General features: G+C 42.8%; 1 protein-coding gene and 2 long non-coding RNA genes across 6 annotated transcripts; 1 reads left to right on the plus strand and 2 right to left on the minus strand.

Annotated features, from left to right (window-relative positions):
- Window positions 1-6,771: 6,771 nt before the first annotated feature.
- LOC121671980 lies at window positions 6,772-11,221 on the minus strand. The gene is made up of 2 exons (XR_006018696.1): window positions 10,857-11,221; window positions 6,772-9,828 (listed from the first exon to the last, which is right to left on the minus strand). It is a non-coding gene; the product is annotated as an uncharacterized LOC121671980 (long non-coding RNA).
- Window positions 11,222-13,856: 2,635 nt separating this feature from the next.
- LOC121671978 lies at window positions 13,857-45,620 on the plus strand. 2 transcript variants are annotated; one of them, XR_006018694.1, is made up of 4 exons: window positions 13,857-15,646; window positions 15,873-16,156; window positions 41,098-41,253; window positions 45,347-45,620. It is a non-coding gene; the product is annotated as an uncharacterized LOC121671978 (long non-coding RNA). The 2 variants fall into 2 exon arrangements; XR_006018693.1 differs by lacking the exon at window positions 15,873-16,156.
- Window positions 23,176-40,968, minus strand: PPP1R17 (protein phosphatase 1 regulatory subunit 17). 3 transcript variants are annotated; one of them, XM_042044353.1, is made up of 5 exons: window positions 40,869-40,968; window positions 34,155-34,267; window positions 31,103-31,252; window positions 29,521-29,682; window positions 23,176-24,618 (listed from the first exon to the last, which is right to left on the minus strand). In XM_042044353.1, exons 2-5 carry the CDS (start codon window positions 34,234-34,236, stop codon window positions 24,539-24,541), a joined length of 474 nt encoding a protein of 157 aa, XP_041900287.1. In that variant the 5' UTR covers window positions 34,237-34,267; window positions 40,869-40,968; the 3' UTR covers window positions 23,176-24,538. The 3 variants fall into 3 exon arrangements, with proteins under 3 accessions (XP_041900287.1, XP_041900285.1, XP_041900286.1); XM_042044351.1 differs by having other exon boundaries at window positions 31,103-31,255; window positions 40,869-40,966; XM_042044352.1 differs by having other exon boundaries at window positions 31,103-31,255; window positions 34,155-34,256; window positions 40,869-40,965.
- Window positions 45,621-144,179: the final 98,559 nt, after the last annotated feature.

A 144,179-nucleotide genomic window follows, 5' to 3' on the forward strand; every position in this document is an offset into this window, starting at 1 on the left:
CTGTTAATTTCTAACCATGAGAATGTTTCTTCCTATGTTGATGTTGTCTGCTGAGATGTTGGAATAAGGGCATGATTTCAAGATCCAGTATCCTGTAGTGCTTAATTGCCTAATTTCAATTTTGGAGATGCCTATGTTTCATTTTAGAGTTTTACATCTATATTTATGATATATATTTTCAAAATGTTTTTTCTGTGAACTTTTTTCCTAACTGTCTGTAACTACCCATTAACCCAAAAGAATCCTGGCTTGCAGGCTGAGAAACCCTCCTTTGCACAGACAGGCTGTGCTAAGTGGGATGGATACAGCTTCTGAGGAATCCATTTCTTCCCCACAAGTGAGTGAAAGGCATAGTAACCATCGTTGTTCTTCCTTTGTCACCACCAGCCATCAAACCTCAACTGCATCACCTCAGGAGGCCTACTCACAACCCAGGAGACTATTTCCCTGCCTTACACAAGAAATTGGAGGAACATCCGGTGAGAGGTAAGGTGTTTGACGAGAGGAGAAGAATGAAGAAAATTCAACATATTTCCCAGAGCTGGAATAGGAAATAGCAAAAGAGATAAAGAGGCTTCTTCTGGAATAGCAGACAGAGAACATTGTGGAATCATTGCACAGGCCACACTACATTTGCAGCAGTTGCAGTTCTAACTAAAACCAAGTGTATGATTCAACTATACAATATAATGGACATTTTGTTAGAAATGATTTCTATAGCCTTATAATTGCAGCATACCTGCACTTAGTACTAAAATATTGGTCTGTTATCTAAAAAGAAGTAATTGTATGTGACTTACCTCCTGTCAAATTAAGCCAATGCTTTCCTAGATTGTTGGTTTCCTTATGGCGTTCTCAATGTGACCTCTGCCTACCATAGGTAAAACAGCAACTCCTATTTCAGACAGCATGGGAAATTTTTTTCTTGCCTAGCAGTACTGAGAATAACTGTCCTCCTGTCATAGTGTGATAGGTATCCAGGAGGATGCAGGTAGGAGGCTGGAGTACAAAGGGTCCTGTCACTTCACTCACTGCAAAAAGAACATACAGCACAGCATTAAAATTGTTCTTTGCTCAGATTCTGTTGAATGTTAAATAACACTGATTGTCTTTTATGGCATTAATTTAGTTGAATTTGATCCCATGCTTTATTTCAGTACACAGTGTCCCATGGGCCTGAGTTTCACAGTTGAACATGTCTCTTGTGAAAAAGTTCCTCTTGCCCCCAGATTTTGCACTTCGAGAAACAGTGGCAAATAGCTCTCTGTCCTCTTTCCCCAAGCCCCTGGTGGTTTACATACTACCTCAACTGTCCCTTTGCAGTCCTCTTTTTACTTTACTCACAGGTAAACCTAGTCTACTTTTTATTTTCCTTGCTGCTCTTCTCTATATCCTTCTTGGTTTTTGTGGATACAAAAATGCTGTTAGCAAGGAATTTTCCTGCTTCTTTCTAAGCCGTGGGATACTTTTCTCTCTCACAGAAGATAGTAGTAGAGTTCTATAAACTATGAACACCTGCAACCTTGCAGAGCTTTGTTTATGGTACAGTAGAAAAATATTTTGATAATGGGTGTTTAGGATTTCTAGCCAATCAACCCAGTGGGTGGCTGATCCTTTGTCTAATTAGACTATGAAGAAAAAGTCTATAAAAGAGTTTGTAAAATAATTAAATAAATCAACCTTGCTGCACAATTCCTGCCTGCTGGATCTTCTCTCCTCTCCTCCCTACAGCTGCGGGATACAGTAATAGGTTTTAATCTCATTTTGAAAGGAGAGAACAAGCACTGCATACTGCTCAAGTTGCAGGTATACCAGAAATGTTCACAATAATGTAATTACACTTTTTGTTTTACCTTCTATGGCTTTTCTAAACAGATTTTAAAGTTGTACGTTCATTTTTGAACCTCCTTGAGGACTGAACAGTAGTTTCTGTAGAATTATCTATAAAAAATCCTAATTAATTTTTAGCCCAAATACGTATGCGGAGCTGTGGAGTTAGGGTTGCCTCTCTCTGTATGCATCTTTCTGCACTAGCCAACACTGAATTGGTGGATTTGCCAACTACACTGAAGTGAGGTGCTCCTTCTTCTTCTTTTCTACTTCTTCTTCACTTTTTCTTCATTTCTGTTCCCCACTTGCTTTCTTCTTCCACTAACAAATTTTCTAAGAAATCACGTATTCTGGAGAAGCACATTGAATAGCAGAAACAACAGTCCTTTACTATGAATCCTGATCATTTCATCACACCTTTAATTTATTTATGCATTTTTATTTTTCTCCCCATTGTTAACTAGTTATTTACCCATCTTAAGATCATATGTTGCAATCCTCTTTTAATCCATGACAACTCAGTAGCTTTGACATTCTTTGGATGAGGACCTTGGAAAAATGGAGAACTGCAAACCATTGTTTGCTCCTCCAAGGAGTGTCAAGGTTTGTGAAGCAAAATTTCTTGTACAGAAACACTCATTGTTTTAAGTATTCTTGTTAGAAGTATCCCTGCCACCTACCAATTCTATTATTTCTATTCCTTGAAGTTTGCTCACTGTTAATTAGCATTGTTATACTCTACAAGCTTGTAATCATGTCCAGTGTTAAAACTGCACTGCTGTGTGACAGTCACATTAAAATCAAGGCTGGTTGTCACATGAAAAAAGCCAAGGTGTTTTTTCAGTGCTAGAGATGCCCTTTATACCCTTAAAAAAGGACCAGTACAATTCCGGGTGCACTTGCCTCAAGATCCCACACGTTTTTACAATATTTTGCTAGACATCTTCACTGCCCAAGTACTCTGATGTCACCATGTTTCAGTTATATTCATGCTTTGTATTCTGTGCTTTAGGTTTGTGATGTTGACCTTCACCACCACCAGAACTTGTGACTCCAGCAGCAGGGCTGGGTCAGTGCCTAAACACAATGCTAAAAGGAATGCACTTTAAAGCTTCCTGCTTATGAAATGTGATTTATCTCTAGGAATTTTCTAAGAGCTGCATTTTGCTTGTAGAGTACCGTAAAATGTGTTACACAAATTGACTGTATATTGCATATATTGCATCCATATATATATGTATGTGCAAAATTACATGGTCTTTCCAAACACATTTTCTGTCTGTGTCATTTTCTCCCTGTAGGAGACTTTACCTAGCAGCATTCTGCCTGTGAACAGCAAGTGGACAGCACTAGGTCACTTGTATATGTTGAAAGAGAAACCTCTTTTTTTTTTTTTCTTTCTTTCATTATTATTAATAGTTTATTTGTGTTATTGTTCTTCTGTCACTAGTGTCTTACAAAGGGATATTTTTGTCTTTTCTCTCCTGGTCCACACTCTCTCCGTTGCCATGAGACAGAGATAAGGTGTCATCTTGAACGTACTGCTATGTAGTCAAGACAAAGGGTAATGAAATTACCTGCCTGAGGTATCATCACAGAATCAGAGAATGGTTTGGGTTGAAAGGGACCTTAAATATCATCTCATTCCAACCCCTCTGACATGAGCAGGGACATCTTCGGCATGGGCAGGACTCCATCCAGCCTGGCCTTGAACACTTTCAGGGATGGAGCATCCACAGCCTCTCTGGACAAACTGTTCCAGTGCCTCACCACTCAAAGTAAAGAATTTCTTCCTAATATCCAACCTGAACCTATTCTCTCTCAGTTTAAATCTCTTCACCCTTGTCCTATCACTACATGCCTTTGTAGAAAGTCCATCTCCAGCTTTCTTGTAGGTCTACTTTAGATACTGGAAGGTGCTAAAAGATCATCCTGGAGCTTTCACTTCTCCATGACAAGCAATCACAGCTCTCTCAGCCTGTCTTCATAGGAGAAGTTCTCCAGCCCTCTGAACATCTTTGTGGCCATCCTCTGGACCTGCTCTAACAGGTCCATGTTCTTCCTGTGCTGGGCACCCCAGAGCTGGACTCAGCACTGTAGGTGGGATCTTACCAGAGCAGAACAGAAGGGTAGAATCACCTTCTGTCGACCTGCTGGCCACGCAGCTTTTGATGCAGCCCTACAATATGGTTGGCTTTCTGGGCTGCATATCCAGCCTCTCATCCATCAGCACCCCCTATTCCTTCTCATCAGGACTGAAGTGATCTGTTCATCACCCAGCTTGTATTGATACTGATGCAGCACCTTACACTTGGTTTTGTTGAACGTCATGAGGTTCACGTGAGTCCACTTCTCGAGCTTCTCCAGGTGCCTCTGGGTGGCATTCCATCCTCCAGGAGTGTCAGCTGCACCACTCAGCTTGTTGTGTCATGGGAAGTGCCTATGGCTTCTAAAATTTAGTGGAGTTCTGATCAAGTTCCTTTGCTTTCACTTTCTTCCAGCTAAATCCATGCTGTGCTGAACTGCTGTCTAACCGAGTCGCCTCTAGAAGGTGGCTGTTCACCCAAGGGTTTTAGAGGAGTTTTTTGGTTTGGTTTTTTTTTTTCCTGGAGCTGGAAGAGGTGACTAATGCTGCCAGACACTCACTGCTTTGGAAAGATATCTCAGAATGTTTCTTCCCTCTTCCAAAGCCTGGGGCTTTTGGCTGAAATAAAACACTGTCAAGTGGAGGAGAGAGTATATTGGTGCAGACCGCTCCTAGTAAGTATCAGATGCTTCACAAAAATAATTCCTAAGCTTACCACCTAGTTGTGTTGATGGCATCCAGACTGAGGTATAGAAATATGTGATGAAATGGATGGGCTCATCCACTCAGTCCAACCCTGACATCTAGTGTATACAAAAGGGAAATTTTCCACAAATAAAATCTGTGTTATTTGGAGGAGGACCAGCTTTGCAGTGCACTCAGCTTTCTTCTGTATTTATTATTTCTGAGATTAACTCTTGCTCCCAGCACAGAAATAAGTCTGTCCCTCTTAGCAAATTTTACTATCAGAAGCTTATGGTGCTGTTTAAACTTGTTATCAATAAGTCATTGCAACTATCAACACTTGAAAGTTTAATCTTTTTTTTCTTTAGTCCATTCTTGAACCGAGTCTTTGCTGTAATCACTGGGTTGCTTTGCTATGGAAAAAAAGTTTGGTGCTTTGTTATTTGAAGAGTTCTTCCTTTATTTTTTTAGGAAAGGGCTAAAGCCTGAATTAAAATCTGAATGTTAAAATCCACAGTGAATGAGGCATAGAGGGACTCTTGAGTATTCACTCCTTATATTTTGGGTATTTCCTGGGAACTTCTCATTGCTCCGTTGCTCTGGCACCCTACTGTCATGGTTTTAAAACTAACTTATATTTACTGTGAACTTTTTGTGAATTTTTAACTTCATATGACATCACTCGCTTTACCACTAACTTTTTTCTTTATCCCTCACAGACCTGCTGAGCATCACTGGGCAGCTCCCTTAGTATGGATCCTGGGCTACAGTCACAGAATCACTAAGGCTGGATTGTGGCTCTGGAGTTTGCATGTTCATATATGGTCCAATGAAGCAGGTTATAAAGCTCTGTGTCCAGTTGGGTTGTGAAAATCTCCAAGGATGGACACTCTACAACCTCTCTCATGTAGGACCAAAAACCAATATCATGGAGTAGAAACTGGCTTTAAATATTCACTCTTTCTATTTATAGATCTATATTACCAAAATTTTGGTATTTCTGTGCAAATGCACCACCTCACTTTTTTGGTGGGAGGATGTAAGGAACAGAAAAATATCTGTTTAGGAACTTACCTAAATACAAGTGAGAGCCAGAATTTTTAATGTGCTTCACTGACTTGAATTTTTGATTTTTGCTTGTAGATGCTATTGCTGGGCAGTCTTTCTGCATACAAGAATACTGTAAGTCTGTGTCTAAAAAGTGTAATCTCAAAAGGTGGGAATTGCATATAACATACAGGAAGAGAATCTGTTATAATATCTAAACATATAAATTAATTTTGGTGGTCAAAGCATTATATAATTATCAATTTATTAACCAGTAAGACAAAATTTCAAACAGACAAAAATTCAATGTAAGTTTTGCTAAACTCGATGCATGCAAATTCTGGTTTACCTGTGAATATAGTGTGAGTTTACAAACATCATAAATACTGCTTTGAATTTGTTTCACATAACCTATGAACCTAATATTTGGCCCTACAAAAATGCTCTTCACAACCCCTTAAGATGGGTGATGGGCTTTCTGTAATCCTTAGTTGAAAGTTGTTAAAGCGTAAGGCCATTAAATCCCTTAGTCCCAACTTTATTATAAATGGAGACCTGTATCTTAGATTCTAGGTAGAGGTTAATTGGTAATTTGCTTCAAAACTACTAGCCGCTAACAATATCCTGACTGCAATCAGTCTTTCATTCACTGATTGAAGCACTTTGTTCCTGTCTGAAGGCTTGAAGTGGTTGTTCAATGTTCAATTTGAGCGTACCATTTTTGAACAGAGGCTTGTTTGGCCACCCCCTCAGGGGATGGTGATCCTGCCAAAACTGGTTTGATGACTTTAAAAGGTCCTCTTAAAATTAGTAATTGTTGGTGGATAGTTTTCTCTGCTTCTTGGAAAGTAGTATTAACCATGAATAAGCCCTTTTCCCAGGTAGAATATTGTTTTTCTGCATCTTTAGAACTGCATGAATAAAATCCTATGGGTCTGGTTAAGACTATTAGGTCCTTCCTGCCATAAGTGTATGTACAGTCCAGAGCTTGCAAATCCCCACTCAATTTGTACTGGATCAGTAAGGTGTATAGGGGCTAGTGATTGGTATGTATTGGCTTCAAAAATTAGGAGTTGTAGGGCCTCATCATGGAGAGGGGTCCAATCCCACTTTACCTTTTTCCATAGCAAATCATATGAGGGCCTTGCAATTATTGAAAAATCAGGAATGTGTTTCCTCCAAAAAATCAGCAGGCCTAACACATGCTGCAGGTCTTTCTTAGTCTCTGGCATTTTAATTTGGTCTAGGTGGGTGAGGATATCAGGGGGAATACAGACAATTCCTCCTTTCCACCGTATTCCCAGGAATTTTACTTCTTGTGAAGGGGGTTGTACTTTTTCAGGAGGAATATCTAAGTCCAGGGACTCTAGATGCTTAATAATGTCTGTTTGCGTTGATTGTACAGGTGCAATTTCATCTTCTGCTACCTAAATGTCATCATTGTATTGGTATACTTTTACTCCCGATGGAGGAGGAATGAGTCACAATTCTTGTGCCAGTGCACGATGTGCTAGAGTGGGTGAGTGTTTAGATCCTTGTGGGAGGCGGGTGAAGGTGTATTGCTGGCCCTCCTACATGAAAGCAAAATGGTCCTGATCCTGTTCCTGCAGGGAAACCGTAAAAAACATATCCTTGACATCAATAGTGGCCATAATTTGATGAGCCTGTTCTTGTATAGTAGCTATCAGCTAAGAAATATTTGGGACTGCTGTGGTGAGAAGCTCCAAATTTGAGTTAAGACTTTAATAGTCCACCATCAGTCTCCAATTGCCATTTGGCTTGTGAACTGGTCAGACAGGAGGATTGTAAGGAGAATGTGTTGCAATCATTATGCTTCTTTCTTTCAAATCTCCCATACCTGGGGTGATTCCGTCACTGGCTCCCAAAGGTAAGGGATAAGGTTTGACATTGGTTACTAGGGAGGGGGGAAGAGCAGGGGCAGAATGTAATAAACACAGATGGTGGGTTTCCTTTCCAAAAGCCCTTATTTTTCCATCTTCATCAGTCCAAGACCTTCCCTTTAGGAGGTCTAGCCCCAGTAAATCTGTAGGAAATTTACCCAAAACCATCAGGGTTTCATCTGCTTTCTCCTCTCTTGGCATCTTACCTTTGCTGTTGCCTGGGGTTGTGTGTGTCCAAAATTATCTACAACAAACATACCATTACATGAGGGAGTGATTTCACATGAAGAGGCGTCTTCAATTTTAAGGGTGGACACTTGAGCACCAGTATCTACTAGAAAAGTTACAGGGATTTTGTGGGGACCAATAGGACAGGTTACTAAGAAGTCTTCTCTGGAGTTTTTGGTAAGCCGTCTGTTGTAAATCCACCCTTTGTCCCCTAGCCTACCTACTGGGGATGAAGATAGGAGTTTCCTGTCACGTCCCCTTTCTGTGACCCCTTGAGGGAAGGGGCTGTAGCAGGGATGTCGGCGTTTTCATCGACAAATGGGACAGGGAGCCTGGACAGATGCTTCAGGAGCCTTTTTATTACTTTATTCCATTATCAGTCTCACATACAGAGTTGAGACAGAGACAGTACAAAGCTCACGCCATCACAGGCATCCAGAGACTTCCTGGTTACAGGGCATTCTTAAAAGCTTCTTAGCCAATTAGCAAGCTTCTAAAAATTACAGACAACTGTTTTAACCAATCCTCAGTAGTGCACATACATCTGTTGTATACAACACTTGCTTGTTATGCCTTTATATAACAATGCACAATATTCCCTTATTAAGCTTAAACTTACCTATCTTGCTAAGCATATTTTTTGCAACTTCAAAACCTATCTCAGCCAAACCTAGAAACTCTAACCATTGTTTTAATGTCCTTGCTTGCTATATAATTGTATCCTCTTTTATCTTCAAATTTTTGCAGCTAAAGCTGATTCCTTTTTGCTTTATTTCTGAAACCTGCTTTTTTCTCACACCTAAGAGCTTTTTCACCTTATGTTTCCCCACACAGGGATAGATTTTAATGATCCGTCCTTTGCTGGCCATTCTTGAATTAATATTTCTAATTTATTAGTGGGTTGGCCATCCATTAGGGTTTTTGGGATCCCTTTTTGTAAGCCCACATTCCATAGGGTACTTCTTTTTCCCTTGTGTTCTTCCCCTGTGTTAGCTTGTCCTCCTTGCCCAGGAGAGGACATTATCTTTCGGAGTCTTACTGGAGGCAGTTGTTTTGCACTTTATGTGCTGAATTTATTTAAAATCAGTTATACTTGAAGGTATTGGGCCATATTTTCTTCCATAATGAATTAATTCTTTTTCCACCTAGCCCCAGGTCCAAATATTCTTTTTTCTCAGTTATGGTTGGGAGTAATAGCTGCCTCCAAGGTGGCTACAGCTTTTTGTCCTTTCATGAGGCTTTCTATTTGTCCTTTTAGCTGGATGCCTATGGCTTTCATAGCTTCAGGGCAGCATCTGATGAAACATAATCATTATTTCAGGGTCTACAGTCGTCATCATAGGAGATTCATATCATGGTGTTAACTCCCTATCATGCATCATTTGTAAACAAGCAGCTTTTTCACACTTTCTACAATCTGATTTATGTTTCTCACTATAGCCAGAGGATCTCCTCTCTCCAGGGGGTTGAGTCCACCAGCCCAAAAAGCTGCTCTTTGGGTAAGAGATCAGGGTCGTCCTCTGCCCCCCAGAACCCTTCTGTGTCTTTTTCTGATAACAGAATTTGGTCACCCCCAGTAAGAGAGACTCTCCAAACAGTCTCAGATTCTTTAGGGGTTTGGCTATATTCCTTTTTTAATTTAACCAATTCACTGGCCATATATGGAATTTCTTTCATGGTTATGTAAGGTGTGTCATCATCTGAGCCCTCATATATGTATTCTGTTTTAATTAAGGGACAAAGCAAGACTGGCAGCTTCTCTGATTGATTATGCAAAGATTTTAAGTCAGAGAGGGGATATGTTTCTTTAGATAGCTCCAGATCTAACTCCTTTTTTTTGCTTTGTTTGCTAATCTCGCATGCAGCTCCTTTCGGAGCACATGGGTGGTGGCCCTCTGATTTCTTATGTCTTCCTGGAGGAGGTAGGTGTTAGCCTTTTCTTCCTCAGCTGCAGTTGCAACGCTTTAACCAAATCTTGTAACGGAGAAATAATTTCCATATCAGCTTTTTGTTCGTGCTCTTTGTGTTCAACTGCAGCTAACACAACCGCACCTAAGACAGAACAAACAATAGGTTTTCCTTTACCTTTTCTGACTTTCACCCCTGCACGAAGGGTAGAGATTAGATAAACAATTGCTTGGATATTACACCAGTAATTTTGTGCCCACACCGTTCCTGGAGGTGACTGTTTGCCACCACATTCATCCAACAAATTGACCAGAGTTTGTGCATTATGTTTCATGTTACCACAAAAATGTGGTAGATTTTTCTGGAGGGTACCTTGTGTAATTTCTAAATTAACCCCTCACCTCCAGAAAAATATTTTACAAAGTTACATCATGAGGGTGAAGTGATTGTTTCCAATTACAAATGACAGCTGATTTTCAAATTTCATTCCTTCACCCTAGAAAGGCACCTTGTATACATTTCATGAAAAACACACACACTGAGGGGATCTTTCCTGAGGGGCACCTTGTTTAAAATATTTTCCAATGTCCCACTCCTTATGCCTCAGGAGCATCTTATTTTAAACACTTAACCATAGTAATATGCCTCAGTTTTGAGGGGTGCCTTGCATTAATTTCATCAAAAAGCAAACAGCTACAATGTGCACTTTACTTACCAAAAAAAAAAAAAAAAAAAGGAAAAAAGAGAAAAGTCATAAGGGTATCTTGCTTTGTTTCTCTAAAACAAAATGATCGATCATAAGAATTAGCAATTTATTGATTTTTTGGAATCAGCACTCCAGTTTTAAGGGATTAATATCCCGTGATTAAATGTTGCAATCCACTTAATTATGGAGGATCATTCATCTCTGTGAATTGCAGAGAGAACAAAAAATTTCACTTTATTAACTGTAAAAGAGGCAAAGAGAGAGAAAGGGGAAAGTAGAGAAAAGTTGGAAAAAGGCTAAGATTACTTTACAAGCATAGGATAGTTTACCAACCACACTTGCTACCTTTTCACTGAGGGGGCTGGGGGCAAAGGAGTTTTGCCTTTTTTTTGTCTGCTACTTGGAATAGCTTGTCTGCTTTTCCAGTCTTGAGCGTTAGCAGCTTAGCTGGAATGCAGTCACTTACCTTCTGAAATGTAGGTGCAGCATGTGGTCCCTGCAGCTGACTTAGGTCCACTCTTGTTGCTCACACCAGAGCATGCAGGAGCAGAGGAGGGTTTCCACAGGTCACATGCATGTCACAGTAGGTTGCTATTTTCCCCAGGCTGGAGGCATCCAAGGCTTGGTGGCATGTCAGCTTTTGGAGGCTTTAGGTTGTTTACGCAGCTGTGAAAAACTTGGCAGGCAGCAGTGGCGGGGGGAGAAGGTGAAGGCCTGGGTTTCTGTCATTCTCTTCCTCCTCCCCAGTTTTGCACAGGTTTTGCCTTCCTTTTTTATGGACGTCAAGGCAAGCTGCTCTTAGTATTAAGATGTTCAAAGAGATTACAAGAATGACAAAGCAGTTTTGGAGGCATTATTTTTGTATCAGGGCCTTACAACTGCTTGCAAGGAACACTACAAAACCTCCTATTTACTTAATTGATGGGGACAAGTGAGAAAAGCACTCCATTGTGACTGGCGCAGAGGCCCCTTGTATCCTTGGCATCGACTACCTGAGGAGAGGGTACTTCAAGGATTCAAAAGGGTATTGATGGCCTTTTGGTGTAGCTACTGTGAATGCAGAGAAGATCAAGGAGTTATCCACAATGCCTGACCTGCTATAAGATCCCTTCATTGTTGGATTGCTGCAAGTTAAAGACCAGCAAGTGTCAATTGCTATCAGGACAGTGCACCAGCAGCAATATAGCGCCAACAGAAACTCTGTAACTCCCATCCATGGACTAATTTGTCTACTGGAGAGCCAAGGAGTGATCAGCAGTATACAGTCACCCTTTAACATATGGCCAGTGCTGAAGTCTAATGGGAAATGGAGGCTGATGGTAGACTATTGTAGCCTGAGTGAAGTTACACCACCTGAGTGCTGCCGTACTGGACATATTGGAACTTCAATATGAGCTGGAGTCAAAGGCAGCCAAGTGGTATGCCACAGTTGATATTGCTAAAGCATTTTTCTCAATCTCTCTGACAGCAGAGTGCGGACCACAGTTTGCTTTCACTTGGAGGGGTGGCCAGTATACCTGGAATCAACTGCCCCAGGGGTAGAAACACAACCCAGTTATTTTCCATGGACTGATCCAGACTGCACTGGAGCAGGGCTGAGCTCCAGAACACCTGCAATGTCTTGATGATATCACTTTGTGGGGCAGTACAGCAGAAGTTTTTGAAAAAGGAAAGAAAATAATCCAAATCCTTCTGAAAGCTGGTCTTGCCATAAAACAAAGTAAAGTAAAGGAAACTGCACAGCAGATCCAGTTCTTGGGAATAAAATGGCAGGATGGACGCTGTCGTGTGCCTCTGGATGTGGTTAACAATGTAGCAACAATGTCTCCACCAGCTAACAAGGAGGAAATACAAGCTTTTCTAGGCGTTGTGAGGTTATGGAGAATGCACTTTTCAGGTTATAGCCAGCTTGTTAGCCCCCTCTATCAAGTGACCTGGAAGAAGAGCCAATTCAAGTGGGTCCTCAAGCATCAACAGGCCTTTGAGCAGATCAGACAGGAAGAAGCTTGTGTGGTAGCTCTTGGGCCTGTTTGGACAGGACCAGCCATGCAAAATGTACTCTACACTGCAGCTGGGAAGCATGGTCTCACCTGGAGCCTCTGGCAAAGAACATCAGGTCACCTGTAGCCTCTGGCAACGAACATCAGGAGAAACCCAAGGTCAAAGTTTTAGAGCCAAGGTTATAGAGGATCAGAAGCTCACTGTACTCCAACTGAAAAAGAGATATTAGCAGCCTCTGAGGAGGTTTGAGCCACCTCAGAAATTTTTGGAACAGAAACATGTCTCCTTTTGGCACTGTGATTGCCTGTGCTATGATGGATGTTCAAAGGAAATATCCCTTTAATATATCATGCAACCAGCACTACATGGAGTCAGTGGGTAGCAGTGATTGCACAATGAGCCTGAATGGGAAAAGCCAGTTTCCCAGGAATACTGGAAGAGATTATGGACTGGCCAGAAGACAGAGATTTTTGAGCATTGCCTGAGTGGTGACTTGTGCCCAAGAAGCATCACATATAACAAGCTACCAGAAAATGAAAGAGGCTATGTTCTATTTGCTGATGGATCCTGCTGTGTGTTAGGAAACCATCAGAGGTAGAAAGCTGCTGTCTGGAGTCCCACACAGTGAGTCATTGATGCTGCTGAAGGGGAAGGTGAGTCGAGCCAATTTGCAGAAGTGAAAGCCATCCTACTAGCCCTTGAGATCAGTGAACGAGAAAAGTGGCCTGTACTCTATCTCTTTACTGACTCCTGGATGGTGCCTCATACCCTATGGGGGTAGCTGCAGCAGTGGAAGAAGACCAATTGACGATGAAGGGGTAAACCCATCTGGGCTGCTGCATTGTGGCAGGACATTGCTGCATGGGTAGAAAACATGACTCTGAAAGAATGTCAAGTAGACACATGCCCAAAAGTCATGCCACTGAAGAACATCAAAATAATGAATGAGTAGATAAGGCTTCCAAAATTGGAATAGCTCAGCTGGATCTAGACTGGGAGAGAAAGAGTGAGCTATTTATTGCCCAATGGGCCTGCGAAACATCAGGATATCTAGGAAGGGATGCAATATGTAGGTGGGCTTGTGATTGAGGGGTGGACCTAACCATGGAGGCTATCACATAGGTTATTCATGAATGTGAAATATATGCTGCAATCAAGCAAGCCATGCGAGTAAAATCTCCTTGGAATTGAGGGTGGTAGCTGGGCTTCCAGTATGGTGAAGCCTGGCAAATTGACTACATTGGACCACTGGCATGAACATGCCAAGGCAAGAGCTCTGTACTCACCATTGTAGAGGCCACAACTGGCTGGCTAGAAACATACCCTGTTAACCATGCCACTGCTCGAAACACTATCTTAGGCCTTGAGAGACCCATTTTGTGGTGACATGGTACCCCAGAGACAATCAAACCAGACAATGGGACTCATTTTTAAAATAAGCTTGTAAACTCTTGAGCGATGAAACACGCCACTGAGAGGATATATCACATCCTTTATCGCCCACAAGCCTCTGGAAAGATCGAGAGTTATAGTGGACTACTGAAGACAATGTTAATGGTGTTAAGGTAACAGGGCATGGAAGTATTGGGATGCAAATTTAGCAGAAGCCTAAGCTGGTTAACAAGAGCAGGTCTGCTAACCACCTGGTCCTGCCCAAATAAAACCCCTCCACAAGGGAGGAGATAAGGTCCCCTCACTACATGTAAAGAAGTGGCTGAGGAAGTCAGTATGGATTTCTCTTTCTGTGGGACCAAATTCATGGGATTGTCTTTGCCCAAGGACCAGGGTGTATTTGTTGGGTGGTGTGGAAGAATGGGGAGACCTGGTGTATGACTCAAGGAAATTTAACCTTGGTGGGAAAATAATCTGTGGTGTAAATTGTATGTTGCAGGAAGTAAAGTAGCAGGAATGACTAGAACTGATGAAGAATGAATTTTGTGAGGGGCAAGGAGGATGCAAGGATGACTCAAGCTGGGCTGGTGTTGGTGCCCAATGATCAAGTATGCCAATTCTCCTGTCTTGACCACCCATGCTGATGGAATCCAAGTCATGGATCTGGAGGGATGGAGGAAGCCCGTGAAAAGGGAAAGTAAAATCAGTCTGTGAAACGACGGGGGATAGTAGTTAATGAAAGTGTATATTGGGTATAGAGATGGTTTAAGGATGTAGTTTAAGTTGTATGTGTGGGTAAGAAGGGATTCCAGTAATGAGAAATAGAATGGAACAGTTGGAAGATATATAAATTATGTGGGATCTGAGTAGGACATAAATGGTATGGAGTAAGGGGTATTGGGGGTGACAGAGATAGAGTTCATTTTCCCTTAGCAGCCCTCACAGTGCTGTGCTTTGTGCATTGGTAGCTGGAAAGGCACTGGTAACACATCAGTGTTTTTGCTACTGCTGAGCAGCACTGGCACAGCATCAGCACTGTCTCTTTAACATTCTCTCCCATGCCTCTGATCAAGGGGCTGGGAGTGGGCAAGATCCTGGGAGGGGACACAACTAGGCCAGAATGGCTGACCCAAATAAACCAAAGGGATATTCCATACCACATGACATCAGCTCAGATATAAAAGCTAAGGGAGAGAGGAGGAATGGGGGACATTCATTTATTTTACCATGTTTGCCTTCTGGAGTGACTGCTCCAGAAGCATGTGCTGAAATCCTGCTTTCTGGCACGTGGCTGAATATTGCTCACTGATGAGAAGTTGTGGCATTTAAGTAAAACCTTATAAAATGAAGGCCTTGTTGCCTTTGTAAAATTATAGCTCAGGCCTGCTTCTTTTCAGTAGAAGGACTGTGAGAAAAGTCTGTGAGGAGAAAAAGAATTAGTTTTTACCCATGAGAACGTAGTATCAAGAGAAGCAAGAAAACTAAACAGTAGAAGGAGAAAACCAGCAACATATCTGCACCTGTTATTTTTCTGAATGCTTGAATGCTTATGCTATAGGTAGCCAGTGGTAGTATATTGAAGTTAATAATAGCCAATGAGTCTATTGTAGTAGTTTAGCAGCCAATGAATCTGTAACACGAATGATAACATACAAAAGGTGTATAAAAGAGGCTGCTTTGTTTAAGAAACGGCTTTTTGGCCCTTGAAAGAGGTCGTGACCGCCCCAACAGCGACATCTGGTGCCCTCTGTAAGGAACTGCAAGATAATTGACCGCCGGGAGAGAGCGGAGGGGGCAGAGCCCTGTAGCCAGAGGAGCACCCGGGAGAGGTGCCAAAAGTCGTGGGATGACAAAATATTAAAGGTAGGTTACAGGGGACCATGGGAAATCACATATCCTAAGAAGAGAAGGCTATAGTAAATATGGATGCTTATGCTAAAAAAAGCGTGATATTAAGTATAACAAACCTTCTTTAAAAAGTTTATTGCTGTGGTGTAAGAGCCACGGATTTGAAGCCACTTGTTCGGGTGCTTTTAAGGTGATAACCTGGGAAAAAGCTGGGCTGCGAATTCTTGATTTCACTTCCCAGGGTGATGAGACTGGTAAATCTTTGCTGCCTACCTGAAGGGTGGTGCTGGAGACCTTAAAAGTGGTGAAAAAGGAGCTGGACTTAGAACTGCAAACCTCTGTGGATGCGGGGGGTGAGGGCGCAGGCGGGTAAAACTGGTGAAGAGCCGCATGACGGAGCGCCAACCGAGCCTGCTTGTGAGCCTTGTGTTGAACCACCTGGCTGTGTGCCACCTACAGGCCCTAGGACAGACTGCCCTACGTCCCCCATTCCCGTGAAACCACTTTATCCACACTTGCCTGCAGGTGAGTGGAGCAATTAGAACAACCCTTGGTACCGTCTTTGGAATCCTCCGGTACTCTCTTTGAGACGGGGTGGCGCCAGTGGCGGCTGCAGTGGCTCCGTCTGAGGCCCCGGCAGAGCGCCCAGGAACAGCAGCAAGCTTCTTTCCCCCCCTTCTTCCCCCGCTGCTGCGTTTTCGCTGTGTATCACCGAGCTGAAGAGGGCAGCGAGGGGCGGGCAGGCGAGCCCTGGCATCCTCCCCACGCTCTGCTCGGAGGACCCAGACACCTGCTCGGAGGACCCAGACACCTGTGGGAGCTGCGCAGCTCCATTCCTGCATGTTTTTTCAAGGTGTTTTTTAATTAATGAAACGGAGTTGCAGGGAATTTGTTCAACTCGAAGAAAGGGAAAGACCAGCTTCCAGCTTCTGCCCTGCTCTTCCTCTCCCTTCCTGTGTTCGTGATATGGAAAGGTTACCCCGGAAGAGCTTCTGAGAAATGCTCGCTTTGTCCCAACCGTAGTGCCCTTGCAGGTGCATGTTGCTCGTGTTAAGGAATGCATTTTACTATGCATCTCAAGAGCATTTGTGGCTTCTTTTAAAAGTAACTTATATTTTCAGTAAGCTGTGGATTCTGATGGGATTGTTTACTAGAGAGGTTCAAGATTATCTGTATTGGTACCCTCAGATCCTTCCTTGAAGACTTTAAGGTCTGATGTTGAAACCTTGAATGATTTATAGGGTTGCTGAGAGCAATTAGCTGACTGAATTCCTTTCTTTACTCCCTTATTAACATTATCTGCGGAAACTATGCAAGGTTTACATATAATTGGCTCATGATTCTCCACTGCAAAAGTGGAGGGACCTGTGCCAGCTTTGTCATTTTACTTGCTCTTTTATCCCACAGATTTACTTAGGTAATTATACCATGAATATTTTGCCATGAATAAACATGCAACAGCTTTTCAAATTGGTACAGCTATTTAGTGGTTCAAGTGTAAAATTTTTCCTTGCCACTTCAAAATTAAAATTGTACTTGATATCAAAAAAGTTTAAGTGCTGTGATGGACCAGAATAGTGACTAAAAGTGACACCACCTTACAAAACAGACTTGCTCTCTGAGTATGTGTTATCTGCTCAGTGGCTGAGTTTCTAATATTTGCTATTCTTATGCAGACAGGAAAACAGTGAACAGTAGTATACTCCTTTGGAATCATCTGAAACCATGGCTTTGTAGCTGTTTATATGCACTTGTCAGTTCTATGCACCCAATGACCTACCAGAGTTACATGTGCAAAACTCAGGGCAGTATTATATGACTAGGCCCTTGGTATTTATCATTGCCTTTAATAGTCCAAGGTCAATTCTATTGTACTATAATCACAAAAGACTGTCTTGCCGTCTGCAAACTGAGCAGGTTTTAAGTGTGATTTGCCGATATATACACTGTTGTTACTTTTCTGACTAAAAACATTAATGGTATTCTTCGGCACATCTTGAAGATTGCCAGAGATTTAATGATTGTAATAAGCCTTGTAAAGCTGTATCTTAAAAAACTCTAGCAAAATTATGCTTATACCAGGAAAGTACTGAGGTATGTATGATATTGTCATTTTTTTGAGTATGCCTGCTGCTTGGAAAATCATGCGAACTTGTGCCAGAGGAGTCCTGACTGTGAACGAATATTTTCAATCATGTTTATAGTTACCAGGACCTATTCTCACAACTGAATTATGTAACATCACACCTTGACACTGAACCGTGCCATAAATCAAATCCCTCCTGATGGGAGAGAATTTTCTAAAAGTCCTTGCAAGGAGTTTCAAAGATAAAGCAAGACTTTTCCTTGACTTTCAGTGCTGCCGGATAGTTGTTTATTAAGTCTTATCAGAGGAACAGAGCCACTAGCATGACCCAGGTACAGCATAGAGCACAGAAAGCAGGAGTGAAGTCTCATTATCAAGATTTACACGGCCTTTAAAAGATAATTTAACCAATAGTTACTAAAAACATATATTATTTCCACTTTCCTACCAATTATTCAGTAACACGGGCAGGAACTGCGGAATTCTCTATCCAATCATCCCAAACTACTTTTACTGCAGAACATGGAGTAGTAGAAGAAGGAGAAGAAGGTTTAGAGAACAACAACAATCCTCCATTTTGATATTTTTTACTCTTACCTATTTACTACAAAGAGAAGCCCAAAACCTCTCAATTTTTCACCCTGTGACAATCTTACATAGTAATCTATCACCTAATTCACACCACTGTATTTTCTAGTTCCTGTCTGATCGTTTGTAATTTTTTCCAAGGTTGGAGGTTAAACCAGTGTTGTTCAGAGGGGTAAGAACCCTTAAAAACAGGCAGAGAAATATTCTCGGCACTCTGGGTTCCTACAACACCTGAATAGTATGGCCCTCTGGCCATTCCCTCTGCAGGCTTTCCTCAGCATTTGGTGCTTCTTCCTGTTTCAGCAGTTTTGCTATGGCTTGATCCAGTATAGCTTTGTGGTTTTTCAGTGTTTCCAAAGTTCCAGGAAAAGATATCTGGACTTCATGGAAGGCTTCCTCCAGGCTGATGGTGTTCTTGCAGAGACACTCCGGCAGTCTGCCGTGCTTGGGACAGCCCAGCTGGCTCACTTGGTATAGCATGGGACTCTTAATCTCATGGCCGTGGGATCCCTCCCACGGGCACACAGTCCTCCCAAGACTTCTGCGGCATGGGTCTCTCTTTCCACGGGCACACAGTCCTCCCAAGACTGCTGCGCTGCAGCTCCTGGAGGCAGGAATGACACAGGATCACCTTCTCTGGCTGGCCCGAGTTTTCCCCCTTCCGCGTGCATTGTGCTTCCTGCTTTTCCTCCTCTTGGTGTGCAGGAACATCCATAAACTTCTGCACTATGTTGTGGAGGTAGGAGTTGGGCTGCAGTTCCCTGACGGGTGACTGGCAAAGTGGGCACCAGGCAGGACTCTGCTGGCACCGGAGTGCCTGCTTGGTGCAGTCCCTGCAGAGGTGTGGCTGCAGCCCAGGGACACAGGGCTCTTGTAAATGTCCAGATTTGCCACACTTTATAATTTCTTAGTAAATCCATGTTGCTGCTATTTCAGTTATAGTTTTATATCAGTTGTTTGCTTGTATATCATTCATTGATATTAACTGCTATATGACAAATTTTTGGTAGCTTTCTCGCACTGGTGAAGTCAAGATGAGTTACATTCTGGTGTATCAGAAATTTTATAAGAACACTCTCAACTCTGAATCTAGTTCTGTCAAAATTTGAGTGATGTTAATTTTAAGTTCTGCTAAATGTAAGTGTTGTAAGTTTATATGAGGCTAAGGCTACGTTCTGTTGAGTTTAATTGTTGTTAATTTATGGGATGTCAAATTTAAATTCTGTTAATTTGATATTCTGTTACGTTTAAGTTCTGTTAGGCTTAAGTTCCGCTGAAGTTAATTTCTGACAAGTTTAACTGCTGTTCAGTCTTAAGTTCTGTTATTTTAACTTCTGTTAAGTCGAAGTCATAGTCAGCTTGATTTATGTTCAGTTTCAGTGACGTTAACTTTAAGTTCTGTCTGGTTTACTCTCTGCTATGTTTAAGTAACAAGTTTAAGTGAAGTTTAGCTTCTGCTGTAATATGCTTGTTTAAACTGAAAGATGCAGTTCTTTTGTTATAGAGATAAGATTGAACCGACTGAAACAATTATGATAAAGAATTGATAAGCAGCTGTTTAAGAACATGAAATAATAAGTTGTAAAAATATGTGAAGATTCAGTATGCTAAATCCTTAAATTCATTGGAAACTCCATGGGTATGAATGTTCTGCATTGGCCAATTGGGATGGTTATGCATAACAATTTTTGCTGTTCCATCTTTCACAGGTAACAAAGGAGAATGACTAACAGTTCTAAGTTATGGATATTATTGATTGTAAGCTGTTCAGTCCTTTCTTGCTTGCTTTTATTTTGTTTTATTGTCTTATATGCATAGATATATGAAGAAGTATACTCTCAATTTTTAAAAATAAGTTACTGTAGGTGTATTATTAATTCTGAACGTATTCTTAATATAGCATGAATTCACTGACTTTTATAAAGGGCATTATCTATAAGATGTTATTTGATGTTATGCGTATGCATTTCTTTGATTGTTTGCAGTTTGTTTATGGTACCGTTGACTATTTAGCTAAGGATGGATGATAAAGCTGGCTGTTATACAGACTTTCACATACTGTTATGTAACTATCTGCAAGACATGTATCATTTTAAGAAACTTTTCCAAGTGTTATTAATACAGGCTTGATTCTAGGTTATGTTAGGGGAACCCTTCCAGTTAAGGCCTTGGCTCTGGCCAAGCCCTGGCCCTACCTGGTTGGGAAGCACGCCAACAGACCCAATTGAGTCACTTTGACTTGCTCATTTGGATGTATAGAAGCTGGACCCCTTTTTGAGGTACACTTGGAGGCCTTGTCCGGGAAGGTCCTCCAGGTCCTCTTTGTGAAACAGGGTTCACCAGCTATGGCAGACTCTGGGTGATGGTCCAGTGTTTAGGCAATTGAAAGTGTATTGTTCTAAGGCGCTATTCTTTTGTTGTGTGATATTGATTACACGTCTTACTTTGCTTTTTTGCTGGGTGTAGGTTTATTGTTTCATTACATGTATTTCCTTGCTTTTATGTCGTCTTCACATTCATAGTGACAGACACACATGTTATCATAAAAACAAAAAGGGGGAATATGACCTCTCAGGAATATCTAGATAATGCAATATTTTCACTAAAGTTTTTGCAGGTGGATCATCAATTTTGATCCCCAGCAGAGCGATACCAGTCTGAAGATTTGCATGTGGGGAACCGATTTCTTAAAGGTTTTACATAAGGATCCACAACTGTATGTGCAATGGCAAGGCTTAGATGATCTACTAACCTGTGGTGGTTCTCGACCCCCACATGTCCTCCCCAGATGGGGGAGAAAGTCCTTGCCAGGAATAAGAGACGAACAAGACTTTTGGATCTTCTTGGTCTTCAGGTTGTTTATTATATCTTATCAGTAATTTACATGCCGCCAACATAGCATGAAGCAGAGCAAGTACCAAAAGACAAAATGCAGGAAAACTCAAGGCCCTTTTAAAGTTAAATTACCCAATAGTTACTAAGTACGTACATTATTTTTACTTTTCTACCAATGCCTAATGAACTATCTATTCACGTAGCCTGTACTGCGGCATTTTCTAACCAATCATTCTGTACTACCAACACTGCAGAAAATGGAGTAGGTGAAGAAGAGGGAAGAGACCTGAAAAACGACAGGCATCCTCCATCTTGCCTTCATCTGCTTACCATATTAATAAACCTAAACTCTAAATTTTTCACCCTGTAACAAACTATGTATTATGCTACCACCTAACTCACACCCTTGTAGATTCTAATTCATCCCAAAGCCTTGGCAGGTTTCTCCAGGGACAAAGGTTAAAAACAGTGTTTCCCTGGGGGGATGGATCCCTCAGGACAGGCAGAGAAACATTCCCTGCACTTTGGGTTCCAACACTAACCTAGGGGAGAAGGTACATATGTGTTTTATTGCCAACAGGTCTAGCATGGATACCTGCCTGACCTGACAAGCATCAATTGCCTCTGAGAAAATGAGGCCTAGTGAGAGGAAAAATGACCCAGCCACCATCCAGCCCTCGTGGCCAAGGCAGGAGCAGGAGTAGGACTGCCAGGAACATGGCTGTGACCTGAGGGCTTGTGGAGGCAGCCAGCCAACTGCCTTGTATCCTACTGCATCTACCGTCATGTTGTGTTCCTGCTGACCTTCTTCAGTTGTTCCCTGTTCCGTGCCTCCAGAGAGACATTCGGTGGTGTTGGGGTCTGTGTTTCTGGCTGGTGGACTCCCTCCTGTCTGGGCAGTGTGGCCCCTGAGCTCCAGCCATAGGAGCTTTGGAACTGTGGCCTTTTTCTGCCAAGTGCAGAAGAAGCAGCAGCTCTCTCTCTCTGGGAAAATGGGATACTATTTTTGTTTTCCTATGTTATAAATCTCCTTGTCAGTGGTATGGTTGTTCTTGGTGGGTTTTGTTGGTTGTGATCTGTATTCCATATGTTTTGTCCTGTGGCCAGCAAGTGGCCATGGCGGTCTTAGTGGGGTGGGCTTTACAGGTGCGGACTGTTTTAACATTAGAATACATGAGCCCTTTGCTTAAAAACAAAAAAGGGGGAGATGTGGCATTTAAGTAAAACCTTATAAAATGAAGGCCTTGTTGCCTTTGTAAAATTATGGCTCAGGCCTGCTACTTTTAACAAAGAAGGACTGTGAGAAAAGTCCGTGAGAAGAAAAAGAATTAGTTTTTGCCCATGAGAATGTAGTATCAAGAGAAGCAAGAAAGCTAAACAGTAGAAGGAGAAAACCAGCAACATATCTGCACCTGTTATTTTTCTGAATGCTTGAATGCTTATGCTATAGGTAGCCAATGGTAGTATATTGAAGTTAATAATAGCCAATGAGTCTATTGTAGTAGTTTAGGAGCCAATGAATCTGTGACACAAATGATAACATACAAAAGGTGTATAAAAGAGGCTGCTTTGTTTAAGAAACGGCTTTTTGGCCCTTGAAAGAGGCACTGTCTGTGTGTGTCGTGACCACCTCAACAGCGACAAGAAGTAGATAATAATTGTTTTCCCCTTTGCTTATGCATGTGTAAGCTTTCGCTTTTGTTTTTCTTTTGTTTATTTTCTCTCCACTGTGGTGCTGTAAAGGGGAGTGATAGAGCAGCCTGGTGGGTACCTGGCATCCAGCCAAGGTCAACTCACTACGTGTGTACTGAAAATATTCACCAACTTCACCGGTAAAGCTAGACCTGAATCATACGTATTTCTTGTCATGTACTTGTGACATACTTTACTGTGGATCTTACATTAATGTTGTGATTTTAACTATTGATTGTTTATATTTTAAATACTATCTTGTCTCACTGATAGATTAATAGGATAAAAACAAATACACTTTCTAAATAACAGGCATCTCATTAATAATATAGTGGACCTCTTGCACAATTTAATATGCAATTATTTATTGTAAGCTCATTGATTACATCTTGAGAGTATACATTGACATATATTTGTGAATGGATTGCATTCTCATGAAAGATGCTGGGTCAGTCACAGTGGCAAATGAAGTCCAAGCTACTATGGTCCTCAGCTGTCTGCCCAAGTGAGTTAAAAGGATAACTAAATTCAGTCCACCAAGCTAGATAATCTTCAACCTCTGCTCAGTTCCGTAAGGTTTCAGCTGGCCATGCTACTCCATCTAGCCCAGAGTTATTAAGGCAAGCACGAAGTGTCCAGTTCTATTTTTTTTTTTGTAAAATATTCTACAAATACCCATCTCCCTACAAATGCTGAAGGCTGTAGCTGGCTGTGTAAACAGATCTTGTTTGAATCATTGAGGTAAACTATTAAAAAAGTCACATAATGCTGTTCTACCTTGCAGTAAGCATTTGTCATTGAGTAACATTATTGCTTTTACTCTATTTTTACCTTCCTGCTGTGATTTTGAATCTTTACAACCTCTCCTAACTTATGACCTAGGACTCAATTTAAAAAGAAGATGTCAAAAGAAATTATTTGGAGCAAAAGCATCAACTCTCCAATTATTTTATCTTTCATCAACCCAGTGAAGATAATTGTGTAACACAGGGGTAAAAGGCAGGCATTGCACTTCCCTAGCATTTCTCCACTGAGATCTCTGCCCTCCATCCTGTTTGATGTGTCTGTCAATGCTGAGAGCCCTTAGGTATAAATTTTCATTCTACAGTAAATTCACCTTTTCCTCCTTACAGACACAATTCATGAGCAGGCAGAAGAAATTTTTGCTTTACATTTCAGGGACTATAGAGTTGACTCCTGCCCTCTCACCTTCTTCATCTATCCCATCAGCTCTGCATATGGGAATTTTCACTGTGGTCAGTGTTATTCCAGGAAAGGAAAGCTGACGAATGAGGTAAAGTGTCAGGCAAAAAAAGCAGTCTGAATCATTAGTTGATGTTTTACTGCTCTGCACTACCACTTCTCTAGTATCTAGTGCCAGGTACTGTATGAGTACCACACTGCACAAAGCTAGATCTGACCTGAGGTGGATTCCTCATTGACAAAAATGCTAGGAAGCCACTTGTAGTAAACTGACAGAATCCTTCAAACCCTAAGTGTAACTGAAATTTCTGCCATCATCTCCATTGATGCTTGCTGGGAATTATGAGATGGAGATAAGCAGATAAACACTTGATGATAGTTTAAATTCAAGTGTACAATTGAGAAAATAATTATTTATAAAGATGAAAGAACTTTTTTGTATGTGCTGCCACTTTGAATGACCCTTGATTATTTACACTGTATTATAGAAATATTGTTGTAATCTAACTGTGGATTGTGTCTCCATCCTTTTCTTCATCTTCCATAATCACTGTTTGTTCTTCTTCTGTAAACAGCCTGGTGCCTTAAAAAGAGAAGACCACAAAAACCAACCAAATCAAACAAACAAGCAATAAACAAACAAAAAATAAAGATGAAAAAAGGAGTTGATTTAATATACTACTTTTTAGAAAATATCAGGCTAAAGAGAATTTTTCAGTTTTCTCTTATTTCTTGATTTTAATGTCATTTTCCAGCATCATGTGAGTTACTCCTCATTTATTTTTGGCATTTCAGTCTCCTAATATTTAGGGAACTAGAATTGAGTCACTGCATTTTTAGCTAAAATTATTAAGCACTCTTAAATCCAGCATATTTTTGCTACCTGTAAAAAGAGACTCTGAAATTTCATTTGGGAACCTGTTTGTTAGAACGGTTTGGGTATCTAAATAAGGGAAAGAGCTTGCATGATGAAGCAAATACTGTAATTAATCTTTGTGATTGAAACAGCTTCTGTGGACATGTATGTGTTTCTTCTATGTATATAGCCATACTACTTAGATTTTTCAAGTGCAGGTGGCAAAAGAGACAAATGTTAAAATACCCACATGACAAGTGCCATCTCCACTGAAATTATATAGTATCAATAAATTGCAAAAGCTTCTGAATTAAGAACAATGTGAAAATAGACTTGGGTTGTAGATCATACCTCCCACAAATCTGTCTCTTCTCCTTTCTCTGTGTCTCTGTGTCTCTCTTTCTCTTTTTCTCTGTTAAATCAGTAAGTCCACCCTTTGGTGATCTGGAGGCTTTTATATGATACCAAGGTATAACAAATATTGTAACTGCTCTCCTCATTAGAAAATAAGTAAGAGTGATGTGAGAACAATGCATTAGGTACAAAATGTTTTTGAAACTTATTTTAACATATTGTGCTGGGTTTGCCTGTTTCCAGTAAAAAGCAAGTGACCTCTGTGATGGATTTTATGCCCACATGCCTTCGTGTGGATGTTAACAGTCTACAAACAGGATGAGGGATACCATTGCTTTGAGACCAATGAAATCTCTCCTTTTTAATTTGATCTCCTACTGTTTGCTAGCCAGCCAAGCTGTTTTGTCAAACCGAATTGTTTTGCTTCTTTCTGCATCAAAAGTACTTTCACAGAGAAGGCTTTCAGTCTTGACAAGGTCCGAAAATAAGATAATACCGCAGAGGAAGATTTTCTTCAAATTTAGAGTCTTTTCAGAGGTGACGAATTAATGGAAATATTGACCTATACTGCCATTCATTTAAGTTAGCTCCTGCTTCATTTATATGCTGTTCTTGTGAACTAGCTGGTTTCACTAGCACTATAAGATAAACTGAAAGGTATAAATTAATGTTAATTTGAAACACAAAGGACTTCATTTGTTCAAGCAGCAATTGAGTAACCATTGTTGTTAACATCAAAGAATGATGTCATTTTATGGAGATGGATGTAAATATTCCCCACACAGACTTCTATCCCTATAGGCAACCTAGACAAACACAGATATGGTTTTTTCCTGTTGTCTTTGGGGTTTGGCTTATGTGTTCTCCAAAGGGGAGTGGGGGTTATTTGTTGTTGGTTTTTACATCCTGGACCATTTGAGGAACAGGGAAAATATAACTAATATATGGTTAAAATGTACCTTCAAATGTGTGACAAAATTCAAACTATGCGCATTTGCTATTGAGAGAATGACAGAAATGAATGCAATTTTCAGTTCTTTTCAATTATACCTCCAATGACACTTGGTTGCCTACTGGTGAAGCCACTTTCGAGCACTTGGAATGGAATCAAAGCAGCCTGCTAAGATGCTGCCTCTCTGTAGAGGGCTTTTCAGATCCTGTATTCTGGATCTGTTTTCCAGGGATTAACTGCCTGTGGCAGACTTGTGCCTGTATCGGGCAAAGTAACCTATGTATTTAAATGCCTGAATTCCATTCCCTTCCTATTCTAAGGATGCGTATTTACTTTTCAAGATACATACCAACATACATCATTCTGCTGGTTGAAATTCACCAGTGATGGCTCCATGATTTGCTATGAAAAAGTTACTTGTTTTGGTTGAAGGCTGGTCCAATATTTGCTTACTTTCAGATTTATTCCATTAGGTAGCACAAAGAAGCTAAGCTCTTGTGGAACTGCTGTGTGAAACAGAACCTGAATTATAGTCTTGGAGACCTGAGAAGACCCAGCAGGACTATGTGAGCTAAATAAATATAGACAGACCTTTCTGTCCTGTCTCCTTGTTATTAGTGTTGCTGCAGTAAGCAGCACTCAGTGCTACATGGTGTCTCCTGTGACTTGCTAATGAGGACTGTCACCATTTCTAATATATCCCCTTCAGATCCCCTGAAAACCCCTTTTAGATACCAATTCAAGAAACTCCACTTAATTCTAGTAAAAGAGCTTAATTGAGTATCCACTTGAACAGCTGTCCACACAAATAGTTTGTTGTAAATGCAGCTAAAATAGCATATGTGTTATCCCTCTTTGTTTTGACCAGCACTCCTAGGACAATCCCTTAGCCTTTTGGGTGGTCAGAGAGATTTTCTGTCACAAATAGAAGCAAGTGAAATATACCATATAAAATGAAGAAAATTAATTTCTCTACTGGGTGACATGTGGTCCAAGTGAGAAGCAGAATCAATTTTGCACCTTGCAAACACCCAATCCAATTGGGAAATGCAGATAAAGAGAGGGGGCTACTAAATTAGTTATCTGAAATCTCCTCTGCAAGGTTCAGGCTTCTAAATGTATTCAGCCTTCAAACTTCTACTGAAGTGGCACAGTTAATATTATGCCATATCCATACAAATAAGTAACGAGCAGATGTCTCCTTCAGTGGAAAGTTTTCCTTCAGTCAGCCAACAAATTGTCCTTCTGAAGGGATTAGACTCAAAGACAAAATATAATCAGAATTCTAGTGGTCTTTTTTTCCATATCACTTGACAGTAAATGGCTTGAATCTGATCCAAGCCTGTAGTCAACTCTGGAACACTCTATTGTCATCCCCACTTAGCAATATATAGTCCATTAACTAAATTAATGGTCTTCAGGCCTGTGGGTTTGAGCTAGAATGTAAATACATGTGTAAATATGGGAAAGCAGTTCCTGAAGTGTGGCTGCCTGAGGTTTTCTAATCAGATATAACTAGTAAAACCAGTTTCAAAGCCTCGTTCTCATAGCCTAGAAAACCAGTTAAGGTGGTTCCTTTAGGAAAATACCACACCCCCATTGAAAACCTCTGGGTGAGAAGAATGGACATTTAACCATTCACCTCTTGCCTCTCCCAACTCAGCTGCAGCAGTTGTCCGTAGGCAGTCTGTAGACACGTGCTATCGTGTTTTTCTGATTTGTAGCCCAGGAGGAGTGGCTTAGATCTAGGTGGCACCTGACAAATAGATGATTTAAGACAACTTCTTCTTCCTAGTTTCTAGCTTTCTAACAGAAACAGTCATGTTTCTGTGAGCCGTTGTTCTAGAGTCTAGCCAAAAATTGCAAGTACTTGAAAGTTCTGTTGGAAATTATGATTACATTGTATTTACCCTCTGCTTTCTTTAGTCAGATCCCTCGGCAGATATTAACAGAACAAACTACCAATCCTTAAAATATATCTGCAGGATGCAGATATAATTCTGCATTTCATATTACAGACAGCTAGGAAAACAGAAGTAGGGAGGCTAAGTGATTTATTTAAACAGCAGAGAAAGACTAACTTAAAAATGTTTCCCAAATCAAACATGCTTCTCACTCCTTTAAACCCAGATCTTCCAAACTGCATTCAGTAAAGCACATTTTCTTCACAAGTGATCAGAGGCATCATATAAAAGAAAAAAATACTTTCCTAGTGTTATACAAATCACTATTGTTTTGACTTCCCATATGTATTCCCTTTCCATTGTTTTGCATTAAAATGATGATTTGCCCTTGAAATCGCTGGTGGTCCACGGAAAGTTTATAACCTGCATCTCTGGGTTACATCCCTCTCTGAGCTTTGAATCCTGAACTCTACTGGGAACCTTTGGAGTTCATCAGTTAGCAAAGTGATTCATTGGTGTTCCGGTTTGGTAATGATCTTGCTATTGATTGTGGTAAGCATCTGACCCACGACTAGCATGGGTCCATCTGAGAGCTGGGGACCTCTGTTTGGGTCTTACATTTCTGTTGTCTCTAGCATCTGCTCTAAAAAGGCTATAACTAGATAATCAGAATTACATAAATATACTTTCCTTCATTACTTCTTAATTTAAATAAGAGAGCGGGCATGATCATGAAGCACAGTGCAGCTTTATTTAGCGTACATTCCTGAACTCTTACTCCTGAGTTTACCCAAAAAACAGGTTAGCTCTATTCAAATGATCCATTGTAGGGGTTCCCTTCCCTTTCCCCTTCCCCTTCCCCCTCCCTTTCCCCTTCCCCTTCTTCTTCCCCTTCCCCTTCCCTTCCCTATTGGCATGTTATGTATGTAGTGTGTATGTATTGCATGTTATGCTAGAAGCACAGAATTATCTTTAAGGTGCTGCTAATGAGAAGTTCACTTGCCTTCCTCAGTGCATGTTAGGGATTGTGGAGTGAAGAGGGTATTAATCAATACAGCTTTGCTCCAGGTTGTTTGAGGCATTTTAGTGCTGGTGGCCTAAAAATTTCTATGTGCTTAGGTTTGAAAAGCAGGGTAGTAGCTGGCTTTTCAAAAAAGTAGGATTGCAGTTTTCAAAAGACCATCGAGTGACCAAATGCCTTTTCTTTCTCCCTGTCCTTTCTATCCCCAGGGCTTGAACATGGGTTATGTAATAGATTTTTCATGAACCCCCACTGCTATTATATATTTAGACCAAATAGGTCCAATTCAAGATCTGCTAAGTACACTGAGCAGAGAGCAACCTCCTTTCAGCCTTCCAAGTATATCTCTGACACTAGCCACTTTTTGCTTTAGGAGGATCTTTACCTAAGTTTCTTACCTATTATCAAAGGTGGAATGTGTATTGCAGGTGTATCTTTTCTCCTGGGCTTTTTCTGCTCCAGTTCAGTGATTTGAGGGACTGGACTCACTCTCTCTCTCTGTGACTTCTCTGTGATACTGTACCTTTTCAGCAGATTATCAGATGAGTCTGAAAGTATGCCTGCAAGCAAGAAATAAAGAAAATGCTACTTTAGCCTATTTACATTGAAGAAACTTTCGCCTATGTAACTTTCCCAAAGACTACTCTAAAGTACAATAGCACAACTGATCTGCTGCATGATGTACCTACCCTCCATTTCTTTCAAATTAATTATATCCCATAGGCTCTAGAAAATGATGCTATCATTGGCCAGCTGGCTTCTGATTGTACAAAATGCACTAAATTACAGCCCATCAGAAATTGTGGAACAGATGAGTGTAATCTCCTATTCCAGAACCTTAGATATCTTACCACAGTAGCTTAATTACACAGATGATCAAGACGTTAGTTGGGAACAATGTGACCATACAGAAGCGGCTATTTTAACTAGTGAAACAATGTTTTCTTTATGATATGACAATTGCAGGAAGAAAATGCAGCTCTCCAGCCTCTGAGCTGCTCTTTCTAAGAGAGAATTGCTGATGGAAGATACAGTGAAAACTGAACAGAGTCAAATTCAATATCTGGATTACAAATACTGGAAAATCCCAGTTGCTTGGTTTTGACTTGAATTGTTGTAGATATACAGAGAAGCATACAAACAGTTACTAGCTAACTCCTCCATGTATGTGCAACATGGGAAGAAGAACTCAGTAATACAAGAGCACAGCTCTCTCCCTGGAGAGTATAAAAAGGAGTGCTTGTTAGCTTAGAGTGACAAACATTTATTCCCACTGCTGTTCTTGGATCATTAGGTTTCAGTGGCAGTCTCCTGCTTATTCTTCCTTTCTCCAGGTTGGTGGCATTTGGCTCTCGAACATCTATATTTGTGCCACAGCAGGCAGCATCCTACAAGGAGCCCCTTTGTTGCTGCGATGTTTCTGTCTTCCTGAAGCACCTACCCTTTGCCAGAGTCCCCATATCACATGAGCCCTGTGATTTCCAGGAGAAGCATCCTGCAGTGGTTTGTGTGCTTCACTGGTCTACTCCCAGTCTCATTCCCATTCAGCCTCCCGCTGTGCACTGGATGTTAGTTTCACGAGAAAGTGCAGGGGCTGGACTTGATCCTTTCGGAATTTGGACCATATCCAATTGGGACATCTAGCATGGCTCAGCAGCTGCTAATAAATACACATCATTTCACACATAAATGTAACATCGTTTAGCAGCAAAACTATGAGCTCCACAGGAGCATGTTTTTCAGAGCATAAACCTACCCACCTTGATATTTCCAGAAGTGAAAGCAAACCCTTCAGCTAACACGCAGTGTCTTTGAGAAAGTCAGACTCTGTTCACCTGCCTTCCCAGGTGCACATGCATGCAGCTGTGTTCCTGTCTGCATCCAAGGGGACATAACTGAATGAATATTCTATGGACTTTCACCCAGCTTCAGTCCCCAAAGATGAATTGGGATTTCAAAGTCAAGAGATTTACTGCTCACCTGTTAGAGGTGGTGGAGTGTGCCATGCTGGTGTATCTTTTCTCTTTGGCTTTTTTTGCTCCTGTTCAGTCTTCTGGGAAGCTGTGAGGGTTTTACCTTTTCTTGGTTTTTTTTTGAGGTCACAGCTCTTAATCAGCTGCTCTGAAAGATCTTCTGAAGGGAAAAAATATAATGGAAATTGAAACTTAGGGGAAGTAATAAACCAGATGGTGAAAATAAACACTTTGATAATAGTACTTTAATCCAAGTAAATTAAAATGCCCAGGAAGAAAAATCTCTTAAATATTTAGAAAGCCAACAAAAGAGGCCTCTGTGCCACGCTACATTGGAGTCAGGTGACTTAGGTGGGCCTTCTGTGTTGTTGGCAGTAGACATAAAACTGAGAGAGAGAGTTGTGGGCAGCTTGTGTGTTTACATGTCAGAGGGAAGTCTGCATTATTGTGTGCAGAGGTTCCATGGCCACCCCTGTTTCATCCAGTGGCAACTGTGTGGATTGTGTCTTCAAGAGTTACAAGGGCAGTTTTGTGAAGGAAAGTTTTACTTATATAGGGTCAGTCTGAGGTACTGCTAAAATGAGCCAGTTAGCCAGTATATTGTTCCCTTCAAGAGTTAGCTTTATTTCCAGAGGTACTGAGCAATTGGTATTTGCTCTTTATTTACATAACATTATGCTGGATTTTTGTTTTTCCTTTGAAACAATCCTTTACTCAGATGACTCAGAGGGTCAACATGACTTTTTCTACAAGGGTCTGTATTTCTGGGTGTTTATGCAAGCTAAAAATACTGAAGATAGCTTGTTGTGGTAGTACATTCCCCTCCCTCAACTCCTCTTCAGGCCTGCTCTGCAATCTCTGAGCAGCTTCTGACAAGCCTTAGTTGAATCAGCTGAGTGGTGAAGTGCCCCTTAACTGTGCCAGTTGGGTGGTGAAGCATCCATGACCATACTGGGTGCTCCTGTATGGTAAAGGTAGGAACTATTCTGACAATATCAGGAACATCAGCAATCCGACCAAGGTGAGGAACAGAGGATAAGCAGTCATTCTTATTAGCCTTGGTAAGTAATTTACCTCAGTTGTAGCCCAACTGAAATGGTACTATTGTTAAGAGACCTTTTGAAAAAAATGAATTGTTGCCTGAGTGTAATAGTACTATTGTTACTGGACTTTTTGGGAAAAATCATCTTGTGACGCTACAAACAGCAGCACTAAGTAAGGCTGTTTGAGCTCTCCTGGAACACAGTGGGGCCTCTGAGTGGGATGCCTCTTGGAGCTTGTGAACCCTCAAGTTTGCAATTCTTGAAAGACCGTCGCTGACAACGAGGTCTAGGCAGATACCACTGCCACACATACATACTCCTTGAGGTGCAGTCCATGCCTGTTGAGAAACACCTAAGGGATTTGATATGAGTATTGCACTGAGCCTGAGGGGAATTTTTGATGAGTACCTTTACACTAGTAGATATAGATGTATACATTTTTTTTCATGTGTTCATGCAAGCGAACAGATTATGGTATGAATGTTGTTATTTTGAGTATATAATTAACTCACTGCTATAATTGTAGCAAATCCTATAGAATTACTTTAAAAAATAATAAATTAGTCAATGATTAAGTGCTTTTGCACCCTTTTCTTATATCCATATGCTCTGCACCCTTACCCTCTTGCATCCCCAGTCTCCATGTAAATAATTCCAAATTGCTTCTAAACCAATTTAATTATGTATGCTTTGTCTACACAGTAAGTAATAGAATGAACCTTGCCACTTACCTTTGTTAAAGCTGAATTCTCATAAATTCATATTAAAACCTGCTTTTTGCCAATAACCTTGATGATGGTTCTTTAAGCATTTTAACCACTCATTTGTGAACCTCACATTAGTATCATCACAGAAACCAATGCTTCAAATTCTTAAAAGCTACTTGTTTGCCTTCAGCTGGGCTCCCCACACCCTTACCCAACCCCTGACTGCAGACTTGGATGCAAGCACGACTTTGTTCCAGACTCTCACGCTATTTAAGGCAGCTGTTATGTCTGTGAGCCTGCAGGTAGATGTGGGAAGGATGGCCTCTGGGTTAAGGCCCTGGAGATGTGGGTTCTTTTTCTGGCCTTCATAGGCTTTCTTCATAGTCCTAATGAGGTCATTTGCCCTCCCACTGTTTCAGTTTCCCAACAGTAGAATGAAACTCCTTCTGTATGTACTTAAATAAGCAATTTTATGGACCAATTATGTTTGGCATACCAGCAGTTGTAAAAATGGTGTCTGTGGCTAGAAATGCCATGTAGCTGAGACAGAACTAGGATATCTTCCTTGCAGTACAAATAAACAAAATTCATAAAACCTGTGGTGAGACAATTTTTTACAAGGAAGTGAAATTGCATTTGTGTTGCATTATTGTCACCACAAAAGTAACAACGAGCAAACAGATTTTTGTTTCTGGGTTTCTAAATCTTCAGGATAATTTTGCAAGATAAGAGTGAAATCATAGCACTTGAAGCACAGGTAAAGACCATGAATATGCAAAAAGCATATCTATCAAGCATGAAGTCTGGTATTCAGGAGTGTGGCAGAGCAAAGACAACCCTGTAAAGTGTAAAAGTTGTGTGAAGTAGCTTCAAAAGGAAACTGATGATGAAGGAGAAAACATTTTTAGAAAGCTGTCCCAATGATGGCAAATGGAATGCTTGAAACCTTTTACTTAAATTGCATATGGAAAATATGGTCAGGGAAAGCTCAGCTATATCCTAGCTTTCAATTTACTGTGGTATAAATAAGAAACTGCTCTACTTTTTCTACCAGGGAAAAGATCAATGACTTTTTCCATTCTCCTCTTTAATTAGCTTCACTCTAGTGCTTCAGCTGATATTTATATGCAGGAAAAATGCTCTTTGTCTTTCCATCTGGCACTAGAAGTGTCAGCAGAAGGTGTAATCTATCTGTTTTCATGAGGGCTTAGTTGTATTGCTGGAGGGGAAAAATGGACACTGGACAGGACTTTATGATGTGAAGGCACCACCCCTCATTAGTGCAATGACATCATCAAATAACACTTACCTAAATGGTTACACTGAGAATCTTGCTTGTCCAGTCTGTCGTCTGGGATATCAAGTGGCTGAACACATTCAGTTGACATCATTGAAACAGGCTTTTTTCCTCCTTTAAAGATACCACATCACATAAAAAAAAAGAAAGCAGCAAGACATAAAACGGACATATTGGTGTTACCTAACAACTGATGAGGAGCTCTTGTCTTCCAGCAATCTGCGGACCTGATTTTTCACTCACACATGCTGTGATGCATTTATTCACTGCCTTGCTTACACACACAGTAACCTGTTTTTCCACCTACCTTGCTGTAAGCAACCCACACTAGCATGGATTTGTGCTACAGAAGAATACTGACTTGGAGCATACAGAAAGTAATATCTCATACAGAAAGTGCTATCTCATACACGAAGTAAATGCTAGGGAATAGGATGTTTTGTTCTGGTTTTCTTCTCCATTTTTTCTCAACTGTAAACTAAGGATTATATTTGGTGTTTATTATATGAACCAACTTTAATTATGAATTCTGTTGATTTAGTCTTATAAGTCCAGCTCCACTAAGAGACCTCGCATACCCCAGAAGAACCAGGTGTAAAGTGCTGCCTCAGAAAGATGGCCAGTGCCCACAGACCCCAAAGCCATCATGAAATAAACTTACTCATGAAATAAACTTACTCATCACTTTGGTAAGAGCATGGGAATCCATTTCACACAGCTGTTTAAGTGTCCATACTCTGTAAGTCTCACTGGATTTCTGTTTGGACTATTTTGTTCCCCTTTACTTATAGCTGCAGTGGGTGTTGAAGCCCATCCTCATCCATCCTTAACACCTGAGCTTCCCCAGCACCTTGCAAGCTGAGATTTGATCCTGGGGCTGCCACAGATGCCACCACAGAAAGAAGAAAATTAGACCATTTTTCACTGCTGATCATTTCTAAGGTTGCTTAGCAGAAACTCATCAGAATGACAAAAGCAATGTTGAAGGGAAACAACCTTCAACCTGAAGGTGCAGTCCAAGTGATCTCAGTATCTGCCTTCATCCAGCAACAGCTGTGGTAGTTTCTTATTCACAACCTCTGTTCTCCATTTTCAGGGAATAAGAGCAGACAGTGACTTGCTTGTAAGGAGGAGAAAAGCAATGAGGAAAAGAAAAAAACTGGAGACATTATGACTAGTAGATGAAAGACAAGTAATTGGGAAAAAATAAAGGAAGGGGAGGGAGAGAAGGAAAGGCAAATAAGAGAGAAAGGTTAAAAAAAGGCAGCTGGAGAATAACAGTGAAAAGGAGGATGGGCAAATCGAAGACTAAACTATGGGAGTTTGGTTTTATCTTGCTGCAGGAAAAGAAATTACCTTATTATTTCTCTGTAAATTGCAATGGTTTTTTGCTGACAAGAAACAGAACAGTAGGAGAGTTAGTCTCATTTCCATGACTAAACTTGCATCTATGTATAGAACAATTAACCCTTGAGCAAAATCCAGTCACAGAAACATTTGTACAAGAAAGTCGGAAAGGTTGCACTGATGTAGTTCTTCAGAGGATGGAAACATGTGTCTTAAATGCCAGTGACTTAAAAATAAAGGGGTAACACTGCCTGGCAGCGTCAAATTTGACTCAACTCGTCAACATCAAAAGTTGACGTTGACTGATACTGTACACATGGGATTAATTCCCTTACGTTTCACTATTTAAAATTAACAAAAATTTGTAATATTCTGCAAATTATTAAAACCTTACAGAATCAGGCCTAGATAAAGGATTTGACCTCCAGATGTTCGCCGTAGAACTGTCCCAGTCCAGCCTCACATCTGTGCTGAAGTGTTATACTGTCTGAAGGCTCATTTGCCTTCACTGCAAGAAAAATCCTCCACTTGGGAAGACCCTACAGAAAGAAATCTTCGAAGGCACCTTAACATGGTATGGTTGTTCTGTTTATTCACTGTATAAATAAGCTATAGCTAAGGTTTAAAATGAAGCAGACATAATTTTATTTAATACAGAACTTATTATCTGGCCATATGAAGGCCTGCACTACATTTTTTGATTTGAGGAAGTTTTATTCTTCAATTCCATTTGATTTTATTAGATTTGATTAGGACATGCTGGCTAAATATTACGACTGTAGGTAAAATGTTCTTTTCTGAAGAATACCCTATTTACAAGGTTTTCAGTAAAACCAGGGATATCATTTCAGACACTGTGGACATTTTGGTTTTTAACAGGTTTGAGGCAAAAAAAGGCTGAGGATAGATAGCAAAATTTAAATGTAAAATTGGGAGTAAGTTATATTTGCTGGAAATGGCTTATAAAATATAGTTAAATTTGGTTATATTTCAATTAGTTGCTCATTGAATTATTTCACTTAATAGAGATTAAGCTTTGTAAAGAGACAGTATAGGATTGGTATATGCAGATTATTGAGAGAATTGCTTCATTGTTTCTTCTTAATATGGTAGTTTGAAAAATATTATTCTAAAATACATCTCTTAGATCTGTGTTCATATTTTCATAGTCACACATGCCAAACCCTTGGCATCTTCGGTGCTTTAAAATGTTTTACAGGCTAACTTCTGACACTCCTCTTCCTTTTCTTTTCTAAGTCTACCCTGAAGGCAGCATTGTCTTGCTTACAAAAGTGTTTCTGCAATGCACTTTGTGACAGTCTGTGTGACAAAAGAATAAAAAGATAAAAATTACCAAAATATATAATGGATTTTGGTATCTTGGGTGTATATACATTGTGTACGACGTATGAATCTGTGAGTGCTGTTACATCCTGTCACCATGGATTACACACAGAGCTCTCCTTCAAAGGAAAGTTGCTGTATGAGCATTGTAATGGTGCTTTCCCAAACCACTAAAATCAATTCCTGCCACTAAGGAAACAGATTCCCCAGTAACATTTTATGTGGGAAGGTAGCCTGCTATGGGGACTGTATGAAGTCATTAACATGGCTTTACAAATTGAAGCAAGTTCTCAGATTTTCATGCATTAAGTGCAACACTTTTCCTAGTGTTCACATTAGCACAGTTTGCACTCTCTGCTTGCCATCAGTCACCTTGGTAGCAAATGCTTGCTATTCATGTGATGAATTCAGGTGGTTTTTTTCTTGCACTCTGTTATGTCTCTTGACATAATGATCCACATTCATCCTTTGTGCATCTGCAATGGTTACATCGGAGGTCTAATTCACACTCAGTAGAAGATACTTCCTGAGATGATACAGATTTTTCTATATGATTTAGGATTTAGTTGTCATTTGGCCAGAGACCTTGGTACAATGCAGCTAGGCTGTACTGCCCTCTGCAGAGATATGTGCCTAAATGAGTCACCTCAAGTCTCTTATTTCTGGGAAAAGAGAGAGCTGATAGACGCCTGGAATGCTTTCCTGAAAGTTGAGGCAAGTTCTAGCTTTGCCTACATAGTTCTGAGTTGCTCCTTGTTAGAACTTTTGGCATTAGATCAGATTGGCTCTACTTACAGACAGAGGAGGGCAATGAATGATAAGGCAGACTGAAAAGTGCAGGTATTACTAAAAGCTACTTCAGCCTCCTGTGAATGAGGTCTCATGCTGAATCACTGTCATATAACAGCATGACTCCTTTGGGCATACACACTTATAAGACATGGTGATTCAGATGAAAACTATCTGAACTTTTCACTTTCTGGGTATGAGTTTTGGATTTTTATATAGCTTAAAGCACATACTAAAATTTTTTCAAAATTCTCAGTTGCTGTACCTGCTTGATTAAAGTGCCCAAACAAAGCTATCCTATTACTCACTAACATAGTCCTAAAACACACAAATACTTGCAAATAATAGGACTACTCCCTTTCCTTAAATTTTTGGTTTCCATAACAAAGTTCACCAATGCAGACAGTTCCAGGCTTCAATTAGGTAAAAATATTTCACTAGAGACAGATAAAGAAACGTGTTTTGGTTTACTATTTTAATGCACAATTGGCTTAATGTAGATGTTTGTCACAAGTAATCAGCCTAGAGTTTAGGGAATACTCAGTACACCTACTCTCACATAACATGATGTAAATCTTTCAAGGCCATCCGATAATGTGACATTTAAACCAACTTAAAATGAAATCTCACGAGAAAAACCTACCTTGTAAGATAGAAAACTAAAGCTTTGAGAACAAAACTAATGGGCTGGACTTATTTTTCATTTGATCTTGAACTAGGCACGGAAATGGCTTGGGGGGGAAATCTCCATTTCTTGTCTTCTCTTAGGGTTTGAAGGGTTGTAGGGGCTATGCAACTACATGGAATTACATACCTATGGATAGTTGTATGTAGTCTGAAGGGGCAATGCAGTTCTCAAGTGAGTCACCCATAGGTGATCATTCTTACCTATAAGATGGAGAAATGAAGTTCTGATACGCAATTCTTATAGAAGTTTACAGGGGTTATGTCGGCATCAGTGTCAATACTCCTCACCATTGTACATTAAGGCTTGTGATTTCTTTGTATATTGAATATTTAGAATTTCTGATCTGGCCCTTTATAAGGTATCCACAACCTGTGCTTCTGAAGACTTCAGTAGACCATCTGGCGCATGTGGTATTGTATGTGGATGTTTTTCCTTGTTCAGGAGAGTATTTTGTTTCCACCATTGACAAAATTCTGAAGAAAAGCATGCTAATTTACAGAGTATGCATAATTATTTAAAAAAACCACTGGCATGTTGACAGGGATGCTACAAAAATAAAAGTACTTTTGAGAGCATCCTTGTTGAGTGACAGCAGTCAATCTGAATTTAGTAAGTTCATTTTGATAGTTGGCAATAATGTTGCCACAGAAGCCTGTTTGGCCCTGTTTACTTATCTTCTGAAGCCAGAGCAATTTCTAAGAACATAGAGAGAAGCAGAGGCAGAAACAGAGGCAGCTAGGGTCCTGGGGTAGTACTGTGTGCACACTTGTTCGTCCACATTCTCATAGGCAGGGCCTGGTCTTGCTGCTGCTAGTGTACTCAATAGCTGGAAATGGAAGTATGTAGGAGTATCTTACAGGCTGCTGCCAAATGCAGACACAAGGCAGAGGCTGGACTTCATTAGTTACAGTCCAGCCTGGACAAAAAGCAGCATTTTGCTGCCCTGCCCAAAGAGCTGCTCTGGCCATGAGGGTTTGCTCTTTAAGACTGGTGCCTTTTTTCCCACCAAGCATGCACTTACAGTTTCCTGGGGGGTTTTGATTATTAAATTATTTTCAATTGGTTTGCCCCTTCCTGTCTTGTTGCAATGAGCACATGAGCAAGCAGGGACAGGCAGGCTTCCAGCATCCTTACCTGCTCCTTCTTCCCTGCATCCCTAAACCTATAAGGGAGGCAGAGAGAGAGACCTGTCATTCCTGCTGTAGCATGCCCTCTGTGGAGGGCTCTGTAGTGTGAGTAGGCCCCTTATTTGCTTGAAGTCATTTACAAATGCATAAAGAAGGAATAAGATATTGGATGAAGCCATCTTGCACACACCTGCCCTATACAGAAATCATGTGAAACAGGAGTCAAGGAGAATGGTACAACATCTGGCTGCATTTGGCTTCTTCTATCTTCACTCAGCAGGCAGCCTTGGTACCTTTATCAGAAAATATGCACCTTCACCCATATCCCATCCTATCCCAGCCCCATTACAACTGCTTCCTGGCAAATCATGTGAATAAAGCAAGATTACAGTGGTCAGAGTAGAAAGTCCTGCAAGTAGAAATTCTCACTGTTACTGCTCTGCAATCCAAACCTTTAATTACAAGTTTTACTTTCTGTTTAACACTACTCTGTTGGAGTGATGCCTTCCAGGGTACAGAAGACAGCTTCATGCTAATGCACAGAGTTTCTTCTTCAGTTATTTAGGCACTAGGCTGCTCTCCACAGGCGTATAGTCAGATTACTCTGATTTTTACTTATATGAAGCATATTTAAATCTTCTTAGCAAATACTTAGATATTTGAAAACCTGGTCTGAGTGCCTCCTTCTACCCAAAACTTTTGCTACTCATAATAGCATGGATGGAGAAGTACCACAGAATTGTCTGGGAGCACTTTCTTCTCACAGACAGTGTGCTTCTGGATGCTATTTCAAAAACCCTGGCTGGTTTGTGGACTGATTCCCACTTCTAGCCATAAACTTGTAAAATAAATAAAAATATTTATTTGTTTCATTGAAAAAATGTGAGATACATTTGCACAGGTTCTGGTCACAAAGTTTTTGTCTTTGGAGATAATAAAAAATAAAAAGTCTTCCCGAAATTTTCCTTGAGGTACAAATTAACCCCTTGCACATGCCAGACTTAGTAATGAGATAAGAAGCCTCTATACCAGTTCCCACTTTGCTGACTTGCATTTTCTGGTGGTGAACTGTCCCAGCAGTTGAAGTTAGTGCTTTACTTTTCTGTAAAACACTCTCCTACCCATTGCCCTAGCCATAAATTCCAGACTCAGTTTGGTCATACCCCAACTTTCCCCATATGGGATCATTCCCAGCCCATTCCCTATGCAGCAGGGACTCTGTGCTTTCCTGCTTGTCCCCAGAGGTGATAAGGCAACTTGCTGGTGGTGGCTGCTAAAAAAAAACCCAAAACAAACAAACAAATCCACATGCCCCCTCAAATAAAAAAAAAAATAAATAAAAAAGAAAAAGAAAAAGAAAAAGAAAAAGAAAAAGTAAATCCAATCCAGAAGCCACCAGTCGGGAGGAAAACGTGTGGCTGCAGTACTTACTGAGTGATGTGAGGTAGTAGGGAAGGTGCAGTTTGTCGTCAGGGCTCACTGGAGGATCTTTCTGGACTGGGTCTGCAGCTGATGCTCTTGCCTGTCTTACCCAGGGATAAGTGGGAGCTGTCACTATGGCAACGCTGCACTCAGGCGTCCTCCTGGAGGCTAGGGAACAGCACCATCACTCTCTGCCTCACCAGCAGATTCTAATCCTGTTTCCTTCCTCTTCCATAAGTTGCAGAGGCCGAAGGAGAGGCAACAAGATGCAAGGGAGACCAGAAGTACCTCAAGGCTGAGGCATCATTCCTGCCAGATGACCAAGAGCCACAGATGCTGATGCTCTCAAAGGAGCAAGGGAGGATGTGAAAGCTTTGTCACAGAGAGCCAAAAGGTGAGCTGCAGCTGCTGTGTCTAGAGCTGCAAAGAAAATCACAAGGGGAGGGAGTAAGGCTGATACCATCAGGGACCCAGGGGAGAGTTGAGAATAAAAGGGAAGCAAGAAGGCAGGGCACACATCCAGGAACAGCACCATAAGCATAGAAACTGATGGACACTGTCTCCAGCACTGAGGTTCAGTGATTACTGCATTTTTTTGTGTATATATCTAGCCACAACCGATTATACAAGCATGGTGTTTATGGGGCCAGGCAGGGAGTCTTCCAGTTGTTTGCCAGCAGAGACCAGTCTCTCTTATTTTAGCCCATGCCTTTGGATGGAACTGTTGCTTCAGCTGAGGGAAAGAAATAAAAACTTGTCTGACATTGGAAAAGCTCAGGAAGAAATACTCCACTCAGTGGTGGGACTGTGAACTGCCCCTCTCTTAGTACTCATTTGCAACAAAAATGCCTTTGTCTAAAACTCTGAGGGCTCATAGTTGCAGTTATCTTTTCTTTTCCCCCACTCAGTGACTGCAATTCAAAAGCACCAGTGTGCACGGCATACTTTCTTTCATAAACGGTATATTGGACAGAAAGCCCAAAGGGGCAAAGTGCTAATTGCCAGCCCTGCAAACTGTGCTACACCCTTGGATCCTTTATGTATCCTATATGGTTCTACAAAATTCCAAGCATGTTAAATGCTCTAAAGGCACCACCTGAAAGAACTGTGAGCTTTCTTCATTGATGCCTGAGAGAGACAAGTACATTCACTGCTTCGCAAAGTGTAAGTCACCTGTGCTTATGTGTCTTAGTGGCCCACCTTTAAAAGCAAGTTCATAAACGCTTAAATTATTCCTGAAAAAATGGAGCAGAGGCTCCTAAGAATTTTTTCTGAAGACTAATATTTCTCAATTAAAAAAAAACCCAAAACAAACCAAAAACCCCCAACCCCCCCAAACCTCTAAACTCCTCAAACCACACAAACCCCAGCCTAACTTTTTATGAGTTGCCCACCTCCATCATTGTCCAGACCTCTCTGTTGCAGTGAATTTTCAATTAAAAACCCTCTAATCTTCACTGAAATGTCTTTTACTTAGAAACACAATTATTTCATATTTTTCTTTGAAGTCAGAAAATCAGAATGAGGTGAATGAAATGAAGTGGTCAAATCAGAAATATGTTTTGAAACTCAGCTGAAGATTGCCTTTTTATTGTCCTGATTGAAAAAGTCAGTCACCCATTTATAGCACTAAAGAATTCCCTGAGGACAAGAAAACAATTTCCTATTCTAGCCACCAGATCCCAAGGTCGCTTTGGGAATATTAAAAGATAGGTTTACTCAAAAGGAAAGCAGCCTATCAGCTATCTCAGCAAGATTACACATCCAACCCTGGTCACCTTTTAGATTTTTTAGCTGTCATGATGCCATGAAGCATTTAACTGCAGGAGCAGATTTATCCCAGTCTCTACACGATGTCTGTCACATTATCAGTGTGATGGAGGATTTACTGTCAGATGTGGTCTTTAAAATGTTTACAGTTGTCCTGTTTGTGAGAGGGTTGGAACTCCTGCTAGCTTTCTAATCTTTTCTGTTCAGTTATTTCACAAACACAAGCTGAAAAATAGTCCTCTTCACACATACACAAGTACTCCCATCCTGGGAAAAGCAGTTCTTGGAGAACTACTCATGTGATTAAAGATAAGAACAAGTCTAAAAGTTTCCATGCTAGTGCTTTAGAAGACAAGTGATGCAGCTTTGACAGATAGGAAAGTAGGAGAAGATCTAACAAAAAATTCAGGTAAATACAATACATACACATATATACACACACACACATGCACATATGTACATATATGCATGCATGTATGTATATATAACTATTACCTTACTGTGCATTTGTTATTGGTCATGGGTGTGGAACAGAGCAGCTGATGCTGCCTGCAGAGGCTAGAATGAGTCTGCTGGAAAGGAAAGAACCAAGAACACTAGAGATCACCAGGTAAGTCATATCACAGTAGCTTCCCATACAAAGCCCTGTCTTTAAAGAGGTAAAGGTGAGCATGATTATCAGTACCAGGAAGGCCTGTTGCCTTAAAGATGACATAGCTGTCACCTCTGTATGTTCCATATCTACTGCAGATGGCTATGAAAATCTTATAAAACTAGTATACTAGTAACCTTGTATACAAGCCAAAACACACGTACCACTGTGGTTCTGTGGGGGTTTGTTACATTAAGTTTACATTAAGGTTTCTTCAGATTTTACTTTCAACCCTGGCACTACTTTCAAATTAAATAAGAGCTGCTGACAAGGTGAAAGTGAAGCGTTATTTTATTTTAACAGATCTTAGGCAAACAAAAACTCTTAATGATTCAGCCTCAAGTCACCTCTCTTTGCAGTAGCATGTGGTTACATCCAATATAATACTCACTTCAGGTAAGAAAACTCAGGGCTCACACTCTCCTGATAGGCTTAAGCCCACCCTCAGCCTGTGCTCTTATTGTGTGTGAAAGTGTACTGTGCCATGAATAAAGTTTGTTCCAGGTTTATTCTAACTCCTAAGCTGCTGCATGCATGTTCATGCCTAAAGTAAATTTATATGTGGAAAATAAGGGAATTGTACCTTGTAAGGACAAATTTATTAATTTAGTCCCTTTATAAATGTTGTCATAGATATAAAACAGACTGCAGTTGATTAAATACTTTGCAGCCACAACAGTTTGATCAATAGGTCAATGGGCTGTGCTGGATTTTTAATCAAACAGATTGCCTGATTGTACAGTCAACACTTGTCTTTGGTAGTTTCCCTTTAAGTTGTGGAGGTTAAAAGTGCAGAAGACCTAAACCTGCCCTCAATGCACCTCACTTTTCAGACTTACTATTATAAACATTTACATTTCCCCCTATATGAAATTGTATATGCATATAGGGACATAAGTTGCGTTTATCACAGACACAAACATAAATACATGTCATATTTTTGAAACAGAAGGCTTGATGAAAATCAGTGCCACATCCTGAAAAACAGCATATTTGTCCCAGGTCCAAGAGGGAAATAATTTGTGTTTATTGTACTGTTGAGTAAAGCCTTTAAGGCTGGAACACTCTAAGGCTCAGAGGAGTCTGGGATTTGTATCTACCCTCAAAGATGACTCTCATGCAAATGTCTTTCCTGCTGCGCCTACAAAGGTTTAGGGGCATTACAAAGGAAACCTAAAAGTCTGGGAGACAATAGCCCCATTTAGAGTGGCAAAGGAAATTTCTATGTCAAGAATCAGGGTCATGCCCAGATTCCTTGTGCAAAGCCAAGGAGAAAAACTATCACTCAGTTGACATGAAAATTATTATAGGTTAACTTGTGCTTTAAATTTACATTAAAAAATTAACATTTTCTGGTATATCTAGTTTATAACAAAGTCTTCCTTCTTATTTCAGTAGAAGCAACCCAGGAGAAAACATGGAAGGAAAAAGATGTGGCTTTTCATGAGGGAGAAAGATTTTCAAGTTTTGTGCTTGTAAAGACTCCAGTGCACAATTTTCATTACTCTTTATGTCAGAGGCCTTTGGGAGAGTTAATTTTAGGGAAAGACAGATGTAAAATCCAGCAAATGGCAGATGGTAGTGAAAAATTATATTCCAGGGAGACTCAGAACAAAGCAGTAGAAGATGACCTCTGACCCATGTAATTTGTGCTTCTCCTTATATCCATCACTCTTATGCAGCATGGAGCAAGGTGGGAACTGGGATGAGGTTAAAGCTGGCCTTTACCTCCTAGATAAGTCTCTCTCCCTCCCTTTCCAGGGTCATTAGATCTGTAGAATTGCTCCTTTTCCTGGAGTTGAAGTTTCTCACTCAAAATTCTTGCTCTGGTTAATTATGTGCTGAACCAGTGTCTTTTCTGTGTATGGATACAAAGGGGTTTTCCTGCTAAAGCACTGTAGACTTGTCAAGATTACATAATTTCCAACTCTACGTTCAAGGATCTTTTAAAATAGTATTACAGTCGTCCTGCACTTGGAGCTTATATTATTAGACAGCTTCTAAAACACTACTGTGTTCACTCCCCTTTTTAACACCCTCCACAATGTCTGCTTTATTTTATTAGACTGAGAACCTGGAAAGAAAACAACTTCTCTGACTGGAAATTACACATATGACTGTGAGAAACATCAGTGCCTACAACATAAGCCTATCCCACAGATTAGAGACAGAGACTCATTGGTAAGCTTGGGCTGTCCCTCAGCCTTTTTGTGCCTTGCAGCAGGATGGCGAGAATTGTAGATGTCTGACACAGCCTATGAACTTCCCTGGCAAAGAATATTTCTGCATGTGTAATGCAATAAACTATTAAAAGAGGAATAAACTAGACTTGCTTGAAACCACACCAAAAGTCTATCGACACAGGGCATGAAACAAAGAAGCAAGGAGCAGAGTGATCCACATAAGAGGGTTTTCAAAGAAACTCAGGGAAGGTGAATACTGGCTCCTCTCAACTTCCCTGAGTTTCCAGTTTACTGCAAGCATCTTGAAAAATCCTTACTCACTCTCTGTTCTTCACATTACAGCAGCACCACAAACATTTTGGCAGTTACTGCCCTGCCATGCAATGAAACTGCATTGCTGTGCTAACAAAATTCCAGTTTGTGGGTGACTCCGGTCTTGAGAAGAGAATATGGCTGATTTTTTCAGCATTGCTCAGTTAGTGGCAAGCTGTAAGCTTTGCATTTTTCAGCACTTGCCCTCTGTAGGAAGGGACAAGAGCATACCTTTCCATCCCCTGAGGTGTTTGGTTTTTTCCTTACAGCTTGAGAAAAAGAATTACGGTCTGAAAAATTCAGTAGATGAAAAACTGTAATAGGTTAATTGCTGCTGGCTAGAGAATATAGAGGATGAGAGTCCAAGGGAGCAGTCTTCTACATGTCATGGCCTTGTTACTTCATTCTGGGTATCATCATTGACTACTGTGGTCAACTGGCTGGCCAATCAGAGCCATGATAGCCATCATGCAGCCCTGATTTCTGAGGAGAGTAGCTCCTCAGAAAGCTGTGTGAAGAACTGAGGGGAAAACAAGGGGATATTGCAACCCGTGCTGGATCCTGAGAAATCTTAGCTAGCCCAGAGGACAGCACTGGTGGATTCAACAGTGGTGGCAGTCATACAGGGCTTTTGCCCTTGTCTTCATCCTACATCCCTAGATTTCAGACTGATGCTCCAGCCCATACAGCAAAATTGAGAGAAGGAGGAAGTGTACTTGTTGGGGGGAATGAAAGTTTGGTAAGGTATGTAGGCTTGGCAGAAAGGTCTGTGAATGTAGAAGCTGGGGATGAGGTAGAAATGAAAGCAAATTTTGATATAGAATAAAAGATGTTTTGCTGAAACAGTGATCGCTGAGTAACTGAGAAGGCAAAGGTTGGAGATGAGTTGGAAGGAGATTTTAGGAGCAGGACAAAGGTATGTGATTACAAAGACATGTTTTTCACCAAGTAAATAAGCCTCAAGAAGAGCATAAGTAAATAGAAAACGTGTCTTTACCAAAAAGAAAGATATGGCAGGCAAACAAGAAATGTTGATGTAGCAAGAAGAAGAAAGGTCTGAGAATTTTCCACTGTAAGCTTAAATTGTAACTTACTTACTCTCGTGATTGGATAATAATGACTATAATATGGTGATGGTAGTAGTTATGATAGGCTATAGGCAAATGTAAAGGTATTGTGTATGGTGCTTATTGGTTGTTATGTGTTAAGATACTCTGCAAAGAAAAGTATCTAATGCTTTGTAACTTGAACAGAAAGTGGCTTCAGGTATGCCTACAGCTGGAGCTGGCAGCTGTAGGGCTGGCTCTGGATACCCACTCCCTGAAATGCTGTAACTTCGCCTATGCAATAAACAGCTTTCAAGAGAGCCACCTGAAGTCCAGACATCCTTCGTGAAACTTTCTCCTATAGTACTAGTGGTCCTTGCTTGGTTCCTATTGCTAAGCAGATTACTGCCTGCTATTCAGAGCAGGATGGTGTCCTCTGTCTCAGACCATCTCTTCCATTACAGGTGATGGTGCAAAGTAGATAATGCAAAGTATTTCTAAGGGGAAGAAGAACCCCTCCATTGGGTGGAATTTGAAACCAAGTCTAAAATGCCCCTAATTTCACTTCCTTCATTTCAAGCTTGCACTTGTAATAGCAAAAAGCTGTATTAGTCTTTAGCATTTTATCTTTTTTTTCTACAATTTCAATAGAACTGGGCCCACTGGAGGTTTGACAGCAAGCTGTTGAACCCAGCATGGGCACATTACACTTCATTCATTCAAGACATACAAGCTCTGCTTCATGTGGGGTTTGTGTAAATACTTGCACAGATTCCTTATCTGCAGAAGCTTGCTCCTAGGAAGTTGTAAAGCTCATTAAAATAGCAGACAGAAAATTGTTCTACAATTTTCATTTCAATGATTATAGAGTGCACAACATACTAAATCTACTGCAGTTTAAGACAAAACTTCTACTGGTTTAATAGGGCCAAGATGTCACAAAGTTAATTCCCTAACACAGCATAAAAACCGGAAACTGTCCCAGAACAGTGACTTCAATGGAGTCTGGACTTCAGGAATTTAAATTCTCAGTTGGTTCAGACAGGCAAATCTTGTGCCTTAGCAGACAGATCTAATGACACAGTCATTAGAATAAGAAACATTGCCACGATACATAGAAAATGTGCTTGATTAACCAGCTAATGTGATACTTTTCCTGTTGTACACATAGAGTTTGGACATCACCAGGATAAACCAGGTAACTTTTCTTTCTCTAAAGGCAGTCACATACATTTTCAACTTCAGCAGTACTATTCTGACCCACACGGCATTGAGGAAATATCTTCTCTGAAGTAGTATCATAGTCAAAAGTGACTATTTGGGTGATGTGGAGGGAACGGGGCCAGGGTAATGTCATAGAGAGGAACGTTCATGAAGCTGATATGCAGGTGTTGGTATCTATTTCAGTTACATTAATAAAGACTGCTTCAATTCAAGCGGTGCCCAACCATAAAGTGCCTCTTTGACTGTCGTTTAATTAAATGCTTGTTCTTTGGTTAGGTTATTTGAATACCTAATCTATGATGAAACAGCAGAACAATAACTGCTGATATCAGGAAATTTTGAAGAGGCAAATGAGATCTGCCTCTCTTTTCTAATGGTCCAGTGAGACCACAGTGGATTTACTTTTCTTTGCCAAGGCCAGGAAGTTATTAATATGAAACATGAAAGAAAAGGCAGACATATCTTTCAACAAGTTGGTTTTGAAAGCAAGTTTGTTACCAAAAATTCGGTAAAATTAAAAACTCCTTAAACACTAATGTAGCATTAAGAAGCAGGCATTCTTTATTCAGCCAGATACACAGCGGGATAGCTCCTCCCAAAAGCGATGCATGCTGGGTACAGGAAAGTTTCTCTTTATACACTGAATTTTACATACATATTTGTTGATTGTCCTGGACTAAATATACATATGATAATATTTCCCCAAAATCATTAACTTACTTCCCTTCCCCTTTACGCATGCATTCTTCTGTCCTGGGGGTCTCTCTGGTGGTCTCTGGTGGTTGGGGGCCCCAGTGTTCTGGTTGACTCATCTCACTGAGATGGCAGGGCAGTTGGGCTGGTGAACTTCCAGTTCTCTTTGTTACACCATGGGCATTGTGCAGTTCCATAGGCCAGTGGTTTTGGAGAACAAGTGTTGGGTTAGCTCACCAGGTGTAGGCCATTTATCATCTGGTAACAAGTGGAACTGAACCCTCTCTTCATTACATAAAGTCTTATTCATCAAAAGTATGATTCCTGTTAAAACCAAACATGATGAATTTCAGCCACAAGCAAACCTCAGTGAGGATCGTGTAGAAGAGTAATAGCGGGGTACCCACTTTCTACAGCCACTGTCACAAATGCTCTTATATATGCAGAAGGGGGACCAAAGACATTGTGAAAGCAGCAGTGTGGGTCCCTGCTGAAGATGCTCTGGTGAAAGTAAATCCAGCTGTTCAGTTAAAGATCTGGATGCACTTAAAAACTGCAAATAAATGCTGCAGGTGCATTTCTGTAAAGCAAGGAGGGAGGAGAAGAGCCTGTTGTCCTCCTTGCTCCATCTGCTGCCCTCCTCTGGAATAGTACTTCTATGGCTTCTCCATTACAGCAGCACAAGAAGAGGAGAGGATGGTGTTAAAAAGATGCAGTGGGGAAGGGTGGACATATGCCAGTGTGTGTTCCACTTAATATTAAATTATTTATGTAAAGTGAAACAGCTTCATCCATTTAGACAGCTTGCATTCATCCTGTGACACTACACAATCCTGTCTGTAAAATATACACAGATTTGGTTTGGGATTTGCTGGAGATGGTATGCATAGAATGGAGATGGAACTCCATTTCCTGGGGCCCCTAGGAGCAAAAAAAATAAGAATGTCTCTCTCCATTTCACACCTTTTTTTTTTTTTTAATTTTTATTTTTATTATTTCTAATGATCTACAACCTACTTCAGAGCCAGGCTTTGTGAACACAAATGCTAAGCAGGCAGGGCTGACCGCTATTTTCTGAGCAGCAACATTTGTTCCCCCTCTTCAGCCAATGCACAGGCATTTCTCCATTTGGTACAGGCAATCCATTTCCTTAATCAGCATGGGGAGATACAGGAAATCAACCCCATGAGGTAAGTCGTCTGCTGTGAATTTGACTCTGTGCATCTGACTTGAGTAATTTATTGCCTCTTGTGGGATAGCACATGGGTAGTTAAGGCAGCTGGTGTGGGGTCAGTAGCTCTGACCCAGGAAGCTGTGACTGGTCCAGAGAGATGGTCCCGTGGAGGATCTTCTTCCCAGGTCCCGGTGTCTTCCCTCAGCTGCTAGCCAGAGTGCCCGTGCAGAGAAGCTATCAGCTCTTAGTGATTTTCAGCTTGTGATTCCACCTCTTGCTCTGCTGGGCAGTCTCCAGGCCAGACCAGGGAGAGAGACGAGAGACCCGTATAGCAGTTCTGCACGAGGTAGCTTTATTAGTCCATAGCCAGCAAAGGGGAGGACACTGATGGGCTTCTCTCTGCCCTCACAGGGATAGAGGGCTAGCTTTTATAGGGATACAGGGAGTGGGTGTCAGAGGGTAAAGGCCAATGGGTTACAAAGGATATGCATAGGGTCTCCCAGAGGATTCTGGGTCTGTCTTTTTCTCGCTGTAGCTGAAAAGTGGTTGCCTTTCCAGGGAGTCCTGCTGGGAGGTTAAGCAATCTCCTTTTCTCAGCAGGCTTTCCCTCCAGGGCAGGGGCTGGGCATACCCCACAGGTAGTTGCTATAACCTGCACACAGGAATGCACAAAACAGACTTCAAAGTAGCTTCTTGCTCTAACTTAGCTGGGCTGATTTCTGCCAGCAGTAGTAGAAAAAGCCAACAAAATTATTTTAGTTGTAAAAGCTAAGAGCTTTTCTGTACTTCTACAGGGAGCATATGTATTGATTAAGATAAATGCTAAAGAGGACTCTCTAATACCAGAAATAAATACTCAGAATTTGTAAAAATTTGCAAATCCATTTCCCTCCTTTCTAAGTATTTTTTATTCATTACACATAAAATTTACAGGAGTCTTACATGGTGCATCAGCACTGGAAAGATACTAGCAATCCCTTATTTTACGTAAAAGGACTTGATTTTAGCCAGAAGGGGAATGGAGGATTAATTTTGCTAATTACTTCTGAAAATCGTTCACTTATACAATCACTGACTCTTTTGGGACTTAACGGGCAGTGTGAAAGCAATGCTACATCATTCTTCTTAAATCTTCACAGGATTCAGAAGGGGCCAGATATGAAAATTCATCTGGCCACATCTATGTCATGGCTGGTCTGGTTATGGGCACCTCTTCTTTATGCCTTAGCAAAGTATAAATAACAAAGTCATGATTGAGAACACCAGGACTTCTTCCATCTCATAAAATTAGGAAGAGGGAATAGTTTTGTTAGTTGTTTAATTGCAGCTGCTTAATTAGTGTTTACAGTATCTCTCCTTGAAAATAGCCATGTGTATTTCATTCCCTACTTGCTTGTTTAATTTAATTAAATCAATTGTTGCACACCTGTTTCCACTTATCTAAAACAAGCACTATCTGCAGCATATCAAATATGAAGTAACATTGAAAGTAATTAATATTTATCCTTGAAATGTTTCTTTTGGAATGGTATTATTAAGAACCCAAGCTATAAAAATAATCAGACACCAAGTTTATACTTTAAAACCCCAATAGATGCATAACCTTCTTTTGAACAGTACAGGCAGATTTGAACAGGCACAAGAACAAGTAAGACATCTAGAAAACTTCATAGGAGATTGCAGAAAAACCTTTTCTTTCCCTGAAAACTGATGCTCTGTTAATGAATGCTCTGTTAATGAATGCTGGGAAGAAACAGCTTCAGAGGATTGCTAACAGGTATTTCTTAAGCTATAACAAGGAGAGAGATGTTCATCTTTGATGGACCTTTTGCCCAAGAACATATAAACCTGTATATCACTTACATTCCTAATAAGATGTAGAGCAACACAACTAAGTTCCTAGACTTCCTACTTACTGGGAAGATCTTGAACAAGGCTCAAAACCATAAGGCAATTAAAAAAATACCAGACATACATTCCCTACTCCCCTGTCCGCCACCCTTTTTCCAATTACTGAACTTTGTGGGGGACTTTAACTACCCTGACATCTGCTGGAGAAGAAACACAGAGAAGCACAGTCTAGGACATTCCTGGCAAGCACTGATGACAACTTCCTGACAGACGTACCGAAGACCCCAGAAGGAATGGTGTGCTGCTTGACCTTATACTAACAAACAGGAAAGGCCTTGCTGGAAGTTGTAGGCATGTGGTGGTCAGCCTCTTCTCCCAGGCAGCTAGCAATAGGACAAGAGATCATAGTCTTAAGCTGTGCAAGGGGAGGTTTAGGTCGAACATTAGGAAGAATTTTTTCACAGAAGGAGTGATGAAATATTGGAATGAGTTGGAATGAGGGAGGTGGTGGAGGTGTTTAAGGAAAGACATGATTTAGTCGACATGGTGTTCGGTCATAGATTTGACTTGATGATCTCAGACGTCTTTTTCAACCTAATTGATTCTATCAGATGTGAAGGCTGGGGGCAGCCGTGGCTATAGTGACCATGAGACTGTGGAGTTCAGTACAAGCAAGGAAGAAACAGGGCAGCAAGCAAGATTATGAACATGGACTTCAAGACAGCTAACTTTAAACTCTTCAGGGATCTCCTGGGAAGAATCCCACAGAAACAGGCTCTGCAGGGAAGAGGAATCTAAGAGAGTTGGTTGATATTCGAGGATCCCATCCTCCAGGTTCAAGAATGATGCATCCTGATGCACCAGCAAAGGGAGCAAGTGCTCTGTGTGGATGAATAAAGAATTACTGTCATTACTCAAGCATAAAGAGGAAATACACAGGAGGTGGAAGCAGGGACAGGCCACATGGAATGAATATAAAGAGGTTGCCAGAGTAACTAGAAATGAGACAAGAAAGGCCATCTGCAACTAAATACGGCCAAGGATGTCATGGACAACAAGAAGGGCTTCTTCAAGTACATCAATAACAAAAGGAAAACTAAGGAAAATGTGGGCACATTACTAAATGGAAGAGGGACCCTGTTAAAAAAAGGATGCAGAGAAGGCAGAGTAACTGGATGCCTTCATTGCATCAGTCTTCACTGACGTGGCCAACCCTCAGGAATCTTTGACCCAGGGGACAAGGGTAAAGGAACTTTGGAAGGAAGACCTTCCCCTGCTCAAGGATTGCTTTAGAGAACACATAGGCAGCTTTGATGTCTGCAGGTCCATGGGTCCTGATGGGATGCACCCATGAGTGCTGAGAGGGCTGATGGACACCACAGCAGGGCCATTAATGGTCATCTTTGAAATGTTGCAGAGATCAGGAGAGGTGCCTGAGAACTGGAAGAGAGTAAATGTCACCTCAGTCTTCAAAAGAGGCAAGGAGGACCTAGAGAAATACCAGCCAGTCAGCCTAACTCAATCCCTGGAAAGGTGATGGAGTGCCTCATTCTGGAGGCCATCTCTATCCACATGGATGACATGGATGACAAGAAGGGGATCAGGAGTAGTCAGCATGGATTCACAAATTGCAAATCATGCTTGACCAACCTGATGGCCTTCCATGATGAGACACCTACCTGGATGGATGAGGGGAGAGCAGTGTGTTTTGCCTACCTCAACTTCAACAAGACTTTTGACACTGCCTCTCACAATAGCCTCATAGGCAAAGTCAGGAAGCGTGGACTGGATAAGTGGACAGCAAGGTGGACTGAGACCTGGCTGAATGGCACATCCCAGAGGGATGTCATCCAGTAGATCAGGGTCTAGCTGGAGGCCTGTCACTAGTGGTGCCTGCCAAGGGTCAATATTGGGTCCAGTATTGTTTAACTCGTTCACCAGTGACTTGTGGGGAGGGGCAGATGCCTCCTCAGCAAGTTCACTGACGGCACAAAGCTGGGAGGAGTGGCTGATACCACAGAGGGCTGTGCAGCCCTTCAGAAGGACCTCAGCAGGTTGGAGAGACGGGCAGAAAGAACTGTCTGAAGTTCAACAAAGACAAATGCGGAGTCCTGCACCAGTGCAGGCTGGGGGTCAAACTGCTGGAAGGCAGCTCTGTGGAGAAGGACCTGTGGGTCCTGGCAGACAACAAGCTGTCCATGAGCCAGTGGTGAGCCCTTGTGGCCAAAAAGGCCAGTGGTATCCTTGGGTGCTTTAGGAAGAGCATTGCCAGCACGTGGAGAGAGATGATCCTGCCCCTCTACTCAGCCCTGATGAGGCCACATCTGGAGTGCTGTGTCTGGTTCTGAGCTTCTCTGCAAAAGAGTGACATGGAGTTCCTGGAGCAGGTTCAGCAGAGGGCAACAAAGAGTTGGGACTCTTCAGCCTTGAGAAGATGACTGAGGAGGGACTTCATCAATGTATATAAGTATTGGAAGGGAGGGTGTCAAGAGGAGGAAGCCAGGCTCTTCTCAGTAGTGCCAAACAATAAGACCAAAGGCAACAGTCAAAAACTGATGCACGAGAAGTTCCACCTGAATATGAGGAAGAACTTCTTTACTGTGCAGGTGACCAAACCCTGGTCACCACATTGCCCAGAGAGGATGTGGAGTCTCCTAGAGATATTCAGGAACTGTCTAGATGCAATTCTGTGTAATGTGCTCTAGGATGACCCTGCTTGAGCAGGGAGGTTGGACCAGATGACTACACAGATGGTCTCTTCTAACCTCACCCATTCTGTGATTTTGAGCTGTTGCTGTTGCCAAACATATCATTCAGAAGTCAGGCAAAGCCAGGGTTCTTGTCCCAACCACCATCTGCCTTCAGCTGCCCTGGTCTGTAGCACATCTCTCCCACAACTATCCCAGAGGACATGGTGGGCTACCCCAGGACATCTTTACAGAACAGCTTATAGACTCCTCTTTCCCTTCTGGAAAGCATAATACTAGAGAACATAATGAAAACATTATTAGCCAGAGTCTCACTTATGTCTTGTTAGCTGATAAAGTATCAGCATCATAGGCTTAGAGAGCATGAGAATCCCTGTGTTTCACAGTGCCTCCGAGACCTCCAGCTGTCTTAGACGTTTTAGGTTCCTACCTCGCTTCCTCTTAGACCTTTATCTTCTTTCCATGTATGTTCTTAAGAGAGTAATTAGCTTATTCCTCCAAAGGTCTTCAGTGACTGTGACAACAGTTTCACACAATTAATGAACACCCTGCTGAATTGTCACTTTCCCCCTGTGGATCCAGAGAAGAAAAGTATAAGTTACTAAAAACCCCAAATTAAGGTTAGGATTTAAAAATAAATATTTTTTTATTATATTTTTCTTCTAGATTTGCTTTCCTTATTTATTTCTTTCAAAGTCTGGAAATCCCCAGCAAATCTGACTTAAATCTCCAACGCATCTGGTTTTTGCACTGTATATGACAGCACATGCTTCACTGACAACATTCCATCATCTATCAGTGCTAAATATGGATGAGTGTTTATCTTTACAGATGTTTTAATATATATTTTATTGTTTTGACACATTTCCTTCCATCTTGTTTATCTAGGGATTAGCAGTGACATGTCTAATTCATTCTGAGCTGTTGTATTGAATGTGTTGCTACCTCACCGTGCTAGCTCACTTCTGCCTAGCAGAAGACCAAGACATCCTCTTGCCTAAATAGTCCCACCAAGATTCCCTGATCTTCTCTTTGTTGAGTCTGAAGCTTTACCTGACAAGTTCACTACGTTACAACACAGAAAAGGACTGAATCTGAGAGTCTATAATATAAAAAACCACAACCCAACCAACAAAAAATCCCAAACTACAAAAACAACGCAGTGGAGTTCCCATAGGAGAAGTAAAGAAGGAGTAAAACTATAAACCAAGGGGAAAATAGTAACAGAAAAGTGTCTGCACAGTCATACGGCACATGGGGAGAATAATTTATCTATCTGCCAGTCCTAAAAGGAATCTGCAAACTCATTCCAACTAGATGCTTTGCTGATGTCCATCCCTGGATTTTCTTCACTACAGATAGGTGCCTACTGTCCAGGAGAAGCATCAGGTAGGCAAGTACCATGTGTGACCCTCTCTGCCTTCTTTGTGAATTCCCAAGACAGACAGGATTCCTGTTCCCAATAGCCATTCTGGCACAGAAATGTGGCCCCAAGCAAAGGGACCCAGGCTTCCTGTTTTTCATGTTTGCAGCCACCTGTGTGTCTGAGTTCCCCTTTCTTTTATTTCCTCCTCAGTCCTCTCTGTTTCTCACTGTGCTTCTCTCTACCTCCTGCCTTCATTCTAGATCCATACTTTTTGGCAACTCTATGTCTCCTCCTTCTTCCATGTAATTTTTTTTTATTTCCATAAGAAGAAACTGTATGTTTTGCATAACATTTCCAGTGACAATAGAGAAATATTTACAATTAAGACTTGGATTTGGGGAGAAATGAACTCTGAGAAAAGAATCAGAGAGAGGAGCTTGAGGCTGAGCATTTGTTTGCAGGCTATGGTGGTTGTGTTCAAAATTCATAAGGACCATTGACTCTCTTCTGGGATATTTCTTATAGAAGAGGGCAACAACTTCAGACTCAGCTCTTTACAGTGAGATTGGAGAATGGCAGCAGAAAGAAGTAGCTATAATAAAGGTGACTTTGTAAATTAGACCAGAGGAGAAAAATTCTTGGAATTTCCAATAACTTTGGAAAGAAATGCAGATAGCTGGAAATCTGAAAAAAACCCTGTACTAATTTGAAAACAAACCAGTGGGAGGCACCAAGTCAGAATAACAGTTTAATGGAAATTAAAGAAAAGGAAAAAAAAAAGTAAAAGAAAACACTGGTTCAAACTGACAGAGTCAAAATACAGCCTGAGTCCCTGTTAGGCAGGGTGGTGGTAGCAGTCTGGTAGAATGGTGGCTGCAGTCCTCTGAAGCAGTGATCCTGTAGTAAAGGGGTCTGCTCTTCCTCAGAAAGTCCAGTGGTGGCTGTGTAGCTCCTGCCCTCTGGAAATCCAGTGGGAAGGGTTGTCTCTGGTGTTCAGAGTCCCAGATTATATCCACGATGGGATGCTTGGTTCCTCCCTCGGGGTGGAGCATCTCACAATGGGGTAATGAGTCATGAGGCCAAGTGTTGATTAGGCTCATTAACAGAAGATGGTCTGGAGGGGAGTTATCTCTGAGTCATGTGGCATGGCATTGATGGGCCATTAACAGAAAGATAGTCTGGGGGGAGGAGGCAAGGAAACACTGCCCCACCTGATTTCAACAGCTCATGAGGATGGTGATAGAATACACTGCAACCCAGGACAAACCCCTTTTGTTGGCATCCAGCTACATTTGGGTGAAAAAGTTTAAAGAGATGGAGGAACTGCCTGGAGAGGAAAGACTAAAGAGACTAAGGCTGTTCAGTTTGGACATGCTAGACTCCTCAGGTTTGCCAAATCAGAAAAGAGATGGAGAAAATGAATGCATACTACTTTTTTATGAAATCCTGCAGTTCTAGAGTTAGAGAACTAGACTATACATTAGAAGTAGGACACCAGTTTACAACTGATAAAAAAAAGAGTTCACATACCAAGTAGCAAATTTCTGGATTTACTTTACACAGGAAGCAGTGGAAGTTTATGGTAAGACAATAAAAAAAGGTACTGACATATTAGGAGAAAGCAAGCTAGTCCCTCTCTTGAGTGGGATGTTGGATTAGCTCAAAATCACAGAATGGGTAAGGTTGGGAGGGACCATCAGTGCAGTCATCTGGTCCAACCTCCCTGCTCAAGCAGGGTCATCCTAGAACATGTTACACGTTAGACAGTTCCTGAATAACTCTAAAGAGGGAGACTCCACATTCTCTCTGGGCAATGTGGTGACCAGGGTTTGGTCACCTGCACAGTAAAGAAGTTCTTCTTCATATTCAGGTGGAACTTCTCGTGCATCAGTTTTTGACTGTTGCCTTTGGTCTTATTGTTTGGCACTACTGAGAAGAGCCTGGCTTCCTCCTCTTGACACCCTCCCTTCCAATACTTATATACATTGATGAATTTCTCCTTGTATGCAGGGAGATTGGAGAACAGCAGCATTCTAGCCAGCCTTCCCTCCTATTGACTTCTTGTGAGATGGTGCAGAGCCCACCCACATCTCCAATGTAAAGAAGGGTTGAGGTTCCTGATTCTGTAGGGTCTCTGAAAATACCCTATCTATCTCTTTCTCATCCTCATGAAAGCTATACAGCCTACTCACTTTCTCATTTAACTCCTTGACCTGGTGATATAGCTCCTCAACACAGACACACTTTCTGCAGAGAAGACTCTTAGTCCCAGCTTCCCAGACAGGCACTCTTTACAACCAGAGAGCTGCATAGCTACATCTACTGTATGGGGAGAAGCCTCCAACATCACTGGTGCAGCAACTCCAACAGCCGCTGGGGAACAAGCACTACAGCATGCCATAATCATAATGTTTGGAACTCAGACTACTTATTCCCCTCAGTATTAACTGCTGCTCTTATACATTGCTCTCTGGGTCTGCAATGATGTTGACTTTCTTAAGGAGAGGAACCTTTCCTCACAAACTACCACACCACACACCCTTCTCACTTGTGCTCCCAGGAGCTGTTTAGATCTGTCACGGTTGCTCCTGGCAACCCCCACCCAAGGCTCAAGCCTCGCTCTTGAGTGCTGTGGGTTCCTGCGGGTACCTCAGCTTTTGCTCATGTTTCTCTGACTCTGGGAGCCTCCTACCCAGCCCATTTTGGTGCTCAGCCCTCAGGGCTTGCTGTAGCCACCGCTGCTGTTGAAGATCACTTCACTGAATGACTCAAGATTTCCTTGTCAACCTGTCTTCCTGTGATTTTGTAACATTAAGAGATACTAAATGAGGCAGACTAAATGAGACAGAAACATACACTCAAATTTTCCTTATCCAACCATTGTGCCTGCTGGGAACAACATGAAGAGAGCAGGCTGCAAAAAAATAGTTGGGCTCTCCCTAAAAAAAACCACCACCTTTCCTAGTTTCTCTTGGCAGGGACAAACATCTCCTGATTTCTCCTTGTCCTGTCACAGGTGGGCTGGCCCTGTAATCCCTTTCTTATGGTCTTAATCACTGGATGCTAGATCAAGGTTAAGGATAGTCTTAAACTGACTGTTCTCTTGAGCTTTTACTTAATCTGACTATGGTCCTTAACCCCTTTGCTCATCTGTGATCCTGACATGATCGTAACTGTCCTTGGAAAGATGAAAAAGTGAATTTGTTTCCCTGGATTTCTGAGCAAGGTCTACATCAGGTTACACATTTCATTGAAGGAACTCTATGGACTGATATCTTTAGGCTACCTTTAAACTGACGAATCCACACATAGAAGAACAACTTCATCCCTCTTTGTCAAGTTTCAGGCCTCTTATGTCCATTACACCTGCTCAACTGTTGTTCTCTTTCTGCTTTTCTTCCCGTATCTGCCTCTTTTTTTAAGATTCCTCTGTCCCATCCACAGCTACATTTCCTCTATGCTGCCCACAAGTCCTTTTCTTCACTTCCCATCTGGATGATAGTCAGACCAGCTGCTGCATGCTTTGGCAGCAATTGCTAACCAGTATCGGCTCACCAGGCAATAGCTGGATACAAGGCTATCAGCTCCCAGAATGAGATTTCTTTGGCACTAACTGCTCCAAGGTTCCTTGGACATCTCACTCCAGCTACCCTCCACCCTCAGCTGCACAGACATGTGCACACACACTCCTCTGTGGATTAGCTCAGCAGGAAACCCAGTTCTGAGAAGGGAGCTTGTCACGTCTGTCTGGCTTGATTTGGGATGACTCAGTTGCCCTTGCTTCCACTTCTCTGTTTGTTAAATGGGACAAGGATGTGAGGAATCCAGGCTACCGTGCTTCCAACATGCTTTGCTCTGGTTAGAGAAACCCTAGATCTGGAACAACTCTCCTGATGTAATGAGATCATTATTGCTATTCCTTGTAGATGAAAAATTAAGGACAGTGAAGCCCTTATGCAGGACATTACTAACGTGTCACTAATACAATTGACTCTAGCTTTCAAGTAATTAGGTTTTTCATTTTATCCCCCAAGTGATTAGCACTATTTACTACTCTCCATAATTTCTTCTCTGCCAGTAGCTTAAAAAAAGCTCTGTAAAGTCCAGGCAACCTTTAAAAAGCTAATTTACCAGCAAGACAATACTTGACTACAGACTTTCACACACACCCACACCCACCCCCACCCCACCCCCCTTGTTTCACCCTAGGTTTACAATAGCTTGACTTGTCTGTTGTAAAGGAAACTGTATTTGTTGGGGAAGGCGCAGGTCACTGTATCTTCACAGACTGGGAACTGACCTAAAGTAATTTCCCAAAAATGTGCACAAGATAACGAAAATGGTAGTGTACCATAATACTGGAATGAGTACCGCAGTTTTCTTCACCACCTGGGACTATCATTCTGCTCCTTTTCATGACTTCTAGCAGCCTGTCACCCTTGACAAATTCTTGCATTATCTAAAATCCCTCTGATAAATACTGACTGCAGTCATTCCTGGAGGCAGGTGGTTAATCGGAGAATACAGAGGAACTGGAATGTTTTAGCTATCTGTATTTGCAGAAGTCTTTTGCAGGTGACAAGGCCAGAGACTGACAGTGACATGCAAGGGGTATTTGTGGCAAACCTTCAGGTGAGGTCCCAGAGAGCCCTCACACTACCTTAGGATAAGGGGTGGGGGAATGGAACAGACAACTTAGCTTCCAACTTTTGATCTTGCCTTCTCACTATTTCTGTGACTGTTCTTACAGACTTTTGTGTTTTAAGGGGTGGGGGAGAAGGAAGTCAGGAAAAGGCTGCCTGTGTTTTGTTACTTGTCATGGTAATAAATGTTTCCCATATCAATGTTAAATAGCTTCAATGGACCACACCTGTGTCCCTCTTACTAGCTGTGATCTGGGCTAGTTGAGAGAGTGCTTCATCCATCGAAAGACAGTGAAAAGCAATGAAATGAAGATGTATGAATTCAAATGCGCCTCTCTAGAGAGGTGAGATCCTTTAATTCCTGGCAGTCTCAGATATGGAGAGTCTGAATTTTCCCATCTGATAGCAAAATTGCCTTTGTTCATGCTTCAGCCTCTTTTACCCATATCCATTTCTACAGGGAAGACTAAAACCTTGTTTCTGGAGCAGAGAGTTAAAACAGTCAACAGCCTTATAAAGTGACAGTGCAGCTGTTTCTTAAGTAGCAATGGATCTTAATGAAAGTCTGCTTATAAAATTATTATCACAGCAGAAAGTAAAGATCCCAACTGATACTAGGTCCCTATTGTGCCAGGCACTCTATGAACATATTAGGAGAGAATAACTTCTCTGCAATGAATTTAAAACCTTGTTAGATAAGACAGAAAGAAACTGTGCCAGGGATAAGGGTCCCTGGGGTGAAGAAGATGACCCTGGTCACTGTAAAAACATATGGTATAGCCTGGAATAAGATGTGGGGTTCTTGTCACCAGGCTCCCTGGTAGCCCTAGAGCAGAAAGCGGTTCATATCTAGCAACTCAGAACCAGTTTATTTGTATTGCTTTGAGGCCAAGACTTGAGACTTTTTGGTTTTTTCAAATACAATTTCCAGTCCTGCACAGGGGAAGCCCTGGGCCTGACCTGGGGCACTGCATCACCATGCACTGGGATGCAAGAGAGAGGCAGTATGCCCAGATTGGGTAGGGCTGGACTGTGCATCTAGCAGGAGGTCAACGCTATGTTTAAAGCAGCTGTGCCCACATTTTTTGGCTGTCACATCCCCTCTCCTGAAACCTGACTTCTCCTAAGCCTATGTCAAATTGTCTTTGGACTTGAAGTTGGAAGGGGCTGAATTCCCAAGATAGTACTTTTTTTGGAATATCACAGCAGCATTGACAATAAGGCAACTGATGCATTAACATGCCAGAGAGGTTTTGATGTTTATTCATGTGATGCTCTCAAGGGTTGATTGAATTGATGCCTGATACAGCAACTAATGGGAGCTCTTGGCAGGGTACCTTAGATTAATTTCCTTGTTATCTGACTAGATTTTATTATACTCTCTAGCAAAATCAATATTGAAGCTGGTGCACAAAGCAGCCTCTTTTAGCTTCAGGGTTTAAAGATTTATGGGGGCATCAGGGAAAACCAGTGAAGGCAAAAGACGATGACAAAAGAAGTAAAATCCAAGTGACACAAATTGCTACTGAACTAGGGCAGGTAAAATCAATCATTAGGTTTTGAAGTTTCTGTCTTTGTTAGGGAATAATTTTAGAATTTACCTCTCCCTTCCCATCTTTCCTTTCCTCCCTCCTGCTTTGCTGAGGCTGCATGTTGCCCTTGCACTCCAGATACTGTAACCAGAACAAAGAAAATGCTAAGCTCTCTCTTTAATAGAGAGTTACAAGGATTTTAGGTGTTTGTTTCAGGTGCTAGTAGAGACAAAAGATACTGAAAGAGCACCAGAGAGCAAGGAGAAGAACACTGCTGTAACCCTAGATGTCTTACCCTTTTCCATACCTGGTCCTATATATATCGCATGGACCTTAGTGGAGCCTCATCAGTCCTGTGGAAAGAGCCAATGGTTCTACCTACTTTAGTTTTGGAGAGGTAAAATGGGGAAGAAAGCATAATTTTATTGAAATACTTCAATTTCTTTCCTTTTTTTTTTCGGTTTTATTTTTCTGTCAGAAGTCCTACAGTGTCACAAGGTCAGTTGTCTTCAGATTTCAAATTCGCGAACTGCTTAATGCTAATGCTTTTCACAAGTAATGTAGCTTCCCCATCCCTCCAAGGTATGAGCCTGCAAGCTAATTTGTATTTTAGCTAGCTAGAGCAATTGTGATACTCAATCAGATATATTATTATTTAATCAATTCTGTTGAGTTGTCATTAAGATTGTCACCATATTTGCATAAGACTACCCCAAAGGGAAATAAATGATGGATTTTAGAATGTTAGTAACACTGTGAGTTTAAGTAGGTACACAGCCGGCTGTCACATTCACCAGTGCTACCCCGGACTTTCCTGATCCCAAAATTACTGCTTGTTTTCTTTTCTCTCCAATCTTCAACAACAGCATTATGAGGCATAGCCCAGTCATCCTTGTAACATGCTTGAAGGAGTTATGAAGTAAAACACCACTTGTGCTCTAGGATTATTCAGAAAGAAATACTTTCCCGTTGCTTAGTATGTTTTTTTTTTAATTGCTGTAAGATTACAGCTTAACAATTAAAACAGTGTTGAGGGTTTGAAAGATTTTCTAGCTATGCATGCAAACACATTCACATTAACAATATTTGTGAGTGTCTAAGTGTTGCATATGGGGGAACCCTATACCATTCATATCTTGCATGAAATTATTTTATAATTGAATTGAAAGGAGGAGCTGGACTGCACATACTGATCTAAAGATCATTCAACCAGGAAAGTTTTATTAACAGGAGTCAGATTCAGTCCTCATTGAATCATTCCAAACTGAGCCTAGAGACACTTCAGAAAGAGAGTCAGAGAAGCGGGTATTTGCTTTATTCAGCGCTGGGTGCATGGGGGATCGCTCCTCCTAACACGCACAGCCAGCACTGTTACTCAGCACAGTGTATGGTTACAATTCATGAATATTCATCACATTCCTTTGGGTAGGAGTGGTTATAAAATTACTTCTTGGAAGTCATTAAGATCATTAGCATACATGATGCGCAGGCGCAGTGTACTCTGGTGGTCGAACTGAGGAAGGCTCCACGTGTCCCTCAGGAGTCGTTCTTATGAAGGCTACTGGTCTTCCTCACAATGCACTTTTCACCTTTCTTTCTGAATCGTGCAGTCCTTCGTTGGTTGATTCAGTGTTTTCTGTGCTGGCTTCAACAGGTTCTGTTCTTCTTATCCTGACAAGGTGCATTCTATTTCTCTTATCTTGAGAAGGCTAAGGCGCATCCTGCTTCTTAGGCTTGTGAATAATATTTGCTGACTCCTAATAGTTAACTCTTGCATACATGAGTTAACTATTGATCAACTCCTTTCATCATCAATATAAATGGTAGAATTCAAATGGCACAAGAGGTCTTGCATGACCTTTTTAGTCAAGAACAGATGCCACCTGCCAATACCATCTTCTGTACACATAGACATAATATATAGTAATTGCAGCATCACATACCTGCAATGCTTTCATGCATTGGGTTGCAGTGACTCTTGCAAAAATCATCTTGTTTCATGGGAGGAATCACTGGTATCACTGAGGCAAGGAAGTTTCTTAGACATCCTTTCTTCCAGGAGATCTTCAGCACTGGCATTGTTGTTTGTCCTTCACCATGCTCTTCATTTGCTTTCCTCCACAAGCTGAGACACAACATCTGCAAGTGCAGTTTCTAAGACAGTGGAGAGAGAAAAAACTATGTCATATTTATTGTTTATTTCACAAAGGATTTCCATGGAAGATGTTTTGGTCCTGTTTTCATGCTGACTAAATATACTGTCATAATCACAAACCTTGATGTATAAACTCTTAAAAACTTAATAGTGTGAAAGTAGTGTACAAATCCCGTGTGGGGTCTCAAGAAAGAGGAAAATTTCAACCAGTAAAATTCATGGCCCAGCAGGCTGTGGAGGATCTTGTTAGTTCCTATGTTATGTACCTCTCCCTTCTAATCACTTTATTACCCTGAACATCTGTGGAAACATGGAGGTGCAAGGAGCCTCAAGGCTGCTCAACGTTTGATTGCATTTTCTCCTTAAACATGTGCAAATGCTACTTCTATTTGCACCTTAGCAAAGCTGTGATTTGCAACACCGAAGCCTAAATGATACCTAAGATCCCTTTAGAACATTAAACAAACAAGACAGTAGGACATCACACAGTCTGGGAAGCTCTAAATTGAAAACTGTACTGCTTTGAAAATGAACCAGTTGCATTTCTTTACTGTGATCCAAACTTGAGAGGCTTTTCTGCATGAATCCAGGCTCTATTTGCTTCCCAGAAAACTTAACCAGGATTCTGATTCCAGGCTTATTGTGTAGAAAATCCTGTGTGTCTTATTTCATTTTGGTTTTAGTTGGATTTATATGAAACAGACATGAAAAGGCAGAGGACAGCCAGGTGACTTTGCACAGTGTCTTGGTTTGAAAGACAGGTGTCTGCTAAGGAAGGCAGGAGCCTCCCTTGGATTGGCAGATGCAACCCCCCTTCCCTCTGAGTTATTATAATTTTGAAATCAAGGGGCTTTTAGGCAAAGATGTGGAAAATAGGAATAACAGTTCTTTACTATCATATATCTCTATGTGTATAACCAGTCAAACAAACAACAATAACTATGGCAGTAACAGCAAACAATCACAAACCCAGTGCCAGCCTTCTCGGCTGTCAGGCCCTTTCCCCTCGGGTGCAGTTCCGCTCGCAGCCGGCAGGGGCGCTGGCGGCTCCCAGTGAGCAGGGCAGGTGTGATGGTTCCCCCGCGGCTGCAGGGGGCGCTCCAGAGTGAGCTCGGGGAGCACATGGCTCCGGTGCCCTAGGATCCCAGGGAGGGATGGAACGAAGAAGCTTCACAAACCCCTGGGCAGCCGATCCTGGTGTCTGGCTGGACCCTTGGGAACAGCAGGCTGGAACAGCAGGCTGAAACGGCAGGCTGGAGCAGCAGGGATGAGCACAAATCCCGGGTGTCAGACGAAATGTATCCAAACTGCAGAGCTGTGGTGGGAACCCCCGGAGGTCTGGGCAGGCAGGGTGGGCACGGCTACAATGTAGCGAAGGCTCAAAGCAACGGCAGGGCAGGGCGGCCACGGCTCGGCCTCCAGCGGGGCAGGGAAGGCGGGCTTGGGATCCTGGGGTTTTTCTCTGGCAGAAGGAAAAGCAGCCTACGAAAAACAGCCTCCCTCTCTGGCATTCGGGGACCGACCAACTGCACACCCAGGTGAAACAAAGGAGTAGCCAGATGCATCCCAACCTTAGTGGGTAGCTCTTTGTTTTTCTTAAGTACCCAGCAATTTGTCCCCCTACCAACACATAAGGGGAAAATTCCTTTAACAGAAAAAAACTAGGAGAACTCCTAAAACCCCAACACAGTAATAGTTTGACAATTTAACTTTCTATGTACTGTCAGTGAGCTTCTAATCTGATTCTTACAGTAACAAATAGTCAGAGGCAGTTAGTAGCAAGTTAAAATTTAGAGCGTGACTAGGATTATACGAGGTACTTTGGACCTGAGATCAGTATTGGTTGAACGACTATTAAAATAACTGACTATAAGGAGAATACCTTCTAGTAGTATTTCCTGGGCTGTCTGCAAGTTCTTAAGTTTCTTCAGAAAAAATAAGCCTTCCCCTCTTCTTTTTAAATGTTTTTGCAAAAGACAGCCCTATCCCATGTAATTGCTAATAGGAGCACAATAAATTTAGTAATCACAGAATAGCAAAATACACAGCAGCTCTCTTGAAAACATCCTTTAAAAATGCCTGCTTTTCTAGTCACTCATCTTGTGGCAAATGAAACTGCTGTGATCAGAACTTTCTATAATGCAAAGTTTCATTCATTTACTTCTGTCATATATCATGCATTTTAAGAAAAAGGGCACAACTATTAAAAACAAAATCCATAAGTCTGACATCCATCAGTCTTTTCCTTCTGCTGAATCATTATCTAAAAAATTCTGGAAAGATTTCTTCAACTGGGAAAAAAAAAAAGAATAATATGCTACCCTCTTTGTATGTTGAAAGAACAACCAAGACTAAGAAAGAAATGGGTGCAAAAGATAACAAAACATTATCTCAAATACTTCAGTTCCTTGTTCCTCACTGTCTATGGCTGAGGAACTTGATTCTGCTTGATAACATCAGTGGTAATATCAACATAAATCAGTATATTAGTATAAGACTACAATAAAGGGCATAATTTAACCCTAATTTTTCGTTTAAGAAAATGATAAATCCTTTAAAAATTGGGACACTTGTTTAGATGGAAGACGCCACGAATTCATAAGGCAGCTATTTAAGATATTTTCTAGGTTTAAATTATATTTTAAAAAGCAGGCAAGTTTTTTATGGTTACATTGTGAGATATATGCTTACTTGGAATTGCTTCAGAAAAGTAACAAACCTTTCATTTCACTGCCTTTACTGCCCTTGTAAAATTGGTTAATAAGTCTAAAATTTGAAGTCATAAATTACTAATTTCACCAGGAGAGAGAGCGTTGAATATACTAATTAGTCAAACAGTTGCATTCAAAGTTCAATCAAGCCAAATAAAATCCATGTATTATGTTCTTCTGTCTGGAACATCTAGATCATTGCCAGAGCTTACTGAGAAATATCAAGGTGGGTCCGGTCTCAGTTCTGCCTGTGTTGTCAATGAAGACTGAAAGTGCACTGAAACACAGACTTCATCCCTTCAGATAAGTGCATGGCTTAGAAGGAAATGGTCCTGAGGTAGACTGTGGCAATGAGACAGAGAATAGTAAAATTGTATTGCAGGTCAACAATCTCTTCCACTTAAAACCTTGAGGCTGAGACTGAAACTTCTCCTTACATTGTATATGAATGTCTTAAACTTCATTTTTGCTTTGTGGATGTCCCTTTATTTCCTTATTACTGGTGGAGAGCTTCTAGTGGGCAGGTTCAGCTGAATTTGGCTCAACTACTGTCCTAGTGGGAAACTGCATTGAGGATGTCACTGGCTGTGGGGCAGAGAGAAAGCCTGTTGCTGTCATGTTTTTGCTAGGAGCTCTTTTGTGCATCATTTTTGAGCACCCAATTCAAGGATGCACAGTGTCAGCAGCATCTGGAAACACTTGTTTATTCTGGGCTTTTCTTTTTTCCAGTCAAAGAGTTTGAGCTCAGAAAACAGATGGGATTGTTCTGCCAGTAATTGGTCCAGCTGCTGAAAAGAAAACTGAAGGAAAATCATATTGCAATAATAAAAAATATAATAAAAGGAATCAAACAAGATACACAAGACTACATGAAGCATGCCTGCTTCTGCTTAGTCTGAAGAAGACATGCAATATTTGGCTACTGAGATGCTGTCATAAAAAGGAGGAGAAAACCCTAAGGACATTTTATTCCAACAGATCTAATTGCGTAAGGGATCATCTGCAAACAGGCTTAAATCTGTGGCCAATGCAATCTTGTCTGGAGTATGTCTCTTACAATGAGAGACTGTGGGAGCTGGACCTGTTTAGCCTAGACAAGACTGAGAGGGGATCTAAACAATACATACAGGTATCTCGTAGGAGGGTGTCAAGAGGATGGTGCCAGACTCTTCAGTGGAGCTCAGCAACAGGACAAGGAGGAAAGGCCATAGAGTAAAACACAAGGAATTCCACCTCAATATGAGGAAACCCTAGCTATTCTGCAATTCTGAGACCCTCTAACCCAAGCTTGTCTGGAAAGAATCAGAAGACAAGTCCCCTAGTCATCATTTCTTTACCCTTCCTTACCAAATTGAGAGGTGATCCAGAAAAGAACCAGAAAAGAACCATTTCCCAGTAATTATGTAGGCTGCATGTCACCTTCTTCTGGAAATCAAGAACCGGGTAGGATACAGATCCTTTTATTAATATTGTCACTCTTCCTGGGTAGTTGATTTCAAGTAGCATAGCCCAGGAGAAAGGTCAACTATGTAAACTGTAACTCGTATTTGAAAATCCTTTTCTTGGCTCTGAAAGGGTTTTCAGATGTACCTCCAAAATTAGCAATTCGAACACCAAATAACAGGACATTCAATTCTTTCCATATGACCGAAAGCAGTGGTTGTGCAACATACCATAGGGGTGCTCTCTCTGACCTGAAAAGCTCAATCGTTCAGCCAGAATTCCAGCTCTGCAACCTCCTGACCAATGGCTTGCTGTAAGAGTTGTAGATGTCTGCTTTCCTTCCTGTAGGGACAGCAGTGAAAGCACATTAGAGTAAGCGGCGAACACCCTCCTTTTTCTCAGCCCCAGCACAATGCCAGTGTCTCCCTCTGTTGCAGTCTTGTTTTTATTAACGATGACAGGATACCTTACAAAATAAGGGATAAGAGTCCTTGTCTGCTTGATTCTTATGTGTTTGATTATCCCAGTTGAAAAATTAAAAATATAGTTGCAGAGACATATTGAGTATGCTAGACCTACTGCTTGCAAACAGAGAAGGGCTGGTGGGAGACATGGCGGTTGGAGCCTGTCTGGGGCACAGTGATCATGAAATTACAGCGTTTTCAATATTTGGTGAAACAAGGAGGGACATCAATAAAATTTCCACACTGGACTTCCAGAGGGCAGACTTTGGCCTATTCAAGAGATTTATTCGGAGAGTGCCTTGGGAAGCAGCCCTTAAAAACACAGGAGTCTGGGAAGGATGGGTGTGCTTCAAAACTGAAATCTTGAAGGCACAGGAACAGACTGTCTCTATGTGCCGAAAGATGAGCCAATGAGGAAAACGACTGGCCTGGATGGGCAACAAGCTTTTGAAGGAACTAAGGGAAAAAGAGAGGGTGTATCACTTTTGGAAGGAGGGTCAGCTATCTCAGGAAATACTCAAGGTAGTTTCTAGGTCATGTAGGAAAAAAATTAGAGAGTCAAAAGCCCAGTTAGAACTCAATCTGGCCACTTCCGTAAAGGACAATAAAAATATTTTTATAAATACATTAATGGCAAAAGGAGGGGCAAGGACAACCTCTATTCTCCATTAGATGTGGGAGGGAGTTTAGTAACTAAAGATGAGGAAAAGGCAGAGGTATTTAACACCTTCTTTGCCTCAATTTTCAACAGAAAGACAGGTTGTCTTCGGGACAACTGTCCTGGGCTGGTAGATGGTGTCAGGGAGCAGAATAGCCCCTCTGTTATTCAGGAGGAAGCAGTCAGAGACTTGCTGAGCCACTTAGATGCTCACAAATCTATGGGACCAGTTGGGATCCATCCTAGAGTGATGAGGGAGATGGCAGATGAGCTTCAGAAGCTGCTCTCCATCATTTACCATCAGTCCTGGCTCAGCGGGGAGGTCCCAGGTGACTGGAAGCTGCCCAGTGTGATGGCCATCCACAAGAACAGCCGGAAGGAGGTGATTTACCAAAATATGAATATCGATCTAATATCGATATCCAACTGAGATGGACAAAGTTTAGAGTTAGAAAGTGTATGTTTTATTTGGTGCCAGGCACTGCATGGGATAGCTCCCTAAGATGCAGGGCCCCGATACAAGCAAACACAAAGCTTTTTATTTCCAAATATCATGAATATCCAAAATACAAATGCATATTCATAACATTAACACCTCCCATTCTCCACTTCATATGGAAATGAGCTTAAATGTCATTAAGCATGCGTAGTGTGTGTCCTGAATTGAGTTGGTGGTCTTGAATTGGGTCAGTGGTCCCAAAAAAGATGAAGTAACTCAATCTTCCTCATTTTGAGCTTTTTGCCTTTCTGAACTTTAACAATCCTAATTACTTTAGTGACCTCTAAGTTTCCTCTTCTGTGTCTTTTGAACGGGTTCCCACCAAGGGAGGAAATTGGTAATTGTCCTTGTTCCCTACACCAACTTACCAATGTTTCTATTCCTCATTCTAAGCACAGCTAAGCAAACATACAAATGACAGATCATCAGTTATTTGGTAATCAGTTACTAACATCTTAAAACCCATTTCAGGTCCAGCTCTCTTAACTAATTAACTCTAGCTGGGCCCAAATTCCTTCCTATTCTAACTAATTTCAACACAGCTAGCCTATAACTAAAATCTTTATGTATCCAGGAAACTACAGGCCTGTCAGCCTGACCTCAGTGCCCAGCAAGATTATGGAACAGATCATCTTGAGTGCCATCACATGGCACCTACAAGATGGCCAGGGGATCAGATCCAGTCAGCATGGATTTAGGAGGGGCAGGTTGTGCCTGACCAACCTGATCTCCTTTTATGACCAGGTGACCTGCCTGCTGGATGAGGGGAAGGCTGTGGATGTTGTCTACCTGGACTTCAGCAAAGCCTTTGACACCATCTCCCATAGAATAATCCTGGAAAAACTGGCAGTCCATGGCTTGGACAGGTGCACCCTTCACTGGGTTAAGAACTGGCTGGATGGCCGGGCCCAGAGAGTGATGGTGAATGGTGCTGCCTCCAGTTGGTGGCCAGTCACCAGTGGTATTCCCCAGGGCTCAGTGCTGGGGCCAGTCCTATTTAATATCTTCACTGATGATCTGGACAAGGGGATTGAGTCCACAATCAGTAAATTTGCAGATGGCACCAAGCTGGGAGCATGCGTCGATCTGTTGGAGGTAGGAGGGCTCTGCAAAGGGACCTGGACAGGCTGGATCCATGGGCCAAGTCCAATGATATGAAGTTTAACAAGTCCAAGTGCTGGGTCCTGCACTTCCACCACAACAACCCCCTGCAGCACTACAGGCTGGGGACAGAGTGGCTGGACAGTGGCCAGGCAGAAAGGGACCTGGGGATGCTGACTGATGGCAAATTGACCACGAGCCAGCAGTGTGCCCACATGGCCAAGAAGGCCAATGGCATCCTGGCTTGGATCAGGAATAGCGTGGCCAGCAGGACCAGGGAAGTGATTCTTCCCCTGTACTCAGCACTGGTGACACCACACCTTGAGTACTGTGTCCAGTTCTGGGCCCCTCAATTTAGGAAGGATGTTGGGATGCTGGAGCATGTCCAGAGAAGGGCAACAAGGCTGGTGAAGGGTCTGGAACCCAAGCCCTATGAAGAATGTCTGAGGGAGCTGGGGTTGTTTAGCCTGGAGAAAAGGAGGCTCAGGGGAGACCTTTTCACTCTCTACAACTGCCTGAAAGGTGGTTGTAGCCAGGTGGGGGTCAGTCTCTTCTCCCAGGCAGCCACTGAGAGAACGAGAGGACACAGTCTTAATCTGCACCAGGGGAAGTTTAGGTTAGACATCAAGAAAAAATAATTCGCTGAAAGAGAGATTGGGCACTGGAATTTTCTGCCCAGGGAGGTGGTGGAGTCACCGTCCCTGGACGTGGCATTAGTTTAGTTGATGAGGAGGTGTTAGGTCATAGGTTGGACTTGATGACCTCAAAGGTCTTTTCCAACCTATTTCATTCTGTGATTCTGTTATTCTGATTATGGGTAGGTTTATCAGTTCTGATTTATCACAAACACAAAGACTCCACAAATGCCCTACTTTCAGACAACTCCAGGCTGGAAACACCTAGTAACTTTTTATGAACCTGAGACTTCTTGGTAATCGCTGTGAACTTTTGCTGAATCCGTGAAGAGCTAGTTTAAATTTTCCTGCCTTGTCACTGCATTGATCATGAACACTAATTACATGGCCTGAACCCAGCACTGACCTGGGACACAAAGGTCCAGCTGACAGATATCTGTTGCTGCATTCTTAACGCTAATAGAATATAGCATTTACATGCTAAAAATCTAGCCCAAATCTATGTAGCAATCTTCCCCTTCAAAATGCTCGTGTTCAAGAGCCTTTAACAATGTGGAGAGAAGCTGGACAAAAAATCACATCACAATTCATTTCTCCTCCGCTTGTGGGACATCCTCAGCTGTACCTCACTGACCGGAACTCATGCAGTAACACAATGGTATCTTTGGATTTAGGTAAGTGTGTTTGGATGTCATTATCTTTCTTCATCTGACATAACAGCAGAAAACAGTGCCTGCTGTTAGGTCAGGTGCTGTTCAATCTCATTCAGCTTCTCCTGGAAGTGCTGGCAGGAGCTCTTCATCACTTCTATTTCATGAAGGATACACTACACAGAAAACCAAGAAGACACCCCACTTTACCATGTTTGTTTGAGCACTTCCATGCTGAGTGCATTTAAAGCTGACAGCCTGAATGGAATGTGTCCTCTTACACTCACGAGAAAATCTCTGTGAGCAGCTGCTGTGAAAATTTAGATGACACCTCAAGGGAGTTTGCTCTGGGTTGCATCACTCACATCCCAGTCACCCTAAAGCATGTAGGTTTAAATCCTGGCACTATTTGGGCCAATGAGAATGTAATTTTTGTGCTTGAAGGGGAAAAAGGTTTTGATCAAAGATCTGACACAACGTACTGAATTCTGACATTACTGTGCTATTGTCAGACATACTTGAGCAGGATGAGTTGCTACAGATTAAAGATAGGTTAAATTTCTGTCCACTGGAAGTTGAAAACTTTTTAAAATGAGAAAGAGGGAGAGAGGGAAGAGAGGAAAGATAAATAAGAACTATGGAAAGGAAAAGTATATTTCGTGATGAGTTCTGCTAAGTGTTAGATTGATAATTTCTCATCTATCACCAGTTAGAAGCCTAGAATTGGATTTATCTAGCCAAGGACAGACACTTACCACAACAGATACACATGCAAGTATTGCAACACAGCAGGTGCTTTGATCCAGAAGTAGACATTTGTGATAGGTGAGAGGATCCATGCCATAAATGTCACAACTACTCTTCATTGCAAGAAGGTATCTAATATAACTTGTCATCTACTTGTGTGGTGGCTGGTTAGCCTGTAGTACAAGGGACAAACAGAGTTCTTGGGTAAGACAGTCCCTAGTACCAGAGACTTCTGTCCAGTTAGGGTGAGAAGAGAAGCCTCTCCCAGAATGCTTTGTTCTGTTATGGTAATGTATCCCAGTTTTTCGTTCCTGGTTGGCTGCTGGCTGCCCCACCGCCTTGCTACCTTATATGTTTCATGCCATGGAAAGTTCTCCACTCCAGGTTCCCCCCATTGGCCTTTGCCCCTCGCCACTCCTGCAGAGCTTCCCTGTTGGGGTCCCTCCCCTGCCATGGAGCCCTGGGAGAGGGGCCCTGAGGGCACAGACACGGGGTTTCCCTGTCCCTGCTCAGCCTCGTTCCCATTGGTTGGTTTGTGTTCCCTGCGCGGGCAGAAGGACCCTTGGTCCCGTGACTGGAACAGTTCCTCGGCAGAGCTCCGGCCATGCGGCTGGAGAAATAAACATCTCTGAAACATCTAGCAAGAATCTGTCTGTCCAAAGATATTTCCTTTCCACGGGACTCATGAGCTGTTGAAATCAGGTGGGGCAGTGTTTCCTTGCCTCCTCCCCCCAGACTATCTTTCTGTTAATGGCCCATCATTGTCCTGCTGCATGACTCAGAGATAACTCCCCTCCAGACCATCTTCTGTTAATGAGCCTAATCAACACTTGGCCTCATGACTCATTACCCCATTGTGAGATGCTCCACCCCGAGGGAGGAACCAAGCATCCCATCGTGGATATAATCTGGGACTCTGAACACCAGAGACAACCCTTCCCACTGGATTTCCAGAGGGCAGGAGCTACACAGCCACCACTGGACTTTCTGAGGAAGGGCAGACCCCTTTACTACAGGATCACCGCTTCAGAGGACTGCAGCCACCATTCTACCAGACTGCTACCACCACCCTGCCTAACAGGGACTCAGGTTGTATCTTGACTCTGTCAGTTTGAACCAGTGTTTTCTTTTACTTTTTTTTTTCCTTTTCTTTAATTTCCATTAAATTGTTATTCTGACTTGGTGCCTCCCACTGGTTTGTTTTCAAACTAGTACAGTAGGTTTGGTAAAAAGTTGTACCAGTCCTAATGGCTGAGGTACAGGCAGCTCCCCTGGCACTGGCTCTTTGAGCATATCACATAGCACAACTTCACACAGATTAATTCAGTGCTCATGCTCAGCAGAGATGGAGACAGGGACTAACTGTCCCAGGACTACTCTCATCCAAGACCTTGTTCAAGGTAAGGTGCTGGTAAACAGGATAAATTTCCTGTCTTACAGTTGCTTCATGGTGGTTGCATGCTCCATGCATGCCCTTGGTAAATGGGATGTAACCTGAGCAAAATTCTCACAGTAAAAGTTACAGACACTACATCACCTGCAATACAAAGTAGGCACGGCTGTAATCTCTGTACAATGACTAATACTCAGTAAATTCACTCACTTCTTTCACAGTGACTTGGGTGTGAAGCTGTATCCCTAAGAACAGATTTTGGATAATGGAACACTGCAAAGTCTGTTCCTCTCACATTTCCTGTCCACAGACTAGAGAAGAAATATCTCATTACCCCCCATTAGAAGGGTGATAAAATAGTATGAATCAGTGAGAAAGGTCTCAGACCTGCTTAAGGACGGACTTCACCATCTTCTGGAAACTGCAACATAGTCAACAAAAAGCATATTTTCTAATATACTGTTCAAAGAAAAGACATTGCAGATTTATATATTCAGTGACATAGCAGCTTAAAATTCACCAGTTTCACTTTCTGGAACTTTTATCTAATAATTTTCTTCTACAACAGTTGAAGTTTCAGTTTCTTATGAAGAGAAAATAGAAGAGGAAAAATGGAAATGCCTGAAAACTAGCAGGTGGTAATGCTGCTCCTTCCACTCTTCTCAGGATTAAAAGTCACTCCTGACTCCCTTGCTTTCTTCTCCATCACACCCTGAGTCTTTCACAACTTTGGGGAATATTCTCTGTGTTCTGGGTTCCCACACTCAGCATTTCTGAACAAAGAAATAAAATTAACGCAGCGTTTAGATGCTCGAGGCACCAACTCTGGAGTGCCCCAGGTCAGAGGGAGTCCAGCTGCGCTACTTCTGCGGGTTGCTGAAACGACTTCGGCATCAGGAAAAGAGCTGCTTGCTGGACTAGCTAGCTGGCTTCTCGGCAGAGGGAACATGGCAGGAACCGATAACGGCAGCTCACGTTAGCTCGGAGACAAAGGAAGAGAGAGGCTGTTCGGGTCTGGCTTGTAACAGGTTTATTGTTAGAAGTTTCGCAACCCGAACAAGCTCAGAAGGCTGGAATCCGATGTGTGGGATGGAATGCGATGGGATGGCTCCTTGGAGCCTTGTCCTCAGTTTTATAGGGAATTTGAAAACCCCGGTGAAAGAGAAAAACAACCAATGAGTTACAAGCCAGGGGGAGGATACAATGTAACAAGAACCACTGAGGGAGGGAAACAGAGAGGCGGGAGTTATAACAGAGAACCAATGAACAACCGAGTAACCAAGAATTTTCCCAAACTGGGGGAGGCGGCTTGTACCCGGGCGTGCGGCTTAGGCTTCTGAGCCGCCCATCGACCTCTGAGTCTGCCTCTTCGGGGAATTCGATCCAGGGGAGGGGCTGGGATTGATTGGCATTACGCAGCCCCAGCCCCTCAGTGGGCTGGGTCACCCCAACATAAAATATCTGATGGCTTTTTACTATTGGTATTTTTATTGGAATAATTAATCTTACTGGGACTTTAGATTTTATGCAAGCTTCTTGTTCTACCACAGTAAAATAGCTTGAAGCTCTGAGAAATCACAATTAATTTTGATTTATAGCAGTTTGGCCTGTGGTATGTATTTGAATGTTCACAGTTAGTCTTGAATAAGCAGTAAGTAATATAATCTAAATGAATTTTATTAAAAGGATTACACTAGATCATGTAACCTTGCATTTTCTGCAAGCCAGTAAGTTGCTTATTAGCTCAGCTGATTCACTGAAACTCATTTCTCAGCTCTTCATTTGACTGTAAACTTTACCTCCCAGTTGGCAGTTAACCATTTTAACACTGAACTGATGTATATAAATTACTAAAAGAAGCAGCCTAACAAAACTGAAGGTACACAGTTATGTTTGCTGTTTTTTCCCAGAAGGGAATGCTTCTTTCTCTATCCGTTTTCTTGGTTACTTTCTGAAGATATGTATCACTAAGGAAGCAAGCGCTGGGAGAGAAGAAAGGAAAAGGCAGCTCATACGTGTGTCAACTGTCCACATATATGAAGAAACCTCATGGGTGTAAGATTATGCATTGTGGTATCCTTTAGGAGCACCAGCATTTTCAACAGCTACAGCACAGTGGTGGTATGGCTGGAGCAGCAGTCCACAGGGCATTGAGGAGAGACTGCCGTGGGGAAGTTCCACAGGCAGCAGTCATGGCAGCAGCAGCAGCAGCGACAGCAGGGATAGCCTTGGTGCCAGATGCCTCACCCTAGTAGTGTGACCTGTATTTTCCCCCAAGCATTTTGCCAACAGAGGCTGATTTTGTCAGGTGTTTATGGGGTGGACAAAGCAATAGAGGCCACCTGAGTTTCCTGGCAGGGATATCAATTTGGTTGAAAGCTTTAGTGGTCTGCTTCACACCATCCTTTGAAACCCCTGGATCTGACTGTATGAGATGACCACACTCAGAACATTCTGCTAAAATGTTGGAGAAGACCACAGGATAATCTCTAGAAAAAGTTCCACTGAGAGGAGTTCTTTGTCCTCTGCTCTTTACTCTAGATATAAACTCCAGCCCTAAAGACAGCCAAACAGTAACACATTTCAGAGGACAAGAAGCCATTTTGTCATCTTGGACAGTGTCTTCGTGATTGGATATTTTTGCACCTAACATCTCCCCTATGATACCAGCCTCTTGATCTTCAGATGAACTTAATCCAGGCCTTTCCACTGGGCAGGAGGGAGACCTCCAAGATGCTTGCACAGAGGGAGCTTGAAGCATAATTCCTCCTATTTTGTGCTGAGCCCCACTCCATTCTGGAGGAGAATCTTGTATTTTTTGTATCGCCATCCATTTGGCAGAACCTCTGCCTGTTTGTGAGTAATTTTTGCTTCCCATTTCCATATCACAGCACTGTTCTTTAAAATTTCCTGTTTTCATGTTCCACTGAGGGAAACTGCAAGGAGTTCTTTTAGAATTAGATGGTCAGGAATGAAATTAAGCCAAACGAGGCAAACTTTGCATCTGAGAACTGTTTACTGGTAACGAAAAACAAAAAAAGGAGTTTCCCAAATGAAAGAGGGCTAGAAAAGACAAGAAAGAAGGAAGGAAAATGAAAAAAGAATGGGGGAAACGGGGGAGAGAGAGAAACAGAGAGTGGAGACAGAGAGAAAAATAGGAGAGCATTACCACCAGCGGATTAGGGAGTGCCATTGACATCCATGCAACAGGGTGGGGTGGACAGGCTGCCTACTAACAAGCCTGCGCAGCTCTCAAAGAGGCATGGCTTCACAGGTGCAGTTCCCATGCCGACGGGCGGCCAGACACACAGTGAGTGGGCGCTCAGACCAGAGGTCCAGGACCCTGGACAGGATAGCAGCGAAGACCACAGTAACGGGCTGGATTGAGGCGGCAGGGTGGGCTGGATTGGAGAAGCAAGGTTGAACACAAGTAGCTCAGGTGGGGATGTGGGGCGAAGCGGCAGGGCGGCGGTCAGGGACACAGGGAGGCGGGACAGGCGCGAGGGCGAGCAAGAGCCAGCAAGGGCGGGAGAGCCAAAAGGCAGCCTGAGGCCAGGGCAAAGGAGCGAGCAAGTCAGTGAGCAGGTGAGCCAGCAAGTGAGCCAGCAAGCAAGCAGCAGTGAGCCCCAAAAAAAGCAAGTCTCAAAAACCCCAACTCACCTAGCCCCAAAAAACAAAAAGCATAAGACCCAAAAGCCCTCACAGCTTGTGGTGGAGTTACCTTTTATGCCCTCTGGCTCCTCCCAAAGTCTGCCTGCTGGCATGAGACCATTGGCCCAGTCCAATGTCCCACTGCAGTCCATTGGTGGAGACCTTTCACCATGTGATTGGAGAAGCCTCTCCGGAGGGTCCTGCTGACTGCCTGTCCAATGTGAAGTGTTGCCAGTCTCCCCAGAGACAAGGCTTCTTCTAGTTGCCTCCTGCACGTGGCACATGTTCACCCCTCCTCCACATACCTCTGACAACCAGTATTGAGACAAATCAAAACTAAAGTGGCTCCTCACGCCTGTTGTCGTGGAATGGTAGTCCCAAGTTTAGTGCTTCCACTGACACTCTCAAGCCGTACTGCCGCTCGCTTGCTCCCCATCTTTCCCCCTGCTCCCTCCTGTGGTGGGCTGGAAACAATTGGAGGCAGAAATAGTAAAGATTGCTGGTTGACATACTAACAATTTACTGGAAACAGCAGTAAGATAAGAAAACAAACAGTAGGAGTACAAATACTAATGAGAGAGGGTACAAAGAAAAGAAACACTATTGCCCACCTTCAAAACCCCAAACAATAGAAAATACCCAACTGCCCCCTCTGCCACACTATCCCCACTGCTCCTTCTGGCTTGGAACTAGCGTTACTGTCCTAGGTTAAGATGTAACCAAAAGCATATATTCTATTATCATCTTCACAAGCTGTTAAAGCATGGGGGGCAGTGGTCATTATTTCCTACCATGTTTCATCCCTAATAACTCCCTCTGGGCGCTATCTCTGTTAATGGGCCATCAAGGACCCACTGCATGACTCATAGAATTACATCATCCCACTCTGAGATGCTCCACCCAGGGGGAGGTGACGAAGTTCACTGTTCACTCAGTCGGCAGACTCACTGTTCTATGCCCAGGAATGCCTCGAGCTGCCAGGAGAGACAGCACAGGCAATCCAGCAGCTCAGCGGCTCCGATATGCGGCAAGTGATAGCTGTTTGGCTATCATCACAAGCAGAAGCAAAGAGGTAGAAATATAGCCCTGACTGTGCCTGTATTCCTGTTTTCTTTATTCTTCCTGTCCCGAGAGGGACGAGAGAACCAGTCTACGGAAGGGGAAGCAGGAGCAGATGGGATGGGGCAGCTGTGATCAGCCGCCTTTATTTGGGGGAGGGGAACAGGGAGAGCAGGGGGTGGACCCATGGTAACCAGCCAATTGGACTCTGTTTCGGGGGAGTCCGTGCTACTTTCAAGTTCTACCCGCGCTTGGAACAAAGGGGATTCAGAGCACATGGCAGAGACAAGTCTGGACATGCCTGGGCAGTCCCAAGGCCAGGCTGCACCTCGGGCAGGTAGCAACAGGGAGGAGCCAAGCATTCCCCCCTGGATATAATCTGGGGTTTGGAACAGCACAAGCAACCCTACCTACCGGATTCCCAGAGGAAGAGCTACCACTGAACCTTCAGGAGATGACCAGACCCTTCTACAGGATCACCACTTCAACAAAACCACTTCATCTGGACTGCTACCACCACCCTGACTAACAAGGTACCAGGTTGTATCCTGACTTTGTCAGTGTTCTCGTACTATTGCATTTATTTTAATTTTCCTATTAAATTATGATTTTGACTTGCAATTTCCCACTGGTTTGTTTTCAAACTAGTACAATTACCCAAAGCAATCCCTCTGGCTAAGAACTGGCAGTACCCCGCCACTCAGTCCACCACATTTGCTCTACTAGAAGGAAGCCCTTCTCCTTGGAAGAGACTCCCTTTCCCTGCCCTCAGGCAATTATGTGAGGTAGTATAAAATAACCTCGAGGTCCCAGCCATGCTCCCTCCTGTGTTGGAGTGAAAGCTCCTCTGGACCCAGGCCCAGAGGAAAGCCAAAGCACAGGGGTTGAATTCAAACCTTTGGATTAGCTGAGATACATGAAGTCACACCAAAGTGAAATAAAAATATAGATTTTTACTTTTAGTAGAAATATGTGCTAAGTGCTTTAAATATTGAAAAGCTGCAGCAAAGAAATCTTAAACACAGTTCTTACTGCAGCAGTGTTACCTTTCACAGAATTTCTTTACTTTAGACAAAACACAGATGGAACTTGACTGTTCACATTTTTTAGATAGAGTGTTCATATAAACAAAAAGAGCTGATAGAAACTATATACACAAACCTGTGTGATACCTATGTAATACTTGTGTAAGATTTATGACTATTAGAATTAGACCAGGATAGGTTAAGAAAAGAAAAACTAGAATTGTGTGTCAATTTTATTGGTCAATTAATTAAATTAATTAATTAATTAAATATAATCAACACTTCTGTAAATTTAGAGAAGAAGAAGAAGCTGTTTTCTACTTGCTGCTTGCCTGCTGCTGCTGCTACTGCTTGGCCTTATCATGTAACCCCTTGGAACTCTACCTTCAGAAAACTATGAGACTATGAAATAAAGAACTTAGCAGGACAGCAGCCTCCTCTGCTCTTTCACCCTCATCCGAAAAGGAAGGGTATCCCATCAAAAGCTCAACGCTCCTGGCTACTGCAAAAATTAATCTTATCCTGGCCAGAGCCAGGACATTATCCACCCCTTATTCTATACCGTCTGCATCATGCCCAGATCCTACACCTTCCAACTATATATGTTTTTACATACATGCATACATATATACATCTATATACATTTATATATTTACACATGCACAAGTATAATTTCTGAAGTCAGTGGATGTCCCTCCAAGATGTCTCTTGAGTTCATTTAGTCCATGACTGTGGGTTCTATCCATCCTAGGTATCTTCCAGGGCAGGAGGGCTGGTTTGCTGTTGGGTGGTTGCAAGTTCTATCAGGACCTCACACCTGGTGTATCTGGAGCAGTCCATATCCATGGTCTGTGGTGGTTATGCCATACAGTGGCAGTGTCATTCAGCAACTGCTGCAATGCCCGCTGGGTGGCCAGCTCAGAGGCCGAGCACTGGGCAATAGCCTTGCCTGCTACAGTAGCAGAGGACAGGTGCCAAGGGAGAGTGGGAGGTTAAGCGAGGTCCAAGCAAGGCTCGCTTGAGCCACTGATGAAAAAGGCGCAAGGAGAGATGAAGCAATGAGGGACTCTTCTCAGGGGAACAGGAACGGGTTTATTGAAGCCCGGGAGAGAAGGGTCGAGAAGCGCAAAGAAAAGTCTCTGACAGGGGGTTTTCTACCCCACTGTTCAGGGCAGAGCAATCATAAAACATCCAATAACAGAACAGAGAAGGGGAGTTACATAGGCGGGGATACATACCAATGGGGAGAGAGGTAGGCGGAGAGGGTGAGCACAGGCCAATGACAGAGTGATGTGGAAACCAAGGAAGGGGAGAGCGTGGTCATTGCAAACGTGCAGGGTGTCACATCTTTCCCGCCTTGGCCAACGAACTTTCTTGCCAGACAGCCTGAGGGTGTCTATGTTGTGGCGGGCAGCTATCTTAGGATACCTGGACCTGATGAGAATTAAACCACTGGACCTTTTGTCCAATGGGGCCTGGGACACCCTGGCAAGAGCCATGGGTCACCACAACAAGCAACCAATATTATACAATACAACATTATAGACTGTTCTTACCCAAAAAGCAAATCCCCTTGAAGTACGCATCATGTTTCCCTGTCCCTCTGCATTACCCACCAAGTGCACCCAGATCCTTGAGCAAAAGCAATGCCAGATATGGATTTGCCTTTGCCTGTGGAAGAACTAATCTAAACTGTGTTCCCTAACACTTATTTCTCATATGCACCATGGGGACTTTATCCCCTTGTGTTCTACATGGAAGTTTTATTTGGCAAAGGCCAGCTTGATTATTGAAGCCCCTAGTGTTGACTAACGAGGTGGTTCTTGTTAAATGGAGATCCCAATATATGAAGGTCCCACCACCTACTGCTTTGAATGTGATTTTTGAACAGTCCACTGTACCATTCAATTTTCCCACAGGCTAGTGCATGTGAGGGAATATGATACACCCACTCGATACTGTGCTCTCTGGGCCAGGTGTCTGTGAGTTGATTTTTGAAATGAGTCCTGTTGTCTAACTCAGTTCTTTCTGGGATGCCATGTTGCCACAGGACTTGCTTTTCAAGGCCAAAGATGGTGGTCTGGGCAGTGGCATGAGGCAGAGGGTACATCTCCAGCCAGCTGGTTGTTGCTTTCATCATTTTAAGTACATAGCACTTGGTGGGTTTGCAGGAGTGTAATGTAATCAGTCTGCCCGGCCTCCCCATATGTATATTTCAACCACTGTCCACCATACCACCACTTGGCCTGCTTGAATGCAGCACATATTTCACAGTTATGGATAACCTTAGAGATAGTATTCATGGTTAAGTCCATCTCTCAATCACAAGCCCATCTGTAAGTTGCATCTCTTCCCTGATGACCAGAGATGTCATGGGCTCACCAAGTCAGAAATAATTCACCCTTATGTTGGCAGTCCAGATCGAACTGAGACACTTTCATCTTGGCAGCTCAATCCATGTGTCTGTTGTTGTGGTCTTTGTTAGCCCGGCTCTTGGGTACGTGTGCATCTACATGACATACTTTGACAGTCAAGGTTTCTACCCAGGCAGTGATGTCTTGCCACAATTCAGCAGCCCAGGTGGGTTTACCTCTGTGCTGGCAATTGGTCTTTTTTCCATTGGTTTAGCCATATTCAAGGAGCATTCATGAGTCAGTGCAGAGGTAGAGCTGGCCATTTCTCTTGTTCAGTGGTACTTAAATCCAACCTGATGGCTTTCAGCTCTGCAACCCTACTTGATCCATCTTGTCCCTCAATATCTCCTGTGCTTTGTTGTGTAGGACTCCATACTGCAGCTTTCAATTTTTGATGTATCTCTACAGTATGGCAAGAGCCATCAATAAAGAGTGCGTATTGCTTTTCACCTTCTGGTAGCTGATTATATGGTGGGGCCTCCTCAGTATATGCCACCTTTTCCTCCTCTAATGATGATGATAGTCTGACATTTTCACTTTGGGGCCAGTTCATGATGAATTCCAAGATCCCTGGACAACTAGAGTTTCCTATGCAAGCTCGCTGTGTGATCAGTGTGATCCAGTTAGTCTATGTAGCATCAGTAGGCATGATGTGTGGAAGGGACTTTGCCTTTGAACCGCCAGCCCAGCACTGGCAGTTGGGGTGCCAGAAGAAGCTGAGCTTCAATGCCAATCGCTTCTGAGGCAGCTCAAACCCTTTCATAAGCCACCAGTATCTTTTTTTCAATTGGGTTGTTACAGTCCTTGGATCCTTTTTATTCCTGACTCTAGAACCCCAGGGCTCGTCCTCAAGTCTCCCAGGATACCTTTTTGCCAGAGATGGCAGGAAGGACCATTCTCCCCAGCTACAGTGTAGAGCACATCTTTCACATTTTGTCCTGTCCTGACTGGCCCAAGGGCTACTGCATGAACAATCTCCTGTTTAATTTGTTAAAAACTTTGTTGTTGTTCAAAACTGCACTTGAAACTCTTCTTCCAGGTCACTTAATAGAGATGGTTTACAATCTGACTGTAATCTGGAATATGCATCCTTCAAAAATCCACAGTGCCAAGGGCCAAGGAAAGTTTATGTTTCCTTCTTGGAAAGTTGGTGGGGAACAAAACTGCTATTTTGCTGACCACATGCATTATAATCTGACAACGTTCATTTTGCATTTTACTGCTAAAAGCAGAATTTCCTGGGCAAGTTCCTTGGCCTTACTTTGCTTTATGGCAAAATCAGCCTGCAGAAGGATCTGGATTATCTTCTCCCCTTTCTCTAAAACTTCCTCAGCAAAAACTGCCCCACACAATGATGGATGATGTCATCAATGTATTGCAAGTGTTCTGGAGCTTCACCCTTTTCCAGTACAGTCTGGATCAGTCCATGGCAAATAGGGGGGACTGTTTCTACCCCTGAGATAGTCAGCTCCTGGTGTATGGGATGCCTTTTCATTGTGAAAGCAAACAGTGGCCTGCACTGTGCTGCTAAAGGAATCGAGAAAAATGCATAAGCAATGTCCATAGTGGCACCCCTTTGCTGCCTTGGACTCCAGTTCATACTGCAGTTCCAGCATGTCCGTCACAGCAGCACTCAGTGGTGGTATGACTTCGTTCAGGACATGATAGTGCATTGTCAGTCTCCACTCTCCATTGGACTTACACACTGGATATGGGGCTATTAAAGTGTGAGGAAGTCTTACTGACCACTCCCTGGCTCTCCAGTTCACAAATCATCTCATGAATGGGGGTCACAGAGTCCTGGTTGGTGCGGTATTGTTGACAATGTGCTGTTGTGGTAGTGATTGGTACCTGTTGTTCTTCAGCCTTCATCAGTCCCACAGCAGAAGGGTCCTCTGAGAGACCAGGCAAGGTGTTGAGGTGTCTAATTTCCTCTGTCTCCACAGCAGCTATCCCAAAAGCTCAGCAATACACTCTTGGGTCCATGAAGTACCCTCTCCTGAGGTAATCTGTGCCAAGGACACACAGGGCCTCTGGGCTGATCAGAAAGGGGTGATTTTGCCATTCACTCCCAGTCAGGCTCATTACAGCTTCCAGTACTGTCAGCTGTTGGGATCTCCCAGAAATAGATTCTGTCCCTACAGATCTTGATGGCATTAGGGTACATTGTGTACCAGTGTTAACTAAAGCCTCATACTCTTGTGGGTCTCGTGTACCAGGCCATTGGATGCACACAGTCCAATAGATCCAATTGTCCCTTTCACCTAGCTGGCTGGAGGCAGGGCCCCTGTAGTTCTTGTCATAGTACTCATTGCTCATTTCTTGTAAATATGAACTGGAGATCCCTTTAAGAGGATCAGAAATAACATTCAGTTCTTCCATTCTGTCTGAGAGCTTGCCCACTGGAAAACTGAGTGGCATTTATCCTTGAAGAATTTCCTGTGGTGGCTATCCTTTAAACTCACATACCTAGGGCAGAAGTGGGTATTCCATCCCACTTCCTTATGTCTTCTCTGTGGTGATGCAGGTAAAACTGAAGGTTACCTCATGGTGTGTACCCCTCTCTCAAGCAGGGAGATGCATGCTTCCAGTAGCAGAAATTCTGGTCCATACCGGCAGAGGCACGGGACATTTCCTCTCCCCTTGAGATGTACCTCACCCGCCCCCCCCATGCCCTTATACAGGTACAAGGCCCTGGAATCTCAGGACCAGGGAAATGAGAATGTGGTTGAAGGTTCTTTTGGGATGGAGACATTGACCAAGGCAGAGCAGCCTACCTTCTGCATTATGACCTCCGCAATTAAGAAAAAAAGAGAGTAATAGTCATTGGTGAAACCTCCTTGAGAGGGCCTGCTATGCAAACCAGACCCAATCCATAGGGGGGTATGTGGCCTCCCTGGGGCCTGGGTAAGGGAAACCATCAAGAAACTTCCCAGCCTAGCACAGCCCATTCTACCCCCTACTGGTTTTTCAGGTAGGTACCGACGAGGTCCCAACAAGAAGGCTGTGGAGAATCAAGGTGGACGTCCAGGGCCTTGGGTCAACTGGTCAGGGACAACAAGTTACAGGGAATGATGGGGCAAGAAACAGGAAAATCATGAAGATGAACACCTGTCTTTGAGACAGGTGTTATGAACAGAATTTTGGGGTTTTTTGATCATGAGTCATTTTATACAACACTGAGCCTGCTGGCAACTAACAGGGTCTACCTGTCTCAAAGGCGATAAGGGGTCTTAGCTCAGGAGTTATCAGGGCTCATTGAGAGAGCTTTAAACTAGATTTGAAGGGGGAAGGGAGACAGGGACAGGCTTGACAGAAATAAGGTGTGGTACGGGGAGAACAATAGTAAGGACGCTAGTAGCAAAAGCAGGCCTAAGGGGGAATACCTCAATTAAGAACAAGCAGCCAAAGACATAACCACAAGACAGAACTCTGTTGCATCCCTGTGCACCCCTACTGGGATATTGACACAATGAAGTACTACCAAGCGCCTGCACACCAATGCATGCAGTGTAGAGAACAAATAGGAAAAACTAGAGATCTGTGTGAAGTCACAGGGCTTTGATCTCACTGTGATTCTGGAAATGTGGTGGGATACCTCTATCAGTGCCTAATTTGGTGCCGCTTCATCGTTGTCAGAGTTCTTATTAAAGAGAGGTGGGACTATCGCAGTTATACATGACTTATTACTTAAAGTAACAAACAAGCATCAGTCCCAGAGGCATGAGATTTAGTAATAAGTCATCATAACAAGGAATAGTCACAAGATCCGAGGTTACATCATAATTTATAACTTTCTAATCCAATAGGCACTTAAAACGAAACTTTGTTTTGACTTTATAACCTATCATTTGTAATACTTTGTCACTGCAATGCAGCTGTCTTGACCAATAACTTGTCATGTCACATACACACAGATACTTCTATTGTAACATTTAAATTCTTAAACTATAAAATCACATTTTTATACTTAAAACCCTTCACCATAACACCCAATGCATATTTTTACTTATAAACTATAAAAACATAGGTTTGTAGTTCTCTTGCTTAAGGTCTATAAATCTCTGTCAATTATGCCAGACCTAATCTCTACCAGGGTTCTAAATCAAAACCTCCCTTAATTGCAGAAGTTTCTACTCCTCTGTTCGGTACATACCTCAAATGACTAGAATGAGGAGGGTGACACTGTTGCAGGTGTTTGCTACAGGCTGCCTGATCAGGAGAACAAAGTGTATGAGGTCATCTACAGACAGCTTGAATCAGCCTCAAAGTCACAAGCACCGATCCTTCTGGGGGACTTTAATTAGTCTGATGTTTTCTGGAGAAGAAACAGAGTGAAGGCACAAACGTTCCTGGAAAGCACTGATGACAACAAAATCCCCGGAAAGGTGATGGAGTGCCTCATTCTGGAGGCCATCTCTATCCACATGGATGACATGGATGACAAGAAGGGGATCAGGAGTAGTCAGCATGGATTCACAAATTGCAAATCATGCTTGACCAACCTGATGGCCTTCCATGATGAGACAACTACCTGGATGGATGAGGGGAGAGCAGTGTGTTTTGCCTACCTCAACTTCAACAAGACTTTTGACACTGCCTCTCACAATAGCCTCATAGGCAAAGTCAGGAAGCGTGGACTGGATAAGTGGACAGCAAGGTGGACTGAGACCTGGCTGAATGGCACATCCCAGAGGGATGTCATCCAGTAGATCAGGGTCTAGCTGGAGGCCTGTCACTAGTGGTGCCTGCCAAGGGTCAATATTGGGTCCAGTATTGTTTAACTCGTTCACCAGTGACTTGTGGGGAGGGGCAGATGCCTCCTCAGCAAGTTCACTGACGGCACAAAGCTGGGAGGAGTGGCTGATACCACAGAGGGCTGTGCAGCCCTTCAGAAGGACCTCAGCAGGTTGGAGAGACGGGCAGAAAGAACTGTCTGAAGTTCAACAAAGACAAATGCGGAGTCCTGCACCAGTGCAGGCTGGGGGTCAAACTGCTGGAAGGCAGCTCTGTGGAGAAGGACCTGTGGGTCCTGGCAGACCACAAGCTGTCCATGAGCCAGTGGTGAGCCCTTGAGGCCAAAAAGGCCAATGGTATCCTTGGGTGCTTTAGGAAGAGCACTGCCAGCACGTGGAGAGAGATGATCCTGCCCCTCTACTCAGCCCTGATGAGGCCACATCTGGAGTGCTGTGTCTGGTTCTGAGCTTCTCTACAAAAGAGTGACATGGAGTTCCTGGAGCAGGTTCAGCAGAGGGCAACAAAGAGTTGGGACTCTTCAGCCTTGAGAAGATGACTGAGGAGGGACTTCATCAATGTATATAAGTATTGGAAGGGAGGGTGTCAAGAGGAGGAAGCCAGGCTCTTCTCAGTAGTGCCAAACAATAAGACCAAAGGCAACAGTCAAAAACTGATGCACGAGAAGTTCCACCTGAATATGAGGAAGAACTTCTTTACTGTGCAGGTGACCAAACCCTGGTCACCAGATTGCCCAGAGAGAATGTGGAGTCTCCCTCTTTAGAGATATTCAGGAACTGTCTAGATGCAATTCTGTGTAATGTGCTCTAGGATGACCCTGCTTGAGCAGGGAGGTTGGACCAGATGACTGCACTGATGGTCCCTTCCAATCTCACTGATTCTGTGATTCCATGAAAGTAAGGGCTCTTTAAAAAGTTATGTGTTTCTCTGACTCTGTAACATTTTATTCAAACCTGTTACAATGCGGATATTGCAACATGCGTATCAAACAACGAGGCCTGTGGAAAAGAAATATATATGGACTGATTCTTGATAGATGTTTCAGAGAGATGTTTCTTTCTTCAGCCGCATTGCTGAGGATCTGCTGAGGAACTGTTGCAATCACGGGACCCGAGGGTCCTTGCCTGCGCAGGGGAACACAAAACAACCAATGGGAATGAGGCTGACCAGGGGCTAGGGGAACCCCGTGTCTCCACCCCAGGGTCCCTCTCCCACGACTACATGGCAGGGAGAGGGCCCCAACATTTCACCCGTTTGTTTTTAACAAAAAAGAGATTTAAAACTTAACATTGAAAACAACTGGATAAACGTAACAAGGACAGTTTCAAAACAATACAAGCCACCCTCCTGAGTCTTTAAATGTCCAAACAGATTCTCTGGAACATCTTAAGGTTGACAGAAGGGAGACAGGACTCTCGGGGCATGCTTTGTGGGGAAACTGAGGCAGGAGAGGGTTTCTTCCATTTGTATCTGTTGGAACGCTAAACAACAATAATTAATTTCTTCCCTCCCCCTCTTCATCCCCCACTCGGCATTGGAAAGGGATTTTTGGGGAAACAATTGGCAAAGGCATGGTTTTGTGAGGGAAACCATGGGTGAAAAAACGGATTGGGAATACACTGGCAGTAATAGGATATAGGGTAAAAGGGAAAGGTGGGATTAGGAAAGGGAGACTGTAGAAGGGGCTTATAATGGAGATATTGTCTAACATGACTACAGTTTTTATCATATATACTTACAGAAACACCATCAGGCCCAGTGACCTCTGCTGCTTGTAACTCTTTTCTACCTTGCACAATTTTGAACTCCACCACTTCTCAATCTCCCAGGCTTGGGATGCATTTTTCAGGGTTATTCTTTTTAATAGCAGTTCTATGAACTAATCTGTCTTCTTGGTTATCACATCTCGTTATAAACCCATAATTTTGTTTAACATTATACCATTTTACTATTCCTAAATCCTTGGCTACAATGATTTTTTCCTTTTTCTGAGTGGCTGCTATCTTCTGTCTCGCTGCATTTTTGCTTTCTCTTTCGCTCTCTCCCGTGTTGGAATTGTCGGGGCTGCTAGTGCTGCCGGGGCTGTTGGGGCTGCTCGTGCCTGCGTGCTGTTCCTGGGGTCGCATTTGGGGCCATGCGGGCCGGGCTGGGCCACGCCGCTCAGCTCTCTGCGTGCCGCCACTTCTGCTCTCAGCTGCGCTGCCACTGCGGGGGCCGCGCCCACATCTCAGCCGGGCCCCCGAGCGACGATCTCCCCATGCCCTGCTCCAGTGCACATTTCAGCTAGGCGCAGCTCTGCTCCACCGCCACTGCCGCCAGCCACCGCTCTCAGTCGGGCATTCACGGGGCTCGCTCCACCATGCACTGCACGGGGCCGGGCGGGCACCACCGGCTCGTCACGCTCCCGCCACACCTCGCTCCGCTGCTGACACTGCAGCTCGCGCCGCTCTGCACATGCATGGGAACTGCCTCGCTGCTGCTCAGAGAGCGCTTGGTCCACATGGGCGGGGCCGCACAGTCCCTGAGGCAGGCTCCCCTTCACCAAGACACAACTGACATTGCTCAACAGTCTCGGTAATTAAATAATATTCATGAAAATATTCTTCCATCGGCATATATTTTGACTCAGAAATTAACTGTCTCCAAACGGTGCTCCAAAAGTCTTTGGTAAGAATTAAATCCCAAGAAACATAGAAAAAGTTCTTAAACAACCATGCCAGGAAGTGTTTCAGTTCCTTTTGAGCTTGAATTAAGCTAAAATTTACAAATCGTTGTTCAAGAATCTTTTCAACTTTAAGACAAATGTCCATATGTGGCTCTGAGAGCTAAGAGTCTTTCCACGGTTCCTCCATAATTTAGAGATGGAACAGCAAAACGAAAACAAGAAGAGAAATCCAGTGTTTACTCACAAATCAGTCGCTATAGGGATCGGGGATCGTTCTGCCTACATTATCTACTATTTGTTACAATGCGGATACTGCAACACGCGTATTAAACAATGAGGCCTGTGGAAAATAAATATATATGGACCGATTCTTGAGAGATGTTTCAGAGAGATGTTTATTTCTCCAGCCGCATTGCTGAGGAACTACTGAGGAACTGAGGCAATCATGGGACCTGAGGGTCCTTGCCTGCGCAGGGGAACACAAAACAACCAATGGGGAATGAGGCTGACCAGGGGCTAGGGGAACCCCATGTCTCCCCCCCAGGGCCCCTCTCCCAGGACTACATGGCAGGGAGGAGGGCCCCAACAAAAGCCAAGCAGTATTGCCTTGATTTCAGTGAAGTCTGAATTAAAAAAAATACATAGTCAAAATTAATATGTGCCTCCAAATCAAGGTGAGGTAAAAAGTTACAGAGACATATCTAAAGTGCTTTCGCAAGGACTTCAAACTTAACAACATGCTTCCAGGAAAAACAAGGTTGAGGGCTGCATTGTGAAGGCAGGCTGGGGCTGTGATGAAACTAGATTAAACATGACAGCCTTCTCAACTTGACGCAGTTAACTCTAAACCTATGTAAATGTAGTTTGGTTTAATGTCTGTATACCAGAGCCAAGTAAAGTTTTCATAATGGCCGGCAGCATTTGCATACCTGGAAACTGTGCTTTAGTTGAGCAGTGGACTGAGCTATCACTTCATTGCCTCTTAGTATCCTGTGATAAATGTGCTTTAACATGTTGGCTTTCGTAAATATCAAAAGTTGATGTTGCTGTGAGGATAGAGTTGTGTTTAGCTTGCAATAACAGGAACAAAAGGAACCTGCTAGCCTGATTGGATGACATCTAATGAGCAAGTGTAAGGGGAAACCACCACCTGAAACCACAAGTCAAGAGATTACTGTGAGGAGAACTTCTGACTTCACCCCTGAAATGACCCTCGAAGACCCTCAAGTTAAACTATGCATGCTCTAAAAAGGCGGGATGGAGAAGGGAACATGTTAATCAGTTCTAATAAAATGTTAAATAGTTTCTGAAAAGTTCTGAATATATATCCTGACTTATGTGTGTGGCTGATGCAATACTTGGAGTTTTGCATGTGACGGTGCGCCTCTGACTACAGTCACATGCCCAGTGCTGTTGCTTTTGCTTTATTGCTTTTATAATAAGCAATATTATAATAAGCAATTTGCTTATTATATTGCTTATAATTATATTGCTATAAAAGCAATATTGCTTTTATAATAAGCAATAATAAGCAATAAAGCTGTTGCTTTATTGACTTTGTCCCCTAATAAAATTTTAAAACCTCAAAAGAGGAGTGGGCTTTGTTTCTCACATGTCCCAAATGTCAATTAAATGAGATTGTCAATTAGACCATGCCTGATGCTGTCCTGAGGAGGAATAAAGTTTCCCTCCTTGTGAAATTTTCAGTAATGTTAATAGCTCACCAATAGTAATAGTCCAGTTTTTCTTGGCAGTTTCTAATAACCAACAAGCATACCTATAGCCCAGGTTTCTACTAGGAGATTGACTCTTCAGGGGCCCAAAGAGGTGTTTTGCTAGGTCTCACAAGTTTCTGAAAATGTCCAGAATGGATGCTGGTAGTGGTTTTTCCTTGAATGGACTAGTATCTAAAGCCCTTTCAGCAAGGCCAAGGCCACCTTTAGGGACACCACTTATTCACAGCAACCATTACTCATGTTTAAATGAATTAAAACCTTCTAGCAATTGAAATACTGTCTTTAGAAGGGATGTAAGTTGGGCAAAGAAAAAAAGGGGGGGGGAGGGGGAAGTCAGCCAAATCAGCATAATTTATTTTGACATTTTTAAATTATCTCACCTTTCTCTTTTAAATGAGGTTTTTTAAACTTTTTTTTTTTTTTAAACCATTTTTAAATTTGAAGACTGATGTTGATGCCTTAAAGACCTAGAAATGAAACAGCACACTTTCAAGACAATATTAGTATAGGAGGTAATATAAAGGCTGGTCTTTATTGGAGGCCTCCAAGGGGCAGATATGGAAAAATACCCAACCCGCACAGGGTAAATACAGTTTTATAAGTTTAACAAATTAGCATAATTGACAAGAACCCCCAATTAGAAGCACAGGTGATGAAGTTGTTCCCCCCTTTTGGGGGAATTGCTCTTCTGTAGCCCTCCTTTAGATAGGAACTAAACTTTGTTTATGAAAATGTGTCTCAAAGAGCTGCTTTCAATCTTGGCTCCCAGGAAGAACCAAGATAGGATAGGGGCCTTGGACCCCCTGGGGCTTGGAGCCTTTGCAATGTGTTTTGTCTTTCTGCCTATGAGGGTAGGAAAAGTATTGGAGTTAGCTAGGAACTATATAACTATACAACTATAGTCTACAGAGCTACGAATATATGAAGGAAATATAAAAGCAAAAATCATTTTGGGAACAGTATGAAAAAGAAAAGGGAGGGGGTTAAATCACTAACATTAAGAAAAATGTGTTTTCGTTTCTAGTCTGCCCAAACCGCACTTTTTCCCTGAACATTTGGTTCAGCCACCAAACCAAAACATCCATTATTCATGTAGTTCTACTGAGTTCTCCTAATAATGTGTGGAGACACCCAAATCTGTAGAGATTCTGCAAACACATGTAGAGCATTGCGCCAAGGAAAGACTAAGTATGTTTGGAGAAGAAGTAGATACACAGTCCAATATTCAACTGTGAATTAAAAACTGTAACTTTGGGTCTTGTGTGGAGAATACATATGGCTATGTTGGAAGGGGAAACCTGAGAATTGCCCCTGAAGATCTTGGTGAGGTCAACCTTGGCTCTTCACCTTTCAGTGCTAATTGAACTGGGATAATTTGGCTCCTGCATCCCATTTCTCTTCTGCCTGAATTTTAAATAAAAATAGTTTAAAGGGACTTGCTAATCAGGTTTCTGCTTCAGATAATATCATATGAGTAAGTACATACCTTCCAAATCAAAGGTGCCCCAACTTTATAGCCCTTTACTTGATCAATCCAAATTCCTTAAGAAACTTTTCCTCTCTCCATATTCGCATGCAGTTACAGTGGCTCCTATTTTCACAAGCCTTCAGTAACTTTATGAAATTATAGGGCTTCTAGGTTCACCATTAATGAAAGAATATTTCCTAATTAGTACTAAGTGTTGAAGTTAATTTCTGCTTTCTCCTGAAGACTCCACAGCTGGTTTTCTGGGGAGCTGGATGCAAACAACACAACCTCTTTCCAGTCTCCAGTCTGGAAAATACTTGCAAACTGCAAAAGATGCCATGAGAGCTGCTACACTGTTTCTAAATATTAGCACATTTTTTGCATGTCTCTTGAATCACATTAACACCGATGAATGTATATCAATAACGATATTTGTTTTCTACATCATTTGAGTATATGGGGAAGAATAGGAACAAACACTACAAATGAAAGAACAAATTTGAACTTTAAATTCACAAATTAAAATCTGTACTGCTCATCCAGAGTCCGAAATAAAGGGAAAGAAGCAAATGCATACAACTGAAGCTAGGACAGATGACCTGGGAAGAGTATAGAGATGAAGCACAATTGAGTAATGATGAGGTGAAGAAGGCCAAGGCTAAGCTGTAACTGAATCTGTCAAGGGATGCAATGAGTAACAGGACGAGCTTCTACAGGAATGTTAATTAGAAAAGGAAGAACAGTGAAGGTATACACCCCAGTCCCTCCTCCCTGATAAACAATGCTGGAAAACTGGTAACAATAGATGAGAAGGCTGAGATAGTCAACATTTTTGCCTCAGTCTTTAATGGCAACCTCTCTTCCCACACCTCCCAAGTGGACGGACAGTAGGTTGGGATCTGGGGGAGCAAAGTCCCTCTCACTATAAATAAAGATCATCTTCATGACCACCCAAGGGACCTGAACGTACGTAAGTCTATGGGAATGTGGTGGTGTATCTGTTTCCCCCTAGGCCTCACTATGTTTTGAAAAATGCTTGCTGGGCCTCGGCTTTCAACAGTACATGGGCTGAGCTCTTCTTGAGCTTAATAGAAGCACTGTCTGCTCTCAGGAACTTGTGCCATCTAATGAGCTCCTGCTTTTGTTTTAATCAACAGCCTTGGAAACTTTTTGCCTGAATAACAACCTAAGTGGAATAATATTTTTGTTCTCAGTCTTTCAAAGAAAGTTTCTGACCTGAATGTGGCCAGGGTGAAACATTGTTATGACTAAAGCCCAATCTCTTCCAGCCCTATAAACAGTGGCCCAAAATGAGACCCTTTGAGCTCTCCTGGACTGCAGCAGCTGTGACCAGCAAAGTCCCTCTGAAAGCCTCTCAGAGCCAGCAAACTCTCAAGTTTGCTGTACTTGGAGGATCGCCAAATGATGGCTGATCCTGGGCTGATACTCCCACTCCTTGAGGCTCAACCTTTTGCCTGTTGAGAAGATGAAAAGACATCTTAAGTATTTCACTACCCTAAAGGGGAATTTTTAACAGGTACCTTGTACAAACTCTTCATGTCTGTGTGCACGAAAGTGTGCATATGCTATATCAAATGTGGGAGAAATGCTGCTTTCCAAGATTCTTAAGTACTTCAGGTTTATAAATTAGGCCTTAAGTCAGTTTCTGTTGTGATACAATAAGCCCTATATGAATCCTTTGCTAAATGGTTTAACTGAAGTTATAAGTTAAGTTTGAAAGGAATGAGGGACTGTTGGGGCCCTCCCCCTGCCATGTAGTCCTGGGAGAGGGGCCCTGGGGGAGAGACATGGGGTTTCCCTGCCCCTGGTCAGCCTTATTCCCCATTGGTTGTTTTGTGTTCCCCTGCGCAGGCAAGGACCCTCAGGTCCCATGATTGCCTCAGTTCCTCAGCAGAGCTCCGGCCATGCAGCTGGGAAAATAAACATCTCTCTGAAACATCTCTCAAGAATCGGTCCATATATATTTCTTTTCCACAGGCCTCATTGTCTGATACATCGTGTTGCAGTATCTTCACTGTAACAAATGGTGGATAATGTGGGCAAGACACCGATCCCTAAAGACAGAAAATTTGTGAGTAAAAACCACTCTAGATCTCCCTCTTTTCGCCCTGGTTTGGATAGTCTCTCTAAATTATGGAAGACTCTTGGCTCTCAGAGCCACATATGGACATTTATCTTAAAGTTGAAAAGATTCTTGAACAATGAATTGTAAATTTTAGCTTAATTCAAGCTCAAAAGGAACTGAAACACTTCCTGGCACAGTTGTTTAAGAATTTTTTCTATGTTTCTTGGGATCTGATTCTTACCAAAGACTTTTGGAGCACCGTTTGGAGACAGTTAATTTCTGAGTCAAAATATATGCCGATGGAAGAATATTTTCATGAATATTATTTGATTACCGAGACTGTTGAGCAATGTCAGCTGTGTCTTGGTGAAGGGGAGCCTGCCTCAGAGTCCATGTGACCCAGGCCACGTGGAGCGAGCCCTCTCCGAGCAGCAGTGAGGCAGTTCCCGCATATGGGCGGAGCAACACGAGCTGCAGTGTCAGCAGCGGAGCGAGGTGTGGCAGGAGCGTGACGAGCCGGTGGTGCCAGCCCGGCCCCGTGCAGTGCATGGTGGAGCGAGCCCCGTGAATGCCCAACCGAGCGGGGTGGCGCGGGCAGCGGCTGGCGGCAGTGGCGGTGGAGCGGAGCCGTGCCTAGCTGAAACGCGCGCTGGACCAGGGTGTGGGGGGGCAGCTGTTTGGGGGCCTGGCCGAGACGTGGGTGTGGCCCCAGGCAGTGGCAGCGCAGCTGAGAGCAGAGGCGGCAGCGGGGCACGGGGAGCTGAGCGGCGTGGCCTGGCCTGGCCCGTGCGGCCCCAAATGCGACCCCGGGAAGAGCGCGCGGGCACAAGCAGCTCCAACGGCTCCAATGCGGGAGCGAGCGAAAATGAAAGTGAAACCAGGAATGCAGTGACACAGAAAACAGCAGCCACTTGGAAAAAGGAAAAAATCACCATAACTAAGGTTTTAGGAATAGTAAAATGGTATAATGTTAAACAAAATTATGGTTTTATGTAGGTTCTGGGTGTGGGTTCGGTCTGGACCGGGCGTAGACGAGACGGTGACGGATGGAGACGAGAGATCTCTATAGTCAGATCTTGGAACATGCGGTTTATTGCAAAGGGCATGGGTATAGGGGCACTGCTTAGAGCTGCAGCTGGCAGCTCTGAGCAGGCCCAAGAGAGCAAGAGAGTAAGCGGGTAAGAGAGAGAGAGAGCGAGAGGAATGAGAGTGAAGAAGTGTGTGTGAAGAGAGAGTAAGAGTGTGTAAGAGTAAGAGAGAGAGTGAGAGTGACTGAAGTTCTGGTTACAATACAATAAATCATCTTCTGTACTGAATATTCTAATTGTCACTAACCAATCTAATACAAGATACAAATCCTATAGCATTTACATACAGCCTATAAGAGTTCTTATATTACCATAGAGTGTTACATCTTAACTTCTAAAAACTACTCTTTGGACCCCTTCTGCTGAGCTAGTAGGGTCTGCTCTGACCCTTGGACCTGCCTGCAAGCAGAGGGTATTGTTCAATCAAGAGGGGATTACCTTCAGTCGGCCATACCATTGTTTTCCAGTTGTTCAGTAACTAAGACTTGGTATTTCAAAAGTGGCTTTCATTTCGATGTCGCCTGTAGTTGTCATATTCCCAAAATCTTTTGTCAGGCAATCATATTTATAAGGCTTTCCTGTTTCATCTTCCCCAACAGTTTTATAACGAGATGTGACAACCAAGAAGACATATTCGTTCATAGAACTGCTATTAAAAGGAATAACCCTAAAAATTACCTGCAAAGTGTAGGAGATGGGGAAGTTGTACAATTTGATAAAGCGGAGGTATTCCAGTCAAAGGCAGCCGTTATGCACAAAATTATAAACAATATCCATCCCAGCAACTTCCCTACCCACAACCTACTTTCCCCTTTTACCCTATACCCAATATGAACCCTTTCCTAAATTTACCCCATCCCCAGTTTATTCCTAATCTGTTTTTCACCCCATGGCTTCCCTATACAATTCCCTTTCCCTACAACTCCTCTCCGATGCCGAGGGGGGGATGAAAAGGGGGAGTGAAGAAATTAAACCCTCTCCTGCCTCAGTTTCCCCACAAAGCATGCCCCGAGAGTCCTGTCTCCCTTCTGTCAGCCTTAAGATGTTCCAGAGAATCTGTTTGGACATTTAAAGACTCAGATGGGTGGCTTGTATTGTTTTGAAACTGTCCTTCTTACGTTTATCCAGTTGTTTTCAATGTTAAGTTTTAAATCTCTTTTTGTTAAAAACAAATGGGTGAAATGTTGGGGCCCTCCCCCTGCCATGTAGTCGTGGGAGAGGGACCCTGGGGGGGAGACACGGGGTTTCCCTAGCCCCTGGTCAGCCTCATTCCTCATTGGTTGTTTTGTGTTCCCCTGCGCAGGCAAGGACCCTCAGGTCCCATGATTGCAACAGTTTCTCGGCAGAGCTCCAGCCATGCGGCTGAAGAAAGAAACATCTCTCTGAAACATCTATCAAGAATCGGTCCATATATATTTATTTTCCCCAGGCCTCCTCGTCTGATACGTGTGTTGAAGTATCTTCACAGTAACAGGGGGCTTACCTTTACAAACAAGCTATGGGCCTGCTGGTAGATAAAACTGACACTGAGATTAAAGAAACAATGGGAAGGATTCCACTGATTGATGAATGGAAAGAGAAAGATTTGTCTTTACAAACAAACTGTAGGTCTGCTGATAAATGAAACTGGGTATTGAGAAATGAAAGGAACAATGGGAAGAAGTATAAATTCCATACGAATTTAAAAAAAGGGGGGTGGTTATACATTAGAAGGGAGTCTTAGATATTAGGCACTTTGGGAAGTCTGTACCTCTCGAGTACCTCAGCCAATGGGGAAAGAGAGAGGGAAATGAGGTTGGGAAATTTGGATTGATAGGAGGCTGTGTCCTCCAAAAATTAGAGAGACCCCAGCAGAATGCCCAATGGCCTCTCCCTTTATTCGAATAAAGCACCACGACTACTCTGTCTCCTTTTTGGTAAACCTCTGGTGTTTGTGGATTAATTTTCCTGACAAGTTAAATGCTCTTAAAGTGCTGTTAAGCTTAAGTTAAATGCTGTTAGGTTTAAGTACTGTTAAGTTGAATTAGGTGCTGTTGGGCCTTTAGGCTGTATTCCTTTTTATCCTTACCCTTTCTATTGTTTTGTCTCTTCTGCCCCGCCCTCCCCTCCCCCCCCCGCCCATGTCTCCACATAGATTATTTTGGGATTATTTTGGTGTAGATTAATTGACTTTGGATTTTTGTTTGCTTTTGCTTTGTATGCCTTAACCATCTATTAAGCAGTACAGTGAACCTTGCCAACAAACTTTCCCATGCTGTCACTTTTATATTAAACCTGTTTTTACTGATACCTTTGCCAGTGACTCTTTAAGAGATTTGAAACACTCATTCATGAAGAGATGCATCCCAGAGGCCTGAGAAAATTGGTTGATGTAGTTGCCAAGGCACTCTTCATGATATTTGAAAAGTCATGTCAGTCAGGTGAAATCCCAGGTGACTAGAAAAAGGGAAACATTGCACCCATCTTTAAAAAGCATAGAAAGGGTAACACTGGTAACTACTGACCTGTCAGCCTCACCTCTGTGCCTGGGAAGATCGTGGAACAGATCCTTGTAGAAGCCATGCTAAGGCACATGGAAGACAGGGAGGTGATTTGAGACAACCAATAGGGCTTCACCAAGGCAAAGTTCTGCCTCACCAACTTAGTGACCTTCTATGATGGAGTGACTGCATCAGTGGACAAGGGAAGGGTTACAGATGTCATCTATCTGGACTTGTGTAAAGCCTCTGACACTGCCACAACATCCTTTTCTCTAAACTGGAGAAAGGTGGTTTGATGAATGGACTATTATATGAATAAGAAATTGCTTGGATGATCACATCCAGAGGGTAGTGGTCAATGGCTCAGAGTCCCAATGGACATCAGTGACAAGTGGTGTCCTTTAGTAGGTATTGGGACCTGTGTTATTTGATATCTTCATTAATGACACAGACAAAGGGATCAAGTGCACCCTCAACAAATTTACCAGTGACACCAAGCTGAGTGGTGCGGTTGCCATACCTGAAGGATGGGATGCCATCCAGAGGGACCTGGACAAGCTCGAGAATTTGGCCAATAGGAATCTCATAAGGTTTAACAAGACCAAATGCAAGGTCCTGCATCTGGGTTGAGGCAACCCCTGGTATCAATGTGGGCCAGGGGATAAACAGATTGAGAGCAGCCCTGCCAAGAAGGGGGTGCTGGTGGATGAGAGGCTGGACATGATCCAGCAAAGTGCACTTGCAGCCTAGAAAGCCAAATGTGTCTTGGGCTGCATCAAATGAAATGTGGCCAACAGAGTGAGGGAGGTGATTCTGCCCCTCTGCTCTGCTCTGGTGAGACCCTATCTGTAGTGCTGCATCCAGCTCTGGGTCCCCAGTACAGGAAGGACATCAATCTGCTGGAGTAAGTCCAGAGACATTAAGATCATTAGAGGGATGGAGCACCTCTCCTATGAGGAAAAGCTGAGAGAATTTGGTTTGTTCAGTCTGAAGAAAAGAAGGCTTCAGAGTGACTTAATTGTGGCTTCCAGTACTTGAAGGGACCCTACAAGAAAGATGGAGAGGGACCTTTTTATAAGAGCATGTAGTGACAGGATAAGGGAGAATGGCTTCAAACTGAAAGAGAGTAGGTTAGATTAGATATTATTCTTTAACTGTGAGGTTGGTGAGGCACTGGAACAGGTTGCCTAGGGAAGTTGTGGATGCCCCATCCTTGAAGTGTTCCAGACCAGGCTGGACAGAGCTCTGAGCAACCTACTGTACTGAAAGGTGTCCCTGTCCATGGAAGAGGAGTTGGAACTAGATGGTCTTTAAGGTTTCTTCCAACCCAAACCATTCTACAATTCTATGTTTAAGAGCTAGCAAAACTTCACTGAAAATATGCATTCTGCATAAGCCACAAAACACATCTTTTTTTTATTGATGTTATCCAGTACAGGGGAATTTCTGAAGCTCACTCAACCTTGGTACACCAGAAGTAATTATTCTGTGCAACTTTCAACATTTGGAGAAAATAAATCTTATTATTCATAAGTGAATATGTGTTCCCATGTGTGTGAAAAGCCTTGATCCTACGTAAATGTTCCATAAAATCTAATTGTTCCCAGCATAATGCATTGTCTTTCCTTTCTCTAAGACATAGCTGCCCCATTGGCATCTGCTTAGATTACTGATCATTGACTATAAATGTAAACATTTCAACTAGTACCATTTAAATTTCAAAGGAAAAGTATTTTTTAAATACACCTCTAAACTCCTGCAGCACTTATTCACTTTACACATTGTAGAAATGGCAATGAACAAGAAAACTGAGGTGAGAAAGATCTCGTTTATACTTGTTTTCTAGCCAAATGCAATACACATTTCCACAACTTGCTTGTAGGAGAGCCCAGTCCAGAATGCTCGTCCCTAGCTCAGGGCTGCAGTACTGACCCATTCCTGTGCATCTCTTGAAATGCTGGCGTTGTGCAGCATTTCAAGAGAATAACCATCAGATGGCAGCAGCACACAAACCACTACTTCCAAAGGCTGGAGTCAAGTTTTTATCCATGTCCTTCTGCAAATTCCATTTTTCAATTATATTTTAGCAGACAATAGCTAAATAAACCATCTTATTAGAATAGTTATATTATTTTAAGGGAAATAATACACTCCAAAATGCACCAGATGCAGCAAAAGCTCCTACTCTTATTCAATGAGCTATGATATTTGTCAATCCCCTGTTCCCTTTGAATTGAAGAGGAATTTTATGTCAATCATCTTACACAGTGTGACTGGGTTAAAATATATGCCAAAAGTCTCTAGTAAATGCAATTTCTATTATTAATTGTGCCCCACTGTGCTGGTGGATGCAGTATGAATTCAACAAAAGAATGGTCTATGCCCAGAATACAAGATTACAAAGTGAATAAAATCTGGTTCCTCTGAAGTATTTTCTTCTGCTTGTAAGAACTACAGCTCTCACATAGTCTGCAATGTTCTTCTCCCCTCTCTTTGGGTACCACTGACCTATGCAGGACTTCAGGTATACTTTTCTTTTTGTGATGCCAGACTCATTGTGAAAAAGAGGGGAAAGCCCTGCAGTTCCCATGACTGTAACCACCCCAGGTGGGACACAAGGGAACATATGCTGCACCCCAAGGATGTGAGAAAGGGCCAGAAGGCACATATGTCATGTGACTGCCACTGATATTTTGCTTCATCTCCTTGTTCAGACTGCAGTTCTTTATGGGATTATCATTGGGGTCTACTTGTCACAATCATCACTAGCAGGAGACACATGCATACTTCCAGGGGCACTAGGAGTGCACACACTGTGCTTCATGTCCTCCTGTGCAGCTTTAGGTTCCTCATCCAGTGCCCATCTGCCTTAAGAGCTCTAGGTGCCCACATACCCCAAGAAAGTAATTTGTCTAGATGGTTTCCAGATATTAGCCATAAGCTGTTCAGAGAACCAGGTCATGGAACATTAAAGAAAAAAATTGCACTAGCTCAGCCCATAACAGAAATAACTATGTAGCAAGTCTATGTCTATCACCAGAGAATTCAGCTTGACTCTTCCTCCTGAACAAGTTTTGCACCAAATTCCAGGCAAACTTTTGGCTTAAGATTCAGTTTATATTACAGTTATGTCTAGCATGCTCATGCACAGCACAGCCAGCAGCCATAGCATAGCAGTGTGGAGTGCTGCCCAGGTTGCAAAAACTGTGTGTGAAAAGCAGCATAAGAGCTCCCCAATGCAGTGGCTAGTCTGCCACTGGCACCTGCATTGTGTGCTAGCATATTTAAAGCTGGTGAACATGTTTACAGGTTAAAAACCAGCTGCGCACTTCAGTCAGTGTCTCAACAGCAGGTATAAATATACTTCTTCATGAAGTGCCTGGGGCTGGTGGATGGATTGGTTTGCTCTCTTTCATTTCATTTCTTCTGCATTAAAGGTTGTCCCGAGCTAGTGTGTAGAAGTAAGCCTTGGAGAAGAACTGAACTAGCTGATAACAAGCTGTAAGGCTACTCAGTAAAGAAAAATTAAAAAAAAAAATCATGTTTGTTTGCCTTCCTCCCTACCCAAATCATAGATGAGTATGGGGAAGGGAAGCATGTTCTCTGCCATGTACATCACCAAAAAGGATGTAATTTCCACCACTAGTGAACCATCCTGTGCCTCTCTAGAGAGGGTAAGATCTCCTGTCTATGGGCATTGGTGGAAAAGGTTCACCATTCAGAAGAGTTGTCCTTTGCCTCTTTCAAGTATATCCCCACTACAGTTTGGTCCATAATTGAAAAATTTATTAGCAGGTTGGCTGGAGCTACAGAAAGAGGTCATGTCAGATTTGGCAATACAGACTGACACTGTGAATCTCCTACACTGCGGCTTCAAACTGCTAAGCTCAGGAGCAAGGTGTCAGCCTATTCTGCAAATCAGTTTCCCATAATCTTCTGCCTGTCCTACACAAGAAAACATTGCCCTCGAAATGGTAAAAGTGTAAATGAGTGTTGGAGGTTAGGATTTTTCCTTTTTTTTCCCTTTCCCTAAGGAAATTTTCTCCCATTTGTTGCTTAAGAAATGATAACTACAACACTTAGGAGACACAAGATGTGGTTGGGAGGATATGTAGGGGGATATGTATGCTACTGTCTCTTAGCTGGGGTCTTTCTCTTGGGAAGCACAGAGATACCATGAGATTTTGGCTGGAGGGTGAGGGGCTGGGCTCAGCCCTCACTTGCTCTCCTGCTCTCAGGAGCGGAGGGGAGATGGCCATGGCCATGTTGCTGGGCTGCTGCTCCAGGGAGAATTTGCTGCCACCACACAGCAGCACTGTTCTGCACTGTTTCCCCTTACTGTGGGTGAGCCTTTGCTCTTAAGAGTGGCTGTTGAACTGGGACTTCTCCAACACCCGATCTCACTGGAAAGGACCTTCACCATCTACTTGGGTGCCTCAGGGAAAAACCTGGGACCCTGGTCCCCCGGGACCCTGGCCCCCTGTGCTCTGGAAGGCATGTCTCCCCCGCTGCTTGTGGGAGCCTGGCTGCTACTGCCCAGCCCCGCTGTTTTCTGTTGCTGCCTTGAGTTTTTTGCTGCACTTTAACCCAACACCCCATGTCCACCAGGACACCCGGCAGCTCCTGGCATGGCTTTGGAGTTTTGCTACACTTTGTTTGCCACCCCAGGTGTGCTCGCCTCTGCTATACCAGCCTGCTGCTCCAAGGTTCCTACTACGGTCCATTTCATGACCCAGAGGGGAACTGGACCGGCTGCCCCCCATGAGTTTGCAAAGGAAACCCATTTTCAATCTCTGGCGCCGGCTGCGCCGCCATTACCCGTGTGGAGAGGTGGCTGAGCTCGCGCCACAGCGCCCCCTGCAGCCGCGGGGGAATCACCGCACCTGCCCTGCCCGGCCGGGAGCCACCAGCGCCCCTGCCGGCTGTGGCCGGAACTACAGCAAAAGGGGAAGGCTTGTTGGCTGAGAGAAGGTTGTTATTACATTTCTGGGGTTTTTGTTGCTGCTGCTGTTGTTGTTTGCCTTGTTTTATATATATATATTTTTTTTTTTCCTAGTAAAGAACTGTTATTCCTTTTCCCATATCTTTGCCTGAAAGCCCCATAATTCCAAGTTATAATAATTTGGAGGGTAGGGGGTCATATTTTCCATTCCAAGGGAGGTTCCCTCCTTCCTTGGCAGGCACCTGTCTTTCAAACCAAGACACTGAGTAATCTATGATCTGAATTTGACAGGAAAAGAGAGAACACTGTAGTCAGTTCTCTGTGATAAATAATGTTTCTGCAGTCTGGGAGGTTGGGAGTAGTGAGGAATCTAGTCAAAACTTCAAACTGCGGTCACTTTGACAGTAGCCTTTTATCTTCCCTCAGCTAATGAAGCAGCTTCAAACTTTGCCAGGTCCTCCTCCTACTTTTCCTTGAGAGTCAGTATCACTTCTGTCTTATTTCCACTGAGCTTCAGCCAGCAGTTTTTAATTCAGATTTGTACCACTGCCAAATGTTGAGAGTTGTGTGATGGTTGTACCTGCTTCTGATGAAAATGAGAGCTAGAGCTGAAATGTCATCATCCTACACTGTAAGCACTTTACACACAACTTCTTCCAGTAGCACCTGCACAGAGATAATGAATAAAAAATAAGTGATCACAGGGAGCCTCATAGGTCTCTCTGCAACTGAAACCACCTCAAAAAAGGGAGGATGGCTTCCAGCAACCTTTACAGAGACTTTTAACAAAAATGAGTAAAAGATCCTGCCATGGTTTACGAATAATATTCCCCAATTTAATGTTCCCAACTGAAACATCCCTGACCATGTGCTGCTCACTCATTTACCCCCAGACCTCTTGCAGCTGGATGGAGAGGAGAATTGGAGGCACAAAAAGGTAAAGATCATGGGTTGCGATAAAGCATAACTTACTAGAAACAGCAATGAAATAAGAAAACCATCAATGACAACAGCAATACTAATAGCAGAGTGTCCTGGGTTACAATATGGGGTGTAACCAAAGTATGTGTTCTACCACCATCTACATTACCTTCTAATGAACTGTTAAGATGGGTGGAGCAGTGTTTGTATATCTTCACCATGACTCAGCCATGATAACTCCCTCCTCCCTCCGGGGAAGTAGCAGCACCACCCACCCTGAGTGGGTCGTATCTGCTAATGGGCCATCAAGAGCTCCCCAGAATAACTCATGGAATTACATCATCCTATTCCCAATTTTGGGAGGTACCACACATTCCTGCTTGTGTATAGTCTGGGGCTTGGGATACCACGACCACCACTGGAAACACCAGAGGAGCTCTCGACCACCACCACTGGACCTCCAGAGAAGGACCAGGCCTTTTCATAGGACCACCATTTTTGACAAGACCACATCCATCACTTCAACAGGACTGCTACCACCATTCAGTTGGACTGCTACCACCACCCTGGCCAACAGGTTGTACCCCGACTTTGTCAGTTTAAGCCAGTGTTTCTGTACTATTGCCTTCATTGTAACTTTCCTATTAAATTGTAACTCTGACTTGAAATCTCTCGCAAGGCATTTGTGTGGGGTTAATTCCTCCCATTGGTTTACCTACAAACCAGCACACAGAGTGTACAAAATGGGCAAAAGATTGATATGCGATTGCTCACCATGCAGAACTGTGGACCTTGATGCCACCCAACGGAACACCCTGCACACCCTAACAACACTGGAAAAACCCTACCCCTCTCCATGCCCTCTGTGCGTGTCTTGAGGTGGTATCCAAACAACCCCAGGGTCCTGGCTGTGTCCCTCCTGGCTGCTGAAAAAATTAACCCTGTCCTGGCCGGAACCAGAACAAATCTGTGTATTTTTGCTAGAACCAGCTACTTCTACCTGGTCATCAGTGCCCAAAGCTGTTGAAAGGCTAGAACAGGTACTGACTTTTGGGTGCTACTTTCTAGAGATCAAAAATCAATTACAATAGCTCTATTTCAATGATAATAGCCATTGAACTCTGTTCAGGGGGTCTAAGGTTGTTTGGCTTAGTAAGTTTGCCTCTTTCTTGCCAGTGATATTTTCACAAGGAGAAATGCTAAGTTTTAACAAGTAGTTGAACACTAAAAAAAGTATGTAGAAGATCTATGTAACAGGAATCATGTAGAGTTTTCCAGAGCATAAAAATACATTCAGCGTAACACTAAAGGTCCTCTTCTCAGAGGTGTCACCAACAGTGAGGTGAACCAATTCTCTCAAAGCAATGTGGTGCCATCAGAAAAAGTATGTATGCTCTCAAAAAGCTGCCTCAAAGCTTGAGCTGCATGTGGGGTTTGGATTTTGAATGTTGCAGCAAGGTTCAAAAGATCGGATGTCAACTGGAACAACTGGTATAGCAACACAGAGGTCTGTGACTGCACAGTCTTTGGTACTCCTGTGCTCTCTTGAGGGTATGAGAAGAAAAGCCAGAGATGGAAATAATAGAAAAGGCCTTTCAAGGACTCAGTACAACTCCAAAACAACTAGATTTCATTTCAAAAGTTTTCTTGTGTTAAAGGCTACCACTTGATCTAGACCAATCTCTGATTTTTTAAGTATTTGGTCGTCCTCCTGGATACCTAAGATATTTTATGATTTTTTCCCCCTATGATTTAAACAACAGCAGGTTCTATAAGCTTCTCTGGGCCAACTGCCTTAAGCATGCAGTGTGTGCATATCCTTTTCCACTAGGATGAATCAGCCTGCTGAAGTAGAACCTAAAATATGACACACATATGCAACAAAATGACATAAATGTGCAATGACTTCTAGGAATGTTCTCACTAAAAATTGTACAACCTTCTAAAGGCCTTGCGATGCTACTAGACTCAAAGACTGCAGACAGGGTGTCCTCGCACCACTGCTGGGTGGCATGGCCTTACAGTAACCATTTCAAGAATCTAGTAATCTTCCTTTCTTTGCTGCCCATCTAGTTTCTGTACTGGTGAAGGTGACATCACCACATCCTGAGTTTCCATCTTTATATCCATTGCTGGACTTAGACATATACAAGTGTGTGAGATACATCAAGGAGGACCATGGTAAAGTGAAGCAGGCAAGGTATTACTAAGAGCTGCAAAAGTAAATTGTTTTTCCAGCAGGACTACCGCGAGGAAAACCAGCAACTCAAGATGTTTCTGGAGGGGAAAAAAGTACAGGAAACTTTGAAGACTCATCATTACACAACTTTGCTTTTCACTTTGCCCTTTTCTCTCTGCTTCTTTCTGGGACCACAAGATTTCCCATCCAGACTTATTCAGTACATTAAATGCATTGAAATGCAGCAGCTTCCTCTTAATCTCATTTACAGATCCCTTATGTAAGAAACAGGAAAGAATAAGAAGGCTTTTACATGCTTCATGTGTATAAGAGGGCAAAAATACAGGCTGTGGCATCATAAAACAAGCGGAGGCAACAAAAAGCAGCTAAAGAAGGTGTATGTCTCCTTTGTGCCAGGTCACCTACAGGAGATAAAAGTGTTGCAAAGAGGGATTTATCTATTATGAATCTATTATTCATCATGTTTTATGAAGGGAGAATTTATATTTGGAGACTGTTTTTATTAACCAATGACAAATTTTAATGTAAATGTCGGTGGTATCAACACAAGAATAGCTGTAAAACATTTTAAAATTAAGGCTCCCAAATTTTGACTGCGAATTTAGCAAGTCTTCCCTTTGTCTGTCTCTTTGCTTTTCCCTTTTCTTTAATATATACTCAACACTAAACGTCACTGTGTTATACATGAAGAAAAACAGTGTTATGTTGGCACTACAGCAAATATGAAATATGAAACAGCTGTTCACTTCTTAGTATTGAAATCAGAGAAAGGCACATGGAAAATCCTGTACTCTTTAAAGTATAGGAAATATACATACATACCTTTTCTTCTTGTACTTTTGAAGACATTGCTCCTTCAACTACAGGCAGAATTTACAATTGATAGTGGATAAGAAATAGAATTCACCTTCTTGGTACTCAGTCAATTAAAAGAAATACCAGTTGATTTCTGTGAATATTGACATGGTACCAAACCATCAGAGGACCTGGCGAGTAGGAAGAGTGAAGGTGTGATAATTGAAAAAATTGCTACTTGATAAGTCACAGGAGCTAACGTGTTAGCTCAGAATGTGGGGAAGCTGGGACATTCCCAGCTGCTGCAAAAACCCTATGTATGTGATCCCCAGCACCACTAGTTGGGACAAGATGAATCCCAAGATACCATGTCACAGTAAACCAGACGGAGGCGGTTACTTGCCTGATTGATAACCTCTTGGGCTACCAAGGGCTCTTCCAGCAAGCGAATGAGTTTCTACTGGCACCGGAGTGCCTGGGAGCAATATGTCCGCTTGGGTCAGCACTGTACAGGAATTGCTGCCTTTCCAGTGCATGGCTACCCTGCAGAGCAAATGGCAAGTAAGCAAGGAGTAAGAGGGATTGGGCGACTACAACACGCACCCAAGTAACAGTAACTTCCCATGCCTCCCTGATAAGTGCTGCTGTTAATGAATTTTCAGGCACACACTGAGGTAATGGGGTGAGCAACATTGAAACATTGTTTAGTTACACTCAGTACTTTACAAAGGCTAATTGAAAAAAGGAAGAAGCAGAAGTTGTGGGAGGGGGAGAACAAGTCGGGAGAGGGGGTGGATGGGGAGAACAGCTCTATTTGTCAGGTGCTGAATACAAAACCTCTGCAACAGCTGAGTTTACATGCAAGCCCACACCTCATCAGGGTAAAGATACAGTGAGTGGAGTCAAGTATTTCTCCCCTGCACATAGCATCTAGCCCCATACCTTGCCCAGCCAGCTTTCTCAACTGTGAGCTTTAGCGCATAAACAGCCAATAAGTAAGGACAATAACTGTAGCTCATGCTGAGAGCTAACTCTGCCCATCATGCATTTGCTGGGTCCTAATACAGGACAGTGAATAAAGCTTCATTACAGAACAATGGAGTTAGCTGCCAGAGCCTACAGATTTGAATAAACAACAAATAAGCAACATCTGCTCCAGCATATGTGTATGGTAAAAAAAAGCGCCACAAAATAAAAGAATTTGTAAATGCCAAAAGCAACACTAAACTGCCAGTGCTACTGTAGAGTGAATTTTTAATTGCACATGCATACTGGCAGGCTGTGGGTATTAGTCTCACATATGTCTGGTTGCTGCCAACCTGGGAGTATAGATGAATTTAATTAAATAAGGATTATCCCTTCTCCCCAGTACAATTACTTATTTATAACAATGATAAAATTGCCTAATAAAAAAAACTGTCATATTTTTAAAAACAGACCAGTAAACATTCTGCTTTTCCTGTAAGTCATTCAGGGGTGTTTGAAGGTTTGAGTGTCTTTTAAAATTAAGTCTCGGTATTCTGCCAAGAGAGAGGGGAAAAAAGCCTTATCATAAAGTCTACTGCAGTTAAAGAGCCAGAATCTACATTATGGAGAAATATAAAGAAGACACACAGCAGTCAGGGAATTGGCTTTCATGGGGAATGTAGAAAATTAAGCAATTGGACTAAAATTGAAGCCAGGCTACAAAGCCAAGGAATAATACCACTGGGAGAAGTACTTCTAAAAGTCACCCATCTCTAACATGCTTCATCTAGGCAAAGCAGTCTGTTCCTGTCTATTTCTTCTCATGTTGGGCACTTCACACTTTCACTCAGGTAAGCTCTCATTTCAGCAGGGTCTTGTCAGGCTCTCACATCTTCATCATTACTCACACCCTTTCCAAGAGAGCGCACAGCCAAATGAGAGTGGACCCTTATGGTATCAGGCACTGCATGAGACTTGAAAAATAGGCAGCCTGTGCCCTAGGGGATTTGGAGGCCAAATATAAATTCAGGCTTGCAGGAGCCGAGATTTTCTTTCAGTAGGCTCCTTATGGACTCTATTTCCCACTTGTTCCTATTTTGAGGATCCCTCTTATGGGTGTGAGCCACATCCTGCTGAATTTAATAGGAACCTTCTTAAAAGCTAGGTATTATTCACTAACAATATTACATTCACAGCTGAAAATTTTTAGACTATTTCCATGATGCACAGCAAGTTGGGGTCACAGAAAGACTTCCTTGAGTATGGAAGAATATGCCATTTAGTAGCAGTGAGAAAAAGACAAAAAATATGAAAAAAACCTGTTAAAAAAAGCTGGAAATCTCCACTTTAAATTTAGGCCAAACATCAAAAACTCTAAAACAACAGAGAAAGAGAGAGAGAAAAATAATGGTGTTTTTAAAAAAGTCTAAATAGTAATATGGCTTTACCAAAGCATAAATCTTACCTAAGTTCAGTTTACTTGTATAACTTTGGTTGATCACTTAATTGGATGACAGTCTTACCTGAATTAAAAAGAAATAATTGCTGTCTGTGTTTTCTGTCATGAAATTACTACTAAACGCGTGCTTATTCATATGTCTTGAAAGAGTATTCCAGATATACTGTTATTTTTTCCCCCCTTATCTTGTGATTACTATACCTATACTACCTGTTAAATCCGTTCATTAAATAGCACAGTGTAGCGGGTTGGGTTTGAAACTGGGAGGAAACACCAATTTAGTGTAGCAGTTTGGTCCAAAATACTCATTACTGTTTATCTTCTGTGAGATAAGAATTAGGAGAAATGCAAAGCAGGCACCAAACTTGAAAGAATATAAAGAAGTTTATTAACAGACCTAAAAGAGGAGAAAAAAATTGTACCATACCTTCAGAACTCTCCTCCTCCCCCCACCTTCCTCCCTTCTCCCACTGACAATGTAAAAAGACAACCCTTAAGATGTTCAGTCTGTTTACCACTTCCATAATAATCTTGTTCAGTCCATTTAGAAAGAGAAGTCTCTTCTTGCTCGTGCTATGAAAACATTATCACAACGAGACAGCCGCCCACTTCCAAATATTGTCCAGTCCATTTAGGAAGAGGAGTCTCTCTGCTCGCATGTGAGTCCCTTCCCCCGACTTGCAGCTTTTCCCACAACTGCTTTCGAGGGTCCACTCTTGAAGTTTTTTGGGGTACAATTTTAAGGTTGAGCCGTTCAGAAACAAAAACAGAGGCCCTTCTCCTTCCCTGGGAGCAAAGGGTCTTCCTCATCTTCATCGTTAGGACTATCTCTGGGAGCATCTCTAGGAACTGAGGTTTTCTCCTTTCCCATTTGGAGCCAAAGTCTTCATCGCTTCCATCTCTCCCTGTCCAAACTTCTCATGAAATTACAGCTGCGTCAGCATCTGCCTATCTCAGCGCAGGTGCTTTTGCTTACGAGTTGAACACTCCACCCCCCATATCTTCATGAAATTACAGCGGGTACTCTGATATATCATAGCTTCACAACAGACTTTCAGCTTTAAGCATCTCCTCTTTCTCTTCCCTCAGGTTTTCAGCTCTTCACAGCACTAAAAGGATTAATCTCACCTCGGCCTTGCAGCTTTGTGGCTTATTGGTGTTGGTCACCCAATCTCTGCCAGACAGAGGTACCACTTTAGCTGAAATCTTGGCCACAGTGGAGAGGAGGGGCGGTTCCAAGCCGCTCTGGCTGCCTACAGCCCTGCTGGGGGGGTCATCCTGGAGCCGTGGCCCGGCCCAGCCTGGCCCGAGCAGGGGCCGGGCCCACTGGGACCCGCTCAGGCCCCGCAGCCACCTGTCCCAGCGCCGGAAATGAGAGAGAGCCTGGGGGGGAAGTTTGTCTATTCTTAAGTGTGGATCACAGAGGCAGTCACAACTCTAAGTGGCTTAAAGAATTGTCCATATTCAAACTGGCCAGCTGATAGGTTCTATCAGGTCCCAGAGGAAGCTGTAAGCACCCCTTAGCAAGGACATCCTTTCCAGGACTATGCTTGCTAACCTATGACACACAGTCATCTTGTAGAGATTGATGAAGAACGCGTAAAAGCATTTGTGTGGGTAATGTTACATTTTGATTTTTTTTTACCCATTGGGCTATGTCCATGTTCTCTTTTTTTAATTTATCACTGAAGGTTTATCCAAATGGTGTTTTTCATTGCACCAGTCCAGGGAATTGCTATTATTTCTGTAGATACTTCTATGAGCAAGACTACTGGTACGGGTTCACATCTTTGTTCATGACCATCAAGACATTAATCAGAAAACGAAACCAAACTAACCTCATGTAACTCAGGTGACAAATCTGAATAGCAACAAGGACTTGACATTAAGCCCCAAAGGTTGCTGAAACCACATGTTGACAAACTGGACACCTACTAAAAGATAAAAGACGTGGCAAGAGCAGTGGAATGTCATAGATATGCAATCTCATATACAGATAAACATCGAACCAGCACCACCAACTCGTCAGGAAAACAGCAAGTATGTTTACAGATGATTTGAAAGCGCAAATAAATACTTCAGAACTGAATAATTCATTATTCTATTCCATCACCCTTACTTAGCTGTAGCATTAATCAAGAAAACCCCACACATTTTGATAAAAACTCTCGCCCCACTGAAGTCAGTAGGACACTGACTTCAACAGGCTCATGATTTCGCTCCTGCAAACACAGCTGCCACTCTAGCTAATGGCACCTGTGAATGCCTGAGCACCAGTGGATACCTGAATTTTTTTTAGATACTGTTGTGGGTTTGTTTTTTCCAGTGAATCTTCTCCCATTTTTTACCTGAAAAAAGAGGACTCTGCAAAGAAAGGGGAGCTGAAGCTGGGGAATGGGGGGGGGGGGAATGAATGATGGGCAATTAAAATACCAAATAACAGTCCAATGACCCTTGCATTCCACTGAAAAGTTTCCAAGGAGGGAGGGTGTGGGTTGGGCACTGGCTTGCTGAGGGGGGAAGCGGTGTGTTTTTGGCAGTTTCTTAGCTGGGTGTGGTTCAGTCTTTGCCTGACTTGGAGGGGAGGCGGTTATGGTCATAACTATATCAAAGAGGAAATTGCTTGACAGGCAGGAAAAGGCTGTTACTGGGTTTTTCTGGTTTTTTTTTTTTTTTGTCGTTGCTGTTGTTGTTTGCCTGTCCTGTGTATATATATATTTTTTTAATATTTATATATATATGTATATATATACGTACTTGTATATATATATCTCCTAATAAAGAACTAGTAAAGAACTCCTTTTCTCAAATCTTTGCCTGAAAGCACCATAATTTCAAAGTTATAATAATTTGGTGGGAGGGGATCATCTTTTCTGTTCCAGGAAGGTTCCTGCCTTCTTTGGCAGACACCTGTCTTTTAAACTAGGACAGATACCTGTGTAGGAACTTGGGTTGCTATATTAATTGTGCAGGCTCCACAAAAGTAATATTATGTAGCCCACCTTTGTCCCTTGCTACTTATTAGTTCTTTCACATGAAATTTATATCCCATTTAAAAAACCTAAGACCTATCAGTCCTTCTCTAAACACTGAATAGGAAGGGTGTCCAGAAAGTAATGACAGGTACTTCCAGATTTGGAGACTGAACAGCCATTTCCCCAGTACCACCACCCCCGACAGCAAACGCTTCTCAGAATCTGAACTCAGATTACCCCAAATGATCATGTAACATCTGGTCCAACAGCATTGCCTTTAATCCTTTAATAGGCTCCTCAAAAAACTTATTTTTTTAACATATGATTCATGCTATGTCAGTTCATGTGGTGATAGTCTATGTGATATAGTAGATGCAGATGACTGGGTAGAGGCCATGCTGCCACCAGAGAGTTCTGGTTGAATGGTCCTGTTTGAGTTGGGTACAGAATAGCTGCAGAGCTACTATCTTCAGTCTCCTATACTTACAAGGATCTGAGAGTTGGTGTATAAAGCATCATCAAAGTCTGACAAATAATTCACTAAGCAGAAGTACAGCTTTCATGTTGCTTGGAAAAGTAGAGAGGTCTGCTTAAAGCATCAGACTGGGACCCTACACACTCAAAGCTGTGCATGTGAGATATACCAGTTTCATGTGCACTCCTTGAGTCTCCTTGACAAGCTAAGTATGTTTTACAGCTGTATGATTTATCAAGTCATATCATCTAAACTATCATGTCTAGAATGATGCATTCAAATGCCAGAGATGATGGGGGCAGAGAGGGACAATGTATTGTTTGGCTAAACTTTAAAAGCACCTACTTGGGAAGTGTTTTAAAAATTAAAATCGCCAAATTATTTCTTAACACTCAGCTGAAGTGGTGTCAGGAGCATTTCCACATAGAGTTGCATCCTCAAAACTCTGAACCTGAAAAGAGAGGAGGAAGATTTCTTACTGATGGTAATGATTTTTAATGTTGGGAAAGTTAGGAGCAGAAGCAAAAAACAAGTAAAAAAAAATTCTGGATGTTTCAAGGTGAAAACATAACATCTTTCAGATTGTTCCCTTTTGGTAATCTTGTCTTTAAAATAATCTCAGAACCTTTCCAAGCCTTGGTCAAACTAATCAATTCATAAAGGTTATAATACAATAATAATCTTGTTTGAACAACCTCAGAGAAATGTCTCTAAGAAAAAAAAAATTACTTAGCAGAAGAAATCCAAGAAAATATTCTTGACAAAGAGTATATATAAGGTCAGAATTTTTTTACTCTAGACCCATTTGACTTTTTCATAATATAAATGAGTACATCATGTCATGGTGCTGCATAAACTCTTTCAGAAAAAAAACTTCAGAGAGGAGGGGATCTGTTAGATACAAGTAACACATGACCATTGATGTTGGGTGTGTTCTCCATGCAGTCTGTAGCTGAAGGTGTCAAAAATAGGTTCGAAACTGTTATACTGTTAATAGTAATACTGTTAAATAGTTAATAATTGTTATGTTAATAATGCATGTACTGTTAAAAGGTTTGGTTATCATATTATAAAAGGGGTACTGTGTTACATGTAAGTAAAGTGCACCCCCCTCAAGCAACAAGCCAGCCTGGACGAAACCAATCAGCGCCTTAACCTTCATGCAAAAGAAGGATCCAAACAGAGACCAATCCAAAGGGACAAAAAACAGTATAAAAAGGGGGCAGCCAGGTCAGTGAGGTGTGCTGCTCAACTGTGAGCATTGGGAACATCTCTGCTCTGAAGAAGAAGATCCAGCGCCAGCTCTGCAGCATCCACGCTCATCTCTGACTGGGAGCCCTCCTGCTCTACTTCCCCGGACCATTGGCGTGCATTCTACCCAGGGACTCCTATGCTTTAGGCCACATAATCACTTTAGAACCGGGAGCGCATTCCCGTTTTTAACAAAGGGGGTCTTTAATTCTCATTTTTAAAGGCTAGAATAAAAGAGAAGGATCACTCTATATGTGCCTGTTATTCTGTTCCCCACGCATCTGCTAGTGGCCATTGCCAGACTAAAAATTTAGGTGTCCTCATGATTTCAATCCAAAATCAAGTATATGGTCTTAATTTAATCATGTGGTAGAGAATACTCTGAAGTTAAACAATATATACCCTATCCAATTTGAGAATACAGCATTTGCCAAATTGTCTTAGAGATCAAACTGGGGAGTTTATGATTGCATGTGTTTACTGCTTGGTCAGTGCCCTCACTTTTGTGTGAACTTCTAGTCACAGAGCTGCAAGTTCAACATGCTAAGTGCTTTAGAAAGACATACAGGTTACTTCAGGGCTATAAATTTGCAGTGCTGCAGATTTGTAAAAGACACTTTTATTTCCCACCTAGCCTGATAATTAGGTCTGTCCTCCAGCTCTTGAATCAGCGCTACTGAGAGAAAAGCTGCACCAACCCAATCACAGAAAAGTACACATTTGGAAGGACTTGAAAAGATATATATCTTTTCCATGAGAAGAATGCTACCACCTTAGCCTAAACTTTCCCAATGCTTTATTTGTGTTTTAGTATGCTCAGTTTACAGAGTGATAGATTATTTCAAACACAGCTATAAAGTAAGGCTAATTTTGCCATGCAACCTTCTGAAAAAGGGGAACTAGGGGAACACTAGAAATGAGCTTGAGGGGAAAAAAAAAGAAGGAAAAAAGGATCAACCCTGGTTAATGACTGGATCCATAAAAATGTGGGAGTGTTTGTTTGGTTCGGTGCAGGTCTCCCCTTTGGGTTTTGAATTGTTGTGACTGTCCAGTTTTGTACCCTCCCAGTTTTATGTTAATTATCTTACCTTCCCTCTTTGTCTCCTCCCTGGCCCCTGCCAATCACTCCGGCACCCCTCCCAGGCTTCTAGAAGGTTCTGGGCGGAGCGTCGGGTGATTGGCCAGGGGAAAAGGGTCTCTCCCTTCTTCTCCCATGATTGGTTCCCTTATGCGCCCTTTATCCTGTTCACCACACCCTCCCCTCTTCCGATTGGTTGTTCCTATGGTCCCTCCCTTGTTACCGCCCTCCCATAAAACCTCCTGTAAGAGCTTTCCAAGCTCGCTCTGAGCTGGGCACCCCTGGGAGGTAGGACCTTGTGCTCGAGGGCACAATAAACTTCCCAGATTTAACCCAGATCTGAGCCTGCCTCCTCCTTCCACCACCTGCCTCCATCGCTGCGGTCCTGTGGAAGGACCCACGAGCCAGACCTCTGGTGTCCCGGAGTCCGGAGGCTGGCCCCCGCAGCCGACTGCGTCCTGAGCTGACCGGGCTGAGTGGGATCCGCTCCAAGGGGACGCAGAGCCATAAAAATATTCTTTACCATATGTATCAGTGTTCCTGCAACTTCCTTCTATTAAAAACCACAACACCTAGTGCTGCATAAAAACATTGGTATCTTACACTATTATACTGGTTGAATGAATCCTATCTCAGTAACTTCAGTGGTAACTTCGACAATATCCTTACACAAAGACAATTTAAAATACCCCCGGTGAGTAGTGTGAATTCTACTGGTTTTCTCCATAATGCTGCTGCATGGTGTTTGTTGAAAATACTTACTCTAGCTTCCATCCCAAAAAAGGGAATCCAAACTTCTACTGTAAATAGAATGGAGATACAGTACAAAATCCACCTTACCTTTTAGATTTCAAATGAATCTGGCAGCTTGCAGTTTAGGTCAGCCACTTTTTTGAGCATGTGTCCTGTGCTTTGGTCTGTTTGGTGTTGACATGGGTCAGCAAAGATGAGAGGCCAGTGGCTACACAGTCAAGTACTTCATAAGTTTGGCAGAATGGGAGGCAACATGGTTATTAAAACTCATAATTTTAAATAACCAGGTACAATGATTTTTCAAACTTGTCATTGCCAAGAAACATACTACTTACTTCATTAAAAAATGGCTACATTTTTCCATTTGCTTCCAAAGGACGGGTTCAGATTACATAGACATGTCAGTGTGTAGTTCTTTATATTAGAAAGTCACACAATGTTGAATTCGTTTGGTCAAGTGCAGCTAAATACTGCTCTGTAAAAAAAGGTTACAGAATCCAGCCTGAAATTCTCCAGTTGGCATGGCCAGGCTTGGATGCCATATTTCAGGACATATTAAAAATCATGTGAATAAAGTTGTTTAAGTCTGACCTCAAAAGTTTACAGCTGCCAGCTGTCTAGGATAGCTGTAAAATGCATATAGTCATTAACTGATAAAAATTGATGACTAAAACTATGTTCTCATTTTTATAGGAGTTCAAAGAAAACACTTTTCCCCCAGAAACTCATAGCTGATATTCTATAGAAGTTCCCAATATTTTTACATTGTACTAACCTCCTGTCATTTCTGGGGCATTTTTTTCCATGATACAATATATAATATAGATGAACCAATAATGTTTTATCTAAGGCATCTTGTAGATTTCCTACTATAGAACTACAGTTCTATGAAGCTATTTATACAAAAGAACACAACACATTTGCTTGCACGTTGTGTCAGTACCTATCTCCTGAGGCAATGAATATGTCACCAGAGCTCCTCCTGAGAACAGTAGATGGCAAAATGCTAACTTTCTCGGCTGTTGCTTCACTTAGAGAGCAGCCACATTTTCTCTATGCAGTTGGCATGCAGGCTGTTGATAAAGCTGCTTCACTGACAATTATAGAAGAAGGGGATATTTAACATGGATATGGGTTGGTCCTTAGCATCGAGGACAAATACCAAGAAATGTCTTTCCTGATAGTTACTATATTTCAAGAACACTCCTTTCTGTCTTTGCCCTTGCCTATATTTTAACGCTGGAGGAAAACTTGGCCACTTTTTAAAAAAAGGTTTCACTTGATACTGTTTAACAGAGTTATCTGATCTATCACTACATGTTACACAGTATTGTATACTTTCCATTTGTGTTACAGTCTCAAGAGTAAATTTTTTGGTTTGTACATCCATTGTACTACCACATGCTCTCCATATAAATAATATTTTATGCTCAGTATTACATCTGGGTCCCACTACATCACACCATAAACATGACAAGTACTAATCTCCTTTGACTGACAGTGGCACAGCAGTCCAGTTATTATTTGATTTGAACTAGAACAAAACTTGCTGTGATTTAAATTCTTTTTACCCACTGCTTAGATTTTATAAATTATTTCAAAGAGCTTGAGACACCTAAAGAGGAAACTGGAGAAGATAAATTATAAATAAACAACATAAACATCTCACTCATGTGCAATGTAATAAATACTCAGTTCATGAAGAAATTATGTCAGGATAGCCTCGTTTCATGCCTATTTCTCTCCAAGCAAGCAGTCCTTTCCGTTTCTAGGTATGTTCCCCAAGTGTTGCATCTCAAATGAGCAAGAGGCTGAAAAAGTCTCTTTAATCCCTGAAAAATAGTCTAAAATGGTAACACAGATACCATATTAAACGACATAAACATGGATTCATTTTCACTAGAAATTTCAGCCAAAACAGCAAATGGTCATGCTGTAAACAGGATCAATCAATCTTCAATAACATCTGTATCTTTTACAGGATTTCTAATGACTTTATGATCAATTATTTTATAATTCAGGAGGGAAACTTACAGTGTTTTTCCTCCTTCCTTAGATCTGGTATTACACAGGCCAATGTAGTTATCTATGTGAAAGATTTGGAAAGTCTTCAGTAGGCCCACAATGAGTTGAAGAAACAAAGAACACTTCCAGAGCAAGCAAAAAATTTTCAATCAACTAGCTTTTTTCACAGCAAATGGCAGAATTTGAAAAAAATAATTTTAAAAAATCTAACTTTTCAGTGGGAAAATCAAGATGTCTGAAATTGCTCAGTTTTTCTCAGGAGAAGTAAAAATGAAATTTCAGCATTCTCTACTTTGTCATAAATTAAAATATATTTCCTAGATTGTTTCAACTCAAGTCTTGGCAATACTGCCTTTGCTTGTATAAAAGCTGTGCTTCAGAGACTGTGTTTAGCAGTTTACAATTCCTTCCTCTTTTAGGAGTAGATGACATGTATTTGCTCTGTTCTAACTGACCTGTGGTAGTCACAGGGCAACAACGTATCATGGGGAATGTGGTTTGACCCTGGCCAAATGCCAGGCACACACAAAAAAACATCCACTCATTTTCCTCTGCTATAGCTGAGCAGAGGAGGGGAAAAAAAACGAAGGGCTTATGAGTTAAGGATTAGGAAAAAACACTCTAAGGGCAAAACAGGCTTAATTTAAAGGTATAAAGTAAATTTATTATTAACAGAGTCCAAGGAGGATAATGAGGAATAAAATAAGCCTTTAAAACACTTTTTTCCACCTCAGTCACTCCCTCCTTCCCACCGACAGCGCAGGGAGACAGGGTGGGGGAGTTCTGGTCAACTCTTCACTCAAAATCTTTCTTCAGTTTGCTTAGGGAGAGGACTGTCTTCTGTTGTGCCGTGGGGTCTTTCTTATGGGAGACAGTTCTCCATTAATTTCTCCAACATGGTTTTAATTTCACACATAACAATCCTGCCCAACCTGCTGTAACATGAGTCCGTCCCATGGGCAAAACAGTTTTCCCAAAACTGTTTTGTGTGGGTCATTAGTTCATGGGGTGTAATCTTTTAAGAATAAGCTGTTCTAGTTTGGAAGCAAGGACCCTCTCTCTCTGTTTGAGTTCCTCACTAGATTACAGCTTTTTAGCATTCACCCGCTCCGGCGTGAGCTCCTTTATTCACGGACTGCAAGTGAATCTCTGCATTCCCCCATGGACTTCATGGATTATAGGGAGACTGTTGTATTATAGTCCTCACCACAGTTTGCAGAGAGATCTTGACTCTGATGCTTGGAGCACTCCTCCTCTTCTTCCTTCCCACTGATCTTGGTGTCGCCGTGTTGTCTTCTGTCAAATGTTCTCATTTCCTCCTCTTCCTCTGACTAAGAGGAAAAAATTGCTGCTTGTAAGTACCATTGCCAACAAATTCCCCAGTTCAAAAATTTTGTAAGATCCCGCAGTGCTGAGGGGTTGATCTTGTCTAGATTCTGTGTCGGGGAATTGCTCGCCATGTTTTTGCCACCGGCCACGTGGCCCCTGCCACCACCACCACGGGCGGTGCTGTGTCAGCATCATTCAACAGTTCTCTTCATGTGGGGCTCTGAAAAGGAGAAGTCACTGCCACCACCCTTGCCTTTCTGCCCACAGTGTGGCTGGCTAGAAGCAGCCAGGCAGGCAAAGTTCACTGCTGGCCGTGCCGAGATCACGGTGGCCACACAGCTGCAGTGGCTGCATGGCTGGGCCCGGTACTGGGATGGTCCCAGCCGCAGTGCCTCGTCACCCCTGGGAAAACACCTGCGCGTGTGCTGTTTCAATTTCCTTCTTAAATATGTCATCACAGAGGTGTTACCAGCCTAATTGGGCTAGCAGCATGTCCATCTTCAGAACCATCAGAGATTGGCTCTGCCAGACCTAGCAGAAGTTTCTAGCAGCTTCTCACAGAAGCCACCTCTGTGGCTTCCCCTTGCCCCCCCACCAAAAAACCAGGCTGCGTTAAACCAACACAATACCTAATATACTCATGTCACAGACAGTGGTGAGACTTGAACTACAGTTCCAGTGAGGGGCTTGCAGCAGCCAAGACAAACAGAAATGAGTGTGAAAAATCCACAGAAACAAGACACCACACCTCAAGTAAATTTATATACAGCATTATAGAAAGGTGATACTGAAATATGGTGGGTTGGGGGTTTTTTATTATTAAGCATCAGATTGAAACATTTCAACATTTCTGAACTGAGATGTTCAGAAACTTGATGTTTTCAAATAATTTGGGGATAAACATATTTACAAATATAACTGCTTTTCACGTAAAATGTCTGATTGCTAAGTGACTATTTCTTCAATTAGGAAGTCACCAGTATCACTTCTAATGAGGCCAGTAAAATTTTCACCAATGTCAAATGATGGGGATAAACTTTTCTTTTGGATCTGGCTGAGAAATTAAAAGGGTGACTGATGTTTCTAAAAATACACCCTTTTTTTTTGTGAACCGAATCTCTTGAAAACTGACAATGCTGAGGAAACAGCACCAAGTGAGGCTAAAATTAATTAATAACTCTACAGCAATCCATGCTTCGTTTTTTAAAACATCTAATCAGACGTGAAGGAGGCCTAGAAAACTATATTCCTGGAAGAGCCAGACAGAAACGGAAAAGGACTGCAATAGGAAATGAATTAAATATAAAAATGGAGAGGCATCACTTCACTATGGAAGTCCTTAGTCTCTCTCACCTCCCTCTCCCTTTTTCCTCCAGGTTTCTTGAATTCCATCTTTTACTTTTAACCTTTCTCTTCCCTTTTCAGAGTAACACATATAATAAATCAACTAACTTTCTCTGCTGACTCAGAGAATATGAAGAAGTAAACTGACAATGAGAAAACCTCTCAAGCATTCACTAAATCAAATTAAGAAATTTCTTCTTTTTCTTCCTAGAGGCAAATGAGAAGGATTCAGAGTGCATTAGCATTGAAATAGTTCTGTGATAGTAAACCAAACAAGATGGCAATAACTGAATTCATCCAACACCACCATCTCTGGAATCAGTGTTTCAATACAGTCTTAAATCTCCAGAAGTGGCACATGGTCTGCCTTATTCTGTTACTTTCTTTCCAATGCTCTGGTGAAGCATTTCTCCAACAGTAAGGAGTCTGGAATTCCCTAAATTGTTCATGGAGAAGTAAATGCTGTGGAACATCTCTGGACCTGAAACTTCTACTTAATTGACACAGAACAGTATTTTTCTGGAGACCTTCAAAAGCACTGATTCTTTTCATTGACATTGCAGGGACTGTAGAAGACTGTACAGAAGATTTACGATTGTAAAATTCCATACATTGAGGATGACTACAGGACAAGTCACTAAATTACACCTTGGTAACTGAGTGTCTACCTACACTATGCAAACTCCTTCCCTCAAAGGCTTTTTCTCTGCTCTCATTCCCTTCTAGTTCTCTACCTTCTAAGTCTCCATTCACCATCAGAGGATCATAGAATGCCTTGGGTTGGAAGAAGCCTTAAAGACTATCTAATTCCAACCCTCCTGCCCTGGGCAGGGACATCTTTCAGTGCAGCACAGCAGATTTCTCAGAGCTCCATATAACCTGGCCTGGAATACTTCCAGGGATGGGGCATCCACAAGTTCCCTAGGCAACCTGTTCCAGTGCCCCACCAATGCCACAGTAAGGGGTTTCTTCCTAACATCTAATCTAAATCTGCTCTCTTTTAGTTTGAAGCAATTCTCCCTTATCTCGTCACTACATGCTCTTATAAAAAGTCCCTCTCCATCCTTTTTGTCACTACCTTGAGGTACTGAAGGGAAGACAGCAATTAGGTCATTCTGAAGCCTTCTCTTCTTCAGGCTGAACAATCCCAACTCTCTTAGCTTTTCATCATAGCATTTTCTCTTTTCTTCCTAAAAGCTCCATCCCTCTCATCATCTTGGTAGCCCTTCTCCGGGCTAACAGGTCCTTTCTGGCTTGGGGACCCCAGAGCTGGATGCAGCACTCCAGATGAGATCTCACTAGAGCAAAGCAGAGGAGCAGAATCACCTCCCTCACCCTGCTGGCCACACTTCATTTGATGCAGTCGAAGACACCTTTGGCTCTCTGGGCTGAATGCACACATTCCTGGGTCCCGTCCAGCCTCTCATCCATCAACACCCCCTATTCTTTCCTGGCAGGGCTCCTCTCGATCTGTTCATCCCCCAGCCTGACCCAGGGCCAGCATCTTGCACTTGGTTTTATTAAACTTCATGAGATTCCCGTAGGACCACTTCTTGAATTTGTCCGGGTCCCCCTGGATGACATCCTGTTCTTCAGGTGTGTCAACTGCACCACCTAGCTTGGTGTCATCTGCAAATTTGCTGAAGGTGCACTGGATCCCAGAGTCTATCGGGACTGAGCCATTGGCTACTACCCTCTGGAGGCATCCATCCAACCAATTTCTTATCTAAGAGTCCTCTCATCAAATACATCTCCATCCACTCGTACCTGTTAGGTCTGATCCCTGTCTTCCCTCTCTCTAAGGAAAGAAATAAAGTGAGAGCTGAGAAACCTGTTTGACATATCAGTTTGCTATGAATATTGAAATGTGCACACGGGACTTGCTATAAAAAGAGAAGGGCTGGGTGGGGGAGCAGGGGGGAACACATTTTCCACAATGCTTTGAGATTTCCCTTTCAATTCTCATTCCATCCTTACTTCTTGCTTGGTGCATTTCTAAACAACAATACATGGGCTATGTGAGAGATCCTGCTTCACTCAGCATCTTCGGTAAACAGAAGATTTCAAGAGCCATCTGGCTATCCTGTGCCGCAGCTTGTGGGAATATGATGTCGAAAAGGGACTTTTTAGATGGATGATATACCAGTGGATTAACAATTCTATTTTAATACAGAAATATCTTTAGGGTGAAGACCTTGTATTCATTTCTCAAGAGCAAAATACATGAAACAAGAACTAAACCATCTAAATGAATAAAATTCAAGACTGTGTGCTTTAAATGGTGCAATTTTTTGTACTTAAAATATGATCCTCATCTACCCTTAGTGCATATTTGAACCTCAAAACTGTTAGCGTCTAGTTAGGGTCTAATGCACAAGCTCTGGCACCTCTAGTCGTGGGAAGTTAATATTGTGTTATCTGCTCTCCACATTGCCCTACGAGAGGGATCCACCAAGGGTAAAAAGGAATGTAGGCCCATGTCTGGCCTGGCTGAATTCCGTATCTTCTCTATTGACTTACATCACCAGTGGTGGTTGGTACATATTAATGTACTGCCAGTGAAGTGGCTGAGTCAATGGATGCGTTTAATTCTGCAGCCTCTGCAACACCAAGGACTATCTCTGGTTGTGGGGTAGGTCTTACAGAGGACGTGAAGCTTTGTTTTTAAATGCCACAAGTTGGTAGCTTCAGCATGTAAATCAGAGTCCACAGCTGAGTAGAACTAAACAGTACTTCAGTCACATCAGGAAGTATCATTGCCACAAAGGGCTACATAAGGTTCTACAATGTCTCCTAAATACATATCTTTTTCATGAATTTTCTTTTATAAGCCTCTTCTTCTCTACCATCTCAGTTCCCACACTATTTATGGCTAAAATTTCCCCTTTTGCCAAAATGTTTCTCCTTACCATATAGGTTTGGCTTCTCAATGTCCATCTGCTTCTTCTGAGCTTTCAAAAAGGCTTGGACATCAAATCCTTTTGCTATAGAAACACCACTGAGGAACCGAGGAGGGATTTTTGTGCAGACATCAGGTTCTTCTGTACCAAACCCCAAATTAAGCAGAATCTCCACTGGATCCTTTTCCCAGAACACCAGCCATTCAGTGATGCTGTGGTGGAAACATCAAAATTATTTACATCACTGTCTTGTTACCACTTTTATCTTGTAGTAGCTATCATATGATCTTGTTTTTAATAATTATCTTCCCTTCTTTTCCCCTCTTGTGGGGACTATTACTGAAGTGGAAGTAGTCACATTGCATTTTGGGTCACGTTGCTAAAAGATTAATATAAGTTCCTCTCCTCAGAATAATCTGGTGGCATTACATCTAGATAGCTTAGCAGGTAGAACATTAATAAAAGGTGTAGGTTCACAGTTCTGCAGGCTCCCTTCGCTCTAGACACAACACAGACAAGGCATGCTGCAGCTGCCATAAGGACTCAGAGCATTTTACGTTCCAGGGGATCTAAAGCCCACTGCAGCTTCAGGTAAGTTTTGATTTTTTAGAAATTTGTTTGAGATCAGATAACTATTATTGAGAAGATTATTTTGATCTTGTTCAAATAAATCAGTACATGGCTTTTACAAATTAAGAGCCTGACTGCTTATTTAAAATTGTACTCACATTTGTTGATCTCTTGACAGACTAATAACTTGTATTCCTTGCTGGTAATACATGGATGTAACTAACCTTTGGGGTGGACCAGTGAGCGTGAGCATGTGGGAAAAGCTGAGATTCTTGCAGCTTGACATTACTGGACTTTCTGAAAACTCTAGCAGAGACCTGGTTGGTAAAAAAGCAACCATGAAAGGTGTTTACTTAGGTTCTCCTCTGGGATGTCATTATCATTTTTTCCTAGAGTAAACATTTGTGTTTTGTCTTGGTTTATAAAGGTACATAATAGCAATGTCTTAGAAGAGGAGTTGATATGAGTGTGGCAATACACTTATTCTCAAGAACAGTATGTTACAGTAGGTGTGAGAATGTAGGTGTAAGGTACCAGCTAATTATAAAGGTGGCAGAGTGGATCACTTTGGACAGATGGCGAATCTTTGGGGAACCTTTAGGAAGTATGGTTTCTCTAGCCACCTACTTCAAAAGATATAATTGCTCATAACAAAGTTTTGGAGACACAAGGCACAATGAATTGCAGCACCAGGAGTGGCACCTGAGAATGATTCTGTTCTTCACTTTATTGTGTCTGTATTTGCTAATCTGTAGAGAAATGACTGCTTTTCAGAGCCCTCACACTGTAAAAGGAATATCACACACCATGGTAGTCTTTGTCAACAGGTTTTGTTATGCCCAAAATGAACTTTACCTTACACACACACCTATCAAGATCAGTAGCAAATGTTTATATAGAGTGAAAGCATTGCATTGATAATTTTGTTTTATCATTGCAGGTTATCCATCCGCTCACATATTAAACAGGCCTATAGGGATATGCAGATTTTTGAACTAAACTGTTGATATCAGTTTGACAGACGGAAATTGCAAAGAAGAACTAAAAATAATTTATTTTTCTTACATTTTCCCCCCCCAAAAGAGAAATCTGTCAAACTAGAGAAAAGACCAAAAGATTGATTTCATTAAATAAGGAAAAACTTTAGCCTGAGTGAGAAAGTTGCCAAACCATGTCACTGTGGGAAGCTCAAAGTGTAGTGTAGTCATAGAATAAGGCAATACATGTCAACAGGAAATGGAAAATAAGTGCCTTTACATTTCATAAATCAATAGCAGTACCCTCTAAGCCCCTGTATTAAAAAGTAGGCACTATGAATTGGGTTCCACCATCTGCTGCAGAACCACCGAAGATACAGATAGAGCAAATCTGATTAAAATAAATTTTAATCCCTGGTTTTTTAATTAAAAAAGCCACAATTTTAATATATTACTTTATATTCTCATTCCAACATATACAGGTATGAATTTTGGGTACATAGTAGTTTTTCAAGCGTATTCAAAATTTTGTGAATATTTGTGAATATTGATTTCTCTGGGCTTGGCATCATACACTAAATGCGTTTGAGAGTAGTGACAGATGCTGAATACTTGCAAGAGTTTCTGCAGGAGGAAATATATGTCCAAGAACTTATGACACTGTTTACTGGACTCCAAGTGTGCTATACCTGTGAGCTGTAAGGTATCTATTTGATCATTTCATGAGGATGAGATAGGAATAAATCAGATGAAAATACACAGCGCCTGTAGTTGTCACTTCCTCTTCTAACACTGAAATAACACATTTGCTGATCTTCTGAAAGCTAGGGCAACATATGCCTACAAGCAGCAGAAGATGCCTGAATTCCATAAGATAAATGCTAGGGGCTTTTTTATCTATAAAAATAAATAGAGAAGAAAAACTTTTACTGTTTTCTGTTCTACTTAAAATTGTGTCAGTAAAGAAGGAGAAAACATTCTTTCAGAAGATTATTCTTCTGCTCTTAAATTCTAACATGAGTTTCTTCTGGCTTATTCAGTAAAAGGATATCCATCCAAATTGAGAACATAGAGGTTACTGACATCCTGTAATTTGTGTAGTAATATAAAACAGACTTCCTAGTAGCAAACTGAGCATAATTTGAATTAGAATCAGCTACTAGTTGTATACTATTTCCTACTCATGAGCCAACAGAAGTTGTAGATTCTCTATAAAATCCTTAAAAATGTAAAAAATAAGATTAGAAAGTGAGACTTAATACAGTATTTCCCCTAGCAGCACATACGTAATAGAACGTTATACCACAAACTGGCTGCTGATGTGATTTCCAGGACTCGGTGAATACAAATGCTGCAAAACAAAAACTTAGCACTGTGAAGCAGTGGCTAGGGTGTTAAGTAAAGAACTTAACTATGAATTTAATGGTGCTGTGTTTATAGGCGATATAGGCAGGAGCAGGTCACCAAAAAATTGAATGGGCAGAACATGGTAGGTTATTGCAAGTTGGGTAAGAGGCAGTAGCTGGTGTGGCTGTACTCTAAAACCAGGCAAACACAGGCTGTGACACCTTAACTAGCTTTTGTTGTAGGCCAAAGAAAGTTGAATTGTCCTATATTTCTGTGGGGCAAGAGCATGCCAATGAACTGCTACCAAGACTAAGCCATCTAACCTGTTAAGTGGTAATAAACTGCTCAGGACCCCATGTCCACCTCATGACTTGGACAAATTTTACATCTCTGGGTAGTGCAACACAGGTCATTTCACTCACAGTTACGGTCTCCACTTTTTTTTCTAATTGTAAGACCCACATGACAAGTTTCTCATTAGAGAGGTTGACATTTATTTGAGTTTTTTTCCTCCATATTCAAGACCTCACAGAAATAGTAACAGGGGGGCATGGTATTTATGTTTCCTGATCTGTGCAATTATTTTGTTCCCAACATTAGAAACACTGAATCTCATTACCAAACAGTGGGGGAAATAATGTCCTTTAGAAATCTGTCAGAAAACCTAATGAATATAAACAAACAAATAAAAAATGCTTTGTAAACCAACTATGGTGCTAATTGGGACTCTTCACTAAACATCTAAGTGTACCTTTGCTAAGCAAAATGTGGCCTCATATACTTGAGGGAAGATAGGACATTTTAGCCTTAGCAATCTCTTACTAACAGGAGACAAGATGAAATCACAAATTGTTGAACTGCATCTTCTGCTTGTGGACCCAATAAATAGAAAGTGTAGATATGGAAACACTGGTAAATAATATTTTGGGCTTCCAAAATATTCTTCTGTGGACATGAAGAGCTGTGAGGTGACTTGGGCTTCTGGTTCCTTTCCTATTAAAATTTTTTTTTCTCTGGATTCCCTGCGTTCAACAGATCAGGAAAGTAGGTGAGAACAAGGGAGAAGTTTTGCATTTAGGTCAAGCAGAATTACAGTCACCTAATATAATAATCTTATACCATAACTTCCAGAGTACACTGCAAACCCATCCTAGAAACCTCTACTCCTTCAGCAAAAGAAAATTAAATCATGCCAGTGAAGAAGGTGAGCCTAGGACTTTTCAAATGAAGGCCTCATGAGAGAAAAAAATATACACCTTATATAATAAAATATACACCATGGATATCACATTCTCCCAATAGCCCCCCTCAGCCCAGACCAAGATCTGTGGTTCTTGGTATTTTATAGTTAAGCAGTCCTTATTAGACATGATGAATGATGTTACAATGTTCTTCTGTCTTACCTGCCTGCTTTTGGCCTTGCAGCTTATTCCTCCTTGTTGGCAGACTGTAAGATAAAAACCACTGGAGAAAGACAAAAAAATTAATTAAATTCCCCAAAAGAACATCTGCTCTGTCGTAAGAAGAGACAAGGTCAGGGAGGCAGTCCAATGGGCAGGCACAACACAGGTCATTCAGGACATGGATGGGGATAGCTTGTAGAAAAACAGAGCCATAGGCTCATCTTTCCTGTATGTATCACCAACTTTCCCCTCAATATATATTGATCTCTGTTAAGTGTTGAGATTCAAATATTGAGTTTATACTTAAGGCAAAACTCATGAAATTTTATCATTCTGCATGAATAAAGTCTGTCATTTCTGAACTTAAATATTACAAAGAATCTAATTAAATCAGCTTATCTGGGCCAGAAGTGAATAGAAGGGAAGCAAAAGCCTTTTCAGTGTATCATGTAAGAGGAAGCTGTATGATAGCTCTCAACTGTTCCATGTCTGCATAGTGACATGGTAATTAGTAATGGCACCTGCAGTAATAGCTAGCTCTCCTCTCTAGAATGTGGCTGACTTGGCTTTATCCTAATATTGAAAAATGTTGCTAGACTGTAACATAAAGCTACTGCATTTTTTTTGCTCCTCATCTCACTTCCAAATATCATTCCTAAGTCTGCATATATTCTTTTTTTTACACTTTAAAAACAATGAATGCATGAAGTCCTACTGAAGAATTCATGGGAACTAAAGTCTTTCAGGCTTTGTTTTTACCCCGAAGTTGGACAAAAGTTTAAAAAAAATCTCAATTTTGGTGATCAAAATACAATTAATTTTAAGTAAGTTTAATGTTAAACTGTATTTCTCTATAGTGGTACTTTGCCTATGGGGTTGTATGTGTAACCACAGTTTGTGCTATAAATCATCCTTGTACAGCATGCTACATCTACTCTGGGGCACACAGTCTTGTGAAATTCCCATGACAAAGCAGATTATTTGATCAGAAAGAGATCAAGACACGTGATGGGAAACTCTATCCTTCAAAGAATAGCCTGGAAATTAATAGAGCATTGAGATACATTTCTCATGACGCACTGTGTCATAAGCAAGACAGGTTGTTTCAGAACAAATAGTTGTGAAAAAAGCATTTTGATGTAGTTCAACAAAATAAAAACCTCAATCTTTGGTTCAAATCAACCGAAGTAGAACATTTTGTTCTGAATTTTCAGGGGTCACAACTTTCCTACCAGAGTCTTCAGTACTGAAGATATTCTATTTCTTACTGGAGAAAACAGATAACAAATAATTACATAATGAAGTAAAAAAACACAAGAATGCAACCAGTGATGGATATTTTCTTCTATATAGTCTTCTAAAAATAAAAGTAGAGCTCTCTGGAAGACCATTGCCAAATCAGCTTGTAACAATTAACCACCCTATTGTATGACTTCATTTTTGGTGAATCTTAGAATGGATAGGAAATACTAGGAGAAGTGTCTAGTAATTTCCTTTAGTGGTCTTAGGGCTTTTTATAACTAAATTTGGAAAGCAAAATAAAATTGCAAAGCATTCCTTTATTCTGAAAGTATCTAGCAGTCCTAATGAAAATTGAAAACCATCTTTTCTGATTTTGCATTAATGCATCCCAATACACAGTTCCTGCATACCTTGAACTGGGGAGACTGTCCACTCTTGTGTAAAGGGAGGATTATCTCCTTTTTACCAAGCACAAAGGAAGCCTCCAGCACAGCCAGAAATTGATCCCAGCTCTCCTACCTTTCTGTTTGTTTAACCCAAAGATAAACAAACATGGCTCACAGATATTTAAGTCGTTGCTGAAAAATGCCAAAGGCAGGCTTCTTTCCCTGCAGGTTCAACCAAAGCCACTGAGACTATTAGTTTAAGGAGCTGCCTTGCTTTCCATTACAGAGGAGGGAGGGAAAGACTGATCTGCAACACGGCTGAGTTAGACATAAGATAAAGTGGGAGGTGGCTTCATTGCATTATTGCCTCCTGGATTCAATGCTGCAACTCTCATTAGCACGGGGAAGAGACATGGAAAGATTGCAACAATCAGAAGTCTTTACACTGAAGTCTCTAGACACCTAATTTTGACATGTGGAATATGAATTTACAAAGTTACTCTATTCTTTTTGTTAAACTACAGAGCAACAGAGTTGCTTTAAGACTGTCAATGTCTGCCTAGCTGTAACCCTGAAAGCTCATTACTGGTTCACTGAAGATTAGAATCTTCCTGTAAGCCAGCATGTTTTCTCCCAACCAATCTTTTCAGTTGAGTTCACCCATGTTAAGAGGAAGACACAAAGAGGTTGTTTTCTCTATTGATCAAAGAGGCAGCCTAGCTTTGGGCTAAACACAGAACTGTGAGATGATATTCCCTGGCAAGTGGCACATTCACCCAGACAGAAATGAAAACAGTAGAACACTGGTGAAGTTTTGGTGAAATAAAGATTTGATTTTGCAACACTGGTGATGTTTTCCCTATCCAATGAAGAAAAAAGGAGGCAAACCACAATCACTACTGTGACACCAAGTATTAATGTAAGTATCTGGTACTTAAAACTCACTTGGGAAACAAGAAAGTTGTGCTTTTTAAGCATTTCAATAGGAAATACAAACAGGTGCAAAGATTCCACCAGAACCTCTGTGACAAGGAAAAAACATTGATAACAGAAATGAAGATGGAGTTAGTGACTAAGAGCAAAGCACAAATGCTTGTCATCAGTACAATCCATTGGCCTTGATCTGATGCCATCTCAAAAAGCAAGTCTGGAAACTAAAGAAAAAATTCCCTGCACTTATTTATTGTGAAACATCAGCAGTGTTTTTAGAGCCTATCAGTCAACAGAGAGCTCTGTTGCTGATGATATTGTGGGAAGTTATTTTTTGAGGATGAATCTTTGGGATGGTACTCTGGAAACATATGCTCCAAACGGACAAATCTCCTCTTTCTGTTGCACATCAGTTTCCTGTGTGCGATGCAAATATAATGATACTTTTTCTTGCCAATAATATCCTTTTAAATTGTAAGGTTTCTGTTCTTGTACTCTAATCAGTGCTCTTTTTTTACTTTTTAATATCACTGTAACAGAAATTTTGAAGCCCTCTGAAACAGCAAGTGCTGGGGCATCTTGTTTTTTATCAGTTCTCACATCTTTCAGAAATCAACCCTTTCCCAAATGTTCAGATGCCTTTGCAACCAAATGTGAGTTTAGGGTGATGGCACTGACATAGCTCTCCAGCTGCTAGCCCGCAGACCACGCAAACTGCTCCATCAAACCACAAAAGCAGTGTTCCTTCAATGCAATTATTAATCACATCAAGGTTCCTGAGACGGTGAGAGGGGTAGGGAGAAAGGGTTCTATACAACAAGAGATAGAAACCAGCTTGTGTTAAAGACATTCAGAGAGAAAAATGGATTAAGCATTGCAAAAGCAGCTTTTAAATGGTTTGGTATCAGTGGACATAGTGTTGAAAGGGAAGACTTATAAAATGCTAGTTTATTCTATGAACTTGGGAAGCTTCTTGTCTGACTTTGAGTGTTTTGGTTCAAGGCACAGTTCAGCTGCCACAGGAGAAATGTCTCTTTGCTGAGACGCTTGATCTGCGTCACCTGGGACAATGCCACCACTTCTTGAGGAAATCCCATCCATGACGTGAACTGCATCTAAGAGAAGTGATTTTATGACTTTTCCTGGTGTGAAACACAAAAAATCAGTGTCTAGGTCTGCCATAGTCATGTACAACAGCTCAGATGTAACACCAGAGACAAAATATGTTGCAAAGATGCTACCATTTTTTGAGGTGGAAAAAAATGCTTTCCTGTTACAGAATCACAGAATACCAAGGTTGGAAGAAACCTTCAACATCACCCAGTGCAACCAACAGTGTAGAACCACCATAATCACCCCTAAACCATACCCCCAAGAACACTTCCAGAGATGGTAACTATGCCACCCCCATGGGCAGCTTATTTCAATGCCTAATCACTCTTTCAGTAAATTTTTTTTCCTAATATCTAATAAGAACCTCCCTTAGTGCAACTTAAGGCCATTTCCTCTCATACTTTCACTTGAGCCGTGGCAGAGGAGACTGACCCGTACCTCACTACAACTTATCTTTCAGGTAATTGTAAGGAGAAATGAAGTCCCCCAGAGCTGCTTCTTCTCCAGGATAAACAACCCCAGTTACCTCAGCTGCTTTTCGTAGGACTTATTTTCCAGACTGTTCACCAGCTTTGTTGCCTGTCTTGGAGTGATTTATGATGATAGTCTATTCCATGATCCTCTGCTTTATGCCCAAAAAAGGTTGCGCTATCTTTAAGGCCTAGGACTGGATATGTGCAGGGTCAGGGAAGAGGGGAGCTTTGGGCTCTTTGGTGGGCATTTTTGAAGCCTCCCTGCCCGGGTGTTCTGTGGCACTGTGCAGTTAGGTTTTGCTTGGCTAGCTTGGGTTTCTCGGCCCAGGCAAAAAGTTTTTCCCTTCCGTCTCTTGGAGGACATGCAGGAGCAGTCTTTCAGTTGCCTTGGGGTGAACTGAACAGCTGCTGGTCCAAGAACAGGGAAGTGGGACCGGCCGGAGTGGGCCACCCCATTCCAACCCCAAGCCTTGGGGAGACAAGCCACGGAGACAAAGCACACCAAGAGGCTCCAGCCCAGACGCTTCACTCGCTGTGACTGCTGTGGAGAGGAGGTGGATGCCAGAGAGACACCAGGTTTTCACCTACTGCTGGACCTCCCTTGTGGAAGTTCCACTTTCCTCAGAGTGAAACCTGGGGCCATCTTGCACCATTTCTCCAACATTTGCCCCGTTTTCCAGGCATTTTTGGGTCTTTGTTCCTCTGTGTGTTTGGGGAGGTGTGCATTCGGTTAATTTGGTGTTTAGTAGTTATTTACTTTCCTTCCTTGCCTTGTGGGCATTCTGTTGTTAATTAACTGTTGGTTTGGGAGTTTTTCACTTTCCTCTGTTAGTATTCATTTTCGATTTGTGGAGGGGGATTGTTGAAGCCCTTTAGAGGAGACTACTCATTACAGAGCGTCCCCTCTTAAATATGTCTCAAAACTGAGACATTGCCCTTCTTTGAACATGCTCCAGTTTAGCGGTGGGGGTGGTTCCAAGTGCAGGGAAACCGGCCAGGGTCACGACACGGACACCGATACGATTTGAGCATCATGCTCCGCTTTATTGTTTCCTTACACCAACTTATATCTACTTTACAAAGATTCACGCCCTATTCCCATGGGACAACCTCTAAACAGCGGGGGAGCCGACCAGTGTGTAACTTTGTCAAGGATTTTCAAGGCTGCCTGCTGCCAGCTGTCTTTTCAAGCCTGTCTGCAGCCTGAGGCCCCTTCAGGGGCTCTTCCCTAGCAGGCCTGGGGTGCTCAGACTGCCCAGACTATCCTGGGGTATCATATGTCCCTGTTCCACAAGGAATCCCTCTACACATCCCCCATTTTCTTTTTGGGCAACCCAGGCCTGGTCAATGATCTTTTGCAGCCCTGCTTTAAGGCAAGAAAAAATACACCCAAATACTATTAAGCCTAATATAACTACAAATAGCAATCGGCAGCCTTCTACTACCAAGGTACGCAGCCATCCGGTGATACCCAGACCCTTAAGCCAATCTCCAATAGGGTCATCTGTCTCCCGAAGGTTGTGCAGACCCCTCTGGAGGTCAGAGAGGTGCTTGTGAACTGAGACAGAGTGGTCAGAAAGATTCATACAGCACATGCCCTGGAAATCTTCACAGCCGTGGCCGTGGGCTAGTAGTAGAAAATCAATGGCTGCCGGATTTTGTAATACTGCATGTCTAACACTAGTAACGTCTGCGCTTAGCTCGTCAAGCATCTGCAAAGTTACATTTAGCTCATCCCTCGCCCAGCAAGCAAGTTTATGCAAAATCGCGTGAGCCCTGGCTGCTGAAGCACCACGTACAAACATAGATGCTAGCCAAATTATACCACGACTCCAAAAGACGGGCTCCTCATTTCTTTTACATTTGAGCTCATGGATTGAATGCCGCACCCTGATTTTAGTGCGGTGGGTGATATTTAAGAGTTGATGCAGGCTTGGATGGAACAGGGTGTTGCAGTGGGGATACTGCAACACTCATATATCAAACCAGGAGTCCCGTGGAAAGGAAATATATATGGACAGACAGATTCTTGATAGCCGTTTCAGAGATGTTTATTTCTCCAGCCGCATGGCCGGGGCTCTGCCGAGGAACTGTTCCAGTCACGGGACCAAGGGTCCTTCTGCCCGCGCAGGGAACACAAACCAACCAGTGGGAACGAGGCTGAGCAGGGGCAGGGAAGCCCCGTGCATCCCCTCAGGGCCCCTCTCCCAGGGCTACACAGCGGGGGAGGGACCCCAACACCTCACCCATTTTATTTTAATAAAAGGAGAATGAAAACAACTGGATAAACATAACAAGAACAGTTTCAAAACAAAACAAGCCACCCTCCTGAGTCTTTAAATGTCCAATCAGATTCTGTGGAACATCTTAGGGCTGACAGAAGGGAGACAGGACTCTCTGAGCATGCTTTGTGGGGAAACTGAGGCAGGAGAGGGTTTAACTTCTTCCCTCCCCCTTTTCATCCCCCACTTGGCATTGGAAAGGGATTTTTGGGGAAACAATTGGCAAAAGCATGGTTTTGTGAGGGAAACCATGGGTGAAAAAACGGATTGGGAATACACTGGGGGTAATAGGACATAGGGTAAAAGGGAAAGGTGGGATTAGGAAAGGGAGACTGTAGGGGGGACTTACAATAGAGATACTGTCTAACATGACTACGATTTTTTGCATGTATACTGCCTTTTACAGGAACACCATCAGGCCCAGTGACCTGCGATGCTTGTAACCCTTTTCTACCTCGTATAATTTTGAATTCTACCACCTCTCCATCTCCCAAGCTTGGGATGCATTTTTCAGGGTTATTCTTTTTAATAGCAGTTCTATGCACGAATATGTCTTGCTGGTTGTCACACCTTGTTATAAAACCATAATTTTGCTTAACATTATACCATTTTACTATCCCTAAGGTCTTAAGTACTACGATCTTTTCCTTTTTCCGAGTGGCTGCTGTTTTCTGTCTCGCTGCGTCTTTGCTCTCTCCTTCAGTCGCTCCCGTGTTGGAATTGTCGGGGCTGCTGGTGCCTGCACGCTCTTCCCGGGGTCGCGTTCGGGGCTGCGCGGGCCGGGCCGGGCCGCGCCGCTCAGTTCTCCGTGCGTCGCCTCCTCTGGTCACAGCTTCGTTGCTGATGCCAGGCGCTGTGCCCACGTCTCGGCCGGGCCCCCGAGCGACGACCCCCCCGCGCCCTGCTCCAGCGCGCGTCTCGGCTGGGCGCGGCTCCGTTCCACCGCCGCCGCCGCCAGCCGCCGCCCGCACGCCGCCCCTCTCGGCCGGGCGTTCACGGGACTCGCTCCACCACGCACTGCACGGGGCCGGGCGGGCACCGCCGGGTCCTGCCGCTCCCCGCTTCGCCGCTGACACTGCGGCTCGCGTGGCTCCGCCCGCACGCGGGAACTGCCTCGCTGCTGCTCACAGAGCACTCGGTGCACGTGGCCTGGGCCGCACGGTCCCTGCGCCAGGCTTCCCTTCGCCAGGACACAGCTGACATTGCTCAACAGTCTCGGTAACTAAATAATATTCACGAAAATATTCTTCCATCGGCATATATTTTGACTCCAATATTAACTGTGTCCAAACGGTTTTCCAAAAGCCCTTGGTAATAATTAAATCCCAAGAAACATAGAAAAAGTTCTTAAACAACCATGCCAGGAAGTGTTTCAGTTCTTTTTGAGCTTGAATCAAGCTAAAATTTACAAATCGTTGTTCAAGAATCATTTTAAGATAAATGTCCATATGCGGCTCTGAGAGCCAAGAGTCTTCCCACGGTTCCTCCATAGTTTAGATACGGAATAGCAAAGCAAAACCAAGAAGAGGAATCCAAAGTTTCCAGGGTTTACTCACACAAATCAGTCGCTTAGGGATCGGGGATCGTTCTGCTCACAAATCGCCACCATTTGTTGCAGTGGGGATACTGCAACACGCATATATCAAACCAGGAGTCCCGTGGAAAGGAAATATATATGGACAGACAGATTCTTGATAGCTGTTTCAGAGATGTTTATTTCTCCAGCCGCATGGCCGGGGCTCTGCCGAGGAACTGTTCCAGTCACGGGACCAAGGGTCCTTCTGCCCGCGCAGGGAACACAAACCAACCAATGGGAACAAGGCTGAGCAGGGACAGGGAAGCCCCGTGCATCCCCTCAGGGCCCCTCTCCCAGGGCTACACAGCGGGACAGGGTGAGTTTCCCTAAGTAGCACGGTCCCCCATGTGGGCTGGCAAGAACCCCATTCCACATGCGGTCCCCGCATATTAAGAACGTACCACTGGGGAGGCGTTTTGGGGCTTGACCTGTGAGGTTGATTTGGTGGTACATTGCTTCGGACTTGTAATTTCTCAGAAACTGGTCTGAAAGAGGGTCAACAGTGGCCCAAAGGTGCTTATTAACACTTAATTGACTGGTAGTCGGCGGTTCGAATGTTATGTAACCATTCCCAGTTTGGTTTGTGGAACCCAGTAGATCTAACTCTTCTGGTGTTCCCATGGCGACATTGATGTTTTTCAAGAATGCACCTTGCCAGCAGGCATACTGCTGTGCAGGCTTGAGTCTGATCAGCCCTGAACAATTGCCATTGTTTGTGGCGTTCCCTATTAGCTGTTCCCTATAGCTGTTGTCTATCATCCCTCGGAAGTCTTGTGGGTTAAAATATGGGACCCCGATTAAACAGGTACGAAATGGGTCCCCTGGTGTGGCTAGGCTCAGACACATGGAGTCTTGCCCCATTAGTTCAGCTAGGGTGACCCACATGTTTTGTCTCTTTTGGATTGCTGTCAACATTGCATGGGACCCTGTTAGGATGCTTACGAGAAGCAAACCTCTCAGAATGTTTGCAGGCCCAATGCTGCTTGGTCACTTTCCAGCTCTCGGGGGCCACCACATGCTGCCGTGGGACACGAACCTGTGTGCTACTCTCTCACCCTAACACTGCCACACTCTGTACTGCCTTCACTCGATCTAAATGGGCGGACAGCAGATCGAAGATGTCCGCCAATGCCCTTGTCTCAAGACAGTCAAAACAATTCCCCACTCTACCTCTGTGTCTGGTGCTATACACAAGAATTTACACAACTCCCCTTCTTGGTTCCGCCTTTGATCACGGTCCGCACAAGGCGGGCATGTATACCACCCGCTTTCTAACGTTAGCTCCCAGAACAGGAACTTCGAAGGGGTTAACAACAATTGTGTGATGCTGATGCAATCATTAGGACACAGGACATCTGGCAATGGATCAGTCCTCCCCGTCAGGGCTGATGGAGGCGATGGCTGCACCTCCCCTCGCGGGAAGGGAGGGGCCGTAGGTACTGTGCCCGGTTCTCCTGATGGGAACGTAGGAGTCCTGGTGGCTATCTTGACCGGTGGTCCACGGGATGCCACAGTGCTGATGGTGTGGTTTCACAAGCCTTAGATACCAGCAAGTCCTGACATGTAGACAATTCAGCAAGTTCATTACTTCATGCATCATCTCTCGGTGGTTCTCCTCCTCTTGGAGCTGACTCCCGGCAGCCCTGGCCGGCTCTGTTTCTGTGGGTGACAAAACCATAGAGGCTGCTTCGCTGTCAGACGATGATCTGCTGTCTGGCAGAGGGGGGTGGTGCACCGCTGCTTTCGGCCGGGAGCTAGGACCACTCATTTCTCCTCTGCTCACCTGTGCCCTGCCCCCAGGGTAGGAAGCCTGCAGTTCCGCCTTTGCAGCCATTTCTCCCTCAGACTTCGGAGGGGTAACTTCCTTCCCCACCGAGTCCAGGAACTCCCACTGCTGTTCCCTTAATCAGTCTGCCCGCGGTCAGCCCAAAGAATCGTGCAACCCTGGACTCCGCCCTGGTCTCCGGCCGCCGTTCCGTAAGACCCCCATCTGTTTCCTTCCCGGAGCCGCCACCCCTAAAGCTTCCATGGTCACTGTGGCCACTGTCCTCTCTGCTTTCATCTCTGCGAGAGTGTTAGTCACGGCTCTCCAAATTAATCTGAGAGCTTTAGCTTCTTTACCTTCTTTTCCACCCTCAATCATGGACAGCCATAGTTTGTTCCCAACTTCCCACCATGCTTTGGTTGAAAACAAAAGTGAAGTGTATTTCAAAAATCCATGTTCCTGGGCCCATGTAACGAGGGCATTAAGATCTCAGTCTTTTATAGTCTCGCCTCTCTTAGAAAGGATACTGGCTTGGAGGCGAGTTCCAGCCTTGTACTCCGTAGCTTCTTACCTGCGGGTGCTCGCTCGGCCATGCAAGCTATGGTCTCAGGCTTCAGTCGGCTTTGAGACCACCTGGTCCGGCTCCCCAGGCTCCAACACCGATGCGATGATTCAGAATCTTACCACATTTAAGCGAACCTGCATTTAAGTGCAAAAATCACTCGGGTCCCTGCTCTGGGTGCCAGGTTTAGCGGTGGGGGGGGTGGGGGGGGGGCGTTCTGAGTGCAGGGGAACCTGCCAGAGTCGCGACACGGACACCGATATGATTTGAGCATCATGCTCCGCTTTATTGTTTCCTTACACCAACTTATATCTACTTTACAAAGATTCACACCCTATTCCCATGGGACAACCTCTAAACAGCGGGGGAGCCGACCAGTGTGTAACTTTGTCAAGGATTTTCAAGGCTGCCTGCTGCCAGCTGTCTTTTCAAGCCTGTCTGCAGCCTGAGGCCCCTTCAGGGGCTCTTCCCTAGCAGGCCTGGGGTGCCCAGACTGCCCAGACTGTCCTGGGGTATCTCATGCCCCTGTTCCACAAGGAATCCCTCTACACTCCAGCACCTCAATGTCCTCTTTGAACTGAGGAGCCCAAAGGTGAACACAGTACTCAAGGTGCAGCATCACCAATGCCAGGTACAGCAGAACAATCACTTTCCTAGTCCAGCTGGCCACACTTTTCTTTATACAGGCCAAGATGCCACTGGCCTTCTTGGCCACCTGGCCACATTGCTGGCTCATATCCAGACAGCTGTCAACCAGCACCTTCAAGTCCCTTTCCACTGAACAGCTCTCAAACCCCTCTTCCCCCAGCCTGTAGTGCTGCATGGGGCTGTTGTGACCCAAGTGCAGGACCCGGCATTTTGCCTTACTGAACCTCATGCAGTTGTCCTCAGCCCATCAATTTAGTCTGTCAAGATCCTTCTGTATAGACTTCCTATACTCATGCAGATCAAGATTCCCATCTAATGTGTTGTCTGTGAACTTACTGAGAGTGCTCTCAATACCCTCATCCTTATCAGTAATAAAGACATTAAACAGGACTGGCCCTAATACTGAGCTCTGGAGAACTCCGCTGGTGACCAGTCACTGACTGGATTTAATTCCATTCACTACTACTCTCTGGGCCCGGCCATCCACCCGATTTTTCACCCAATGAAGAGTACACCTGTCCAAGCCATGAGCAGACAGTTTCTCCAGGAGAATGCTGTGGGAGATGGTGTCAAATGCTGTCCCTTCTGTGAATATTGTCAGGACCAAGAAACTCAACCTTCTTTGAAATCACTTAGATCCTTAATTGTAGTTAGTCATTTGTTAGTTGGTACATCTCCTGTTGGTTTTTTTTAATTATTTGCTTTTAGGACACCTTAAGACTAGTAAAAAGCTATGAGTAAAAGTTGAAAGAATGGGCTAGCAACCTCCTTTGTGCAGAGAATAGGATGTATAGCATAAGCTGACTTTTTCATGTCCTTTGATGGAAGGAGTCCAGAGTCTTGTTCATTTGCTGTGGCCTCTCAACATCCTTCCAGATAGCATATTGCAGTTACACAACAATGATGAGAAAATATCTGTGGCTGCATTTGGTTACAGAAAAAACTGCAAAAAATGGATTCTCCCATCTCTCAGAGAAGTTGTTAGAAGAAACACCCAAGCAACAGGAGGTCAAAGAAAGGACAGTAGTGATTTGGGGGAGTAAAGGAGAAGAGTGAGGCAAAAGAACATTTTTTCATGTTAGGATGACTCACAGAGAAGATGCAGTGACACACCTTCTTCGGGCAAGAAGTCAATATTTAGAGGAAGTTTCCCAGCTGAGTAATCCAGTGGCCTGATTCTCAATTGCCCAACAACTTGCACAGCCATTTGCAACAGGGCACAATGAAGGTAAGATGCTACAATGGGACTTAACTGTAAGTGACATAACATGAAGGACAATAAAGAGTTTGGCCCCGAATATGAGAAGTACAGGGCTTAACTTCCATTACGTTTAACTAGTGCTATCACCATTAATTTCCTGTACATAGACAGCTGAAGACATTCTTTTGATTTCAAGTTAATTAACATAGAACTATTAATCTGATAGGATACATCTTTGTCCTCTTGATCACAATTTGGGTGCCAGCACCAATCATCATCTGTGTGTTTTAATTTCTAGCTGCTCTCCGGAAGCAAATTTAGCTTTGCAAACCTGTCAAATGAATGAATCGCTGGCTAGTTTCCCCGTTCTGTGTGTTTCATTCATTTGATAACACACTGAGAACATTTTGGAAATCTTTTTTCCCACTGCACTCTTTCCCCCTCCTCTCTAAGGGGGTTTCAAGGTAGAAGTCAAGGACGCTGCATCACTCATAAATTTATAGGAACTCTTTATTAGAGAACGTGAAAAATGAAAATTTCTAAAACTTTAAAAACTTATAAACATTTTGTGACAGTTTCCCGGACAGATTTGTCTCACTTTGGTTGCTGGCGTTTAACAGAACAGAATTCTTGCCACCGACTACAGTAAAGTGTGTCTGTTTCACTGAAACAGGATCTTGAACTTCATCAGCTCCCCATGATACTCTTTACACTGCGTGATACCTACTGGATATCACTGTTAATACTGTTTTTCGTTTTACATTTGTCAAGTGATTACTTTATAACACTTGGCTTATACTTATCCATTTTCTTTAGATGTTTATGAATGCAAACATCTCTATATCCAGGTTCTCAAATACTCAAGTAGACAGCACACAGTTAACTTTATTATTGAGAAATATGCAACTAAATTTTCAACTAAATAGATAGGAATTAGGAGGTAACAGCAAATCTACTAATCAAATTAGGAAGGCCTTTAAATTCTCTAAACCTTCCATATCCATACATAAAAGTATTTGAGTATATTTTTGGTAACTGGGCTGCTTTGGCATGACAACAGAATACTAAGTATGCTCTTGCAACATGGAATGAATAGGAAAAATATACTCTTTTTTCAGATCCCATAGATAGGATGAAAATTCTTCTATTATCAACTCTGTGAACTATAGAGTTCATACTCTGTATCATTTATGAATCAATTGCTGCTTTTAGGTAACACTTAAAAAATAAAATGGGAGGAAAACAGCAGATAACCTTCATACTACTACTGTGGGGTCACTTAAGTGACAGAGTTGTGTTCTGCGTTCTGATTTAGCTACACTTCTTATGGCAGTTCCACCAGGGAAAAAGAGCACAGTATCTGTCTACCAATCTCCGCTCTAGTATACAAGCAGAAATATGCATCTAGCCAGGTGTGGATGCTAAAAAGCAGGAGCAGAGGAATTTTCCAGCTGCTGAAGCATTTGTGAAGTTTTCCTTTCTCATGCTTTAGCTGAGAAACAGTGATAGATGGTTTTGTAAACTAACTCTCTATCTTGCACCTGCATGGTCTTGTTTTGGTTTACTGAAGAAAATATTTTGAAATAGGTGTCATAGCATTCAGCCAATCACTCTGGGAAGCGTATGGTCAAGCACCCAATAATGTCATTTCTCTATTGCAAACCAAGTTATATAAACGAGCTGATAATTAATTAAATAATTCCATTCTATCCTGGACCTGAATTCCGTGTTGTTCTTCACACCATCCCTGTGGACGACAGCGACATCTGGTGTCCGGCCGACATGTACTGCAACCGCAGACTCTAAGAAGGTACGTGCCAGACCGTGACCGGCCCCCTGCTCTGGGACCACGTGGAACTATAGACTGAGACATGGAGCATAAATCCTCCAAAGAAAGCAAGGTATTTTCCGCCTTCAAGTCTGTGATACAGATCGCAGGAGTTAATATAAGCAATGGGGAGCTCACTGTTTTATCTACTTGGTCCATCGGATATGGATATTTTGCAGACTTTGATAATGTTTTGAACCCAGACACCTGGAGGGGACTGGGGGATGCCCTAATCCAGGCACTTTCAGCTGGCGACGCGGAGGTAGTCAATTTGATATGTACCTGGGGGACTTTACACGAAGCAATGAAAAAATGGACAAAAAGCAGAGACAGAAAAGTCAACCCAGGATCAGATGAATCTGAGTCTGGAGGCTTCCCTAGCTCAGATGGGGATGATGAGTTCTCTGAGGGTGGCGGGACCCCAAGTAGCTCGGGAAGTTCGGTCGTCCAGCTCCTGATACCCTCCCGGGGGAAGACGAAGGGTTCGTACCCCTGCCCCCAGAAATATATCCATCCCTCATTGGCAGGATGATCGGGGCACGCCCCATCTTTAGCGCCTACTTCAGTTACCACAGTGGGATCTGCTTTTCCCACAGCTCTTGCGCTGCTGTCTGCAGGAGGGGCGGGGAGAATCATGGTGGCTGCTGCTGTGGCAGTGATGCCTGCAGCGATGCTGCCACCACAGGCGGTTCCCACGCCGGCAGCCCTGTACCCAGGTTCAGTGCAGCCCCCCTGGTCGCCCGCGCCAGCGTGTTCGGTGCCCTATTGTTCCGCTCCGGCCCCTGTGGCACTTGGGTACCACACACATGTCCCAACAGTTGGCAATTTTTTGGCTCAAGGGAGGAAGCAGCAGCGGCCATGCTTCCCGTTAACAGACTCTCTCAGGGAACAGATCTTGGCAGTTTAGCATGAGATACTGCAATGGCTCGATGTGCAGCAGGAAGTGTCACAACAACTTGTAGCGGCTGGGTCCCTGCCGGAAATGGCGACGGGGTCTGCGGAGCTATGGGTGGCGCTGGCCATTTTGGCTGTGTGGTTGACCGCGGGGCCAGCTGGTGCACCGCTGGAGCTGGGACCAGTCAAGCCGCTGGTGCTGGGCTCATTTGTGGAGCCAGGTGTGGGGCTGGCGGCTTTGGTGCCCACGCAAAACTCCATGCCCACCCGAAAATTGACGCTGATTCAACCCGCCATGTTTCAGGTGCCGGGTGCGGCTGCTGCCGCTCCGGCCTCAGCGGCTGCAGCAACCACCACCACCTCAGCCCCTGCGGTTTCACCCACCGCTGCCCTGGCCACCTCTTCAGCTCCTGCAGCCCCACCCCCGGAGGCTCTGGCTGTCTCTGTTCCAGCCTGTGTTGCTCCACCCCCGAGGCCCTGGCTGCCACTGTTCCAGCCCCTGCGGCCCCACCCTCTGCTGCCTTAGCTGTTGTTCCAGCCTCCACTACTCCACCCTCCGCTGCCTTAGCCGCCATTCCAGTCTCAGCTGCTCCACCCTCTGCAGCCCTAGACGCTGATGTCACTACTCTGCCCACTGGCTCAGAGTCGGTACGCCAGTCTCCTAGGAGATCAT

The sequence above is a fragment of the Corvus kubaryi genome, unplaced genomic scaffold, assembly GCF_017639235.1.
Source record: "Corvus kubaryi isolate FWS band 111438036 unplaced genomic scaffold, C.kubaryi_AGA036_p1.0 37398, whole genome shotgun sequence".
NCBI lineage: Eukaryota > Metazoa > Chordata > Aves > Passeriformes > Corvidae > Corvus > Corvus kubaryi.

Bases quoted from the DNA above. Each gene is read 5' to 3' on its own strand.
- PPP1R17 (XM_042044351.1), bottom strand. From the start codon at position 34,236: ATGATGTCAACTGAATGTGTTCAGCCACTTGATATCCCAGACGACAGA. The intron at 31,256-34,154 runs GTAAGTGTTATT...TTTTCCCTTCAG, and splicing joins TTCTCAGTGTAACCATTTAG to AAGATCTTTCAGAGCAGCTG. The intron at 24,619-29,520 runs GTAAGAAACTTA...TCTCTTTTTAAG, and splicing joins CATTCCACCTTTGATAATAG to GCACCAGGCTGTTTACAGAA.